This window comes from Protomyctophum parallelum (assembly GCF_964188405.1).
Source record: "Protomyctophum parallelum genome assembly, chromosome: 5".
Lineage (NCBI taxonomy): Eukaryota > Metazoa > Chordata > Actinopteri > Myctophiformes > Myctophidae > Protomyctophum > Protomyctophum parallelum.
In genome coordinates, this window is record NC_139702.1 from 6,971,249 (window position 1) to 7,103,748 (window position 132,500).

A 132,500-nucleotide genomic window follows, 5' to 3' on the forward strand; every position below is an offset into this window, starting at 1 on the left:
AGAGGACAAGAAGCGAAGACCGTACGGGCGACGCCATGTTGCTCACATGGTGCTCCATGGAAGGAAAGAAACATGCACAGTTGCAGACCAAGGAAGCTGAACGCGGAAGTGTTGACTGCATAAAGCCCATTGCGCATGTTTCTTTCCTTCCATGGAGCACCATGTGAGCAACATGGCGGCGCACTTACGGTCTTTGCTTCCCGTCCTCTTTATACAGTCCTTGGATAGCACTGATGAAGTGTCAGTCTTAGGACCGAAACGTTTGCTTTTTAATTGCACTTTGAGCACAGAGCACTTTATGAGCATGATCAAATAAAAAGGAAAAATGTTTCCCTAAGTTTTTACTTCATTTTGTTATACAGTGAGCGAGTCGTGTTCGGTCATGTTTTCCTCCATGTTTTTGAGACCACCGCTCACGAAGAAAGGCGCAACTTTTTTTCTCAGTGCTTCAGTTTGCCTGGCTCCACATTAGGCACAGCTGGGAGGGGGGGATGCCTGGTTTATGGCCGTCCGAGAACGGCAGCCATATCCTGGCTTCAGACACGTGGGCCTGCTGTCTCCTCAACGACCCCCCGCCAGACTGGAACTTCCATAAAGAACTTCAACTTTGATTCACAATCTCCTTGGCAGCAGTGAGAGTGAAAAGATCATTCATACCCGTGGAGATGCTCGTAAAAATGGGAAGGTTAGATGAAGGCCGTTTTAAAATAAAAATATATGGTTGTGGTTATGGTTAGTTACTATAGCACATCTGTAGTGGTTGGAAACTGGAGGCGGACTCCCTATTCTATTGAAATTCTTAGATCCTGTGTTTGGGTAGAAACATTACTGGTTGACAAGAGCAATTGGCTGAAGCTGAGTGTAATATCTCTCATGCCTATAAGAGCGCATTTGTTTTATCTTTCTGCCCCCCCCCCCTCTTGCGGGAGACCCAGATTTCAATCCTGTGTAGAACATAAATCCTATGTATTGAAGCTCAAGTCCATTTGGTTACTTTTAAAATGGCAAAATAAATTGACACGCACTGGGTACAAATGGACCTATGAACACATACTCAATCATGGGATTGTCTGAAGTCACATACTCATAGTTTAACACACGGTAGCACTAGGTGATCTTGTTTCATCCATTACGAAGGTGTGACATGGTATACCGGGGTCACAGAGAAACACAGAGGTCAAATGGAACCTCCTGACAGGACAGCTGCCTTCCAACTGTGCAACTTAAAGAGCATTCCAACAAATATGTCCTCAGCAGGAAGCACAACAATTACACTTTACAACTTTGGTGACTAAGTGGCCTCTAGAGGCCTCGGCTGGCACAGCACACCTGTTGCACACATGCATTTAGGGAGAAGCATTCAACAATCGCTTTGGAGCCATAACCACTTCAGGAGGTATCAAGTTCTGGCATAGTGACATAAAACACATAAATTGAAGCAACAATGCTCCCCATGCATAGTTCCTCAAGTAAAACAAGCAAAGCGTTCAAATGTAAACCGTGGATTCTTGAAGCCAAAGTTTTCGTGACATTTGTTATCTGGCCTATCGGGTTGTTCTGCGGTTGATGTTGAAGCGAACATGCCGACAAGGGGTAAGAAAAGCCCGCCAGTTACCTGGTGTCTGCTGACATTGAGTGTCAAACTGGGTGCTGAGAGCCGATGGGGCCAGGTGACTGTCTCCTCGGACAGCTTGCTTGGACCAGGGACAGAGCGACATCAGAGATCTCTCGATCCAACAGGCTTGTCATAGGAGCAGCCAGCGCGTGAGAGATGTCGACCGCACAGGCTGCAGGGTAAGTCTAAATTTACAACAGCTATATAGCTTACAGCATGGTAGCCATATGTTGTTGTTATGTTTCTTCTTCTTTTTTTCAAGTCCACAGCTGAGATACCCCCATCCACTGTTAATGTATTGTTAATTACATTGTAAGGAAACTAGACACAAAGAGCATGTTCCAATTACTTTCGCCGTCATTGGCAAAAGCCAGAGGCTGTGATTGGACTTGGGCATGTATGCAGACTCTTGCAGAGGAAGTGTCATAAGACTCACTGTCAGAGGTGAAATAATATGAGAGAGCGGAGCGGGACACGGGACGGGGAGGGGACACGGGACGGGTGGGGGACACGGGAGGGGAGGGGAGGGGACACGGGGCGGGTGGGGGACACGGGAGGGGAGGGGAGGGGACACGGGGCGGGTGGGGGACACGGGAGGGGGATTGTGTTGGCTTGGACAGCTGAGCCAGACCAGCCATTTCTTCCCTGCTGTCCTGTGGGAGATATTTATAGGCATTAGGCCCTGAGTGTATAGAATGCACACATTTCTCATTGGCTGCATGTCCTGCTGTCCTGCCCCGTTATGTTACTATCCGATAATATTGCATTCCACAACGCAAATCCAAATACATAAAACGGGAGCATTGTATCCGTCACAGATTAGTTGCTTCATACAGTGAAATATGAATAGCAGCAGTAAAGGCAGCAGGGAACCAGCTGGAGCGTGGAGTCTTCCTCAACCACGGACAGCAACATCAGAGCTATATTAGTGTACAAGATGACGTCGTGATGCTTCCCGCACCCTGCCTTCAGCCCATCTCTCCTTCCCTCCCTCTCTCTCTCTCTCTCTTACCTTCTACCCTCCACCGCCTCTACCCAAAGCAAGCATTGCATTTTACCATCTGTCAGCGCTGTCAGGCCTGTGAATACCAATCACACCCAGTCACACCCTACGGTCATAGGGCTCTCTGACCAATGGCAGCCCAGCTCCCTTTCATCTGCTCCTATCCCACCCACTTCACCCACGTCACTGTTGCATTGCCCTTTGAGCACCACTGACTGACTTCACTATAGGGACCAGTGTTCCTACGCCCACTTTCCACAAGGAGCACCAGAGAGTGAATGTATACACAAGTACGTTACACAAGTACGTTACACAAGTACGTTTCCTGACAATTCCATTCACTGTGTACTGCAGACAGCGAAGGCTTAAAGGTTTAACCATATGAACCCAAATGTCCCAATACTGGAAATGTCATAATACGGGGGGAAAAATATTGAAATTTGAGTGTCACAATGTGGGAGGGAAAGAAGGAGTGGTCAGAAGTACAGACCCCTGTCAATAGGTTTTAAGTGTATATCGCCTTTATCGAAAGCACTTTGATGTGCATTAAATTCACACACTGGCAGCCGAAGGCACCAAGTGCTCATTGATAGGAGTTAGGGGTTGAGTGTATTGCTCACTTTGACACTTAACACAGATGGATTCAGGGATTGAACCGGGATCCTTCTGATTCACTGACTGCAAAACTGTTGCATCAGAGACGTGTATGTGTTTGGGAACATGTTCGTCCCAAGATTGTAACAAACTTCAATGTCTTTACAGTAAGACTTTCAGTAGGATTAGAAGAATTGAGCAGGTGTCACTATCCTGTCAATCTTCATACTACAGTCTTAGTAAATTATGTTGTGTTGATGCTGTACTGTCATTACTTGGATAATAACATTTTAACCACGCATCTCTATTTTAAGGCATGTCAAAATATGGTAGCATTCTACAGAACATATATTGAAGTAGTAAAGCATAAACATTCACATTCACTCACACAGAAAGACGTGTCTGCAGGGACATGTGAGCTTTTGAGGTATGGCCTCTGGGGAGTTTAAGCAATCCTCTCATGCCCCACTCACTCACCACGCCTATGAGGCCAGCTCCTCTCTCTTTTCACCACTACTGAACTACTGAAGAAGTGCATGTGATTGAAAGTGATGCGTAACTACGACAAGGATGCATAGTATTCCCTATGGGACGCCCAGATCAGGTGAGAGACAGAGAGGGGGGGGAGAGAGAGAGGGGGGGGGGGAGGGGGGGATCTGAACTCTGGAGTGATTTGACATGCAATGATTCAGTTGACATTTCTTTCTAAAGCATATCAATTGATTGAGGAAATTCAGCATAGCGTCAGATATGTGTCTACTGTGCTTATTCCATTCTGACCTGAGATCAGATTCATACGAGGTTTCCACTGGACACACCATAGACTGTAAAAAATATGGACAAAGCGTTCGCCGGGTCTAACATGGACGTAAAATGAAGCCTGTTACTGCACTGTAAGTCGCCATCTTTCTAGATCCGTTTGGTACCAGCTGGCCATTGGCTGGCTCCGTTTTGGACCAGCTGGCCATTGGCTGCCCAGACAACGAGGCGGGACTTCCCCCCTTCTTCTCCGTTGGTTTTTATTTTGACTCGAGTGGGTGGGGACTCCCGATCATAGACTGTAACGGTAGCCACGCCCCTCAGAACATACGCGATGTTTTTTTTTCTTTATGGTCATTTCTTTAATTAATGGGACCATAATTTTCCAAAAAGAATATTATGACATTAGAAATGAGACTTTAAACTAGTGACTGGAAGAAGAAAGTATTCATGACCATGTTTATTAAGGTAATACAGTCTAGGTGAAGTTGGGCCAAAATACATGGGCCTCTATGGAGCTATGGGGCTTTTTGGGTCCAGTCCAGCGCCACAACAGGCCATTATTATGAACTACCGATTTCAAATGAGGCTTCACGAAATATCTGGCTGACTGCCCCCCTGGGACACACACTGGTCTGATTAACCCATTCTGACCTGAGATCAGATTCTAAAAATGTCAGTCGTTCTTCGATTTTTCAAAAATAGCAGACCTACAAGCTCGTAGCGCACCACTCGGTGGCGCGCTATGAGCTTGTAGATCTGCTATTTTCCAATAGCTAAAGCATAACATGATGCCAACACCAAAATGGGTACCCGTTCAGAATGGGTTAAGGTATGAAGATTGCAAGGCAGATAGATGTCCATGGAAAAAAAGCTTTAGCAAAAGGTACAAGACACGCAGATCCCAAAACTACTAGCCTGGGTGCTGGATCGAAAGGTTGTCATTTAAGCAAATAAAGAAGATGTCTTTTCTTTAATTTGTCTCGTTCCCTACCCGGAGTGCACAATCCATCAGTTTTCTGCTGAGAACATAAGGGCCTCAGATTTGGAGAAAGATGCTAATCCACACATCCCACGAGAGCCTTTTCAGGAATGCAGGGTATTTCCCTTTGAGTTTCATGTCAATCAACACAGTAGGCGTCCTAACCGACAGGGGGACCACAAATATTATCATATTTTACCATACAGAGTGGTCAAAATAAAACAGTATTCACTAGAAAGGTTATGGCCTATGAATAATAATCTGATTAATAAAATATTGATGGGTACGGGAGATAAACATAGAGGAATTCTGTGTCCGGTGATGAGATAAAGTAGACCTTTAACCCATTCTGACCGGGCACCCATTTTGGTGTCAGCATCATGTTATGCTTTAGCTATTGAAAAATAGCAGATCTACAAGCTCATACGAGCTTGTAGGTCTGCTATTTTTTGAAAAATCGAAGAACGACTGACATTTTTTAGAATCTGATCTCAGGTCAGAATGGGTTCATCAGACCAGTGTGTGTCCGGCGGAAACCTCGTATGAATCTGATCTCAGGTCAGAATGGGTTAAATGTACCATTACTTATAAGAGTGTGCACACTAGCTGTGCTTATCAAGGTTACAGAGAGAAAGAAAGATTTCTATATAGTGTCTGAAAAAGTAAAGACATGACAGAGCTCTCCAGGACAGATATGACAGCTTCAAGGGGCGCCCCGACCAACGGACTGATATATGGAATGAATCTCAGACTAGCGATATAACAGGTCGTATATCTGCTTTTCTCCATGTTCATTTGCTGTTCATATTCATACCACGTGGTCCCTTTCATTTCGGGATATGTATCCCTGTAATCATTTAAAAAAAACAGGTCCCATGAGTTTAAGTCTACAGCCTTTTTATTGGACTTTAGATCATTTGAACTTGAATAACAATGCATCACCGCCTACGTCTTGGTACAGTTTCACTTCCTGGGAAAGATGTTGGCCCGACCATTGTGTAAAAGATTGATTCAACCTTTAAAGTGTCACGCATGCATGTTACAGAATACTCTCACCACTGGAAGAGAAATTAAATGGTTATGTTATGCTGATTTAAAATTATGGTTTTATAATGCAAGGGCACTGGAGATGGTTGAAGACTGACACTGTGCAGATAGCAGATGGGCGGAACTAAATAGTTATAGGGAAAATTGCCAGTGATATGCCAGTGACGCACTCACACATGTGCATGCGCAGGGGCACACGAGTGGGCAAGAAGATGCGAGTCTGACAGTGATGTAAAGGGTGCCACGGCCATATGGCCCCACATGTCTCACCCGAGGAAGCCACTGGCATCACTGGCCGCTCAAAAAGCCATTAGTGCAAATTAGCCCACACAAAGGAGACAAGCTAACTCAGTGATTTCCCAACAGCTGCTCTGCCCAGAAAGGAGAAAAAGGGAAAGTGAGAAAAGCTAAGAACAAAGTGAGAAATCCTCTTCAAAGCCAGTGAACAGAATGGGTTATGCATAGCACAGCAGTTACGATCGCCAAGGGATATGGCTCTGCACAATCATATCCAAAGAACAATTTTTACAATTTAATTCAGGTATGTTTCTGATAATTTTTTGACTATATAAAATGTGCTTTCTAATAATCTGAGATGTATAATTTAAGTTTGGATTCATAGCAACATTAGGCATTCCTCAGCCCATTCTGAACGGGCACCCATTTTGGTGTTAGCATCATGTTATGCTTTAGCTATTGAAAAATAGCAGATCTACAAGCTCATAGCGCGCCACCGAGTGGCGCGCTACGAGGTTGTAGGTCTGCTATTTTTGAAAAATCGAAGAACGACTGACATTTTTAGAATCTGATCTCAGGTCAGAATGGGTTAATCAGACCAGTGTGTGTCCAGTGGAAACCTCGTATGAATCTGATCTCAGGTCAGAATGGGTTAGAGAAACTTGTAATGAGTTGGTGGGTAGTACGGACGAGTCTCTTACTCATAGATCCTCCTTGATGCTGTGATTACCAAGATGGGAACCTTGTTTTTTTTGGAAGTTGTCCAAAAATTTGGTTTGTTGCACAAAATAGTACGTACTTTAATCAACTTTCAACCTGGCCTCCCTTTTTTGGGCATTCTTAGAGAAACTTGTAATGCGTTGCTGCAGTAGGTACGGATCCATTGATGATAAAGTCAAAAATATAAAGTTCTTTCAAAAAGTTAAACATTATGCAAATAGCCAATTGACAAGCTCATTTGTTATATGAGAAGTATATAGAGAATAGCAGTGGCCGTGGTTTCTTTCCCATAGAGATTTACTAAAATAATTAGATCAATTATTTTAAGACTAGACTCAAGCCATCCAAGGTCCCTTGTGAATCATGAGTAGAAAACCTTTGATTATGTGAAGAAAGAAATTTTAAAACCGCTAAACAAAGAGTACTATTTAGTATATCATATAATTCATTATTCATACAAAAGTTATTCACAGAATCAAAGGTTTTATGGCCATGATTCACCAGGATCCTGGATGGCTTGATTCTATAGGCTTAAAATAATTGATCTAAATATTTTAGTAAATCTCTATGGGAAAGAAATGAATGGCCGATTTTTCAGTGGGTCCAGAAATCCACAGCCACTGCTATGCTCTAGTGTGTGTGCATGTGTGTGCACATGTGGGGGGTCTCAGATTCAGTAAGAAGGGTGGCTCCAAGGAAAACAGGTTGGGAACAACTGTTTTGTTGGAGGAACACATGGCTGTTGATGGACAGACACTGACTGTTTTGACTTGAGGATCTCTGAAATCTCACACCACCCTTGGATTTTCTTTTAAATATCTCACAATAACAAAATGAAAATGTATACGCCAATAAACCAAACATCTCAAATACTTTTCAAGGTAAACTGAGGAGACTTATACGTGCCAAGGAGACTTGTCACGTATAAATGAAATTGACACGGTAGGATCAAGGTTATTTGTCTTGTGAATCCCTGACTGGAGTACTGTAACTTCACAACTTCTGAGAAGTTGTTATGTTCTCTGTAAGATGACACATTTTCACATCAGAGCCACTGACAGCGTGTTATGCATTTTATCACAACTAAATGTCCACTAGGCTAGCATCACATTTAAAGTGATCGACTGTTGTCATCAACAAAGAGAACCATATACCCAACTAAAAGCGTCATGGTGAAGCATAACATTCAAGTTTTACACATGTTGGGAGAAGTTACATTGACATACAACATACATTCATTCCATATCCGCTTAACCTATAACTTAAGCATAACATTAACCCTAACAAGTATAGCCTAACCTTAACTCACTGCTAGGAGTGAATTTCCCTCCGGGAACGAGTAAAGGTTTGTCTTATCTATTCTTATCTTATACCCCAACATAATATTGTGAAATTGTAGTAAATTAAAATTGAGGACACATGTGTCCTCGATTAGACATGCTAGTCCCCATCAACTGGTTTGAGGTGCAAAAATGTGTCCTAGCCACAAGAATGCGCTCGCACGCACGCACGCACGCGCACACACACAGAAACACACTCATTAAACATACTGTATACTGTACATCAACACAAGCCAACCCACTCTCAGACACTATAGACAGTCACAGCTGTACACACTGCCTAAACAGTTGACTGTCCTCAGGAAACCACATGGCAGCAAGCCCATCTGATTCACATTGGATTTTCAATCAGCGGCCAGCCACTGTCTGCCCTCTGCCTCCCTTCTTCCCCTGTGGCCAATAATATGATGACCCAGACGGTTAATCATGATGAACCCGAGCAACATTCACAGACAACAGCAGATCTACAAACTCACAACATGTCACAACACTACGTATGTGTTGCGAGTCCAGAGCCCTGGGGGACTCAGGTCAACCAAGTACAGTTTAAGTGGTTAATGAACTGCGCAATGTGCGGCACAGTGGTGGCTTTGAACCCATGCTGACAGAGACAGAGTCAGAGGCTTAATTGTTGCTGACCATGAGCCCCACTGGGCCTTTTAGGTGGTCAATTAACATGCCTTATTGTAAACATCTTTCTCAAACTGTCAGGCAAGCACTCCTCTCTCTCCCCCCCCCCCCCCCCCCCTCTCTCTCTCTCTCTCTCTCTCTCTCCCCCTCCCCTGTTCTCATGTCCCAATCCCCCATCCCGATCCATCCATGGGCTGACAGTCAAGGCTATGGGAACAGAGTTCTCTCTCTGTGTGTGTGTGTGTGTGTGTGTGTGTGTGAATAGTCTAAGTATACGACACATACTCACCTAAGTAAGTAAGTATACACATTACACATGCATGACTGTGGAGAGGAGCAAGTACAGAACGATTTTCTTTCTTCACAGTGGTCTGTGTGTCGGAAGAAAAATGGGTTGATAATGTGACAGGCAATGCTGTCTCACCCCAGACCCACCACCTGCACAGCCTGGCATATGACTCATCACTCCAAACAAACCAAGCACAGCCAATAAGCTCACCAGCACAAGAAGAATGGGAGGCGTATCCGACCTCATGATGTATGTCAGACCCTAGTATCAGACTGGAGTCGGCATCACATTATCACAACTAGTTCAGTATCTCCTTTCCTTAAAGCAGAGGTCAAGGGATTCAAGGTCAAGGATTCAAGTTCCGGCGTGACGCCCTGCATCCGAAACGGTTGAGAAATGACAGAGTTACCGTACGGGGGTCCCTCTACTGTACTGTACTGTACTGTACTGGCACACCCGAATACCAAAAATACTGTAGCATTGTGGCATATTATTTTTGTCTTTCTGTGGGAATATATTGTTTCCTTGTGGCCATTTATTCATTTCCTATTTCGGTGTGCCTGCGGCCATCTTTCCATTAAGTCAATGAAATGCCACCCCATTGCGTTGCCCCCCTAATATTTTCAATGCAAAATGGCCGCCGTGTGTGAATATGGTCTAGTCACTGTGTTTGGCGAAGGGCCATGTTTTTTGGAAGAAGCTGATGGTGAAGAAGCAGAGTGGGCTTGATGACAGACTGATTGGTCCTCACTGAGAGTCAGGGGTTTGGGTTAGTAACTAACCCTTTGAAAAGAATCTGCAATGAAGGACTGGATGTAACAGAATTAGACATGCAACTAAGCGTTAGTTACACCTAATCCTATCCTTCATTGCAGATTCTTTCCAAAGTTGGATCTCACTGATGCAAAACATACTTTCAAAGCTGAGACGAGAAAGAGAAGATACCGTGGGATTAGTTGATGTGTTACTGTACACTGGCTTGCCCAGTTGATCTGACGCCTAACGCTGTTTATTACATTTATTAGTGAATACATTTTCCACATTGACTTCTAATGGGAAGATCAAAGACTCCCATTCAAGTCTTTTTTTTTTACGTGGAGACTGTAAGCGCAATATTTACAAAACTTGGAGAGGAGGTTCATAATTACAAAACATAATTGAAAAATAATTACATCATTCGGCCTCACTGTGGCACTATAACAGGCCACTTTAAATTTTTAATTTTCTTCTAAACACACTTTTAGCTCTTCCACCTACAGATTTCGTACAAATCTCACAAAAATGATCATGATCACATGGGTAACATGACATTGTAATTGGCTAGCAAAATCTGTGGGGGGGGGGGGGGGGGGGGGCCTATATTTCCGAAGGCGTCTGTGCGATCGAGGCAACCACACTTCCCCATAATGTCACCTGTACAGCTACTTGCCCGATGGGCAAGTGCCTCCAACACCAGACTGATTACACCTCAAAATACATACATCAATAATATGATATTTTAAATCGCATTACCCACACTGTACATCACTTGGTGTTCATATATTCAAACGGGTAAGGACTAGTGTGTTTAATTCAACAATAGTAAAGGGCCTAGGACCTATCCATGAGTCAGGCCGCCATGAGTCACGTTGAAGGTTTAAGACCACCACAAGCAGACACGATTGTCTGGCTGTCATTTTGGGCTTGACAGCCACCCACCATTGGCTACCTGGAAGTCAGCTTATGGTCATATTGCCCGAATAATAGTGGGCTAAGTGCAGAAGAATGTTTTATGCTGGTGAAGCTGGGTACTTGGCGAGAAAACATGTAAAGACAGTTTGAGAACCACTCCGACCATAGACTACAGAGCCTTTGTAGACCGTGCCCTTCGAATGGTGAATTGTGACACTGTTGTAGAGGACGGTTTGTTAATTACATACTAAGCCCAACAAGAGAGGAGGAGGTGTTGACATAATTTGTAAAACAGAAAATTACTTTTACTATTCCAAACGTTCTCATTTATCTAATGTGATATATTGTGGACATTGCTCACAATAACTCTTGGCACCGGACGAAAGGTGACCTGTTTTCAACTGTCAACAACTAAGCGAAATGTCACGCAGCCAGGTCCCGAATGCCCGCTCGGCAGCGTTGGCAGCGACCAGTCACATGATCGAGAGACACCAATCCCCCAAGGGAGCAGCAATGTGAATATCAGACATTGCGATCTATTAACATTGCCGTGGGTCGTATCTAAAATTACAATTGGTGAGTTGTAAAATCACATATTAACCTCTCCTCTAACCCATGCATCAACCCCAAACCAACCTGTTCGCAAATCTATGTGGGCAGGATATCTGGATTGATGGGGGTGTTGGCATGTTTGATAATTTATACACCACACACCTGGTGCCCGGTTGAATATGCCAAGTTGAGTTCAGACAAGGCCATGCATCACCACAACCAACAACCACCTATTTCTCCCATGGAGGTTAAAAAAAACGAATGCAAGAGTGTTATAACACGATGAGACAACCTTATAGCGTGTCATGCTGTATCTTAATACCCAACAAATCATTTTGCAGTTGGCAGGCTGTCACTCATTGCCAGTTAGGCCCTACAAATACGTGTTAGTGGGAACAGTAAAGGTATATCTATACAGAGGATATTTACATTTACAGAATCTCAAGAATCACATTACACCTGCATGGTGTCAATAGTCAATTTTGAGAATGTCATTATAGGTGAACATTTTATTTTTTACTTAGCCTATCAAACAAGCTCACTATGCGTTGCAATGCAAAGTGTGGTGAGCTTGTAGATCGGCTGTTTTCAAATGACCAAAATTGGCATGATGACAGTGGTAATGGACTTGCTGTCCTGGCACACAGCTGAAATCAATACAAGCTGATTTTAGAATGTACTGTACTGTACACATGCCTTTAGCGCAAACCCCCAGTGCAGAAAGGCTTGCCAGACGTAGTGGTGAAAGCTGGGACTGCAGGAGGGCCCCTGAATTTAGCACGAGGAAACCTTGTGCTGCTGGGGTTCAACATTGTGCTGCTGGGGTTCAACCTTGTGCTGCTGGGGTTCAACATTGTGCTGCTGGGGTTCAACATTGTGCTGCTGGGGTTCAACCTTGTGCTGCTGGGGTTCAACATTGTGCTGCTGGGGTTCAACCTTGTGCTGCTGGGGTTCAACATTGTGCTGCTGGGGTTCAACATTGTGCTGCTGGGGTTCAACCTTGTGCTGCTGGGGTTCAACCTTTTGCTGCTGGGGTTCAACATTGTGCTGCTGGGGTTCAACATTGTGCTGCTGGGGTTCAACATTGTGCTGCTGGGGTTCAACATTGTGCTGCTGGGGTTCAACATTGTGCTGCTGGGGTTCAACATTGTGCTGCTGGGGTTCAACATTGTGCTGCTAGGGTTCAACATTGTGCTGCTGGGGTTCAACATTGTGCTGCTGGGGTTCAACATTGTGCTGCTGGGGTTCAACATTGTGCTGCTGGGGTTCAACATTGTGCTGCTGGGGTTCAACATTGTGCTGCTGGGGTTCAACATTGTGCTGCTGGGGTTCAACCTTGTGCTGCTGGGGTTCAACATTGTGCTGCTGGGGTTCAACATTGTGCTGCTGGGGTTCAACATTGCGCGCGGAATGCGGAAGTAGAGCGTTCTTCCGTGTGCTTCAAAACGCCACTGAGCAACTTCCATTGAAATGAATAGCAGGGGGGCGGGGCTGTCGCTCGGTCCTCCCTCTATCCTTTATAACTCTATGCTTTAGTGTAGCAACTTTAATAGAATGAATGATGACATTTAATGAGATTGTGGGATCCACAATCTCATCCTGATATAGAATACAAATAGCTCAACCTCATTAATGTTTTAGTTTTGTTCCAGACAATGTGAAAATATGAAAATATTTCATCTTATTGGTACATTTGTCCGTTTTTGTTTTGTCATGAGAACTTTTAGCACCTCATATCCATATCCTAATTTATGCTAAGGCGGAAAAGTGTCATGTGACATATGCTCAACAACATATTTTCAACTGCAAAATGTAGGCTTAGGTTATTTTCGCCATTTTCTTTTTTTTACTTTACAAAATGTGGTAGGCCAGTTTACAGTGGGCTTAAATCATCCCACTGGACGTGTGCAGTCTTGACACTGTGTGCCTGGCAGGCCAAAAGGTTTGCTGACAGGGACATTCTCTACCAAGGATCTTTGGTTTCACCAGTTTTCAATGACCAGGCCTAAACCCTCTTCTGAAGCTATCCCTCCTCTCCATTCATCAGCATCCAGCATCATAAGTACGGTTCATGGAATTTACAATACTATTTTCAGAGCCGTCAATCAACCTTTTAGACATACTGTGGTGTAATTAGGACATGCAAAAGACCAGAAGGGCCACAACAACAGCACAGGAGGAGCAACCAAGAGGGATTCCATATTTATAGAGACACTACTGTTGCATGCTTCAGTGTCCGGACACAACGGACCATGTTCAGGTTGTCCTGGTAGTGCAGGGGAAAGGTTCCTGCACAACACGTGGAGAATGGGGATGAATTATTCCTCCATTGGGCCTCTGACATGGCCGGGCACTCCAACGAGCATGACAGGCCGTGTTTGCAGGTAGGACGCAGGGAGGGGAGGCCGTTTTCCGTCGATGCACTAGCCACTCCTACAGGACAGGTTTGTCAGGACACTTGGGGCACTATTTGTGTCAGAGCCATACGCCCATAACCCTTATCCCTAAACTTCTTTGCCTTTTTTACTATTTGGAAAAACATTTTTAAATTGTTCAACATTGACACATTGTGAGCTTGTAGATTGGCCCTTGTTCATTGGGAAGTGCAACTGGGAGGGATATCGCATATATTCCTCTGCACGTCGTGAATAGTGGCTGTGAAACTACTCATGCCACGACGTGAAAAGAAGCAGTTGGCGACTACATGTGTATAAAAGGAGACATGTTGTCATCTACACCCAGCCCACACCAAACATGACTAAATTGTAGCATAAATGGCCACAATCTGGTGGCATAAATGGCCACCATGTTATCATGGTCAATACCAAACACCAAGCAAACGCTGCACAGAAGAATGAATGAAATACTGTTCATCATGTCCCTAGTGGAGTGGTTGGTGGTTTGACTTCCATTTGTCGGCCTCAGTGAATGTCAGAAGTATGCAGACTCCCTGGGTCCTCTTTTTTTTAACGACTGTTCTTTACATTGCTGACATCTGTACACAGAACTCACACAGCAGGAGGGAGAAGTAATCAGATGTCTCCCGAAGGTAACAAGAAGACTCGCCCCGTTTCTGTTTTCCTCCCAGAATTTTCCCCAATGTGAGGGGTGGGAGAGGCTGGACAGCAGACGGCTGGACTTTGAATTTCTCTAACTATAAATGTTCATGACAGCAGACAGCCTAAGTACAAATATAATTTATGAAAAGCTACTACAGTGAAGTCTGTTCACAGAAGTTGTTGTAGGATATGTGGGGATTATCTGACGAGGTACCATTTGAGTGTGCAAAACCTTACATATACTAAATAATACTAAATTGTTTATAGGGTCAATATAAGTAAAATAATATAGCCTTTCCACAGGAGTATCTTTTTATATTTTTCCAAAAAGAATAGCATATTACAAAGTTATCCCCCTCACTGGTGACAATTCCGGGAGGAAAAACGGGCAAGCACCGGGTCGAGTCTTCCGGTATTCCTCCCGAAGGAGTGCACTGTAGTGAGAAGAGCAGACAAAGTGCTGCAGATAAAGTCATTAACCCTGCTGCGCTCTGGGAATACCGTTTCCTTCTTCTTTATGTTGGGTCAAATACCATGTGTTTTACAGGCTGCATATTTGCCTCAACATAACTGCCTGGCATATAGATGATTTACAATGTGTCACGTAAAGTGACAGAAATAACACAAGTGCCTCTGTGAAATACTACATGAATAACAACAGAACAAAGGGGACGAACTGAAAGAGGCTGTTTGAAAGGGATAGTTCACCAACTTCTTTGTCTATTGATTACCCACACCATGGAGACTGTTTTTGTCGCAATCCTAAGCTAAATAATTTGATGACGCAGTGTATCCGGTCATCAAATGATTGGTTTAGGTATTGGACAAAAACTAAAACATCTCCATGAATACAAGGCTTCATGGGGTGGGTAATTCATAGAACACATGTCCATGTGTTGGGGTGAACTATCCCTTTGATGCTCCCTGGAGCCCATGTGGCTACATCCTAAATAATATATTTAGGATGTTGAAACCACTGCTGTGCCTGTTTTGTTTTGAGAAATACGCATTGTGTTGAAAGTTCCTTCCTTACACTTGCAGAGCGTTTATTTTGTGCGATACATTTGCATTCATTTGAACTGCTCTTTGGTCATGAGTACAATACATTCCACACAGAACACCAATACGAATAAATAATTTGAATGCCACAATACCAAATTTGAATGCCACAATACTCAATTTGAATGCCACAATACAAAATTTGAATGCCACAATACTCAATTTGAATGCCACAATACTAAATTTGAATGCCACAATTGGGAGCAGGTGACCGAATCCACAGACTACTCAACTCAACTGAAATGGAAACATTATTTGAATATGCAATCAAGTATTGTTTCATTAACATTGTCAAATGGCTGGTAATTGTAAATTACAAATCCTAAATTCCTTTTGAGGAGTGTATGGACACAGATTATTTCTGCTAAAATGCTCACGTGGCCGTAATGTAGTGTATCTGTAATGTATTGCATGAGTAACACACTAAACTTTCGGGAACTTGTGGTACTGTTTTCCACCATTCGTATGTATGTTACTCAGCTAAAGATGGAGCCAGTTGTTAGCTTAATTGTGTCCAAAGACATTAGCACATCACACTATCTCTAAAAGGTATCTGCAGGATCTTAACACTTCAGACTGGTATGAGTGAGCTTGACATCAGCCATTTAATATAGCACAGCCTGCACAGCGTGACTTTCTCCTATTGTGGGATGAAATGAATAGCGCTCAGACAAACACATGAATGTCCTCCTTGTTACAAGACAACTAGCCGAATACTGAAAAGATTTTTAGATTACCCCACCACTGCCTACCTGACGTTGAACAACACCGGTGAGTCATGTTTCACATACATCTCATTTATGTCATTATCACCTCTCATCTTCAAGCCACCTCGATGGCTTTCTTGCCTCCATGGAATCCATGTCTCTCATAAGGAGAAGAAGTAATGGCTCCGGTCTCCCTGCCAGCGGGGTGCTATAGATAGATGGACGGCCATTCTAAAAGGATCCTCGCTCTGACCGCAATAGAATTCAATCCTTAATTCTACAATCATCTCAAGCCTTAGTCCATTGGTTCATATAACCCACTAACAATAAACGCTGTAGCTGTGGGAGTGTGTCAGCGATTCCATTACTAGAACAAATAGTACTGACTAGCAAAAGAATCCGACAAGGCCAGAAATGAAATTAGACAAGATTATCTCGAGATACTCGTCGTATAATGAGTTGTGCCTCACACATACAGTATTATTGTCTGACCATCCATATGATCCAACATCTGCTTCTCTTGACTTGTCAAAAATAGAGGAGGCTGCGTTAACAACAACATTAACACCCTGCAGAAACACACTGTACAATCATTCATTGTAAGTAATTGCTTGTGCTAAGTGACCAAAGGATATGTTTTAGATCCTGCCAGCTTTGAAAATTCATAAACAGACACACACTTACTCTCAAATAAATAAATAAATAACAAATTAGCTATCTCTTAAGTAAGCCTCTGATTGATATGATATGCAAATCAGGTAAAAGAAGAAATACGTTCAGGGCATGACTGTTATAATAGTAGGCTACATATCAGTGTTGGTTGGCACACTCCCAGTGTATACATATACAGTTTAGCCACCTTAATAGCCTACTTCCTCCAGTAAACTATAAAAGGATACTATACTATTTCCTCTAAGTGTTAATTTATGCTGTGTCACACCTATCACAAACAGTCATCAGCATAATGTCAGGAAGGAAAAAAGTAGGAGTAACCAGGTGCTCACAGGGGATAAAAAGATGCCACACTTACAAAACCTTACTTGTCACGTTGTTAGGCATCATATTGCGTTCAGACCTGAATATAAATATATATTCGCCTCGCTTCGTCCCGTTCGTACCGCGCCAGGTCGCACCGCTCCCGTTTGCGCTATTCTCGTCTTTGCATTGACTTTGTATGCAATCGCGACCGCTCTAACCATTCAAGTCTGAACGCACCTGTAAAGAGCTCATAGGAGGACACCACTATCAGGCTCCTCTACCTGTAAAGAGCTCATAGGACACCACTATCAGGCTCCTCTACCTGTAAAGAGCTCATAGGACACCACTATCAGGCTCCTCTACCTGTAAAGAGCTCATAGGACACCACTATCAGGCTCCTCCCTCAGCCTGAACGCACCTGTAAAGAGCTCATAGGAGGACACCACTATCAGGCTCATAGGACACCACTATCAGGCTCCTCTCCTGTAAAGAGCTCATAGGACACCACTATCAGGCTCCTCTCCTGTAAAGAGCTCATAGGACACCACTATCAGGCTCCTCTCCTGTAAAGAGCTCATAGGACACCACTATCAGGCTCCTCTCCTGTGGTACCTGTAAAGAGCTCATAGGACACCACTATCAGGCTCCTCTCCTGAAAGAGCTCATAGGAGGACACCACTATCAGGCTCCTCTACCTGTAAAGAGCTCATAGGACACCACTATCAGGCTCCTCTCCTGAAAGAGCTCATAGGAGGACACCACTATCAGGCTCCTCTCCTGTGGAATCTTGAATCTCCCAGTTTTGGTCGAGGATGCAGACATCCTCACTGTATGAAAACGTCTGCTCTCATCTCCTCTATATGTGTACATATTCATGTTCCATCGATGCATGTTACAAACTTGACTTTTTCCATGAATTGGGATTACAGAACCGCCGGCTGCGGGTTGAGGGTTTCTATGGATGGATTATGGGTTTATGGCTGCAGACAGTTATTCATTATTGTTTATGTCTCCCTCAGCCTGTCTCTTTCTCTCCTCCCCCCCACCCCCTCTCTCCCTCCCTCCCTCCCTCCCTCTCTCTCAACCCTCAATCGGTTGAGGCAGATTGCCCATCCAGAGCCAGGTTGTACACAACGTTTCATCCCAGGGGAGGATTCCCTTGTGACCGTCACCAAGAACTTGCTCTTGGTGGAATCATCGGGTCTCTGTTATTAAGAGTGTATGCCCTTGACCTGCTCTATATGTATAGCGTGATTAGCTCTAGGTCCGGATATGACATTGTTGCCACGTTGACAACCAAGGACACCAGTTGTCTATTACCCTTTACAAAATGCTAAGATGTATTTCATGTAATTTGTAGGGAAAAAGGAAATTTGTAGGATGTACTCCTACTGTATACTTTTATCTGGTCTCCCCAGACTAAAATGCTTTTAGCACAATAAAGTAACCCTTTCTTTGCCATTGCCATTGTCTCTCTTAACAACTTTGTTATTTAACTTTTATACTCTGTTGACTGGATTCCACCCAACAACACCCTCCCTTTTTTCCTACTCAATGGTAAAAGAAATCACACCCGATCAAACAAGATCAGCACTTGCATGGGTGACCCACCCAGGTAAGATTGGGGCAGGACATGAACGTTACAGAATGCATCTTGCGTGTATAGATGAAAGATGACCATATAGATGAAAGCGGGATGCCTTTGGGGTGAGCAAACGTGCTGCAAACTCCCTCAGCCTCAGCTGTCAGTGGACAGCCTAGCAGAGCAGACCATGGGCATGGCTGCATGCGTGCAGCACATGAAACGGAGAGCTTTATCTGCTACCAAGAAGCCGGTGCTCTCCTACTGTTAAAACCTGGGGGTCAACATGCATTCAGTACATTCTTTGCATTTGTGAATTTGAGCAGTGAATATGTATGTATGTACTGTAACAGTAAGCAAGCCTTCTGCTGACGACTGACTTGAATGTGACAGTTATCCTAAAGCTTATCTTTTATGTTATAGCCAATATAGCGTATGACTTTATCCCGAAGATGACTATACATTAGCAAGGGAAGTGAATACAGTCGACTGTATACAATTAGAATGTATGGAGGTATTCCTTTCGGAGAAAACTAAACTAAACAAAAAACACATATGATTATACTTCAAGACAAGGGGTATTTCACTTTAAAGGTTTTATGACATTCATTTTCATTTCTTTTTCTTTTTCTTTTTTCCTTTAGGTTTTATGACCTCAATTACACCCAAAAAACCTGAACTTTGAACATTCAGTGGATTTTCTGTGGTCTGAAGTTTTCTTTGGGGTTTTTTGGGCCTTTTGAGCTACAATGAAAACAGGCAACACAGTGAAACAGTGACATCTGCTGGCAAATCCCATTGACATATATGGGATTTGCAGTAAGTGATGTCACTTACTGCCGGCAAATCAGAGCACCTGTTTGAGCCAGAAAACCCCAGATCACAGAAAATCTACTGAATGTTAAAAGTTCATGTTTTTTGGGTGCAATTGAGATTAGAAAACCTAAAAAAACAAGAACAATTCCAAAACCTTTTTTTTAATGTCACAATCCCTTTAACACACTTAAATTTCACAACTACTCACACTTTTGTGTGCACCCCAGTTTGTAGAGTGCTTGATTCAATATTTAAATATTTCATAACGTAAATTAATAAAAAATGACTCAATTAAAAAAAATTGCATCACAATCTTTTCAAATACTACTTTTTAAAAAGAACAAGGATCAGTTTGAAAGGGAACGACTCATCGATAGACCCTAGATTGCTTTGTCTATAATAATAATATGATGCACGCTTACCAGGTTTCTTTTTTGGAAGTGTAAGCTCTGGTATAAAACCAGGGATTAATGCCTTGTCCACATAGAGAGTTGTGTGCATGGTGTGTTATTGAGATGAGAGGGCTGGTTGATTTAGAGGGTGTTAGAAATGTAGGGGGGGGAAGTATGTCAATGGGCCTTTTAGGAAACTTTAGGACAACTAAAGTCAAACGCATGTCAAAGCTTCAGGGCAATTTTCTATATCATGGCATTTATCGTCAATCGGTCAATTAGTAAATGATAGTAAATGAGTAATTGTCTCCACCAGGCCGAAGGCATGGGGAGAGAGTATGTTTTGCACTCCGTCCGTGTGTGCGTGTGTGTGTGTCCGTCCTTCCTTCAGTCGGTTTGTTACCAGCTAATCTCCGATCCATGCCAAACTTTGCACACACACTCCCTGGATGCCAACGACGAACCTCTGCTCCAAATATTCCTCAACGGCCTGTTATAGCGCCACCATGAGGCCGATATAGGCAAAACACATTTCTGTAGATTACTCGTACACATTTTATCCATACATCACACAATTCGCTATACACTATCTCCATAGTCATGTGATCAACACGGATCTGCATCATTTCCCATCTTCCATCCTGATTGGCTAAGATTGGCTTTCAAAGCTCACATGATTGGTCCGTTTCGAACAAAATGCCACAAATCACAAACACAGTGTGCAATTTCCATGAAATTATACACGCACATATCCACTAGGCCGAGGACGACCTGCCACTAATTCCTTTCCAAATCAGCCTCACGGTGGCGCTATAACAGGGCAATTCCTGTTTACCTTTACAGTACAGTACAGTACAGTACAGTACAGTACAGTACAGTACAGTACAGTACAGTACAGTACAGTACAGTACAGTACAGTACAGTACAGTACAACTCACTTCAGACGGGTCAGATTATTTATTTATTTACCTGGTGAAACATAATCTCCGGTCAGTCTCTGTGCTGTGTTGGGCTAATATACAGTATGCCCCAAGCCTCAGTTAGCGCGCTCTGACATACTGGGTTGGATTTTGAAGGTGTGTTTTACCATGTGGTAATACATAAATTGGCCTCGCTCTGCGCACAATCGTATTATGAAAGCCTTATCGTCCCGTGTTGAACGCACACAAATATGGCATACGACGTTCCTGAATATTTTAGCATTGTGGGAGTGTCCATATGTTAATTATTTTCGCTTTGCGCAATTTGCTATTAAGCCCCTTGACCTAAAAACACTCAGCGCATAACGATAAGATGTGGGTCTGACCACCTCTTAAATGCAAAAAGCACTGTTTGATTTGACACTTGAGCGGCTCTGGGAGGCTGATGGAGTGTTGCCATGACTGTTTATTATAAGCGGCTTCGTTTTCTGTAAAGTTGCTTGTAAATATTGGTAGTTGTACTAGTTGTGGTTGCTTTTCTTGTTTCTAAAGTGGTTATTTGGGCTTTTCTCCTAATGTTGTTTAAACCAGTGATCCTCACACAGCACATTCCCATGTCAAGGATCCCCAGATGAATGCATTTGCCCAACTAAGGACAGCTAATCCAAAAATTAAATTAAAATTTTCCAAGATTACTTTTGAAAATAGCAGATCTACCAGCTCACAATGCATCACATTCATTCATTAAAACTATGTACTCTGACTGCAGGCGGATATATAATGATCATTCTAACAATGTGCAAGAAAATATTTAAAAAGATGGAAGAACTTTATATTTGTGGACAATCAAAATATGTTTTTTATTTTAATGTGGTGTCATTAAAATTAATCTGGATATGGCAGACTCACTATCTAGAAAGTAAAAACATGGCACTTCATTTAAAATAGGTTACAGACCCCTGTTATATGCGCTTCTTTTGGGATTATTGTTATAGACCTATTTACTTGTTTCTATGAGACATGGCAACAGCGCTCTTTTGTGCGTTTTTAGTTGGTAAAATGTTGAGATTAGAAACGGCCATAATTCTTTCATTAAATAATCTTCAATAAAATGCTACGAGCGAAGACCATATACCATCGGGCCACAGGCACAGCATTACGCAGCCGCATTCAACTCATTCCTTCATCGTGACTTGAATGAAATAAAATATAATAAACGTTATTTTACTGGTGTTTTTCAATAGAAACAAATTATTTTGAGGCATAAAGGTGACAGCATGCAGTGCAATAGGAATAATTAACCCAAATGTGACAAAGTCATGTCATGTCTTCTATGGTGCCAGCCTGAAGAAAGTGCGCATTCCGTATGTGACATCAGCTGACTGGTAAAGAGAATAGTACGGACATGTTGATTGGGTACGTCTCAAACACTCCTTAAACACTCCCATGACTAATTCAAGGCCGTTTTGCACAATCCACGGGGTGTCGAAAGCGCTTCTTTTAACATGCCCAAAATTGCTATATGACATTCCACACGCCCACAGCTCTAAAAACTGTAATATTATATGTAATATTATTGGAACTGGATAATCGACCTGATTATCTCATGTATTACTGGATTTTAGATAATACAATTATCTAAAAACTATGTGTACCTGATGAATCTGAATCTCTGCTCAGTCTTTGTTGGGGTAAACATCACAGGCTCCAAGCAACATTAGCAAAAATAATTTGCTCTAGCTAACCATATTCAATGACAAAATAACTAATTGAAAACCTGTACAACCAATCACTAATTTATGAAGTTATATTTAGCATACCGACTAGTAATCATCACAGCATAGTACAGTACAGTTACAGTACAGTAATGATACAGACTATCATAGAACATGTCCCATGCTGTCTTACCTCTGGCATATATCATGCTAACTGGCACCCTTCTAACATGATGGATGGCAGTGGATACCCATGAGGTCATTCCAACTGCTAACCAATGAGAATTGCCCTTACTTGGGGAGAAAGTGGAACCCAATAAAACGCTGTACTTCCGCAAGCACACCACATTGCAAATTGTAAATATCTCTTCCAATAAATGTCCACATGAGGTTTGAAATGTTGCCCTTGAAAGCAATCTCTTGTTTTTACAATCAAATAAAGGCTAAATGTGTTTTAATATGAAGTTCACAGCCTATGTGTCCTAGATTTCCTCCGGGACAGTGCAATTCATTAGCGTGATGTGAACAGCTCTGTTAATTTTAGATTGTGTTTACACCAAGACCTTTATTCTCTGCCAGCTCATATATTTAAGCAATAAGGACATAGAGGTAGTGATGAAGAGTTGATCCTTAAAGATTCGAGTGATTGTGTGCTGAAGTTTGAGCTTAATGCTCCAAGGAGTTGAAGTTATAGAACGGACTCTTTTCTCCTAACGTTTTCAATTACACTTTATTATTTGTAAGTAAATGTATGGCTATTCTGGTAGTGGTCCAATAAAAAATGTGACACCCAATATATAGGTTAAATGACTGCAGGCGTGAAACTCTTACTACTTATCTAATGTTACTGCATTTAAAATTATCTTGAATCTAGTTGTCACTCGCGACATTTTATAGGCTGGGTTTCTCGAACGCATGTGGTATAAGACTTGCTCAGTTGCTCCTCTAGGCCGCACAGAAGCCTGTGAACATAGACATTTCGTACATAGATGTGCCACGCAATGGTAGGCCTGAGGCCTGGTATGGTAGGCCTCAGGTCTACCATTCTGAAATTGTATTTAATAATATTTGGACTGCTGGACAGCTGACAGTAGGCTGTACCAGGCTCTCTTTACTCTTAAATATATATACACATACAGGCCTGAGGCCTACATGGCACATCTATGCACGAAATGTCTATGTTCACAGGCTTCTGTGTGCGGCCTAGAGGAGCAACTGAGCATGAGCGGCACTACAAGTCTTACACCACATGCGTTCGAGAAACCCAGCCATAGACTGTAATTAGTTAATTTTCACATTCATTATTCTTTATAGAACCACTCTAATGACTACAATTTTGAAATGTAACTTTTTGGAGAAAAAAAGCACTTGAAATTGAACTTGAAATTGAGAGGGCTGATCAATATGTCAAAGATTTCGTTTTTTATAATAGTTATTGTGGCTACTCATCCCCGCTGGCGCCAAGGGAATTAGCCTGAAAGGATAGCACACTGATTTTGCTAGCTTTGCACACTTGGATATCTGTGCATACTTGGAAACTGCTAGGAAAGTTTAGGTGAACAGGCCATCACACTAATCCCGCTAATCCTTAGCACAGTCATACTATCCAGGAAGCTAGTGCAAGACATCATAAAATGGTTTCATTCATACAGTATATCGTTTCTACAGTGAATCCGAATTAGACACTTTATTGACCATGTGAAATATGAAACACTGTTGCAGGACTGCAGTTCCACGGTCAAATCCTCAGTGTTCATGTATCCATTTGTAACTCAGAGTGAACAAATGCAAGCAAATGGACCCCCATTTGTAAAAAATAAAATAGTTAAATGAACACTTATTTTATAGTTTACTGTCAGCTGGCTATGCTAAAAGTTTCATTTGAGAAGAAGTCTCCAGCCAGTTACTTTTGGTCATTAGAGTTTGGCGGTTTTGCATTACAGCAAGTGTAAAACTTTTATTGGATAAACGACTGCAATCTTGATATTGAGCGGGGAAGCTAACTAATCTGCCAATCAACAAGGTAGGTAATGTTTTATTTTTAAATGTAGCAAATCTTACTAAACCATTTTACGAAATTAACATTTAGTATTAGACAACCATTAAATAAGAATGTGTGATAACTGAACAAGGTTTGGCAATGCATTGACGAGATGGCCCATATTGACTCTATAATCTCATGCTGTGTATTATTAATGTCCCAGGCATGATCCCATAAACAACAATATCAAAGTATCATTGAGCAAGTTACTGAACCCCTCACTCCTCTGAATGAGTTAATTTGTTAAATGCCCATTATTTGAAAAGATAAAACAGCCCTATAGTATAGTCTAAACAATACATAGAACGATGATTTCAGCATTAACAAATGTATGCCTCTCAATAGTGCCTGCGTTCGTTGTGCATTGGTAAAAATACACAGCGGGAAATACTAAGTATAGCTCTTGTCTCATTGTTTGGAGTTAACTCTGATAGAGACTATAAGCCTGTTAAATTCTGTCCATTCCCAAAGTTCCAGATAGTTACCCCCACTAAGACTACAAACTCAACACGTATAAACCCCTCAGTGACGGTTCTTTATGCAGCCATGGAAAAACACCCTGCTTCACGTGAAAGGTTTCAAGCTTCCGACTAAAGAGATAAAAAGCAGTTGGCGTGTTCTTACAATGCAGACATGTTTGTATCAGGGCTCACAGTATCACAAGATACACAAGTTTTAAGATTATTTTTAATTGCCATGTCTTTATGTCTATATGAGAGTAAAGCGGTTGTTTTGATTCCTCACACATTTTGTGCAGCAATAATGAACAGTTACAAAGAAATACAGAGAAAGGAAGAAAGACATTTAGAGATCTGGGGCTCCATCTTGTGCCACCCTTATCCCTTATCTCTGAACTTATTTGCCATTTTTTACTATTTTGAAAATCATTTTAAAATAGTTCAACTAGCCAATCTACATCTACACGTTGTGAGCTTGTAGATCAGCTATTTGAACTATTTTAAAAGGTTTTTTTAAATAGTAAAAAAAATGGCAAATAAGTTTAGGGATAAGGGTTAAGCCTTAACCCTTATCCCTAAACTTATTTGCCATAACCGTTAAGGGGTGGCACCAGATATAGCCCATAATCTTTCTTATTAGAAGTTCAGTATGGCCATAATTCCTGAAAAATGCTTATGGATTGCTGTGCCGGTTAAAAGTTTTTGTTCCAGTCCAATCAAGCAGTTAGAAGCAGTTGGAAACAAGAATAAGCCCCAGTTGTCAACTTGTCACTGCGCTCATATCACACAGATGCAGGAGTTGGCTGTTATTTCCACCCACCAGGAGAAGGACTACACTGCATGCACAGCATCAGGTGCATTCGCCCAAATGACTTGTCACAAAAGCAGGTTCACTCTCACAACTCCAGTCGAGAGGCTTCAATTCTGAAAAAAGTTCTTCCACTGTTCAAATAGTGAAAGCATTTTGCTATGTCTGTATGTATACTGTGTATTGTATATTGTACTTTTTATTGTATACAATAGACAGTGATTGGAACCCGGCTATCCCGCAAAATAAATCACATGTCTACCCCCACTTGGTTGCCCTGTAAGCTTCAGGCAGTCCTACTTGTCAACTAGAAGGTGTCCTACCAGAAACCGGGATCTAAAGAATCCTCAGTGAAAAGGGTAGAGACCACCTCCAACCTGCAGATGTGCTAGTTATTGTCTTAATATACTCTATCATACAGATTAAGGTTAAAATAATGCGTTATTCATAGAAACTATAGAGTGGTGCCTGTTGGAGCCTCTGCAGCGGTGCCCGTTGTGCACTGGCCAAGTTGGAAATGCAATCCGACCGACTCCAGTCGACACCGGGCACTGCACTCCTTGTGGTGGGGTTGGAACATGTGTGTCAAATTTGAAGTCGGTGGGGCGAGCGGTTCTCGAGTTACGTGAATTACAACAGTACACACACACACACAGAGACTTGGTGCATTTATAATTAGATAAGTTCTCTGAATGGAGCTTTAATTTCAGTTTCTTTAGCGCGAGAATTTATCATCTCTGAGCTCATGCATGCAGAGCAGGGGGGCAGGGGTCAGGGGAGAGGAGATAAAATGCTGCATTGCCATTAAAGTGACCCTTACAGAGGTCTCTGGATGCCTGGTGGTGCCATAGAACTGTCAGCCATTTAACATCAAGATTAGGCCCAGTTGCTGCCTCGTGTCAACACGGCAATGAACACATGCACAGGCTCCAAAGCCACAGCGAGGGAGAGGTGGGGGGGGGGACACCTCAGGGAGGTGTCACAGTAAATGAATATAATTTATGTAAGTGAAGGGGTTATAAGAAATCATCTCTACCACAAACAGTCCTGCGTGTACTGTACTGTAAGGCAGCAGTAGTCTTACTGTAACAGTAAGACCACGGCTGCCTTACTGCTGTGCCACGGCATGCAAGCTGTCACCGAAGAGATAGATACCATCTAGCCCCGGGGGAAGTTAGCGCATTATGCTAATGTCACGAGAGCCCGTCTAATGGTATTTCCAAATACATTTCATAAGAGGCGACAGGCACGTTGAGCATTGTTTATTCATCACCCGCACCAGCACCCCCCCCCCCCCCCCCATCATACCACCGCCATGACTGCATGGCTAAACTTTTGGCCCTTCGTGTAGCGGTGGGATTACACACCACCTGTGCTCAATCTCCGAAATAACAACAAAAAAAGAATGTTGGGTAATATGTGTTTTCTTGGCCTAGTAACAGTTCAAGCAAACACTGTGCTTTTCAAACAGCCCCCCGCCTCCCTGTGCTGTCACAGAGCTCTTAAGTCGACTCGCTAAACAATCGTCAGTCGTCTATACTATTAGTATGTGAGGCATGGGCGTCGTACCAGCAAGAGAGGCTTCACACCTTCCATTTCATCAAGGAGAAATAATTGTGGCCATTTTAGAAGCACAAATTGCAAAGTAAGATACATTTACATTTTTTGATAGATGGCTACCTCCATGTTTCATCTTAATTACACCAAACCATTTGTTTGACTCAGGAAAATGTCAACTTTTATTAGGCAATTAAATATGAGCCTTTGCCAAAGTATTATAAATTCTTGTTTTTCTGAATTCCCATGTGAGATCATTACTCTCAAAAGTGGGATGTATTCTCTCAGCCACTGCCCTATAACCATGTAGTGTTGTTGTTAGTAGGAATAAACACAGACCTGAAGTGGACTGAGAATGGGGAGGAGCCAAACCGAGCTCTAGGATTTACACAACAAAGGAGGTGGTGGCCCAGGCCGTAGCGTAACGGTCTGGGCACCGGACTGGTAATCCAGTCGCAGTGTGCCGCGGGTTCGACTCCCGGACCCGACACGGCCTTTACTGCATGTCATCCCCCCATCTCTCTCCCGTTTCCTGTCAGCCTACTGTCTGTCCCTTCAAAAATCAATAAAAAAAGGCGTAAGCCGCAAAAAAAAAAAAATCTAAAAAAAACAAAAAAAAACAAACAAAGGAGGTGGTGCACCCAGAGGCAGAAACCGAAGGGTTTCCCAGATAGTTTAGGTTTAACACATTTCTATGACACTGAGTTGGCCTACCAACACTGTTACACTGTATGTAACCAGACAAGAGATAGACGGGATGGTGAAATCAAAATTCAATGAATGAATGAGCTAAAACTGAGTGGAAACAATTTCTTTTTTTAAATACATTAACAGCATCACAGAAGCAAAGGCGCTATTGGGCAGCCTGTTTGTTAGAACTGGATTTGTTCTGTGTTCATACACAGAATTTTGATTTCCCCAGAAGTATCTCTGATCATCTGGCTATGTGAGACTGACTACACTGTACTACACTGTACAGCAGGGGTGCCCAAAAGGTAATTATGATCTACCAGTGGATCACAAAGGCTGTGCAAGTAGACCACTTATTTTATTAAAATATTTCTAAAAAAGAAACAAAAATCACAAAACGCCTCTTTTTGGCATCTGTTGCTTGCATTAAGGTGACTTGATTGATTGGTAACAAGGCCTGTCAGCTCCATAAAGTACAGGCAACCCCCGGGACAGCATCACACTCCGTGCTCAGCCAATCAAATCATTTCCGTGGTACACAACACACACACAGGAAGCAGAGCTGGAGGTAGCGCGAGACTAAAATGTTGAGGTTCCCTCATGGGAGTAACAAGGATGCATAGGATCAGGAACGAGTACATCAGAGGGACAGCGCATGCCAGATGTTTTGGAGATAAAGCCAGAGAGGCCAGACTGAGATGGTTTGGACACGTACAGAGGAGGGATAGTGAGTATATCGGTAGAAGGATGTTGAGGTTGGAACTCAGAGGCAGGAGGCCTAGAGGAAGACCAAAGTGAAGAATTATGGATGTAGTGAAAGAGGACATGAAGTTAGTTGGTGTGAGAGAAGAGGAGGCAGAGGACAGGGTGAGATGGAGGCAGATGATTCGCTGTAGCGACCCCTGAAGGGAAAAGCAGGAAGGAAAAGAAGACACACAGACACACAAAGCTGGGACAAAAACTGTGGACACCTCTGCTGTACAGTGTTCGTTTTGTGTTGGGCCTGGCTGACAGCTGTGCTGTACGAATGTCAGTTGACTGTATATGCATAGAGTAAAAACCACCTGCTGTATTTCCACCATCATTGCCACCCTCATGCCCACCAAAGACAGAGGAACCCTGCTGGTTTAGGTGACACCATGGCCTTTCCTCCTCCACCTTAGTGGATATGAAATATGTGATATAAAATACATTCTGCCTGTCATTTTCAATTTTATCATGCATTTAAATGCATGATAAAATTCCTTCCACGTGCTACGTCCAACCAGGGAAACTCCTTCCTGTCAGGTGTAAAGGAGCAACTTGGACACTCAGGCATGAAGGAAGCATGAGTTCAAGTCCGTTGCTCTCCCCTTGTCCCCCATGTATGGGGACTAGGTTGGTGGAGGGTGTGTATAGAGCCCAGGATCACATTAGATGATTGACACAGGGGTGAAAAATGGGTTACAAAATCGTGGGATAAAAAATATATTAAAAACGCCCCACTAGTTGAGAGCATTGGGCTTTTTTCCCCCTTCAGTGTCCAATGTACTGTACCCATGTATGTAGCCGAAGCTCATTTCCAACAGCAGTCCCCTGATGGGCATCACAGATGAGTTCACGCAATCATTAGAATTGCAGCAGTGTCCGATGTGCTGTACACGTGTCTAATAGCCAAAGATAATTTCTAACACCAGTCGCTGATGGGAATCACAGATGAGTTCAAACAAATCAGTGCCGTTCCGTCAGCCTTTCTATGGCCTGGGGCAGCGCCTTCACGGTTTGATGTAGTAGGGTGGAGATATGTCCTCCTGTTGGGGTGACGAAACTAATGTGAAACAGAAATGTGTGGGGAATTCTGGAAAAAAGTGGAAATAAATAATTTCCTATTCTAAATGACAAATAAATAATGCATTATTATAGTTAGTAGTTATAGTTGTGTGTCATGATTAAATTATTAGATTTCTGACCACATTTTAACCACCTGTTGACTATTGTAGAAAACATTTCAATGTCTTGAATCTGCATTAAACTTGCAGGTATATGGTTGTTTCTTCTTGTCCTACTATAGAGGATATGCATTGCACATGCATAAAGTGAGTGTCAAATCGAGTGGCAAAGTGACTGGCAAAAGTGAGTTTAATGTTGTTTAATGCAATCAGATAGGACTTTTCTGTTTGGATGTATGGTAAGGCCACTCGTTTTTGGCCACTCAATAGGCGTTCTCGCATAACTTCCGGGTACCCTCTCACAGACCCTCTAATAAGCATTTCAAAGGAAGACAACAGGAAATGCTAAACTGATTGACTACAAATGACCATTTACCATCAGTGCTAGAAGAAAGAAACATTTGCCGTCTTCAAATTAGGTGTTCCAAATGTGACGTTTTTAGCACTACTATCCACATGACTATGACTTCCACATCCACATCCACACTAACCACACACCTTCCACAAAGCCAGTGAGAAAGAGAGGTGACTTGAATGTAAACACTCCTGTCAGACAGCAGACCAACAGGGTTTTAACTTTCCTGTGGCATTTTTCACAGATCGGTGCTATCAAAGGGCAAGGAGAGTTTAACAAGTTGTCTCGCCCCTGACATTGAAAAGATAGATAGATAGATAGATAGATAGATAGATAGATAGATAGATAGATAGATAGATAGATAGATAGATAGATAGATAGATAGATAGATAGATAGATAGATAGATAGATAGATAGATAGATAGATAGATAGATAGATAGATAGATAGATAGATAGATAGATTAGATATACACACTTAAAAACACTCCATTATTTGTGTATTTCCTATGTGCACTGGCCAGCACAGAGCCCTGCCAGAGGTCAGAGGCAACTTCCCCTCCAATGACAAGCTGCCAGAGTGATATAAAGGCAGCAGCTGGGATTTGATAAAGAGAACAAAATGGAGAATAAATAAATAAATAAAAACAGATGATGGCAAAGGTGAAAACCCTGCAGGTCCAAACATCTTAATAATGCTAATACTAATACTACTGTTACCCACAAACCTGTTGGCGTGAAATCCGTCACAGTCATCACAACCTAAAATACCATACTAATAGTAGGTTAGGTGGAAACACTGAGGCTAGAAGATTAGTCTTGCGTTAGTTGTGTTTTTAATCTGCATATATATTGCACAGAAGATAAAATGAGTATTGTCCACTTACTATTTTGAGCATGTTATAGGTGAAACCTTTTACAATTTTCCCTCAAAATGTATAAAATTATGATAATTAAACATTTTCATTTTTTAAATGTTAGAGTTAGTAAAAATAGAAGGTATATAGACTCACAACATTTTGTGATGAAAGATCTTCTATTTTTGCTTGACACCACATAAGACTAAAATAGTGAACTGAACTGAAGTCTTGTTTGGAGGGACACACTCTTGTACGTAGCCGTTTTAAATATTTGAAGTAAATGTGAAGAAGTAAAGAACCCGACCAGTTGAAAACCGTGACAGGTGCTGAGTCGCCAGGCAGGATTACACCAGACCTCTAAGTCAAAGAGAACACGGCGCCACCACACAGGATCAAATTGTACAAACAGTGATCGTTTCACCATAAATATTTGGGTTTACACTTTGAGGGAGGTTTCATGGGTATTAATTGCATGAAAAATTTTAGCTGTCTTAACCGTGCTAAAAATTAAGCTTTTAAGTTATACTCAAATAGCATAACATTAGCAATTATTCTAAATAAATTATAGAGGTAGTCAGATATACCCTATTGAATTGACATATTTCTTCTCTAACAATGGCAATATAGAAGTTTATCATTTTTTTGTCCAACAATTTGTTATGCCATGGTGCTGAAGGGGCCAGCATCTATAGATTGGGTTTGTCTGTATCTCTGTCCCCTCAAAAGTACACTAAATGTAGCTCAGCTGACGCTGGGCCAATTGCAGCTCAACTTACGTTGCTAATCAATGTTAGAACACAAAGCTCAGATTAGCACACCTTTGGAAATATGTAGATGCATTTCTCAGTAGTCATTATATTAAGAGACTGAATGTATTTCACAGTGATCATTACGTTAAGACTGAATGTATGTTATTCAACTCATATTTTACTGGAATACTTCACCCCAAAATGACCACCCCCTTATCTATAACTCACCCTGTGAAGCCTTGAATTTATGGAGATCTTTTACTCGTGTTGCATTCCTTCACTGTTTTAGAGGGTGTTCTGGTAGAGCGACTGGATACATGACAACGTGGACTATATTGTGATTGCTTAGCGAGTTGTTTTATTTAATTTTGATCAAGTATTTTATTTGTTTTAGGGTTCTTCATTCTCCATGGAATAATGCGACACAAACAAAGATGTAAGTTATTATTGGGACTAATCCAGTTAGCCAGATAACTGATCATTATTTCAGCTAGCTGTCTTAATTCTGAAAGCCTTTGTTGTTTTTGTTTGTTTGTTTCAAAAGAGGATAATTATGCATATAAAGATGTAAATTATCTAATGTAATAACACAAATCCAAATGCCTTTTGAATGCATATAGAAAATAATATTTCAAGCACTACTTTTAAATAGTCAATGTTAAGTGTTGTGACATGCTACAAGATCAACAAATCAACAAAAAGAGGAAATTGGAACAATTACAAGGTGATTTCAGTTCATTATGTGTGCCATCATATCTCACTCTCATCTAACAGCTATTAACTTTTCAGTCAAATTCTAATTTATTTTTCCAAATTTGGGGGTGTTATTTGCATAACTACATGTAATTGTTAAATATTTAGAATTTCATAATGTAAGTGGCATAACATGACTCAGTAATTATTACAGCTTACTTTTATAGAGGTATTTAAAATGATTTCAATCGGCAACTTGCACCATGCCGCCCACGAGTCAACTTTTTAAGATAAAGATCTTTACACACTTGACACGCCTGGTGTCAAACAGAGTGGCGCAGAGCTACAGTCATAAATCATGTAGACTTGATACTGAAAGACAGATACCAAAACATAATAAAAATGGCTGGACGCCGTGTGGGGACACATGTATGTACATAAATTGTTAATGTGTTAAAGTGTTAAAATAGAAACGTCAGACTGCAAGTGCGAAGCCATAAATGGGTCGCTCTAACCTTTCACTTTCTTAGCTCAGCAGGCTAACCCACATGGTGCCCACCAGCACCAGCAGTCTAACGCACATGGTGCCCACCTGCACCAGCACACAGCAGACTAACCCACATGGTGCCCACCACCACCAGCACACACTTGTTCACATGCAACCTCAAAATCATTTATTTTCCATAAATCCAGAGCAAACCTCTGACGAAAGAAAACGTGGATACTATTTTAAGGTAAGAATCCAGTAAAGGAAAAACCTCTGCCCAGGGGGCCTACAGATTACATGTCTAGTTAGCTTGTAATATGTTAAAAGAAATGAGTTGTGATAATAATAATATGACAAGTAGGCCTGTTAAAGAGCAGCATACAGCAGGGTGTTGCTGTGGTGCTTTTGACCTGACCTGAACGCATTGCTACTTAACATTTACAGCAGCTCAGCTCAATTATGGTAAAGCTGTGATATAATGATATTTTTCCTAGAAAGTAGAGTGATGTGAACAGAATAACCAACTCTAAATAAGAAACTAAATTTAGCATTATTTAATTATTGTTGTTGTAAGATACCTTACATGCCATTTCACCTACATTTCCATATTATGTAGTTGAGGTAAATTAATCACGACAAATACTTTATCTTTAGCCACGTAGACAGCATAAAGGTGTCAGTTCTAATAAATCACACATTTTTAACTGCCTCTTAAATATATTCCATTAACCCAATTTATTTTAAATATCCATCATCCTAATACAAAACATATATATATATATATATATATATATATATATATATATATATATATATATATATATATATATATATATATATATATATATATATATATATATATATATATCACCAAGATAGTACCACCCAGATTTACCTTCACTGGGAGAATAAAATGACAGTAACATGTTCGATCACATTCAATTTCACTATCTTACCTAGCTCTTTAAATTCACCCTACTGTTGACAGAACAAAAGATTATATGTTAAGCTAGTGCCATTTATTATTTTTACATGAATCTGTTCTTTTTAAAAGTAAGGAATTCATAACCCAACCAAAGGAAGATGTAAGACTAAAAAACAGTCACACACACACACACACACACACACAGTAATTAATTTGTAGCTTTCAACAACAAAGTATGTCATGAAAACAGATCTCAACAAAATAATTCTAACTGAATAATTAATGAATTTAATATTCCTCAATATATCCTCATAGGTATGCTTTGAATATGACCCGAGGCCCTTTGCTTCCTTCTCACTCTCCCAGCTTTTCTGTCTTTCACTGTCACTCACTGTCACTATCAAAATCTCAAGAAGAAAATGCTTTTCAATATATATATATATATTTCCTCAATACAAAAAAATTTGCTTGGCTAAAGGGGGAATTTGTTACACACATTTCATCAAATGAGACACTTTTAGTTACAGTGTGTCATATCTAGTCTTTAACAATTAAAAATAATGGCTTAGCTTACTAGAAATCTATTATGTCGTGATTGTCAGACAATGCCAGTCAGAACTACAGCAACATACAGACTAGTTTTATCAAATAAGTTAATTTTATATTAAAACTTTATACCTTCACCTATTTATTTTCTTACTTCAAATGCAAACAATTTTGTAATATCGTCTTAGCAAATGATTTAAAAATAAATGCTGGTAGTTTACTTTGATATAAAGACTTAGAGGACACATACTGTAGGCCTACAGCAGGGGAAGTGTAAAATTAACACTTCTCCAATTTAAGCTTGCATTTAACCTATGAAATTATTTATTCTGAAGTCTGCATTTTAAATGAGTCCTCACATTATTTAAAATAAATACATTCTAGCAAATTGTGAGGCAAACCCTTTGGTGAACGGTTGGTTTATATTTCACATGTCAGTGCCAGCCAGGCTTCATAGATTCTGTAGAATCTAACTGCCTCATGGGAAACACTATGAGGGCAAAATTCAATAAATTCCCTTTTTTGGGCAGAATCACAGTGGGTGATTCCATCTGGACCATCCATCATTTACAGCCAACAATGAAGCATTCCAAAGCGGAGGATATACTGACTTATAACTCATCTTCTGCAGTCACTTTCAGCTACTTATGGCAAGATATATACTCTACTACTGCCATCTCCCAAATCCTCCTTGAACAAATTCATTTTTCATGCAGCCACATTGCGGAATGGAGACTGTTCCAATATGCAGCAACCCTACTATATATACAGCATATTGGTAACACATTTGCCCTTACCTCTGCATAAGTTCATTGGATGCCTTCGGGTGGTATCCTTCATGTCCTTTCCCAAGCATTTTCCCTTGCCTGTTCTTGAGACTTTGGTAGAGTGCCTGGATATCGCTCTGGGCCCAGGCCTGTTGCATGACAAAAACAAACCTTCTAGCACCACCTGCAGCACGCTACTACTGGCTCACACTCACTCCCCTTGTCCCCAACCCCAACCCCCTACCCTCAAAAATAAACTATCACAAGTCCAAAGACAGCGAATCCTGATGAGGCAACTTTCTTTCCCAGCCCTCTCTCTCTTCTTCTCCTGTGATGACAGAGGTGACAGAGAGGCAGACAGACCAGACCAGCGTGGAGAAGCCGTGCCTGCGGACCACTGTGGCAGGGGCTCTGCGTTTCTACCACCCCCTGATCGACAGCAGCAATGGCAGTAAAGCCCCCCCCCCCTGTTTAGCCTCTTCTTTCCCACTCTCTTTCAATTTAACACGCGCTCCACGCCGCTTATCTTCTCCTAGCTGTCAAGCAGGAGGAAACACACAAACACACATACAAAACTAGTTCAGAACTCCTTTAAGCGGAAATGGCTAGGAGGTTGAGTGAAGATTTAGAGGAAATGACAGAAGAGTTAGACTTTGGGGAGGGGGGCAGGAGGGGTTGAGTTGAAAGGCACTGCTGGACCAATTGGGAGCCCCTGCTTAATGGAATAGTATCGCACAGCACAACAACAGGGACAAGAGAGTCCCCCAATTATCACCTCTACAGCACACACACACACACACACGCGCGCACACGTACACGCACACACACGCGCACACACACACACACACACACACACACACACACACACACACACACACACACACACACACACACACACACACACACACACACACAAAAGCTGGCTAGACATGGGAGCATGGTGGTGTCTGGTGTGCTAAGAATGCCATCAGTCACTCTACAGTAGGTGTCGGGATCAATTTAGCTGCTAGAGAAATGATGGGGCGTCTCCAGTCGCCTGGACACCGTGTGAAGATTATTCGCATATTGTGGTGGCCTTAACTGTCTGCAGTTTCACATCTGGGAGCCAAATCGTTACTTGGAACACCTCGCTCTCAGTAATAAATTACCACCAGGGGAAGAATAGCACTGAGCGAGAGAGAGTGCATTAGCATGTGTCCCGGTGAGAGCATGTTACCCAAAGGGGAGAGCTAAGCTCCTGCGGTGAGCCGGGTGATTGGTCGCTTTGTGTTTACGGAATCAGGGAATGGTTATTCGGGAGGATAATATTGTGGCTGGCAACGCAGGCTGTTTCCACAGGATTAGTATGAGGATTTAAGTCTGAGTTTCCTGTGCAGTTTGCCAAACGACACATTTCAATGTACAATGACTGCTTTCACGAGGAGTAACAATTATTTTTTCCCCCTTTCTTTACAAACTAGAAAATGCAAAATGGCAACACAGATGATGATGAATGATGATGATGATAATAATGCTGATGTGATGATGATTATGTTATACTTATACAATCTCCAGAAATGATCATTGTCACCAGTCCAGCACATATCACATATGATATGATATGAAAACTGACTTACAATTTGTCCTCAGTACTGTATTGAAATTTGGATGAAATCATCCAACAAAAAGGATATACCGGTATGAATGAAATATCAGGAAAGAGGATTTGAACATTAGAATAAAACATATAGCTGCAGATTAATGTATCAGACTCAATCACTCCTATTGACAAGGGACAATAGTGTTTTACTTTACTCACTGTCTTCTGGGGTAGAGTTCCATTCTGGCTCTACTGATATCTCAATCACTGATGACTCTTGACAAAGGCATATTGGCTTCCGTTCAGCAGCAGTGCCGTGGAACCTGGCTGTGACATACAGCCTCCTCGTCACTACTAGATAGACAGATAAAACAAGACGTGATAAGATAATTAATTCAGGTGTCATAGCACAGCAGAAGTGAGAATGAATAATGGTAGACCCACCAACTCTTGGTCAACATTCTCTCTATCTGCACATGATCCGTTGAAATGATGAATAGCAAGGTTCAAAACGTGTCAAAATCCTTGCTGACAAGTGTAAGAAAATCGCTCTGTCTTGTGTGTGCATGTGTGTGAGTGAGAGAGAGAGAGAAAGAGAGATAGACACACACACACACAGCATAACAATCCCCTCATTTATTTTTGGCCTTGTGAGAAAGTAGATACCACTGTAGTATGAAGTGGCTACGACTACAGAGTGTGGCTACATGGCTGTGAAACACATGGTCATCATAATCCACCTCTTTTACGCCTATACATATGTGTGTATTATGTTCGTATCTGAGTTATGTAAGGGCGTAAAATAGGTGGCTTATGAAGAAATTGGTTTTGTTCGAACAAATCCACAACAAAAACTAGATGTTTTATCACCATGCTTTGGATACGGACATACATTTCAAGGTCTTTTGCTGATCCAACAGTGACGTCTTCTTCTTTATTCTCTCCTAAAGAGGAAACGTGGCTGTTAGAAAGATAAAACACCAGCATTTCCGCCTAGTACGCAAATGTAAAAGTGTAATAATGTATTTGTTATGTATTCATTCAACAAGGGAAAATAAAGCTACATTCTTTATTGTGTTTATAGGAACAATGTGTCAGAGGTGTCTAGTTCTTGCATTTGTCAGTGGATGAAAACAGTAAAGAAATATTTCAGTGAAACACAGACAACCATAACATTCTGCTGGACTTTGGCATTTACTGAATACCAGGATAAGACTGTGTTAAGTGAAGAACAACTCCCTTTCCATGCGATCAGTTTTCCACAAACTGCTCTGGTGCAGCTGGGAATGTCATTCTGGAGGAGGGCATTCCCATGAACAGGGGGAATGTTTATTTTGCTGAGGATTTAAGCTGACATGTGTGAAGTCATTTAATGGGCTCAGTGTGATAATTAAAACTATTCTAATTTTCTACCTTTAGCCTCATTAGGTTAGGCCTTATTTGTGTTGCGAATTGAGCATGCTATGTGACCCTGTGAGACACAGACAGGACAAATACATGCATGAAGACATGTGGAGCGAGCACACACACGCACGCACGCACGCACAGGCACACACATACACACACACTCTGAAGGTCAGACGTGGTTATTATAACCATAGCAGAGAAAGGGCTATCAATTACAATGGGTCTCTGTTGTTGTGAACGCTGCCCCCCCCCACCCCACACACACACACACACACACACGCAGAAACATTTAACACCAAAGTATTTCTAATTGCCCCCCCCCCCCCCCCCCCCATTTCCCCTCGCTGTATAATGTATCTTTTCCCTTTTTTGCTTCCTATATGATGAATTCCTGTTCTGTTCTTTAGCTACATAGAAATGTCTATTTGTATGTCTCTAAATGTTTGTATGTCTCTAAATGTTTTGATGAATTGAACAATGTGGACCCTGTTGTAAACAAGTGTAATGCTTAATTGGGTCGTCCACTCACAGTTAACAGTCTTTGTATTGAGTTTGTGCTTAAAATGTAGGCTACTGTAAATTTCAAAATAACCGATCTACAAGCTCACAACACAATATTTTCACTATTATTGATATATTTTTGGAAATAAACATTTCAATACAGCAACACATTGATATTAAAATGAAAATGTTTTGTAAAAAAAAAAGAAAAAAAACATATATGCACTTTAATTCAAGTAGGCTACCTACACATTTGACAGAGCAACTTTCACCTGTAGTTATATTTGGAAAAGGAGTTCAGCTATCTATACTTTTCACTCAAGTGGGGATGAGTGGAGTACTTTGCCCATCACTGACAGTGAGGGTGAGGCACGGGTACACTTCTAGCCCTGGCCCCTGACTTGAGCTTTTGCCCAGACGTCAGCGTTTGGGCAGGGATTCAGAGAACGCATGACCTCGTAAAAACAACCTTTAAAAAGCCATGGGGCACCAATCACTGACAACAACGGACCGTAAATTCCATTGTTCACAAGGGCCGAGCAGTTGCATTTTTATATGTCGAACTAAAATTACACGGTGACACCTGAGTGACACTCACACAAGTTCACCACCGTGTCACGTGATGTCATTCCTGATTATGTTATGGGGTTTATGCAAGGACAACAGCAGCAGACTTTGAATAGCTGAGATGGGAATGGAGTTCATTAACACTAATAGAATTAAAAGGGACTTTTTATAGACGAGAGAGAGAGAGAGAGAGAGAGAGAGAGAGAGAGATACGCACACACCAGGTCCTGAGGTCCTGGTAAATGAGGTTAAGCGGTCAGTGGTCACACAATTACAGGAGTGCTTATAGTTGCTTAGAGACGAGAGCTTGTTAACAACACAGGGGGAACATTTTACTGACTTGAATGACACTGACTGAATAACAATTAAATCATGATACATGCGCAAGCAAGACTGTAATGTAAAGAGTAATGGATAATTAAAGACTTTGAGCAGCTATTCTACAACTAAAATTCCAATTTTGAACTTGAAAAAGAATGTATTGTTGTTACACATGAAACAGTCAATTTAACACTCACCTCATAGTTAACGCCAAACAGCTAGCTGAAGTTGTAAACAGAAGGAAGGAGCGTATATATATATTATGGTGCATTATGGGTAATTGACAATTGTGCTGACTGAGCATACATTTTTATACATGCATTTACAAACAAACTAAATATTTAAATCAGTGGACTAGCTCCATGCTCCTCTCCAAATGCACACACGTTTTGTATTTATTTATATATATAACAATTAAATTAATTCCAAGCATTTGGGGAAGCTTGAAACTGGAAACACTGACACCGTCTCACATCAACCTGTCAACTAGCCCCTCTCGGAACCCTCCATAAAGCTTTTCTGAAATTTGTTTTATGTAGGGTCCCTGCTCATAACTATATTTTCGTATGGGAATTCTGGAACGCGGACATAAATATTCTCTCTAAGATCGTATCTGCGGCGTTTGACGGCCTTTTTTAGTTTGAGTTATTCTGAATTCGTGAACTTTAAGTACCTATACATACCGCTGCGAATATCTCCTGTGGCGCGGAAGCCGTTAAGTATTTGTTTGACCAATTTGGTCGCTTTATTTCTTCTTGTTTGTTTACCGTTTATTGTACTGCCTCCCGGTGTGCGGTTGGCTTGTGCCGGCTACGTCCCTGCCTCTGATCTGCTCTGTCATAGCTATAGCGCCACTAGCTAGCCAGATAGGCGGTACAATGAGGTGTCAATAAACAAGGAAGGAAGAGAAGAATCAAAGCGACCAAATCGGTCAAACAAATCGGTCGCAAAGGTATGTATAGGTACTTATAAAGTTCACACATTCAGAAGCCCTCACACGAAAAAAAGTCGTCAAAGAGCGCAGACAGGCCGTAAACACGGTGTTTATGTTTTATTATGTCCGAGTACCAGGTGGCAGGATACTGCTGCAACAGGACCCCATGGTCTGTGTCGTCAAAAATGTCAGAAACTTCAGTACCATTGTATGATTGGGTTCTGCTTGGAGGGCTACCTGTCACCGTGCTAGGTTATACAATTAAATTACGGGCCAGGCTGGCGTTGACCCGTGGCTCCATGCGGTCTGAGCCACTTAGCCGGGCCTCCAGTGTGGGGCTCCATCAGCGGCTCAGCTGCAGCAGACCACAATCCAGATGGGGGTTAATGTCCGGTTGTCCGCCTGCCTGATATGAGAAGGGTCTGGATGCAGAGTAGACCACAAACACTGTTGGCCTGCCTGCCTGCCTGCCTGCCTGCCTGCCAGGCATAGAGTATTAAAGGCTGCCAGGCCGTCTGTAGTTCACCGGCTCATGGCAAATGATGGCACGATCCGGACATGGCAGTGAATTGGATGGAGCCCGCACACCATAGGTACTAGCAAGACGTTCTTTATTTAAATACTGACAACGTTTCGATCTGTTTGATCTTCATCAGGACATGGCACCATCAGTACGTGTTGCCATATTGTGTGTCAGAAATAAGCAGCTATGAAAACAAGCCCGAAAGAAGAGATCTTTTTTTAAAGGAAAATCTTGGAAAGAAGGGACAAATGCATAGGACAAATGTGGAATATCTTTTTTGAACATTTTTTGCAACACAAAATGGGAGGGAGGGGGGAGGGGGGGGGGGACCTTGGAGTCTGGACAAATATATGAATCTGGGCCTGGGGGTCCTTGACATGGAAATGGAAATGTTTGAGAATCACTGGCTGGTTTAAAGTTAACTACAGTTCAGAAAACAAGCCCCAAAAACCGCAACCGCAACTACGAATAGGCCTTGCTCTAGTCTGGAGCTAGAATAGGCCTAATTATTTTTTTCTTTTCTTTTTTTACAATAAACTTGACAGGGGGAAAAAAGGCCAAAGCCGCTTATAATAAATAGACATGGCAACACTGGGCACAAGCCAGATTCATACGTCGTCGCACGACGGTGTCGCGCAGCCGACCAAGCCCACAACGCGTTGCATCATGATCTATTTAAGGCCTATGGACCATAGTCCATAGAGTTACTCTAAGCTATGGACACAGTCATGCGACGGTTCATGCTGCCATCATGTAGGCCTCCCTGAGCATGTCTACAGGACACTGGCCCAGACTAGCCTTGGATCAAGACTATTGATTGATTGATTGATTGATTGATTGATTGATTGATTGATAATGTAACAGTTTGTGTAGAATGGGTTACGGGCACCGTTCAACGTTTAGTCTCGTGTAGCCAGGCAACTATTCATTCAACGGTCAATGTTCAATGTAGGCTATTTGATCAATATGCAAATGTTAAAATCGATAGCTACATCTATGATAGTCTTGATACAAGGCTATAGTCTGGTAAATCCATCTATCTCAACCACATCTTCCCCATGATATGAGAGAAAGGTTGTTTTTCTAATGAATGAATTGCAATTTACTTTATTCCCTTGGCTTTAATTGTAACCTATACCAAAAAAAATAAGTGACAGACGGGTAACTTTTGTACGTAGACAGACAGATGGACGGATAGTCCAATGTAGCCAAACACTGAGAGACAGTCGGGCGGACGGAGGGACCACCATGAAGTCCAAGGACAGAGGCAAGTCTGTGAGCAGAGCCAGAGTTCCCTCCTCCTCCTCTTCCACCACTGACAGTCAGACACCGTTAAATAAACACCTGTTGAACAACAAATTAACTTGTTGCCAGTAAAAGCTGGGACAGTTTTATGCCCCATGATTTTATGATAAGGACCTCGATTATGGTCAGCCGGTAGTATCTGTTCGTTAGGCGGTTTTCTGAGAGTCACAGAGTGGCAGGGGGGTGGACACCCTATGGACACATGGACAGATGTATGGCATTTATAGCCTGAGAAGTGAGCACAGAGAAGGATTTATTAGTGCCTTAAAACAGAGGAGAAGGGATTCAAGGAACGAGGCTTGGGAAGACTGCTTTGGTGAAAGTGTAAACTAATTGTGTGTGAGTGTGTGTGTGTGTGTGTGTGTGTGTGTGTGTGTGTGTGTGTGTGTGTGTGTGTGTGTGTGTGTGTGTGTGTGTGTGTGTGTGTGTGTGTGTGTGTGTGTGTGTGTGTGTGTGTGTGTGTACGTGCATACATAGTCCATCAATTCATTAATATTCATATAACAAAAACACCAAATAATTCTTGTCAAAGTAATCAACCAAAACATTTCCGCCTAAGCATAATAAAGCCTTAAAAGCATATATGGATGATGGAACAGAGAGTGAGAAGAGTTAACTGAGGAAAGGAATGCACCAGAGCAAGCACCTCAGTAAGAGATACAGTATGGAATGTGGGCAGATGGATATGATGGAGAGCAGGAAACGCAACAGGGGGTGTAGGAAAATATAGCTTAGCTAAATTAGGGGCTAGTGATAGGATAGGAAAACACTTTATTAAATTCAGGGTGTTACATTACAGCAGAAAAGAGTTACCATGATGCAAAAAAAAACGATTGGAACTTAAGGCCAGACAGGAAGCTATAGTAGCGGAGATGAGGCGGGGAATGCAGGGGAACAGATAGGGAAGGATTAGGTTATATCAAAAGTAGTAGGCCTTGCCCTGCTTCCAGGGCTTCTATCAGCTGACTTGGAGATACTAGATAGGTGGTGTCTGCAATGTGTGACAGGCAAAGTCATAGACATGAGATATGGCCTCTTTTAGTCAGGCCAGCGTACTGTCTGACATCAGTCATAGTTAAGCAAGGATACAAGGGGCGATGAGCTAGCTGTGCTCCTGTAATGATAAACTGGACTGGCCACACACCTCTGAGGATCTCTACAGGAAGGGACAGAGTAATCATGCTGTTCTTGTTGAGGAGGCTGATGAGGAACACTAGCTCTGTAGGAGTTAAACTGGACAGTCTATCTTTTGTGCAAACTCGGCTTGTTTTCAGGAAGGAAAAAATAAAAGGGGGGTGGGGGGGGGAGCAAGGAGAAAAAGAAATCAAACCATAAAGAGAAATATGTCAAGATAGGTACAAATCACGCACTTAACCCCTATAATAAATGTGCAGGTTAGTGCCTTTGCACGGTTTCCTCAACCATCAGTGTGTAAATGGGTGAGAATGAGAAATGCATAAAAATGCTTCTTTTATCAGTGATTGTCACTTCACATATACAGTATACCCACATTTGAAATCCCGCAGGTTCACATGGTTGTCTCAGCTTGGAATTGGGCTGCTTTAGAGAGAGAGAGTGTGTGTGTGTGTGTGTGTGTGTGTGTGTGTGTGTGCTTGTGCTTGTATTTCTATACTTGTGAGGGGCAAATGTACCAACAAGTATAGCAGAATTACATGTCCCTGTCCTAGAGTTATAGGCTTCAATTAGGAAAAGATTCAGTTTGGGCATTTAGAGGTATACGTTTTAGGGGTTAGGGTGTAAACAGCTGATCTACAGCTTATATTTTAAAGGTTATCATTAGGATGAATAATCAGTTGGATGAATATGATTTGAAGTGGAATGCGTACCTTTAGTCATATTGTGGGCCAGGTAATGCGCAATCTATTTTTTTTTCTAAATGAAGAAAACTACTACAACAAATAAGAAATTGGGGTAAAACATTTTGGGTAAATACACTGCACAGTATGATCCGAGTCATAAATATAGTGTATGTGTAGGCTACAATATGTTGGATATTTGTGATCTACAACGGTACTGTCCAGTGTGGGGGTCTACAGAGGTACTGTCCAGTGTGGGGGTCTACAGAGGTACTGTCCAGTGTGGGGGTCTACAGAGGTACTGTCCAGTGTGGGGGTCTACAGAGGTACTGTCCAGTGTGGGGGTCTACAGAGGTACTGTCCAGTGTGGGGGTCTACAGAGGTACTGTCCAGTGTGGGGGTCTACAGAGGTACTGTCCAGTGTGGGGGTCTACAGTGGTACTGTCCAGTGTGGGGGTCTACAGAGGTACTGTCCAGTGTGGGGGTCTACAGTGGTACTGTCCAGTGTGGGGGTCTACAGAGGTACTGTCCAGTGTGGGGGGTCTACAGTGGTACTGTCCAGTGTGGGGGGTCTACAGTGGTACTGTCCAGTGTGGGGGTCTACAGCGGTACTGTCCAGTGTGGGGGTCTACAACGGTACTGTCCAGTGTGGGGGTCTACAGTGGTACTGTCCAGTGTGGGGGTCTACAGAGGTACTGTCCAGTGTGGGGGTCTACAACGGTACTGTCCAGTGTGGGGGTCTACAGAGGTACTGTCCAGTGTGGGGGGTCTACAGTGGTACTGTCCAGTGTGGGGGTCTACAGAGGTACTGTCCAGTGTGGGGGTCTACAGAGGTACTGTCCAGTGTGGGGGTCTACAGAGGTACTGTCCAGTGTGGGGGTCTACAGAGGTACTGTCCAGTGTGGGGGGTCTACAGAGGTACTGTCCAGTGTGGGGGTCTACAGTGGTACTGTCCAGTGTGGGGGTCTACAGCGGTACTGTCCAGTGTGGGGGTCTACAGAGGTACTGTCCAGTGTGGGGGGTCTACAGTGGTACTGTCCAGTGTGGGGGTCTACAGTGGTACTGTCCAGTGTGGGGGTCTACAGTGGTACTGTCCAGTGTGGGGGTCTACAGTGGTACTGTCCAGTGTGGGGGTCTACAGTGGTACTGTCCAGTGTGGTGGTCTATAGTGGTACTGTCCAGTGTGGGGGTCTACAGCGGTACTGTCCAGTGTGGGGGTCTACAGCGGTACTGTCCAGTGTGGGGGTCTATAGTGGTACTGTCCAGTGTGGGGGTCCACAGCGGTACTGTCCAGTGTGGGGGTCTACAGCGGTACTGTCCAGTGTGGGGGTCTACAGCGGTACTGTCCAGTGTGGGGGTCTATAGTGGTACTGTCCAGTGTGGGGGTCTACAGTGGTACTGTCCAGTGTGGGGGTCTACAGTGGTACTGTCCAGTGTGGGGGTCTACAGTGGTACTGTCCAGTGTGGGGGTCTACAGAGGTACTGTCCAGTGTGGGGGGTCTACAGTGGTACTGTCCAGTGTGGGGTCTACAGAGGTACTGTCCAGTGTGGGGGTCTACAGTGGTATACTGTCCAGTGTGGGGGTCTACAGTGGTACTGTCCAGTGTGGGGGTCTACAGAGGTACTGTCCAGTGTGGGGGTCTACAGAGGTACTGTCCAGTGTGGGGGTCCACAGTGGTACTGTCCAGTGTGGGGGTCTACAGTGGTACTGTCCAGTGTGGGGGTCTACAGAGGTACTGTCCAGTGTGGGGGTCCACAGTGGTACTGTCCAGTGTGGGGGTCCACAGTGGTACTGTCCAGTGTGGGGGTCCACAGTGGTACTGTCCAGTGTGGGGGTCTACAGAGGTACTGTCCAGTGTGGGGGTCTACAGTGGTACTGTCCAGTGTGGTGGTCTATAGTGGTACTGTCCAGTGTGGGGGTCTACAGAGGTACTGTCCAGTGTGGGGGGTCTACAGAGGTACTGTCCAGTGTGGGGGGTCTACAGTGGTACTGTCCAGTGTGGGGGTCTACAGCGGTACTGTCCAGTGTGGGGGTCTACAGCGGTACTGTCCAGTGTGGGGGTCTATAGTGGTACTGTCCAGTGTGGGGGTCTACAGCGGTACTGTCCAGTGTGGGGGTCTACAGCGGTACTGTCCAGTGTGGGGGTCTATAGTGGTACTGTCCAGTGTGGGGGTCTACAGCGGTACTGTCCAGTGTGGGGGTCTACAGAGGTACTGTCCAGTGTGGGGGTCTACAGTGGTACTGTCCAGTGTGGGGGTCTACAGTGGTACTGTCCAGTGTGGGGGTCTATAGTGGTACTGTCCAGTGTGGGGGTCTACAGAGGTACTGTCCAGTGTGGGGGTCTACAGTGGTACTGTCCAGTGTGGGGGGTCTACAGAGGTACTGTCCAGTGTGGGGGTCCACAGTGGTACTGTCCAGTGTGGGGGTCCACAGTGGTACTGTCCAGTGTGGGGGTCCACAGTGGTACTGTCCAGTGTGGGGGTCTACAGAGGTACTGTCCAGTGTGGGGGTCTACAGAGGTACTGTCCAGTGTGGGGGTCTATAGTGGTACTGTCCAGTGTGGGGGTCTACAGAGGTACTGTCCAGTGTGGGGGTCTACAGTGGTACTGTCCAGTGTGGTGGTCTACAGCGGTACTGTCCAGTGTGGGGGTCTACAGTGGTACTGTCCAGTGTGGGGGTCTACAGAGGTACTGTCCAGTGTGGGGGTCTACAGCGGTACTGTCCAGTGTGGGGGTCTACAGAGGTACTGTCCAGTGTGGGGGTCTACAGTGGTACTGTCCAGTGTGGGGTCTACAGTGGTACTGTCCAGTGTGGGGGTCTACAGTGGTACTGTCCAGTGTGGGGGTCTACAGTGGTACTGTCCAGTGTGGGGGGTCTACAGAGGTACTGTCCAGTGTGGGGGTCTACAGAGGTACTGTCCAGTGTGGGGGGTCTACAGCGGTACTGTCCAGTGTGGGGGTCTACAGTGGTACTGTCCAGTGTGGGGGTCTACAGTGGTACTGTCCAGTGTGGGGGGTCTACAGAGGTACTGTCCAGTGTGGGGGGTCTACAGAGGTACTGTCCAGTGTGGGGGTCTACAGAGGTACTGTCCAGTGTGGGGGTCTACAGTGGTACTGTCCAGTGTGGGGGGTCTACAGAGGTACTGTCCAGTGTGGGGGTCCAGTGGTACTGTCCAGTGTGGGGGTCCAGTGGTACTGTCCAGTGTGGGGGTCTACAGTGGTACTGTCCAGTGTGGGGGTCCAGTGGTACTGTCCAGTGTGGGGGTCTACAGTGGTACTGTCCAGTGTGGGGGTCCAGTGGTACTGTCCAGTGTGGGGGTCTACAGTGGTACTGTCCAGTGTGGGGGTCCAGTGGTACTGTCCAGTGTGGGGGTCCAGTGGTACTGTCCAGTGTGGGGGTCTACAGTGGTACTGTCCAGTGTGGGGGTCCAGTGGTACTGTCCAGTGTGGGGGTCCAGTGGTACTGTCCAGTGTGGGGGTCTACAGTGGTACTGTCCAGTGTGGGGGTCTACAGTGGTACTGTCCAGTGTGGGGGTCTACAGTGGTACTGTCCAGTGTGGGGGTCCAGTGGTACTGTCCAGTGTGGGGGTCTACAGAGGTACTGTCCAGTGTGGGGGTCTACAGAGGTACTGTCCAGTGGGGGGGTCTGCAGTGGTACTGTCCAGTGTGGGGGTCTACAGTGGTACTGTCCAGTGTGGGGGTCCAGTGGTACTGTCCAGTGTGGGGGTCTACAGAGGTACTGTCCAGTGTGGGGGTCCAGTGGTACTGTCCAGTGTGGGGGTCTACAGTGGTACTGTCCAGTGTGGGGGGTCTACAGAGGTACTGTCCAGTGTGGGGGGTCTACAGAGGTACTGTCCCAGTGTGGGGGTCTACAGAGGTACTGTCCAGTGTGGGGGTCTATAGTGGTACTGTCCCAGTGTGGGGGTTCTACAGTGGTACTGTCCAGTGTGGGGGTTCTACAGTGGTACTGTCCAGTGTGGGGGTCCAGTGGTACTGTCCAGTGTGGGGGTCTATAGTGGTACTGTCCAGTGTGGGGGTCTACAGAGGTACTGTCCAGTGTGGGGGTCTACAGAGGTACTGTCCAGTGTGGGGGTCCAGTGGTACTGTCCAGTGTGGGGGTCCACAGTGGTAGTGTCCAGTGTGGGGGTCTACAGAGGTACTGTCCAGTGTGGGGGTCTACAGTGGTACTGTCCAGTGTGGGGGTCTACAGAGGTACTGTCCAGTGTGGGGGTCTACAGAGGTACTGTCCAGTGTGGGGGTCCAGTGGTACTGTCCAGTGTGGGGGTCCACAGTGGTACTGTCCAGTGTGGGGGTCTACAGTGGTACTGTCCAGTGTGGGGGTCTACAGTGGTACTGTCCAGTGTGGGGGTCTACAGAGGTACTGTCCAGTGTGGGGGGTCTACAGAGGTACTGTCCAGTGTGGGGGTCTACAGTGGTACTGTCCAGTGTGGGGGTCTACAGTGGTACTGTCCAGTGTGGGGGTCTACAGTGGTACTGTCCAGTGTGGGGGTCTACAGAGGTACTGTCCAGTGTGGGGGTCTACAGAGGTACTGTCCAGTGTGGGGGTCTACAGAGGTACTGTCCAGTGTGGGGGTCTACAGTGGTACTGTCCAGTGTGGGGGTCTACAGAGGTACTGTCCAGTGTGGGGGTCTACAGAGGTACTGTCCAGTGTGGGGGGTCTACAACGGTACTGTCCAGTGTGGGGGGTCTACAACGGTACTGTCCAGTGTGGGGGGTCTACAACGGTACTGTCCAGTGTGGGGGGTCTACAACGGTACTGTCCAGTGTGGGGGTCTACAGAGGTACTGTCCAGTGTGGGGGTCTACAGTGGTACTGTCCAGTGTGGGGGTCTACAGTGGTACTGTCCAGTGTGGGGGTCTACAGTGGTACTGTCCAGTGTGGGGGGTCTACAGAGGTACTGTCCAGTGTGGGGGTCTACAGTGGTACTGTCCAGTGTGGGGGTCTACAGTGGTACTGTCCAGTGTGGGGGTCCAGTGGTACTGTCCAGTGTGGGGGTCTACAGAGGTACTGTCCAGTGTGGGGGTCTACAGTGGTACTGTCCAGTGTGGGGGTCTACAGTGGTACTGTCCAGTGTGGGGGTCTACAGTGGTACTGTCCAGTGTGGGGGTCTACAGAGGTACTGTCCCAGTGTGGGGGTCTACAGAGGTACTGTCCAGTGTGGGGGTCTATAGTGGTACTGTCCCAGTGTGGGGGTTCTACAGTGGTACTGTCCAGTGTGGGGGTTCTACAGTGGTACTGTCCAGTGTGGGGGTCCAGTGGTACTGTCCAGTGTGGGGGTCTACAGAGGTACTGTCCAGTGTGGGGGTCTACAGTGGTACTGTCCAGTGTGGGGGTCTACAGAGGTACTGTCCAGTGTGGGGGTCTACAGAGGTACTGTCCAGTGTGGGGGTCCAGTGGTACTGTCCAGTGTGGGGGTCCACAGTGGTACTGTCCAGTGTGGGGGTCTACAGTGGTACTGTCCAGTGTGGGGGTCTAGAGTGGTACTGTCCAGTGTGGGGGTCTACAGAGGTACTGTCCAGTGTGGGGGGTCTACAGTGGTACTGTCCAGTGTGGGGGTCTACAGTGGTACTGTCCAGTGTGGGGGGTCTACAGAGGTACTGTCCAGTGTGGGGGTCTACAGTGGTACTGTCCAGTGTGGGGGTCTACAGAGGTACTGTCCAGTGTGGGGGTCTACAGAGGTACTGTCCAGTGTGGGGGTCTACAGAGGTACTGTCCAGTGTGGGGGTCTACAGTGGTACTGTCCAGTGTGGGGGTCTACAGAGGTACTGTCCAGTGTGGGGGTCTACAGAGGTACTGTCCAGTGTGGGGGGTCTACAACGGTACTGTCCAGTGTGGGGGGTCTACAACGGTACTGTCCAGTGTGGGGGGTCTACAACGGTACTGTCCAGTGTGGGGGGTCTACAACGGTACTGTCCAGTGTGGGGGTCTACAGAGGTACTGTCCAGTGTGGGGGTCTACAGTGGTACTGTCCAGTGTGGGGGTCTACAGTGGTACTGTCCAGTGTGGGGGTCTACAGTGGTACTGTCCAGTGTGGGGGTCCAGTGGTACTGTCCAGTGTGGGGGTCTACAGTGGTACTGTCCAGTGTGGGGGTCTACAGTGGTACTGTCCAGTGTGGGGGTCTACAGTGGTACTGTCCAGTGTGGGGGTCCAGTGGTACTGTCCAGTGTGGGGGTCTACAGTGGTACTGTCCAGTGTGGGGGTCTACAGTGGTACTGTCCAGTGTGGGGGTCTACAGTGGTACTGTCCAGTGTGGGGGTCTACAGAGGTACTGTCCAGTGTGGGGGTCTACAGTGGTACTGTCCAGTGTGGGGGTCTACAGAGGTACTGTCCAGTGTGGGGGTCTACAGAGGTACTGTCCAGTGTGGGGGTCTACAGAGGTACTGTCCAGTGTGGGGGGTCTACAGTGGTACTGTCCAGTGTGGGGGTCTACAGTGGTACTGTCCAGTGTGGGGGTCTACAGTGGTACTGTCCAGTGTGGGGGTCTACAGTGGTACTGTCCAGTGTGGGGGTCTACAGTGGTACTGTCCAGTGTGGGGGTCCAGTGGTACTGTCCAGTGTGGGGGTCTACAGAGGTACTGTCCAGTGTGGGGGTCTACAGTGGTACTGTCCAGTGTGGGGGTCTACAGAGGTACTGTCCAGTGTGGGGGTCTACAGAGGTACTGTCCAGTGTGGGGGTCTACAGAGGTACTGTCCAGTGTGGGGGGTCTACAGTGGTACTGTCCAGTGTGGGGGTCTACAGAGGTACTGTCCAGTGTGGGGGTCTACAGTGGTACTGTCCAGTGTGGGGGTCTACAGAGGTACTGTCCAGTGTGGGGGTCTACAGAGGTACTGTCCAGTGTGGGGGTCTACAGAGGTACTGTCCAGTGTGGGGGGTCTACAGTGGTACTGTCCAGTGTGGGGGTCTATAGTGGTACTGTCCAGTGTGGGGGTCTACAGAGGTACTGTCCAGTGTGGGGGTCTATAGTGGTACTGTCCAGTGTGGGGGTCTACAGTGGTACTGTCCAGTGTGGGGGTCTACAGTGGTACTGTCCAGTGTGGGGGTCTACAGAGGTACTGTCCAGTGTGGGGGTCTACAGTGGTCCTGTCCAGTGTGGGGGTCTACAGTGGTACTGTCCAGTGTGGGGGTCTACAGTGGTACTGTCCAGTGTGGGGGTCTACAGAGGTACTGTCCAGTCTGGGGGTCTACAGAGGTACTGTCCAGTGTGGGGGGTCTACAGTGGTACTGTCCAGTGTGGGGGTCTACAGAGGTACTGTCCAGTGTGGGGGTCTACAGTGGTACTGTCCAGTGTGGGGGTCTACAGTGGTACTGTCCAGTCCAGGTGACTCACTGTCTCAGGTGTCTGACAGTGGGGTCACGACCTTTCAGCTCCACTGCCAGTGCAAGGTGATGTCATACAAAGTATGACACCCACGTTGAGAGGGAGCACAATATCTGGGCACTTTACGGCAGACTGAACTTCAATAAGAGCAGTGATATAGAAACAGAATTTAATACATGCTTAACGGCTGTGTAATGGTAATGCATGGAGACTTCCATTACCCTTCCATCAATCTGGGAAACCATCTGCAAAACAAAACAAAGGGAAAACATCGCCTGTCAAGAGACTATACCCTTCCACGGGCCCTTCCCCATCTGTCTGTCACAGTGAACGAAAAATGCTAAAAAGCTTCTGTAAAGGTAAGGAAACAGATGAGGAACTTCAGATATTTAGATACTGGCCCATATCAAGAGAACAAGATCAGCTGCCATTTAAAAGCATATAGTGATATGGAAATCAATTTAAATGAGTAACATAACTACTGAAAAAGTAGCTGCCTGTGCTGGGTATGAAGAATCATGACGTCACGACTAGTGGAGGAAGTTGTAAATGTCTTGCATCCAAAACCATCTGCAATTTAATAAAAGCCTGTTAACTGTGAATTATTAAATGCATATTGATAAAAGTATTGTATTTGTTTATATGAAGCTTGGGTGAGTTTAGGGATAGAGAATCACACATCACAAAATGTTATTTACTGGGTGTCTGAATGTTGAGGCGGGGCATATTTAGCCATTCAAACACTGATTTCCAAAATGTGCATATATTGTTTATGAGAATGCCAATTATAATATATTCTATTATGTACATTAACAAAATAGGACGCTATTTGGTGGAATCATCATTTATTTTAAACTGACACCAAGCCTTTGAGGAATTGGTGTATTGATGATATGGCACCCCCTACTGGTCTAACAAAGTAGGACTCAATTACACCGCCTTACAAACAATTACACATTGTTATGTTTATTGTTTTCTATTTGCATAACAAGCAAAAAAAGAACATACAAAAAGCATCACGAAACTAAAACTCAACTGACCTAAAACAGTAAAGAGCAGTCACAGGGAATTAGAAGGGATAAAAATGATTTCAACCATGTGTACGTTCGGATATAGACACACTGAGCGCACTGACAATACAAATTACAAATTAACCCATTCTGACCAGGCACCCATTTTGGTGTCAGCATCATGTTATGCTTTAGCTATTGAAAAATAGCAGATCTACAAGCTCATATCGCGCCACCGAGTGGCGCGATACGAGCTTGTAGGTCTGCTATTTTTGAAAAATCGAAGAGCGACTGACATTTTTAGAATCTGATCTCAGGTCAGAGTGGGTTCATCAGACCAGTGTGTGTCCGGCGGAAACCTCGTATGAATCTGATCTCAGGTCAGAATGGGTTAATAGGAGAGTGCGCTCCCGGTGCGCATTTGCGAACGCACCCCATATGGTCAGTCATATCAGACATACAGTAAGTTCTAAGTGGATTAATCACTGCCAGCACCAAGTGAGCAACAATGACTCGAGTGGCAAAAAATGACATCCCCACTCCTGATTATAAATATAAACCCTCCCCCCCAGCGTTATTTTTGTGTCTTTGAGTCATCATTATATTAGCAATTTATATCCCTATAATGGGATGTATCGGACAGCACCATTACAGCACATTTCAACTGGAAAAAACAAAACAAAAAACAAGACCACATTAAAAAGCCTAAAACTCTTTACATTACAGATTTAAGTGCTTCTCCGGAACCTTTCGTGCCAAACGAGAGCTTATAAAAAGCTCAGCTTTTTTGCAATTTACCGTTAGAAAATCCAAGTGTATAAAACATAACAGATTTTGATATCCCTCAACAGGACCTCTGCAGATGAGGGAATGGTTTCAGTGTATGAACATTTAACATCAGTTCTAGAAGTTTTCAATTCTATATAGAACGACAGAGGGGGTAGGAACACAACACTACACGCCTTCTTTTAGATTCTGTTTTTACATTTCTGTCTCAATGATGAATGATTTAAGCCAAATTCCAATACCCAGAATCTCGGCTACTCGCTCACTCTCACTCAGTCACTCCAGCAAGGTGGTGTTATGGTGGAATTGGTGACCTGCTGAAATATGTGACAACCGTGTAGACAATCACATAATGTAAATGTGTCCTAATGTCAATTGTTGCAGTTTGTTCATTAGCAGAGTTCAACCTAACTGTATTTAGGGCCATGTATTTAAAGACTTCCATGTAATAGTTGTGTGAACAAGATGGTCACATATTTGGCAGGTCACCAATTTCACCGTCATTTGCCATGCTGGAGTGAGCGAGTGTGAGTGAGCGAGTGGCCGAGATATTGGGTATTGGAATTTGGCTTTAGCGTCTTTGTGGTGAGGATGGAAAAGGTCAGAGGTAGACAATAAACCTTCCTCTTAACCATGGGTGGTGTCGTCCTCCACGAAATCTTTGGCCTGCTCAGCTGAGATCACATCGATATGACTCACCTGAAAACAAAAACGCATGCCATTAACTACTTAAACCCTATATACAGGGTTCCTACACATTTTCCATTTTAAAATTCCAGAAAGAAATGTCCAGAATTCTTTGTATATTTGTCACTTCATATTTGACATCAGAGTACAAATAGGAAATTGCTATATTTTTATATTAATAAATGTTACTAAATGCTTTTAAAATGTTAAATTTATCTTCCATTCTGTTTAATATAGGTTTAAATAAAAGGTCAAAATAATTTCCAAAATAGCCAATCTTACAACGATGTCACAATGCAACACATTGTGACATTGTAGATCGGCTATTAAACCTATATACACACACCGGTATATTATTTTTCCTCTTGCCAAAATAGGGACGGCATGTTGAAATGAGTTAAAGGGATATTTCACTTTCAAAAAAGCTTTTGGTCAATTTAGTGTCTACTAAGGCTTATTGTGAACACCCCAGACAGTTGTTTAAGTTGCTCAATTAAGTGGCTAGATATTTATTTTAGCTGCCGCGCCCCCTTCATATACAAACCCATTGAAACTTCGAACTCCATTTTAACCATGATAGATTCATCGAAAACACCCGTCTTTTTTTCTGGTGAATGATACTGCCCTACTAATTCGCGACGGCCGTGTTTTTTCAATTACTCTCTTCATTTATTTGTAATAATTGTTTTGGAAAAGAATAAGGGAGGGGAAGAAGGCTGGGGGAGACTAAAGAATCAAACCAAATTATTGTTATTGATTCTTATTTCATAAGAATCAATTATTTATATAAGAACCGGAAATTAGTCAATACAAAATAATTGAATGTTCGCACCATCTGTGAAGCCTCATCTGTTCAGTGTTCATGGACATGACGATAAATGCAGGCATACAATTATGGTTTCCTCGTGAAGAAGACATTTTCTAATAACCACACAACTAATAAATGTTCAGACAAGCATTTGTAGGTATTGGATGAAGCCCGCACACCACAGGTATAAGAAAGACGTTCTTTATTGAAATACTGGCAGTATTTCAATAAAGAACGTCTTTCTTATACCTGTGGTGTCCAATACCTACTGAAGTTTATTTAGTCCAGCACCCAGCCTGTCGATGTGCGTATTCTACGTCTGCTCCAGACAAGCATTTGTCACATTATTATTTGTGATGCTATATACAGTATGCACTTCAACGCTTATTGCCACATTTTCTTTAACCCATTCTGACCTGAGATCAGATTCATACGAGGTTTCCGCCGGACACACACTGGTCTGATGAACCCATTCTGACCTGAGATCAGATTCTAAAAATGTCAGTCGCTCTTCGATTTTTCAAAAAATAGCAGACCTACAAGCTCGTATCGCGCCACTCGGTGGCGCGATATGAGCTTGTAGATCTGCTATTTTTCAATAGCTAAAGCATAACATGATGCCAACACCAAAATGGGTGCCCGTTTAGAATGGGTTAAACTACTTTGGTGGGGGATGTGTGTTATAGTTAATTAATAGTCTGGAAACAATTATTTTTTCTATACTTTTTTCTATATAAATCTAATTCCATACTTATGTAGGAAGAACCCTGTATATACTTCAATAACCATTGTTCCAGGCAGGGGACTGTATTTTGGTCCCCTCCTTTTTCCTCTACACCAGGGGTGGGCAATTACTTTTCCCAAGGGGCCGCATTAGAAACAGAAAATATTTTGGAGGGCCGGGCCAAAAGGCTGAACTTAATTATGCATAATATCAATTTTATTTCCATATAAAAAGCAGTAAATGGCCATTTATGATGATGTACAATAAGAGCGCCCCTCATTTCACATTTCTTTTACTTGCATGCTTGAGACATTTCCTTTCCCAGTTGAAAACTATGTTTTTGTTTAAGTTACAAGTCATGTAAATACTAGCATTTTATTGTAACAATGAGAACATTAGAGGTAGCTCTTTTAACCCATTCTGAACGGGCACCCATTTTGGTGTTGGCATCATGTTATGCTTTAGCTATTTAAAAATAGCAGATCTACAAGCTCATATCGCGCCACCGAGTGGCGCGATATGAGCTTGTAGGTCTGCTATTTTTTGAAAAATCGAAGAACGACTGACATTTTTTAGAATCTGATCTCAGGTCAGAATGGGTTAATCAGACCAGTGTGTGTCCAGTGGAAACCTCGTATGAATCTGATCTCAGGTCAGAATGTGTTAATAGTTGTTCTTCCATACGGAGGACCCTGGTGGTGCCACTTTCACCCCCCACATGGCGCGCTGCTTAGCCTACGATCAGCGTGAGATGAGCACTGTTGAGTCACTCACAACCATTAAACAACAACGTTCTGAAAACACAATAACAAGCCAACCAGTGTTGATATTGTTGAGACTTGGCACCCTGGCAGTCATTGATGTGATGTGTGCACGTTCTGCCAGATTTACTTTGTGGTACAACGGTGTCGACTCGCGTGCCGAAAACAGACGATCCACAAGCTCACGGCTCACGGCCTTACGATGCAGCAACACATACTTTAAGTTAACTTTATTGGCGAGGCGGGTTAGAGCGGGTAAAATAAAGCAATAAAGCATGATGGGATTTAACCCATTCTGACCGGGCACCCATTTTGGTGTTGGCATCATGTTATGCTTTAGCTATTGAAAAATAGCAGATCTGCAAGCTCATAGCGCGCCACCGAGTGGCGCGATACGAGCTTGTAGGTCTGCTATTTTTGAAAAATCGAAGAGCGACTGACATTTTTAGAATCTGATCTCAGGTCAGAATGGGTTCATCGGACCAGTGTGTGTCCGGCGGAAACCTCGTATGAATCTGATCTCAGGTCAGAATGGGTTAACTTGTCCTCCTGCAGTTTGTTAATCATGCGCCTGCCATACCGTGTTGTGGAGCTGCATGCTTATCTGGGCTTCATGGCTATTTGCATTCACCGACGCTGTTGTCACCAATAAATCCAAAAAGCCGACATTTTCGCATATGAGGGGGGTGAAGGAAGGAAGACAGGTTCTCAATAAAATCACACGCAATTCATGTGCACAGTTGACGTGCAGATTGCGTGCAGTGTGTGAATACATGGGCTTCAAAATAAAAGCAATGCGGTTTTAGTCCACCCATATGGTAATGAAAGTATGTTTTATTTTCTAATTATCAAGTAATCTTTGGCCCAGGTCTGCTCTACACCAAATCTGTTAAAAAAGAGACAAGCTGCTATTATGACATAACCAGAATAGTGGGTAATCCATGTGTTTAAAACCCTACCAAAGCCTGTCCCATAACTCATTTACGCGAGATGGCGCTCTTCGTTAGCCTTTGAGTCACCATTTGCCTCTCAGGTCCTCACTAATAATCATGATAAAATGTTTTTTTTCCCCTACTCAGTCTGTGTCTCATAGGAGGGCTGTGGGCATTTCAGAAACCCATCCACCAGTGACATCATCGTTAGACAGATTTTTTTTTAATCGTGATGGCTTCCATTTTCACATTGCAACAATTCAGGACTAGAAAGCCAGCCGTTTCTATTAGCTTGGATTCCTCCTCGGTTTCTGAACTGCCCACAGCCCTCCTATGAGACACAGACTGAGTGGAAAAAAAAACGGTGCCATTTCATCATGATTATTAGTGAGGACCTATTATATGAAGATAGGTTGAAAAGTGGTGAAGTGGTCCTTTAAAGGAAATCACGCAATCGCAAAAAAAAACAGCCACCGCTCACTCCCATGTTACTGCATTTTTACAAATGGTATGAACATTTCCCCCTGACTGTAAGGTAGGTAGGTTACGGCTCACCTTGTTTCTGAACTTGACTCCATAGAACTTATCGGCTGATTCCAACAGCTCAGGCCTAAAGGTGGTGGTGATAAACTGGGCGTGGCCTGCCATTTCCACAATCATATCTAAAATAAACAGAAAGCTGAAAGATCAATTTCTCCTTTCCAGGACAGGATGGGAGACAGAAAATCGGGTCCATTTAATAAAATAAAATAAATATTACATATTGATGCTGCTTAGATTTTAGTGGGTGCTTCTAAATGTATTATTGTGCTCCTTAATATGTAAAAGGTTTGAGGAGCACCCATGGTACCAAGTAAAAAGGTACATTTCGAGCCCTAACGGTTCTGTTCAGAATTTGTAGTCGCAGATCTTTCCACAAAATAATAATAGAAAAAGCTCAATAGTGGGCTCGTTAAAAGCCAGGATCAATAAGCAGGCTCGATAAGGTTCTCATTATCTTTTTTTATAATATTTGTTTCATTTGGAAAGAGCAGTACATTACAGATAATATTTTCACATATGACACACGAGCAATTCCCAAGATTTTCTTCCCTCCCTCATCCCCCCCCCCCTCCATGTGGCTCCAACTCCAATGTCTCTGTATAGTCCTTTTTCATATGACATCAAGTCCACACTTTTCCAATTCCATGCTAGAATGCTTTCTTATCTTTCCTACCTTTCTTTGTAGTTGTTACGTCCCCATCAAAGAGGTCCAGGTGTTTTTTTTTGCAAAAACTCCTTATTGGCTATTTTCCCTACCATAAGCCCTCAATGAATTGCATTGTATGGGGCTATGGGGTGTTATGCTAGTTCGCTTATTTCCATCGAAAGAAGTAGTAAAGTGTGCCGCTTGGGATATTATTTACATTATGAAGAGAGGATATATACAAAGAAATTATAATTTTGAGCGATGGAAATAAGCAAATTAGCACAACACCCCATAGCACCATTCAATTCCCATTCAATTCAATGCAATTCATTTAGGGCTTATGGTAGGGGAAATAGCCAATAAGGAGCTTTTGCACAAAATAACACCTGGACCTCTTTGGTGGGGACGTAACAACTACAAAGAAAGGTAAGAAAGCCTTTTAGTATGGAATTCTCCTTTAAACAGGGACAAACAGGGCAATATCACTTTGGGTTGAAACATTTCAGGAGGACAAAAAGAAAAGAGTGGGCAGAAAAAGACAGACAGAAAAACAACTGGGTTCTCATTATCAATAAGAATTACTCAACATCCCTACTCAACAGCCCAATAAATGACCAGTCACCATGATGAAATGTCTGTTTGGTTCTTTACCTGAGACAGCCTTCCTGTGCTGGGCGTCGAGGGCCTGGTCGATCTCATCAAACAGGTAGAAGGGGGCAGGGTCACACTTCTGAATGGCAAAAATGAGAGCCAAGGCCACCAAAGATTTCTGGCCACCAGACAGCTGCTGCATCTCCCTCATCTCACCCTGCTTCCCTGTGAACGACACCTGAACACCACACAGAAGAACAGGGTAGATGTGAGTCAGTAACAGATGAATATTAGCAGTCAAGAAAACCTGTCCGTTTCATAAATCTATATGATTGAATTTATGCTCATTAAAAGATAGCGTCACGAGGGGTTGAAAGTCAACATCGGTTGACTTAGCCACTATTTTAGACATCGGTCTCAGCCCAGAGAATTGCCCACTTGGTGCATCCCTATAGAAAGTGTTGTGCAATGTGTCGCTTGACAAAATGAATGCATTTTCAACTGAAAAAAGGGTCGCCACATCACAGACAATTTTCGTCCAGTCGAAAGCATGTTCTTTTGTGTCTGTACAACACTTGATTTGTCACGGAAACATAAAGCATCAGGCTTTGATCTCTCCTTTGGAAAGATAATGAAACCCTAACATTTCTGTAAGGTTATGCAACAGGCTGAAATGATGGAGGGGTATTACTTTGTGGTTATAAATAATAAACAATATGCCAAATATAGCTCTACAGGCTGTCTATATATGTAACTTTCAATATGAATTGGAAGTATAAGATTTCTGTAAGGTTATGCAAAAGGCTGAAATGATGGAGGGGTATTACTTTGTGGTTATAAATAATAAACAATATGCCAAATATAGCTCTACAGGCTGTCTATATATGTAACTTTCAATATGAATTGGAAGTATAAGATGCTAAATGTTTGTTCAAAATGTTTGTACAAGGTGCAGCTTTGTATGTACTGTAGGCAAATCTTTCAACACTACAGAGATTTTTCTTAAACACATTTTCGATTGATTCAAATAAAACAAACAACAATAAAAGCAATAGCCATTACTGCAATTGTAAGTCTTTTGACTAGTTACACAGTGCAGAAGCACACACACACACACACACACACACACTGTATGGGCACAGTCTTACCCTGATGCCGACTCCAGTGAACTGGTCCACAGAGTGAACGCTGCTCTGGGAGCCTGAGCCCTTCTCGCCATCAACACCACTTTCACTCTCATCCTGGGACTGGCTTCCCTCCGCGTCCCCCTTCTTCATGACTAATGTAGCTTTGCCCCCAGGAACCAGCTTCTGGAATACCTCGCTGAAGTTCTTAGACACCTGGGAGAAGGAAATAAATCTGTGATAAAGAACAACCTTAGAATATAATTACCAAGAGAGAGAAAATCATCCGACACGTATCATGAGTAGCTTGCATAGATTCCATGAGGACAGTTTAGACGGGATTGTCGGGAGACAAGAAACTTGAGGGCAGAAGTGAGGAAGGATATGTTATATGATAGTGAGAATCAAAGAGGGGGATGTTGTTGAGATTATACGTGGCACTCCCCCCCCCGCGTACCTGTTTGAATGTGAGCTGGATGGCCTCGTACTTGCGCAGCTCCAGGACGTTCATCAGCTCCATGATGGACTTGTGGCCGCGCTCCAGCTCATCCTGGCGCTTGATGAGTTTCTCCTTCTGCTCAGAGAAGTTGACAAACTGGTCCAGGGCCTTCTTGTTCACATGGCTGTACTTCTTCAGCTCCGTATTACACTGCTCCAACTTACGGAACAGCTGGATGGCAAAACACAAAAGTAATCATGAATTAGTCAAATTGATGAATTTGAAAGATAATGGCACAATCCTGAGTGCTGGTTGGATATTTAATGCCTTAATGAGATTGAATGCCTCTTAATAGATTCCCATCTGTCACAATTTAGTTTAGACCTTCTTTTTTTTGTCAGGTGGCTGTGATCTTTTCATTATTTGCCTGCCCCTGAGATTTGTCATTGAAATATTTTCAATAAAAAGATTGAAAATATTCAGACGCAAAAGTCATCCTTTAAAGTCAATCTAGCATTTCAGTCAAATAATTATAATATCTCCAAAGGACATGAACGTAGCCGAACAAGAATTAATTTGGATCGAAACAGTTGACGTCAACAGCGACTCCTGACTCAAGCTCTAATGACAGAAAGAAACGTGAACAAGTGTCAGCAATATTTTGGCCTCTCATCCACTTTGTGCAATCAGTGGCACTGGTCTGGTACCCTAAGAAGCAGTGTCCTGTGGAGAAAGATTAACTATGTGGAGTGTTTATGAGACTATTTTCAGCCTCGTCAAGGAGGGCAGGAGGCACACGCACACAGTTACTCCACTCAACACACAGCCAGTCAGAGGCTCCCAGAGGAGGCAGCTGGATGAGAGATCAGAGATAGAGCTCTAAGTAATGACTGAGTCACTGCTGAGTGGGTGGGAGGGATGTGACCGCCCGCTTTATAGGGGAGTTATTGTGTGTGCACGACTGCGCGTAGTGAATAATACATGTGTGGAGGTGGAGATGAGACATGTCTATGGCATGAAGATAGGATACATAGAATTAGGGACCTTCATTGACCATATTATTCATAAGTCGGCGGTTAACGGAGAACTCCAAAATAGTGCTTTTCTTACCGTAATCTAATGTTATTATATCCAAGAACCAGCTGAATATTTAAAAAATGCACTGAGGTGACAAGGCATTGATTAGGCTAATAAAAACAAGAACCTGTATTGATGAATCATCGCTACCTGTTTAAGTGTCAGGGTCTGGTACTTTTAAAATAAGAACCTGTATTGATGAATCATTGCTACCTGTTTAAGGGTCAGGGTCTGGTACTTTTAAAATAAGAACCTGTATTGATGAGTCATCGCTACCCGTTTAAGGGTCAGGGTCTGGTACTTTTAAAATAAGAACCTGTATTGATGAATCATTGCTACCTGTTTAAGGGTCAGGGTCTGGTACTTTTAAAATAAGAACCTGTATTGATGAATCATTGCTACCTGTTTAAGGGTCAGGGTCTGGTACTTTTAAAATAAGAACCTGTATTGATGAATCATCGCTACCCGTTTAAGGGTCAGGGTCTGGTACTTTTAAAATAAGAACCTGTATTGATGAATCATTGCTACCTGTTTAAGGGTCAGGGTCTGGTACTTTTAAAATAAGAACCTGTATTGATGAGTCATCGCTACCCGTTTAAGGGTCAGGGTCTGGTACTTTTAAAATAAGAACCTGTATTGATGAGTCATCGCTACCCGTTTAAGGGTCAGGGTCTGGTACTTTTAAAATAAGAACCTGTATTGATGAATCATCGCTACCTGTTTAAGGGTCAGGGTCTGGTACTTTTAAAATAAGAACCTGTATTGATGAGTCATCGCTACCTGTTTAAGGGTCAGGGTCTGGTACTTTTCAAAGTATTGATGAATCATTGCTACCTGTTTAAGGGTCAGGGTCTGGTACTTTTCAAAGTATTGATGAATCATTGCTACCTGTTTAAGGGTCAGGGTCTGGTACTTTTCAAAGTATTGATGAATCATTGCTACCTGTTTAAGGGTCAGGGTCTGGTACTTTTCAAAGTATTGATGAATCATTGCTACCTGTTTAAGGGTCAGGGTCTGGTACTTTTCAAAGTATTGATGAATCATTGCTACCTGTTTAAGGGTCAGGGTCTGGTACTTTTCAAAGTATTGATGAAATATTGCTACCTGTTTAAGGGTCAGGGTCTGGTACTTTTCAAAAGCTTCCTGTGGCAGCGAGCCCAGCTCTCGGATCTTCTTCATGCACTCCTCCTTCTTCTTGAGCAGCATGCCCTGTCGGTTGGTCATCTTCTCCAGCTCCTTGGTGTCGTGGTTGATGATGTCATTCTGTTCCTTCTCAACGTTCTTCCAGCGATCCATGCTCTTCAGGAGGTCCTTGATCTCAATTTCCGCTTTGTCGACCAGAACATCCAGTTCTGGAGGAGGATTTGGAAAACTAAATAATCTCTGATTTAAAAAACCTTTACAACAATTTGACCGCATCTGCCAGGGATTTTCTACATTGTCAATTCCTTTTTTTCCCTCTACACCAAATCTTTTAGCTGAAAATCAAATTTCGACAAGCTCAGCAACGCGTCGCATTTTGAGCTTGTAGATTTGCTGTTGTAACTGAATATTTATCTATTTTTGCTGAATGTTTGCCTATTGTGACATGGCAAATAAATAAAATAATCATTGTTGCTTCTGAATAAGATCATCTCCTTTTATGAGTCTACTTTTCTACTTTCACAGGGAGAATGTCAAATCAAAGAGTAATATCCTACAAAGAAATAATTTGTGTGCTGCTTTGCGACAAAAGCAATGGAATTTAAAAGTGCTACTTGTGGAGTTATGAATAGATCTGGAACAAGTCAAGAGTGAGAATAAATAACCACAAAAAAGGTTTCTATTTTAAAACGGAATGGTAATTTCTGAAAACTGCATTGTGCTCGAGTCAAACCTCCAGTTTGATATGCATTTGCGTTTGAATCCCCAACTCAAATCGGGGAGAAAAAAAATCAAACTCAGCATTACTCACGCCTAATGTCGTTACATAGTTACCATAGCAAACAATGCAGACAGGTCAACGATGTCTGAATACACAAATACGATTTGATCATATTTGCAAATAACGACTGAGGGACAGTCAGTCCTAACCCATTCTGACCGGGCACCCATTTTGGTGTCAGCATCATGTTATGCTTTAGCTATTGAAAAATAGCAGATCTACAAGCTCATATCGCGCCACCGAGTGGCGCGATACGAGCTTGTAGGTCTGCTATTTTTGAAAAATCGAAGAGCGACTGACATTTTTAGAATCTGATCTCAGGTCAGAATGGGTTCATCAGACCAGTGTGTGTCCAGTGGAAACCTCGTATGAATCTGATCTCAGGTCAGAATGGGTTAAGATCAGATTTTGAGAAACAAATTGGAAGTGGGTACGCCTACCTTCAGAGCGCGCCAACGTGTCCTTGACCCGTTTGTTGATGCCGTCCAGCTCAGAGGTGGTGGCTGTGAGCACCGTGCCTCCCTCTGTCTCTCGCAGCTCATTTAACTCCTGCACAGAGGAAACATCTAAATCTAAACAACTAAATCTTTAGCATTATAGTTGTGACACCATTTCAAACCAATTGTATGTAGACAAGAATAGTTTTTAAAACATAAAAAAAATGACTGAAATGACACTCAGTAAGTGAACAATGTCACGTTGATATATACGAGTCATTGCGTACCGCTTCAACTTGGTCAAGGCGTTTCCGTAGGTTCTCATTGAGGTACGTTTCCACCCTGGTCATGATGCCTTCCATCTTAATCCTCTCATTTAAAAGCTGCCTGTTGTCCTGTGGAAACACACACACACACACACACAATACAGTTGAGAGTAAATAAAATGCAGTACGGTTCTATTAACTTGCACTAACCAAGTTATTATCTTACCACTGACCTGGTCAATGCAGATTAAAGACATAGCAAGACCAAGTCCTTTTGACCCATGTCTGGCAAACCCATTCTCTCTATTACCATAACAAACCAGATACACAGCTTACACTCACACTGCTGACACAACCTTTTACTGTACGCTGTGGGCTCTTGCAGCCAAGCAGGTGTCAGAACGAATGAATATCATTAAATCCAAAACAAGAAACTCATAAAAGCACAGAGATGGAGTAGGCACCGTTTATTGAAACGTTTATTTGGAACGAACACCACACACACAATGCCGTGCATAACTGCATATAATATACATAAATATACATCGGATTTAGTAAGAATGCGAATTTCCATCAAAGAGCACATAAACATTACTAACCCATTCTGACCGGGCACCCATTTTGGTGTCGGCATCATGTTATGCTTTAGCTATTGAAAAATAGCAGATCTACAAGCTCATATCGCGCCACCGAGTGGCGCGCTACGAGCTTGTAGGTCTGCTATTTTTGAAAAAAACCGAAGAGCGACTGACATTTTTAGAATCTGATCTCAGGTCAGAATGGGTTCGTCAGACCAGCGTGTGTCCGGCGGAAACCTCGTATGAATCTGATCTCAGGTCAGAATGGGCTAAAAGGGTACAAACTGAAAAAACATGACAACTGCAATTGTGCATGCCAGCCCTGCTGAGCAACGGCCACTTAACCCAACGCAGACGAGGACTTCACTCCAACAACATCAGCAAGAGTCCACAAGCTGCTCAGGGCCCCGGGGTGCGATTCCAACCTATCCATCAACTTCACTACGCAAGAAATTGATCTGGCCATAAAATACTTTAAGTCTTAAGACTGGTAGACGACATCCACCCGGAGTACATGAAACACCAAGGCAGGAAGGCAACTAACTGGCTCCGTTCCTTCCTCTCTGCATGCCTCCGATGCTTAAAGCTGCCGAAGATCTGGTGCCGTGCCAAGGTGATCGCCCTGCCGAAGCCAAACAAGCCGAGTGATGACCCTCCTGTGCGTACCCTTCAAGCTGCTGGAACGCCTCATCCTGGCACGCCTCACCCCAGTGATCGACCCCCAGCTCCCCAAAGAACAAGCTAGCTTCCGAAGTGGTATGTCGACAACAGACCAGGTGACCCTTCTGTGTCACGACATAGAAGACAGCTTCCAGGCTGGAGAGAAGGCTGGTGCCGTCTTCTTGGACCTCACAGCGGCCTACGACACTGTCTGGCTGCGTGGGCTACACAGGAAGCTTCTGGAGACCATCCCAGACAAGCACATGGTGAGCTTCATCATGGAGATGCTGAGCAACCGCAGCTTTCGGCTCCACACCAGCAACGGCCAAAATAGTAGGGCGAGAAGGCTCAGGAACAGCGTCCCGCAGGGCTCAGTGCTGGCACCGATGTTATTTAACCCATTCTGAACGGGCACCCATTTTGGTGTTGGCATCATGTTATGCTTTAGCTATTGAAAAATAGCAGATCTACAAGCTCATATCGCGCCACCGAGTGGCGTGATACGAGCTTGTAGGTCTGCTATTTTTTGAAAAATCGAAGAACGACTGACATTTTTAGAATCTGATCTCAGGTCAGAATGGGTTATTCAGACCAGTGTGTGCCCAGTGGAAACCTCGTATGAATCTGATCTCAGGTCAGAATGGGTTAACATCTACATCCACGACCTACCCCCAACAACATCAAGGAAGTGCGGCTACGCAGACGACCTGGCGGTCCTGCTCAGCAAACCATCCTGGGAAGCAGTAGAAGGCGCCTCAAGCTCAGCGTCGAGAAGACTGTAGCAACAACGTTCCACCTCTACAACAGGGAAGCAACCCGTGAAATTAACATCATGGTTGACGATGCCCGGCTACAGTCACAGTCCTCCCAGACATACCTTGGAGTGAAGCTCGACAGAACACTGTCCTTTAAACAACACCTGGACGGTGTTAATATATCCAGCCTGTGACATTTGCATTAGTTCCCTCCAGGCCCCTGCAATCCTTTCTTTCCACGTTTTTTATTATTATTTATTTTAACCCATTCTGACCTGAGATCAGATTCATACGAGGTTTCCGCTGGACAAACACTGGGTCTGATGAACCCATTCTGACCTGAGATCAGATTCTAAAAATGTCAGTCGCTCTTCGATTTTTCAAAAATAGCAGACCTACAAGCTCGTATCGCGCCACTCGGTGGCGCGATATGAGCTTGTAGATCTGCTATTTTTCAATAGCTAAAGCATAACATGATGCCGACACCAAAATGGGTGCCCGGTCAGAATGCGTTAATCCTGCTACTGCACATACCCAATAATAATAGCACGGTTTGACAGCATGAGAAAACAAATATTCTCAACCTTACATGTCCCATTTTACACTGAACTTTTCACAATGAGTGCAGGACAGCTGCCCTCCCTGGTCATACCTGCTGGAGCTGACGAATCTCATCATTGAGGTCATCAACGCGCCTCTGGTCCTCCAGGCTGAGCTGGGACAGCAGGTCTGTCCCCAGCTCAGCCTTCAGTGACTCCCGGGTGGACTCCATAGCATGCAGGCTGGCCTCTAGGCTCTGAAGACTACGTTGCTAGGAGGACAGAGACATCAGGTAAGACATTATTAAAAACTTGTGAACCCTAGTGCCCCTATTCTGGGTGCGAACATTCGGCGAAAAGTTGTTGTGAACTTATATACTTACAATATCAGCTATTTTCTCTAAGTATAAAGGGTGATAATTTGTTGGCCATTCTTCAAAATGTTTCTCTATAATCACACACAGAATTAAACAAAAACAGCTGTTCCACTTCAGTATAACAAGCATATGTCTGGTTAAGAGTAACCATTTCGCTGCTACTTCTGTCGATGTTATGTTTTCATTGTTTAAAGGTATATTCAGTGATTTCACTTAATTCAAATATCACTTATTTTTTTGTTTTGTTGTGATAATCCTCCCTACTATAGAGTGTGCTGGCCATATAAGGAGTTCCTCCCTGTCCCCAGTTAACCCCTGGGGGTCAAAAAACCTTAGGTTTCGTTTTTGACTCTCTATCCTGATTGGACGAAAGGCTGGGTCCCACAGCCAAAAACGAAACCTAAGGTTTTTTGAGTGAAATCACTGAATATACCTTTAATTCTCTGTTTTTGATCACTTTTAAGAGTTTCCCTCGGACACGGTAGGATGAGTCACACATTTGGATCATGTGACCGGAAAATAATCAGTGACACTGGCTTCTGCAATGCAAAGTCCTAATGCGTCACTCTGTCCAAGTATAAATAAAGTTATTTACATGAGTGATGATGGTCGACTCATCAGGCTAATCTTTTTTTTATATCATCCTCTCCTTGTTGATATATTATGCCAATATGCCATTTAGGTCGAAATCATGATGTAACTTTATGTTGTGATAATAATAAGCAGCAGTAGCCTCAGTCAACTACATGTCCTTCCGTTCCGTGTGCAACACTCTGCCGCCGCCCACCACCACCACCACCACCGTTTGGTAGCTTGTGCTCAGAGAGGGTTAACCCGTCTGATTGATTGGCACCAGAAAAGACGTGTCTGTGTCAGCCAGCAGTTACCTTTAATAATAATAATAATAATAAGCAGTTACCTTTGGCATGTATGTCTGTATGTATGTATGTCAGTTACCTTTGGCATGTATGTCTGTATGTATGTCTGTCTGTCTGTCAGTTACCTTTGGCATGTATGTATGTATGTATGTCTGTCTGTCTGTCTGTCTGTCTGTCTGTCTGTCTGTCTGTCTGTATGTATGTCAGTTACCTTTGGCATGTATGTCTGTATGTCTGTCTGTCTGTCTGTCTGTCTGTCTGTCTGTCTGTATGTCAGTTACCTTTGGCATGTATGTATGTCTGTCTGTCTGTCTGTCTGTCTGTATGTATGTATGTATGTATGTCAGTTACCTTTGGCATGTACGTCTTCTCAGACTGCTGCCTCTTCTCTTTCAGCATCTTCATCTCTGACAGGATGCTGTCTCTGGAAGCTTTGAACTTCCTCTGCTGCGTCTCAATCTGCTGCATCTGGTTCATCAGCTGGTCGATCTCATTGTTGATGCGTGCAGCCGCATGTTAAGGAAGCACAATAGGGCAAGGTGTGTGTGTGTGTGTGTGTGTGTGGTAGAGCACAAGATTATGATTATGACATTTTAGCTGCTGATTAATTGAACATTGTAGATATTATTTTAGAAAATGTAATGCATGAAGAAAAAAAATATGGTTTGCCCTAAATGCACAAAATATGTGCTCCAGGTTCAAAGTGTTTAAGAGTGTGGACAATGTGGAAATAATGATTTCATCAGGTTGTTGTTTTTTTAATATACAGATGATGGAAACGATTAGTGAAAAAACACAAATAATTGCGATCAGGCGATTATCTAATAATTGTGACAGGCCTACTGTATGTGGGGGCATAAATATTTGTAACATCTCAATTCCACTCCTTTACAAAGACACAATGAGTCTGATTGGATTTTTCCTATGGGGTGCGGCCACCAAAAGGCATCAGTAATGTGATTGTGGATCCCAGGGCAGCCTCTCTCCTCATGATTGACTTCAGAACAGAGGATTACAGTGAGATGCACACACACACTGCATTAGGCTAATCTAACAGACAGGTTTATTGATCCTCGGAAATCTTACAAGATCATGATGCGTCATGATTCAACACGTGAGCTACTTTTGCTTGACACTGTCACATGACTAAGTATAAAAACACCACATAAGATTAAATATGGAGATACAAAGTTACAGTTACAATATGATTTTCTTAAAGGGAGATTGTAGCCTTTGGTTAAATAGCCCCCTTCAAGTCCCTGGGCATGATAGTATACAGCTACCTGGTCATCATATACTGCAAGTTCAAAACTGAAATTGAAAATAAAAGGCCAAAGGGAAATATAACAAAAAACTTGACACACACGGAAAGGCCCTTGTGGAACCTGAGACCACCATCACCTCACTCAGACAGACAGCTCAGGGCTGAGGAAAAGAACAAGGACATCCTGAAATCCTTTGTTGCTACTACACAGAGCATTCCGACGGGGATAATATCGCCGTCTGGTATGAGCTCCTCTCTCCGGACCAGAGAGCACCGTCTGTAGTGTGTGGTGCGGTCAGCCGAGCGCAAACACGGGCACTTCACTCCCTGCAGGACCCAAGGTGCTCCAGCCAGGAGCTAGGATTATGAAGGACCCCCACAAACACCTACGGCTACGCTGCCACAAAGGAATACTTTGGAAAAGGAATGTTTGTATTCTTTTTGGAAAAATATAAAAAGATACTCCTGTGGAAAGGCTATATTATTTGACTTATATTGAACCTATAAACAATTTAGTATTATTTAGTATTATGTAAGGTTTTGCCCCCTCAAATGGTACCTTGTCAGATAATCCCCACATATCCTACAACAACTTCTGTGAACAGACTTCACTGTAGTAGCTTTTCATAAATTATATTTGTACTTAGGCTGTTCTGCTGTCATGAAAGTTTATAGTTAGAGAAACTCAAAATCCAGCCGTCTGCTGTCCAGCCTCTCCCACCCCTCACTGGGGAAGATTCTGGGAGGAAAACAGAAACGGGGCGAGTAGTCTTGTTACCCCACAAAGCCACCACAGAGACTCCCTCAGGCCATCAGAGCTCTGAACAAGGACCACACTAACCCCAAATTAGCGGATCACAACCGGTATTTCTTTTGACAATCTTTGCACAAACTGGCTTTTTGGATATCTAGCTAAAGTTCACCACACAAAGTGTAGCGTAAATATACTGCCATTAGTATATACTTTGGTCATTTGCATAAAGTATGTTGATTGTGTATCTTCAGTTGCTAATTTATGAATCCATTTATATTCTGCAATTCCTATATTCTGTATTTTTTTTTACATTTTGTTTTTATGGCATAATAGATTCCTATCCTGCCTCAGTAACCCAGGGAAATTGTGAAATTATGTAGGTATATGCATGTATCATATCAATGTCAGTGAATTTCTTTTGCACTTAGTAATTTACTTGTTACTTACTATTATTTTCAGTACCATGTATTTTTGGAAAATTGTTGCCATAGTCTGGCAAAGTCTGCCACACTTGCAGTTGCATAAATCAGCTTTAAGATGGCAGCTGGGAATAGCAGGGATTGGTGTACGAGGTACACCACTGTAATCCTGTGCTTATCTAAAGGGCAGCGGTGGATCATGGACAGCAGCGTGCTTTTAAATAATTGATCTGTGCTCTGCCTCACCTCTGCAGAAGTTAAGGGCTGTCATCATGTCATGCACTGAGTAAGCTGTCCCCCACCCACGCACGCACGCACACACACACACACACACACACACACACACACACACACACTACAGCCAGGCATGACGTACCTGCTGACCAAACACACAAAAGGTTATTTGTGCGTAAGCTGCTACATATAAACAGGTGCACAGCAGCACAAACATGCTGATAAGCAGACCAGTACGGAAGTGAACTGCATGCATGCAAATCCCCTCTGATCCCTCTGTCTCTCCAACTCTAACATAAGTGAGTCACGACTCTGGCCTTTGCAACCCAACATTCTAATCATCCTTGGCCTGAAAAGACCCACTCCACGTCCTCAGCCCATGTTTTGCCCCGCGGCGGTTGAGGTAGCTACATAACCTGAACGGATTAAAATCCTTAATCCACCACATGAACAAAAGCCAGACTGCCTGTGTCAGTCACCACAGTGTAATATAGGCCAGGCAACACTGTTTTTAAGCCCTCTGAAACAATCATGTAATACACAGAATATAAATATACACTGCAGTATTGCATATACAGGAGGAGTGGATTGTGAAATTAAAATGGGTGTGCACTAGTGCTATGGATTTTTCTTCAGCTCTTAAAAAAGGCATATGAGATTAAGAACATACCATACCAATATGTTTGTTAAATGTCACAATGTCACTGTATCCATATACAACTCGTTCAATCTCCTACTTTACACATGAAAGTCACATCACTAAGCAGATTGATATTATTCCCTTTCTTTGGTGCCGTTAGGTAACAGGTATTCAACTGACATTTGCATCCGACTCCCGATACCTTAAATGTGACGTCAATCATAATGTGACGTCAAACAAAGGTGGAAGATGGTGGTCAGAATCAGATAGCAATTTAGTGAAGCTTTTGAGAGCGCCGCATGACGCATTTAGTAGAAAACAACTGTGCCTAAACGCCCAGCGCCAGAGAATGAGTAATGCCTGGCACTGTGTTGAAAACCGCTTCAGACTTCACTAAAGAAGAGGCGTTTAAAGACAACAACTAATCATTGAGCTTGTAGATTTGTCTTGTTTTTGCCGAATTGTGGCCACAGAAAAGGGACGGTAGATTTCCTGTGCTTAATGTTATACCTGGAGTTAGTTCAGCTGTGGTTGTACAAAGCATTGTGGGATCAAAACGGAGTATTTGACACTACGGTCCTCAAAGTGTATGACATAATATAGTGTCTATATCTGACATGCAAAGCAGCTCATGCTGAAAGCTGTACTGTAAACGGTCAATCTAATGTAATCGTGCCAACCTGGGGAGAGCAATGGACTGACCTCATGCTTCCTTGTATACATGAGAAAAGACGCTTCTTTTCACCTAACAGGGGGGAGTTTGCCCGGTTGGACGTATCGCGTGGAAGGAACACGTTATTTCAACCAGTTCCTTTCACCTCCATCAGGCAGTATAGAGACCAGGATTACTGCATGTATTTTGAGAGCGTACCATAAGGCGTACCATAAGGCATAAGGGGACACGGGGAGAACATGCAAATAGCACTGATGACGTGGAGGAGAGAGCACGCCCCCAGCGCCCCCACGGCTGGCAAACGTTACATGAGCATCAAGAGCAGCACCTCCAGACTCTTGAACAGTTTCTACTTGTCAACAATTCAGACGACTGCTGAACAAGAACTAGGTCTGGTGACACTGCACAGACTGAACTGAATTGGTCTCCTTTTAGTAGAGACTACTTTATATATACACGTAGTAGGCTACATCACTATTATTTATTTTTATATGCATACTGTACATATTGTAACATGTAGATCAGTCATGTATGTACCGGTACTATGCACTTAGTTTTTCTTTGGTGAAAATCTAATTCTATGGTGAGCCTGCACAAACAAGAATTTCACCCATGTTACTTGTAATGTGATGTGATTCTGTCCCCAGCGGATACGAACCCAGGACCTTCTAGCTGTGAGGCGACAGCGCTACCAACTGTGCCACCGTGCCCCCCCCCCCCCCCCCCCTGCTACCTACTTTCTTACCTACCATACAGGATTTCACAAGAAATTCCTGCAAGCGAAATATTAAACCACAAGTAAACCCTGTGTAGCTCAGTATGCGTCACTTACAAGGTAATGTATTCAGTTAAATACATGCACGTGGGTGGCAAATGTTTATGGCTGGCGCTCTGACGGCGCTAATCACACAAATAAAGGATATGTTCTATGTTTCTGCGCAGGTTCTCGTTCAGCTTGGCCTCCAGCTCGCCCAGCTCCTCCTCGGCCTTCCTCATGTCCTTCTGGAGCTCCAGGCGAGACTTCCTGGTGTCGTAGTAGCCTCCTGTCAGAGCTCCGCGGTGGCTCACCTGGTCACCTGCATGGGGGATCATGGGGCCAAACAGTTTTCTGAAAATGTTCAAAATATTAATTCAAAAACTACAAAATGTTATGTTGCTAATATAGTGTACAATACATAGCAACAAGAACCCCAAAAGGGGTTCGCGTCCTGAAGGGGTAAAACACCAAAAGGGGTTTCCGTCTTGAATGGGTTTCGCTAGAATAGATCATCCGAAATGTCACGGGTTCACACATATTTTTAACAATTAATTTTCAAAACTTTTCCAAAGTATTTCACCCCATTTCCAGGGCTATAGCAATGATATGGTGCAATAATGTGGGCTCTCACACCAGTGTGCCATCAATGCACCAAGACAGACTCCAGCAAAGCTGTCACGTGACAAAAAGAACTACAAGCCAATAATGTATTGTTAGCTTGTACATCGATTATTTTTGTCACGCAACGTCCTGTGGCCACACTCACACAGCATTTGTTGCATATTTGACGTACATCAGACTGTACTGTATAATGCATACTGTAAGAACTCTGTCCCTCAATGCATGGTCCTGTGTCAGCCCTGGTCTTGTGTGATTATGTATAGCATTTTTGCTAAATCCAGTGTATTTACATTGCATTGCATTTATGTAATGTCCATTAATTAAAGGTATATTCAGTGATTTCACTTAATTCAAATATCACTTATTTTTTTGTTTTGTTGTGATAGTCCTCCCTACTATAGAGTGTGCTGGCCATATAAGGAGTTCCTCCCTGTCCCCAGTTAACCCCTGGGGGTCAAAAAACCTTAGGTTTCGTTTTTGACTCTCTATCCTGATTGGACGAAAGGCTGGGTCCCACAGCCAAAAACAAAACCTAAGGTTTTTTGAGTGAAATCACTGAATATACCTTTAATATGCATTGTCCCGTCTAAATGAACAAATAAAGTATGTCCATATTTGTCTGTTGTGTTTCTATCTGGTATATTATTTGGTTTTATGACCAATGAGGTTATATCTTCCCTTCTTCTTCTGGAATCCTGCCTTAACCCTCTAAGACCCAGCGTTGCTTTTTAGCAACACTTTTATTTTAATTAAAAAAAGAATTTCTGTTCTTTTTTCACCTAAACGTCATCAGTGATGTTCATTGCAATGCCATTTCAATGCCATTGGTCATGATATTTGCATATAAATACCCCCCACAGAGGCTGAAATTCACACAAATTAAAAATGTCTGGACCTTTACCCTAATAAAAGTAGGTACAATAATTGTAATATATGTTTTTTTGTGATCATTAGAATGTCTAGAACATGTTTTATTCATTATTGTGAAAGATATCCCCCAAATGTAAATTATTACCGGTAATTTATTATATTATTATATAATTATTATATAATTATTATAATTTTTTCATCAAACTTTATTTTTTTAACATATTTTTTAGTCTTAGTCCTAGTAGTACAAAGTAGTAGTGAGGTTGAAATCTATTTTTTTAAAGTAGAAATTAATGCGGGTCTTAGAGGGTTAAAGCAGAACAAAAGGTAGAAAACTGTCGTTCCCTGATGTCATCGCTAAGGGACACATGATGTCATCGCTATAGGGACACAGGCATCAGTAAGCAGGAACTGGGGATGGCAAAAGGACCGTAAAGTCTGGCGTGGCATTGTGAAATGTTTTTTATCACATTATGCTGCTGTAACGCCTCAATTTCCCTTCGGGGATAACAAAGTCTATCTAATCTCATCTAAGGACCAACATACCCTCTAGAGTGATACAGTCCATAGCGAAGGCTCTGGCTAGCTGCGTGGAAACCTCCATGCTGCGGCAGATCAGGGTCTTCCCGAACACATGCTTGAAGGCCTTGTCAAACTGTACACTGTAGCGCAGCTTGCTGATCATGGGAATGGCATCCTAAAAGGACAAAGGGAGGTTTGTATGTGCATGAGGCACCAGGCTAGCAAGACCATCAGCATCTCTTATTAACCACATGAAACTTAGTAACCCTTATTCTGTACGTAATACGTCATAATAGGACAAACATTTGGCGAAAATAAGTGTACATTTGCAGCAAATAGCTTTGCATAGATTTGTTAATAACAGAAAAAACTAGAAAAAGTGCCCTTCTGGGCACAGGTCTCCACCAGGATAGGAATGTAGGACATTGCAGCTTGCCTTCATCTGGTGGTTGGATAAAAGGGCAACAAAAGTAAATTAGAGGTAAAAACACTTTTCGGCCAGTTATAGCGCCACCTTGAGGCTGAGTTGAAATTGTTCATGTGGCATTTCTTCCTCGGCCTAGTGGGAATGTGCGTGCACAATTTCACGGAAATCACGCGATGTGTTCATGATTTGCAGCATTTTGTTTGAAACTGAGCACTCCTGTGAACTTTGGAAGCCAATCTTAACCAATCAGGATGGAGTCTGAGAAATCTGAAAGACCCGTTTCGTTGAATGGCTCTAGAGAGACTGTGTACCAATTTGCGTGATGTTTGGACAAAATCTGTAGGTGTACTGTGCAAAAACTTGTTTTGCACAAAGCGGCCTCCTGGTGGCTCTATAACAGGCCGTTCTGGAAATTTTGGGGCAGAGGTTCATCGTTGGCATCCAGGGTGTGTGTGTGCAAAATTTGGCATGCAAAAACTTGTTTTGCACAAAGCGGCCTCCTGGTGGCGCTATAACAGACGGTTCTGGAAATTTTGGGGCAGAGGTTCATCGTTGGCATCCAGGGAGTGTGTGTGCAAAATTTGACATCGACCGGGTTAACGGTGCCGGAGATTAGCTGCTCACGGACACACGGAATTCGGCCTGGTGGAGACAATAACTTGATTCTCGATTGAATAGGGAAAGTAATCCATAGAATAATTGCTAAACAGCCCTCCATTTCCCGCTCATGGCTTTGTAAAAGAGAAGCAATGGCCCCATACATACGTTGGTCTCTGGGTAGGCCGTGCCCCTGACGTCCAGCTTGCTGAGGGGCAGGAAGGTGACCTCTCCAGGCAGGTTCATCTTGTTAAACTCCATGAGGATCTTGGTGCTCACCTCGTCCGTCTCTACGATATGGTAGAACAGCCTGGGAGGAGGATGGAGGAGAGAGAAGAGGGCACACCAAAGAAGGGAAAGACCAGAAGGACATGAATGGAAAAGTCAGCCACATTCTCAGTAGAGACTAAGGCTGCATTTAAACATGTAAACTAAGACGGTGCCGAATACACATCTAGTGCTGTAGCATTCAGTATTTTTCTTAGTAGCCACTACAGAATAGTGGCAGAATAGAAAATCTGTTTTGTGCAGTAGAGCAGGCGTTCCCAACCCATTACCACGGACCGGCTGACCGTTCAGAAAGCTTTCGTGGACCGGCATGGTTTTGGGTGGGGGTGGGGGGGTGGTGGGGTTGTGTTGCGGTCACGCATCATCAAACCACAACACGAAAGACAGTTGACTGGCCTCAAGTAGCCTACACGCTGCTATTAATACACATGTTATACAAGTAAGACGCGCAAACGCGGGAAGCGAACGCAGCTCGTGTGTGTGTGGTTGTGTGTGTGTGTGTGTGTGCTACAGCTGCGCCCTGTGTGTGTGTGTGTGTGCTACAGCTGCGCCCTCTGGTGGTGGGCGGGTGGTGTAACAGCGGGACACACAGACATTCAGCCCTTGCTGTCATAGTAAGTGGCTCACTGCATTCGCAATCATTGACTAAATGGCCAATGTTATATCAACAAGGATAGTATGATTAAAAAAAGGTTAGGCCTATGTCTTTTTCAGAAATGACTTTGGACATGTGCAAGACTTTACTTAAAGACCTGGTGCAATGGCTATTTCGGTCATTTTATTTTGAAGTTTGAGCCTGAAACTGAAGGCTGTACGTTTCTGAACCAATCAGAGCCCTTCAGGCGATGGGACGGTAGCTCTGCTACACACGTGACGCATGAAGTTTGTTTATTTACAAGTCAGACAGTCGGCCAGCTGACTAGTTTGCTGCTATGTGGCTTATTTCTAAGCTATAATGTTTTCAGATACATACTATAGCATGCCGATTCATTTTTAATACACTGTCTGGATGTCATCTTGAATGAGATTAAAAAGCTATGGGAATCAAACAGGTTAATGAAATCAAGCTTCATTTATATGCATGTGACACTCGACACGACACGCTAGCTATTTAAGCAGCTATTTATAGCAGCTATTTATAGCAGATCTACAAGCTCATATCGCGCCACCGAGTGGCGCGATACGAGCTTGTAGGTCTGCTATTTTTGAAAAATCAAAGAACGACTGACATTTTTTTAATCTGATCTCAGGTCAGAATGGGTTAAGCTATGCAACACGGAAGTAACACAGATGTTGTACACACAGCTGTTTATAAACCACAGTCAGTCACGCCGCGCCGCTGATAAATCCTTGGCATCTTCATTCGACTGAGACAACTTTTCAACCGCTGTTTGGAAAATCCTGGTGACGCATGGTCGGGAAAACTTGGGGATTCCCTTCTTGCGTACCAGTGGGGACACAGTGGCGTACCTTCACCGGTCCGCGTACCAGTGGTTTGGGAACCTCTGCAGTAGAGCATTGATCTTTTTAAAGACCTTACCTAGTACCAGCAGTCACCTCCACGCAGGTGTAAAAAGCAGGCTCACACTCAAAGTTGTTCATGACAATGCCGTTGTATCCATTTATGACATGCTGGTTGATGCCCTTCCGGCGGAAGTGCTCCAGAACCTTGCTGATGCTGTCAATACCGTTCAGAATAGCCTGAAGAGATAATGAAGATAATAAACAATGTTCCACTTCCTTTATGTCCTTTGATGTTTTTTAAATCCCTCAATATAATTTCAAAGGTTAGAATTAAAAGAAAAAACCTCTCTGACTGCAGTTATGTAGAATGTAAGAATTTCTATTAACACCTAGAAGAACGCCCAGAGGTATTTGTAACCATTAAATCAGGACGCCCAGCGATTTGTTTCTTCAGGGCCCCATTTCAAGGTGCACAAGGCGCCATCTTGGAGCTGAAGTAGCTAGATGTAGCTAGATGTAGCCAAAGCACCCCCCGAGGCCATGGACAACAACGGGAAGTATGATTACTTCTAACACGACAAGCAACGGGACCGCGATGGGTCGTCAAAAACATCATCTTTGGTTAGAATTGGACGGATTGATTTAAATCAAGAGTTATTCAACTTTGACGATTTTTCCTCTCGTGCACTAAAATGGAGGGGGACCACGAGCAGTGCGCTCGGTAATGATATCATTAATTTTCCGTCCTGTGATTAATCTCTGTCCTGAACACTGAGCGTAACTATTTGATATGACGGAGACCACCATTTATGCCACTCAGGGCGTTAAGTTAATGGAGTAGAGAAAGGAACTGGAGAGAATATGAGTCATGATGTAAGTCCAATAGAGTGGAAAAAGACATCAATGCCCAGAGTACTTTGAACAGAATCCTTTCATCTGACAGACTGCAGACTGACATACTCACCAAGCCATTGGCTTCTGTCGTCTTATGTGACAAAGATAATGTCTACGTGTGTGCATGATAATTTCTTGGATTATTTACCCGGTAAGTGACGTCTTATGTGACTGGAGTTTGTGTACTGTGAACGCATTGTGGGACTGTGGGACTCCTGTGGTTACGTTATGCCATCGTGCACCAAGACACAGACCTTGCCAGTGGCAGCTCTGAGGAGCTGCTGCTTCTTCTCCAGGTCCTCCCGTTTGGCCGCCAGGGCCTGCTGCTCTGCGTTCTCCTCACGCCACAGGTAGCTGGGCGGACAGACAGAGCCAATCACACACGGTTTATATCACACCAAGCTCCGACACACACACACACACACACACACACACACACACACAAGTTGACACAACCATGTCCACATGAACAGGAATTAGGAATTCTGAGGTGATCTGAAAGGAATAGAACAAAACCCACCATTCTTTACTTTATTAGAAATTGACTGGAGTAGCGTTATAGGATGCATTATAAATTTACAATATTCATAGAAAACGTATATAGTGCTTTTCAAGAATAAATGCAAGTGCTCCAAAATAGGGAACATTTTCTCGGAAACATTTTGAGAAGTACTTATGGTGTTCTAAAGACCTGCAGCCTGCAGGTCATCTTTATTTATGAGCTGGGTCTTTAGAAAAGCCTAAATGACATTCCCGGAGGATATCAGGCTGCACTCAGACATGTAACTAAGTACCGGAGCCCACTAAGCCTCAACGTTTCACCAGCACAATATTAAAACTGACGGAAAAGAGCAGCTGAAATGAGGGCTTTAACATTTTATCTACTTAAATTGGTAGTGCGTAGGAGTAGGAGTATTTCTGCACTTTTCAGTAGCCTGGTATAAGGAAATAAAAGAACAGAAATAACTTCCATCGTTATGTATTTGGGATACTGAAGCGCTACCAAATCACACACCCCTCAAATAACCGTTTATGTAACGGAGATATCCTTCTATGGTGATATAAATAAAGTGCACTGTTAACTTTAAAGGGATCGAAAAGGCAAGATGACATTCAAGAGACTGCTCTAATATGGGAAACAAGGTTGGCACGCAGAAACAGCATTTAGGTCTAAGGGGGTGTTCAATTTAACCTTCCAGCTTAATGCCAAGTGCAGGGTTGACTGATCTGAACTGAGTGACGCTACAGTGAGTGGTGACTTGTGTTAATCAAAGGGAAGTGTGTAAGTCATGAGATTAGGAGGAAGATGTAGTTTCAAAGAGATGGGGGAGAGAAGTATCTCTTACTTTCTTTCACTTTGCAACTCGTCTTTTTTGTTCTTCACTTCATAGTATTTCTTGTCGAGCTCCTCAACGCGAGTCTTGACTTCGTTGAGATCTTGATCGAGTTTCTACAGAAGCAAAGCATTGGCAGGCAAATCCAAGTCAGGCTTTGATCTTACATCTTTAACACTATATGCTTTACAATAGAGCACCGAATTCTGATGTCAAAATCGGTAGAGGGCGCAAATTGTAATTTTTTTATTATACATTATATTATATTATTTTTGGACCACAATGCTTATATGAAACGATGTTAAGATGACCTCATGTTATTCTCAATAGAGAAATGACTTCCGTGAACCAGGCAGAACCAGGGGATGAGCAAGTGATCGTTAGCATAACTGTATACATTTATGCTTCTCACTCTCAAGGCTGCAACTGTTCAAGTGTACACACTATCTATCTATAAGTGCCCGGTGTCGAGTCGGTCGGAACCACGGTTGTCCAGAACCGCCACAAAAGGCCTCTGCCCGGGATCTGGACAGGGCCCCTGCCCAGGCTCCATATATGGAGCTGGCCTGACACCACAACATCCATATACAGTATCTATAAGTGCCCGGTGTCGAGTCGGTCGGAAATCACGGTTGTCCAAAACCGCCACAAAAGGCCTCTGCCCGGGATCTGGACAGGGCCCCTGCCCAGGCTCCATATATGGAGCTGGCCTGACACCACAACATCCATATACAGTAACAGTATATATATATAGGAATAAAGGCACTCAGAGAGAAAGATAGAGAAGTCTCCATATATGGGCATAAAAGGGACACAAACAGATGGGTGACACGGGTATTGCAAAGCCGGGTGGGGCATGGATCTCCAACTTCCATCGTTACCGACTCAGTGGTCTACAGCCGGGCACCGGTCTAGTAAATGTAACAGCCGGGCACCGGTCTAGTAAATGTAACAGCCGGGCACCGGTCTAGTAAATGTAACAGCCGGGCACCGGTCTAGTAATTGTAAAAGGTACACAAGTAGATACTGATGTTCGCCATGGAAATGTTATACTTATTTTTTTATTACTACGGTACTATCATTATTAGCATTAACACATACATTGTACTGCTCCACATTCTTCTCCTTGTTGGTCTCAGTGTCTTCTAGATCTTTGTGGATGGCAGCGATCTGTCTCTTCTTGTCATTGATGGCCTGGTCCAGGGATTTCAGCTCCTTCTTGATCCACTTGTCTCTCTCCTCCTTGGAGGTGAACTGGCTGCCTCGACCCTGTTTGGCATACAGATCTGTTCTCTCCTGCGTGGCCTGGGCCAGTCTGGTGTGGATGCAGGGAAAAGGCTTTGTCAAATAAACACCACAGGTTATTTATTATTATTATCATCATGGGTTTATCACATTTTAACCCTGACAGTCAGTAGTTGTTTTAGGAACTACGATTAAGGATGCAGGATGAATGTTCCTGGCTGGTACCAGGAAAACGGAGTTGAAGTTCAAATCAAATGACTGGAGACCAACTTAGTGACCACAGAACCTGCTAGGTCTGAGCAATGTTTATTAACCCATTCTGACCTGAGATCAGATTCATACGAGGTTTCCACTGGGACACACACTGGTCTGATTAACCCATTCTGACCTGAGATCAGATTCTAAAAAATGTCAGTCGTTCTTCGATCTTTCAAAAATAGCAGACCTACAAGCTCGTATCGCGCCACTCGGTGGCGCGATATGAGCTTGTAGATCTGCTATTTTTCAATAGCTAAAGCACGACATGATGCTGACACCAAAATGGGTGCCCGGTCAGAATGGGATAAACACCACAGGTTATTATTATTATTACCATCATGGGTTTATCACATTTTAACCCTGACAGTCAGTAGTTGTTTTAGGAACTACGATTAAGGATGCAGAATGAATGTTTCTGGCTGGTACCAGGAAAACGGAGTTGAAGTTCAAAATCAAATGACTCGAGACCAACTTAGTGACCACAGAACCTGCTCGGTCTGAGCAATGTTTATTAACAACCATTTGTACCACTTCATTGAACAAACTCATGCTTGTCCACCTCCTGATCTTTCCCTTAACAATGTTGAACCTGGCGTCCATAATTTGGCCATGCCATTATAGGTGTAAATTATCAACAGAAATGTATAAAATAGCAGATCTACAACTTGTGGATTGGTTATTTCCACTAGTGGTTAATATATGAACTCAGTGACTCATTTAGTTTCCGTTTGCCACTGGGTAAAAACAGCTGTGAGTGAGTCATCCCTACCTAGCAATGCCACGCTCTTCTTTCTCCTTCACCATGTTGAACTTGGGTTCCGTCTCCTGAAGCTCCTTCTGCTTCTCCTCAATTTTCTCCAGGAGTTTCAAACGCTCCTTCAACAGGCGTTTCTGGAAGGAGAAGTAAAAAGGATGGACAGGTTATGGAGAGAAAGTCAGTGAATGAGTCTTGCAGCAAGCAAACTGGATGACTGACACTGCGAGTAGCAAAAAGTCTGTGTTAATATATTGTTCAATAAGTATTGTGCCCATCTGATACATTTCTATAAAGATTATATTTATTACGTTTACGATTGTTTCTTTTTTAACTCTAGCTGCCTCAGTCCTTTGGGACAATCCCTGTCTGTTACCAGGGAGTTCACATCTCATTTTCTGCTCATTTTGACATAAGCTCTTCAACTGCAGTAATTGTACGAGCAGGTTATGCTGCGCATGAAGTAAAGAGCAGCAGCCATGCCTTCTACGACTCCTGACGTTTTTGTCCTACAAGAAGGGTTTGGTGTAAACAAGTGATCTGGTGATACTGTACATAATGTCTTTCTCCTGGACAGAATCCCGAAACAATGCAGTGTTTATCAGAGACTGAAATAAAGACTGAATTGAATGCATAATATACAGCACAAGATCAGAATGATCTTTAGACCATCGATTTCAGATATGCACGTGTGTGTAATGCCCTGAGATGAGTCCATCATATCAGATGGAAACCAGCAGCATTAAGGGCTAATAATGACACTGTGGTGCCTCCCTTCCTCACTGTGTTGAGGAAACCTAGCCAACATTAGACAGCCTTGGCCAGGTGGGCCTAATCCAAGCAACCTAGCAGCCTGCCTGTGTGTCATGCTGCCTTCCTGGGACCCATGAGTTCACACATGGGCTGGGCCAACTAGGCATAATGTACCATTAGCTACTTCACTGTAGCCTCTCTCTCTCACACGTGACACAGCCATACGGCCGGTGGCCCGTGCCAGCTCTGTACCTTTGAACTCATGCCCAGACAAACATATATAAAGGAGATGGCTAGCAAGAATCTGTGTAATTTCATGTTCTTTTATTATACAGCACTACTGCGTTTTTGGTTTGATGATCCAAATTAATCATAACAAACGATTAAATAATAGGACTGACTGACCATTTGCTGAAGGGGGAAATTATATGATGTTTTTCCAATTTCAAATGTTCTCTCAAAGTGGAATTATTATACTGTTATACTACTTTCTCTCTGTAACACAATGACAGTGGAGTGAAAATGCAGAAGGTGTAGAGTAGACAGAGGAAAGCAAACAAGAAGAGGATGGTGAAGAAGAAGAGCAAAAACGTTATGAAGGTGAAGAACAAACAAGAGGATGTAAAGAGAAATCAGAGAAGAACAAGTACATATTTTAAAGCAATAGAAGAAAACAAGGTTTCTACACAGGGTAGCAAAAAGGAGGCCAGATTCAGCATTATAGCCAGATAGCTTAATATACAACTCTGATGACACAATGCAATTTAACCCATTCTGACCGGGCACCCATTTTGGTGTCAGCATCATGTTATGCTTTAGCTATTTAAAAATAGCAGATCTACAAGCTCATATCGCGCCACCGAGTGGCGCGATACGAGCTTGTAGGTCTGCTATTTTTGAAAAATCGAAGAACGACTGACATTTTTAGAATCTGATCTTAGGTCAGAATGGGTTAATCAGACCAGTGTGTGTCCAGTGGAGAACTCGTATGAATCTGATCTCAGGTCAGATTGGGTTAAACAACTCTGATGACACACTACAATTTAAACAAATGACACCGGAGAAGTAAGAAATAGACAGCTCTACATATAGCGTAGAATCCGTAGATGTATGAGGGAAGTGTAGCAGGGCAGAGATGGAGACTGTAGTGTACGGTACTGTTTGTGCGGCGTCATCTGTGCCGAGTGACGCAGACGGGAGGCTTCCGTACCCTCTGTTCACTGTTGCCTGCCAGCTCGTCCTGCAGGTCCTTGGCCTTCAGCTCCAGCTTGGTCCGCTGTTTGATCTGCTCCTGGCGCTCCGCCCCGAGTTGTTCCCTCTCCTCCCTCATGGCCGAGATCTTAGATTTCATCTCTCGCACGACGTGCTCAGTCTCCTGCAAATCGATCGGGGGATAGGCCTAAGACCATAGCTATGCTGAAGCAGGGATGAGGTAAGCATTAGTCTAATTACAACAAGGGTCCAAATGACAATATAGCCCATAGTACTCTGGAGCAGGGGTTGGGTTCTCAATGTTTTTTGGCTGGGGGACCCCCAGAAATTCTTTGGCCATGTCGCGCGACACCTCGCTCCGCCCCCCCCCCTCCTCAAACCCAATACAAACTGACTGCAAAAATAACCTTAAGTAATAGAGAAAATATATCATATATGAATACTGAAACCAGATATAATCATTAAGGAAAGTTTATGCATGCACTGTGTGTACTATGTAAACTCTACATTTTCCATTTTCTAGCCATTCAGTTGCAGAAAATAATAATTTGGCCCCCCAAATTAATCCCCCCCGAGTGGTCGCGACCCACAGTGGAGAACCCCTGCTCTGGAGGACGACACAGGCTATCAAATCACACCATCATGTAGGGTGCAACATTATACATACAACTTTACCAGACATACTTTTTCGAGAATTGTGGCATGTTACGATTTTCTCAGTGCTTATATCTCTTTTAAGACAACTTATTCCTTTTCTCATTGAACTCAATACCAGGACAGCTGTCCCCCCCCCAAAATCAATATTTACATCCAATCCCATCCATATTTTCTTATATTTTGGCAGGATTACATCTGAGTTAATAAGTTAACGGTTGCTTTGATGATTTGTCATAACACATTTCTGGCCCAAAGCCCCCTTTCCAGCCCCCATGTGGTGTCAAAAGGTTTGAACATCCTGGATCATAGTTCATTGACTCTCTTACCTCAACTTTGTCCCTGGCATCCTGCTGAGCGTCACGCTGCTGTCTGGATTTGTCTCCACAGGTCTCTCTCTTTGAAGACAACTGAAAAACAACAGAAATTAAAAGCACTGCAGTCTTACGGTCATCATACTGTGTGTCATTTTTAGTAGACTTCTTTCATGCGGCTCCACTGTCTTCACAGTTTGTCTATATGGAAGTACCGCTCAAAAAGCAAAGCTGTAGAGTCATAGCGCCCGAGGATATTTTGAATGCAAAAACAAATCTCAATGAATTAACATGGTTGGCACCATTAATTTCACAATTTACAGAAGCAGATTATCAAATGTGTGAACAGCCAGTTCATTAGCGACATTTCCTAAATCTGGTTTTAACTCCCCCAGATCATGGAAAGGCTCTTTGCACGTCATTACCTCGTCCAGTTTGGCACGGGTCTCGTTCAGCTCCTGGTTGTAGATGGTGTACTCCAGCGCCCTCCTCATCTTGTCCCACTTCTGGTACTGAGCCAGCTCCTCCTTCTCGTCCTGCAGGGTGTGCAGACGCTCCTCGATGTACTTGAGCAGCTCGTTGATCTTCTCTCGTTTACCCTCTGGGACAGGACACATTGTTTTGTTTTAATTAGTATGCTGTCCTCTAAATAGTTGGCATGATTAACCCATTAAGACTGCAGCTTGAGGCTGATTCTACTAATTCCTTCTAAATCTAGTTCTTAAATTATTTTGTGCCAAGCACGCTCAAAATGATATGTATTTGGCCATCTGAAAATGTTTTGTGCCAGGGACTCGTGTTAGAGATGCTTGTTAAATTCAAGCACTTTCAAGATTTTTTTTGAAATAGCAGCTCTAGCACGGCAAGAAGTGACGTGCTGTGAGCTTGTACGTCTGCTATTTTTTGAGAATCACTGTTCTAGATTTTTTCAGAGTTTTCTGAAAAAATAATGTTGCTATAGCTAAAATCTAAAACAGCACAGAAGCTTTCCCGGTTTTAATGGGTTTAAATAGACGTACTGATGTTGGTAACAAGTTAATGTACTTTTACCACATGTACCTTTAGTTCTGGGCTGGGCATGGCATAATACGCAAACATTCAGGATAGCAGATCTACAAGCTCACGGAACGACACTTTGTTGACTTTGTATATTGGTTATTTTCAGCAAAGAGATATGGTGCAGAGGGGAAGAAATTAGGGTACCAAGTGTGTACATACCACGGTAAGCAAGATGTGAATTCAAAACAAATCAACCGAATTCATTATGTCTAAGCTGGTCAAATATGCTGTTTAAAAGATGTCTGTTACCCGTCTCCTTCATGAGGGAAATGCTTTCCTCTTTGCGTTCGTCGTACACCCTGGTCCCTGCCACTTCTCTCAACAGTTTCAGACGCTGAGAATCAGGAGCTGTTGCCATTTGGTTGATCTGCAACAAAACAAGAGATCAAAATCCATGCTGATGAGTATCTGTATGGATGCTCCATGTCACTTGATCCCTACTTCCCTAGCATGCCTATCTACAAGTTCACAACACACCGCGTTTCAAGCTTGTAAATCAAATATTTTTTGGGTTATTTTATGCATTTATTGATAGGTAGACACTAGACAGTAGTGTGACAGGAAATGGGGAGAGAGATGGGGGGTGACACACAGAAAAGGTCGTCGGGATCGGGACTCGAACCCGCGACTCGCTGTCAGGCTCGATGCCCGGACCGCTAGGCCACTAGGCCATTTGCACACAATGACACAAAGGTTGCCATAAAGTCAGACAACACACACACACAATGTAAATCAAATAAGGATTACAACATCACCCAATATATTGTGACAATGCACACCACACTAAAATAAAACTGTTATTATGTTCAGTTTATATAAACTTTATTAAACGGACTAGAGGGAATTATTTAATGTCATGAGTAATACAACAGTAAAAAGGCACACACACACTCACCTTTCCCTGTTTAACGATGTAGTACGGGTTACTGCGAGAGAAGCCTGCACTTTCCAACAGATTCATGACATCGTTCTTACTGTTACGAAAGAAAAGCAGATAAAACCACAGATGTAAACAAACATGCATTCACAACATTGATGGTTTTCCTGCAATGGCAGATGGGCTGACAGCAGTACTTACGTCACCATCTTTTTGTCTAAGAAATACTGGTCCTTCTTGGCCCCAATTACACGGCGGAGGGACACCTCCTCTTTGTCGATCTGAGGGGAGGCATTTACCACGCGTCAACGGGAAACACAGAGCTGGATGGTGATTATGGTTACATCATTGTGACAGAAAAGACTGCTTTCACCTGGATTGTGTAACTACCATGCTACTGTACTGTACGTTCAGTCATAGTGAAGAGTGCATGTAATCTGACTGCAATTACTGGTTAGAACAAGCTTTTGTGATCTAAGCACGTAGTACAACCGCCATACAGTACGTCCCAGATTACTGTCGGTGCTAACACAAAAAAAAGAGCTTCCATAAGTCTGAAAGAAATATAAAAAATGGTTGCCATGGGAATGACAAATGCAACAATAGAATAGGAAAGTATAAAGTATTAGTCAGATCGATACAAATAATATCATCAGCTGTCGAATGGGCAGACACTAATTTTCATTTTCCACAGTGCAAGAGTAGGATAAGTACATAAAATTATTCCATCCATGAGGAGTAACTGTTGCACAAGAAATGCATCACTTTCCTATTCTCTTATTTTCAAAATCAGTGGTGTACATATTTTAGAAACTAAACTCTTTCTACATTAGAATAATAAACAGTGCTGGGAATGGCCTAAATTTACTGGGGGAACGTTTTACTGAAAACTGGGTATCCATTGAAAGCCAATATTATGTCAGTGTATCTCATATATGCATTTAACACATGGGGGCTTTAAATTATTTAATCCAACGTTCCCCCCTGCTTAATACGCTAAACCCGCTATTTGTTTTATTCGCCGTTTTCTTAATAATTAAAAAGAAAGAGCGGCTTTGTCGCGGACCTGGTGACGAGGCCGTCATGCTATGATGACGAAACCGGAAATCAAGCCATGCTCTGGGCTGCTAGGGCTTCTGGGAAAATGAGCTCAATGCAAGTGAACGAGGGGTTTGTTTGGACTATGTTTTTCTCTTCAACAACAAACCATCTGACTAATTTCCACCGGATTTTCGTGGATCAAAGCTGCAAATACTTCGGCATATGCTCCAAAGCTAATAAGACAATCTAGGCAGCGTAGAATATTGGATTAAATAGCGGGGAACACGGGTTACGCAGTAGAACTGTTAACAGTACTGCTGTTGGATTTATCAGCACTGCTGCTGAATTGTTATGTACACACCAGGGGGGCAGTCAGACAGATATTTTGTGAAGCCACTAAGGAAATCGTAGCTCATATAATGGCCTGTTGTGGCGCTGTCATTGGACCCAGAAAAACCCATAGCCCCATAGAAGTCCATGAATTTGGGCCCAACTTCACCTAGACTGTATTACCTTAATAAACATGGTCATGAATACTTTCTGCTTCCAGTCACTAGTTTAAAGTCTCATTTCTAATGTCATAATATTCTTTTTGGAAAATTATGGTCCCATTAATTAAAAAAATGACCATAAAGTCGCGTATGTTCTGAGGGGCGTGGCTACCGTTACAGTCTATGATCGGGAGTCCCCTCCCACTCGAGTCAAAATAAAAACCAACGGAGAAGAAGGGGGGAAGTCCCGCCTCGTTGTCTGGGCCAGCCAATGGCCAGCTGGGCCAAAACGGAGCCAGCCAATGGCCAGCTGGGCCAAAACGGATCTAGAAAGATGGCGACTTACAGTGCAGGAATAACAGGCTTCATTTTACGTCCATGTTAGACCCGGGGAACGCTTTGTCCATATTTTTTACAGTCTATGGTACACACACACACACAGGGGCGCTGGAAGGTATTTATACCAGGGGGAGCTGAAGGGTGGGAGGGAAAATTTTCGGGTCTTATTCGGGTATAATTGGCCTAATAATGACTTATTTAGGACCTAGTTAACCGAGTTAATCATAATAACAGTATGTGACTCTTATTGTGTTGTTGTTTGGATTAGATTTCTTTAAACCTGGTGCAGGTGAAAGTAAAACTACAATAGGTTTTTGCTGTCTCGTCATGTTGTGTCTATCTGTCAACTCACTCGCTGTGCATTCTGCATTCAGCACGCTCTGATAGACATGTCAAAAGATTCTCCTCTCCACCAGCAGGGGGTGCTGGAGCACCCTCCGCACCCCCCTTCCAGCGCTGATGCACACACACACACACACACACACACACACTAAGGTCTCAATTGCACCTGCCCATCGGGCAAGTACAGGTCATGTTCTACTTGCCCAAAGGTCATGCCCACCGCAAAGTAAATTGTCCATGATTATAAAATGATAGGTAAAATTTGAAAATGTTTCTTTTAGTAAGCTACCAACATCGTACTTTATCCCATTCTGAGCATTAAAAACACTAATGACCGGGCGAGCGTGCACAGAGGATTGGGATGTAAGCTGTTTCTACCATGGGACTCTGGGAGTCCTATGGGGTCCAGCCGTAGAAGCGAAAATAAGGTAAAAATAATATTTTTAAAGCTGGATTAATGCCCTTTACTCAAATCTCGTGTTTGACTAAAATTGCAATAATAGCTTTTCTCGAGAATATCTTGAGAATGGCATGGATGCAAAAAATGCAAGATGCACATACCGGTATGAGTAAATAAACAATATTATGAGACGTCAGAAGATTTAAGTAGATAGAAATGAAATGAAAAGATCTTACCGGCAGCCTGTTGTCAGAATTGTCAAATATAATCTCCACAAAAGCCGAAATGACACGAGGCCCAGTTCCCTCCTAGAAAACAAACAAAATATGTTTTATTTATCATTTTATTAATCATTTATCAATGCACAAGACACAGCATAATCATATTGGTCAACCATCTAAAACAATTCTGTGGGAGTTTGACATTTGTCTATAGAGAACCGAAGTCTGACGTCACTTTCAGTAGAGGGCGCCAGTCCCCAGGTTCATGTATTTTTTTAGTTGCATTGAAATCCCCATTGAGGCGATTTTAGATCGCCTCATATAACAACTGTGTTTGAAAAATAAACATGTCACCCCGGCCGCTTCACTCATATGGATATGAAGAATCAACTGACTGAGAGAAAACGCTAATGTTACTGCTGCTGAATTAGTTACATTTTCGCTAGAAGCAGACTGTATCATATATGAGTGACTGACTGTTGCAAACGACACAGAGACACCTCCCTATCAATAACGCAGAGACAGCTTGTTTATACTAACACTTATAGTAGACGATATTAAGATCACCCCATGTTATTCTCCATAGAGAAATTACTTCCGCGAACCAGGGGAATCGTCGGGATGAGCGAGTTACGTCAGGACTTCGGTGCTCTATTGTGGGTTTCCCAAACTGTGCTGAGTGCACCCCTTGTGGTGTGCGAGCACACTCTATGGGGTGCGTGACATGAAAAGGGTAATTATTTATTGGGTCTTATTTAGGGATGCACCGAATATTCCCAAAGTTATTGACATTATATTGCCTTTTGTTAGGCTACCGGTAGCCTGACCTAAGCAGAGACATTTCTGGCCTAGATGGGAGGGTCGCGCCTCAGAAAAGCGCGCACCCTGATTGGATCTCATCGATCTGTCCGTCACCCCCGGCCCCTCCTCTCCCCCCTAGTGCAGCGCTACGTCACATCATTTAGAGCGACGCCCACCCGGAAGGGTTGACTCCCACTTTTAGACTGGTTCAGCCCACGGCTTTTTCCAGGCTTTCATCTTTCGCGCAGACGAAATGAAAGCCTGGGTATCGAGGCTAGGCTACCGGTATATATTTGTTATTTATTGAATTAATATCTTTATTTTGCAATAATTCAACTGCATGGCATCATGCTAGTGTGTGTGTGTGTGTGTGTGGGGGGGGGGGGGGGGGGTGCACAGCCAAAACAGTTTGGGAACTGCTGGCTATACTTACATGGAGCAAGGCCAGCCGCTGCTCAGGACGAAGGTGGCTGAACTCATCGCTGAGCACAAACTGAATGGCTAAAGAGAAGAAAAAGAACGAACCAGGGGTCAGGTAAATCAATAAAACTGTTCAAATAAAACAAAAATAATGCACATCATCTCTGTCTCTCCATCTTTGGTGCTGAGCCAAAACGCAGCATCATGAAAAACCAAGGTGGCTCACATCTCACTTTAAAATGCTTCAATATTCACATTGCAGTCTTTGTCAAGTTAGTAATTTTAAATCATGTTGTGAGCCACCTTGTTTTTCAATCAATAAAACTACTAGTACCTACCGTAGAAAAAGTTACTTTTTCCTGACCCATTTCGTCCAACTGTAATCGACAGGAAAAGCAAACAAAAAACACTATTACACACACAAAACAATACAACAGAAGGCTTAGGGCCGATTCATACTCCTATTTTAGAGCCGAATAAAAGTCGGTTCGGCGCTACTAGAGCCTACAATTTGACGTCATTTGAGGTTCGGGGGGGCGGGTACCGTCATAAAGTCGGCTCTTCGGTGCTACTGAAAATTTCTGACGAGCCGAAATCATTTCGGCACTACAGCGCCGAAACAGCGGTAAAATAGGAGTATGAATCGGCCCTTAGATGATACTTGCTGTTTAAACATACCACTGCTTTGTTTTTCTTTTACACTTGGGATTCTGCACAGAAGACTACTTTTTGCTCATTATTATGCACAGTGAAGGCAATTTTGTGTCACTCACCAATGACATTATGCTTTGGACTAAACGGGTCTACAACAGTTTGGTCCCTGTAACTTCGGAACCCCTGGATGATGACCTGCAGAATAAACAAAACACTGATTTAGCAGCAGCACACACACCCAAAGTAATTCAGTCCTACACTGGGGTCATTCCTATGTTCCCAATCCATAATGCTAGATTATGGTTTTCCTGGTATCCTATAGTTTCAAATACACAGATAATTATTTTTTATAGCATATTGTTTAGACCACTATTTGATGAGATTTAGCCTCAGATCCAAAACGAACGAATATTTTGTTATCGTTGGATACGATTTTGTCGACAATTCCGTGCTGTACTGGTGTGGTACCAATAGGAGAGTTAACAGGCAAACGATCAAAATAACAATTCTACTGCATTCTCAAATTGTGTAGGTTTCTAAATAATCTTGGTAAATTAAATGCAGATGTTTAACAATAATTGAACTCTCGAGAGGGTAAAATGAAAACAACTGACCCCGTAAGTTTCCATTTGGTTTCATTTTGCGCTCTCAAGAGTTAAAGATCTATAAGGTCCATTTGGTTACCAACTCTCCATCATTTAACTGGGGAACACCTGAAACCTCCTCAAGGACCACTGGTTTGAGGGTGAGCAAGCTGTTTGTGTATCCGTTTGTATCTGTGTACTGTATGTTAATGTTTTGTGTATTTGTGTACAGTATGCTTTTTTGTAATTTCTTTGTTTATGGGTCCCTCTTGAAAATGAGATGCTGCATCTCAAGGGGCTGTCCCTTCAATAAAAATCTGAAATCTGGTTTAGAGACTGATGCTATATGTTCCTGGTTTACCTTGCTTGTTGTAAGTAGCTCAGGATAGATACGACCGGCGTCTGCTAAATGTTCTTAGCCACTTTCGGGGACGTTATTTACAGGAATACAAGAAGACTCACCCCGTTTCTGTTTTCCTCCCAGAAGTTTCAGCAGTGAGGGGTGGGAGAGGCTGGACAGCAGACGGCTGGATTTTGAATTTCTCTAACTATAAACTTTCATGACTGCAGACAGCCTAAGTACAAATATAATTCATGAAAAGCTACTACAGTGAAGTCTGTTCACAGAAGTTGTTGTAGGATATGTGGGGATTATCTGACAAGGTACCATTTGAGGGGGCAAAACCTTACATAATACTAAATAATACTAAATTGTTTATAGGGTCAATATAAGTAAAATAATATAGCCTTTCCACAGGAGTATCTTTTTATATTTTTCCAAAAAGAATACAAACAGCCAATAGCATATTACAAAGTTATCCCCCTCACTGGGGAAAATTCCGGGAGGAAAAACGGGCACGCACCGGGGCGAGTCTTCTTGTTACCATTTACAGTACCTTTTTTGTACTTGGGAATACCTCCTTCCCTAAATACAAAACAGGTAAATACAGTCACGAAAGGGGCTATAAGTGACTAATCGTTTGTCTTTCTTACGTGCCTGGTGTACATTGAGAAGTGAGGACACAACCATTTTATTATTATGACATAACTATTTTATTACCCAGAGGCACGTCTCTACATACACTAACTACTACACCATTAGCCCCAGTATGTTCCCTCAGCACTACGCTCATTCTGTAGTAGGGAGAGGGCACATATGGGGCTACTACACCATTAAACAAATGATGTTCAGACAGACACCATTGCACTAAACTTATTGCACTTATTACACTATTACACTTGTTACACTCTGTCTCTTATTGCACTATTACACTGTTATAGGTTATTGAATGAGTACAGCTGCTGTGTAGACTAGCAAATTGAACAATGTGGACCCTGTTGTAAACAAGTGTAATGCTTAATTGGGTCGTCCACTCACAGTTAACAGTCTTTGTATTGAGTTTGTGCTTAAAATGTACTGTAAATTCTACAAACTGTTAATAAATATTTCAATCAATCAATCAAAAACCAACCAACTTGGTTGGTTTGCTAGCTAGCAAGTTAATGCATACCACAGTCTACACACACCCGGACAAGCATGCACGAATACTGAAATTATTTATCTACCTACCGTAGTTTCCGTTTGTTGATTATAATAACAAACAAACACTAAAACAACAAGTGGAGGAGTTGGCCTCTTAGCTTAGCCGAATAGCTCTTTCATGGACCAGACCATTGGATAAAGGAAAGGGGCGTAGTATTAAAGTCAACATTAGCAATGCAACTGCAACGTTACGTTATGAGTTTCTAACGGGCTAAAATGTTACTATACAAGTTATATGCAACACAGATGTTTACATAATAATGCCGACTAAATATAATTCCATTCCAGTAAATATCCTGGTGTCCAAAATGAGACGAAATAATAATCAGAAACATACACAGAAACTGTTAGTTTACCTGTTTGATGTACATTTTTTTTGGGGGGGGGGACTTTCCTTATACCGATTTGGAGATAAACTCCCCCCTTCTCTCGGTTGGAGAAGATGGGAATTTAATTGTCCAGAATAACGGGTTGTTTTATTACAAAATGTTGAATTGCTCGCACAAAACAGAGCAACAACATGGAAAATGGCGTCGGGGGCGGGGGGCGGGGTGGATGGATTATACCATTCGGTTAACAACAGGGGTTTCAATCTTATGACAATATGGAATTATGACACGTATTGATACATAAACGTGGATTTTAAAACAAAAATGTTGTTTTATATACATATAATGGTCTTATTAAACGACGCCCAAATTCAGTACGTTACTGTATTGTACATTAAGACTCGTTTTAAATCATTAACACAACCCGTGTTTTTAAATTGGTGTGGTCTGGGTGAAAACGTTGAGCGCCAAACTGGACAGGGGGAAAAAATCACAAAAAGTACTAGTACTGCATGAAACAGCCACCAGACACTGAGAGCCATACATTCCCATAATAGTACTATTATGAAATATAATAAATAATTTGGACGCAGAGTTGCTATTCGCTTCCCATGAAGATTCCAGATCTGTTGTTGGTTTAAATCAGCATAACTATAGCAACATAGTGGATCTTCTATGTCACTGTAGGTGTCGCTGTTGCCTCTTTTAGACGGCAACAGTCTGATTTACCGGTAGGCTAAAGTCTAAACGCATTTTAATAACACAAACAAATCCAGGGGACTTGTTTTCATTGTGATCCTGTGGTTCAATTCATCAACATAGCATAAAATTAGGGATGTCCGATATTTGCATTAAAAAAATGTAATATCGGACAAAATCGTTATGACGGTTTTAATTCTCCTGAATTAATGATAATGTTTATTTTTATTTGGAAAACCTTACATTTGATGAATGCATCCGGCAGGGCATCACAATAAAATTAGGCATAATGTGTTAATTCCACGACTGCATATCGGTATCGGTTGATATTGGTATCGGAAATTAGGAGTTGGATACTATCGGGATATCGGATATTAAAATCAGACCCTACCTCTCACCCAGGAGTCAGCCCAGCGATCCTTATCTATTCAGTCATATGAAACTTGACTAATGTAACTTGCTTTATATTTCTGCACTGGCAGCATGTGAACTTAATCCCCTCCAAATGATGCAGTAGGATGCTCATTGCTCACCCATTGCTCACCCCAAGAGAAAAGGCATAGCCTATACTAGTACTCAGTATTCAGAATCTACAGTTTTAAAAGTTTTATTTCTTTTCTTTTCTTGATCTTTGCAGGAGCAAGTCACTATATATCGCTACTAATATCACTTATTTGACAGGTCCAATTACCTTTTCTTTACTTAACTCTTTACTTAACTGGCAAAGAAATAGAAGATGAAAACAAGTTAATGATTGAGGTGGAAACATTTATTGACATCCACATTTATTAAAAAAAAAGAAAAGAAATAAAACATCAGACAGACAATAATTATAAAATAAATTAGACTCAAATGCCTGACTGGCTTTGTGAATAGGCAAGAAAATCACAATATCAATCTAAGGCATTTATATTGCAGTTTAATCACTCTGCTGTGTGGTTTTATCACTGCAATGCAGTACATAAGCCAACAGCACCAATGGCTGAGATCGACTGTCCCATTTTATTAAATATGGTCATGATGACCTTTCTCAGTCTCTGTTACATATATCTTTTCTTTGACCACCAGGCAAACAAAGAGTATTGTAATCTTTTTCTTCTTCTTTTCTTCTTCAAGTAAGTCTACAATCAGTCACAGTTCTCTTAAGGCAGTGCACTTATTATTGGGCTCAATTCGAAATGATGGTGGGCTGGAGATTGCAAGGGCAGAGGGTCCAGGAAAGAGTTCGGGAAGGTAAACACGGACGGCTCAAAGTTCTTGGTGTTGAAAGTGGCCGTGAAGTCATTGGCGAAAAAGGAGGCCGCCTCTGGGGCACAGGGTGTAGCGGGTTCTGGGGTAGAGGGGTGGGTCGGGGCAGAGGAGAGGATCTCAGACTCAAACTGCAACAGCTGACCCATGAAGCTGAAATTAGGCGAGATGAGTACGCGACGTTTTTTGATAATGTCAAAAGCCTCTTCCAGTTGCATCCTCTGGGTCCTCATGATGTAGGCCAGACAGATGGTGGGTGACCGGGAGATTCCTGCCTCACAATGGACCAGGACCTTGCCACCAGATTGCTTCACGGCATCTGAAAGGGCAAAGAGAAGAGAATAGAATATTGTTAATGAATTGCCCCACAATATCGTTAAATTACACTTGACAGGTAAATATGAGATATATAATTCACAGCATTTATAATAGTGTTCTGCTTTGGCAGGGAAGAATGACAAAATGCACGATCAACTCTAGCCTCAAAGATAAGCTATTTAAACGTGATACTTTGAAAATCGAGTTACAGGTTGTCAAAAGGATGAGAAAATATAATGGAGACTGAGTACCGGTATTAAAGCTGTGACTGACAGTAAAGATGAAAAACCCAATTTTCGTAGCGCCTCTAATCACCCGCTCTTCATCAGGCCCACGCACACTGCCTTCAAGGGCTATGCCACTCATCTCTCTCCTGTCATACTGCACACACACACACACACACACACACACACACACACACACACACACACGCACACACACACGCACACACACACACACACACACACACACACACACGCACACGCACACGCACACGCACACGCACACACACACACACACACGCACTGGTGCAGCTATAATGTCTAGGTTTGTTGGTCCGTGCAGACTTTATATACACTGACAAACACACACTGACAGTTATACGGTTTACGAGGACACACACACATCATGTATACAAGCATAAATTTGTCGCACAGCCCTGGGGTTTATGTGAGTCACAGAGAACTGCTGTACACGAGACAATGTCTCTCCCACATGCCTGTGGGGGTGCTGCCTTGACACTGCCGCAGCGAGGTCACTGTAGCACAAATGTGATGTGTGCACTCATTTAGAGATGTAGCACTCCTACACTCTGTCTAAGTGTTCTAATGCCTACACATAAATCTGGCCCCTGACATCTCTGTATTAGCTCAGTTGTTTACTGTCGGGTACCAGTAGTGCCTTTAATTCCATAAGCTACCGCGCACCCCTACAGATGTCACGATGCATCTGCGGCTGCCTTCCTGACCCTCCCCCCCCCCTCTCTGTACCCTGTAGAAACTCAGCTCACTGACAAATTCAAGGATTTTCACCTCTCAAAGGCACAGTGGTTGCTCTCAATGTATAGTTCTGTCTCGCTATTTCACTCACACGCGCACACGCACACGCACACACACACACACACACACACAGCAGGATGCCACAGCAAGCGCCTGTCCAGCTGGCCCTGAGAGTCACAGCAAACTGTGAAAGTACAGTGCTAAAATTCACAGCTCAGTCCCTCTGAAAAACGACATGAAAGAATCATGAATATTACATCTGGAGTGTAGGAGGAGAGTTATGCTGTACGTAGGGGAGACATAAGGAGAGTAGAGGCTGTGGGTGTCTTAATGACCATCCTTAGATGATGCACCATTGCACCCTCATTCCATTTGTATCCTAACACACCTCAGCTGCTGTTTTTCAAGAAGCACATCAATATTTTCATGTGACGATAGGTTGACTTTCTTGGATTCTATGTATGGTGGATTTCTAATCACTTGGCAAAGTTAATAGCATTTAGAAGCCTTGTCTGCACTCGGCATGAAAGCTAAAGCTTTCAAGCAATTTGTTGCCTTACATAATCCTCTGTCTCACAAATATGCCTTAAATGTAGGCTGGTCCCCCAAACAAAGCACAGCAGCAACAATAGCAGCCACCCATTACAGGTCAGTCAAGGCCCCCCGTGGGTGTACTTTGTACTCTGCTATGCCTGGCTAAAAATAGCCACGAGCACTGTGTACATCTTTGTTGGCACTATCCAACCTCTCTCTAGTTCCCTCTCGTTCCTCTGTAACACATACTTCACCCACATCTCACAAGGCCATCTACGAATGGCACCTGCAACCATTTTCTTCGCGGTGTCAGTCAGCCTCCAACTGTGTGTGTGTGTGTGTGTGTGTGTGTGAGGGTGTGTGTGTGTGAGGGTGTGTGTGTGTGTGTGTGTGTGTTTATATGCGTCAGTTTGTCCAACCTCCTCCTCCACCCAGTCATTACTAACAGACAGCTCACCAACTTGTCACACTTAATGGCCACACCCGGAAGAGTAAGCGAGCGAGATTAGGCCTCGGAGGCGATGACAACATGGGAGCGTCTTTTTTTAACTTAAAGAGGAAGGGGGAGGGGGTGGCGTGAGGGGAAGAGCAAAGCTTCCCTGAATGAAAGCAGACTGCTCGATTTCTTGGGAGTGATTGGAGGCAGTCAATAGACTGATTATAGTGACAGCTCAGAGTGCTCTCTCTGTTTCAAAATAGACGCAGCTATCTATGATTATCTCTCGCTCTCTCTATCCCTATCTGACAGCTTTTCTGTGTATTTTACCCCAGGTAATTCAAGGAAAGAGTGCTTCTCTATGGAGGATTTGTTTATTTTCACAGCAAGAGAGGATGAACTACAGACATTTGATCTGGAAAATTATGTATACTCGCTTACAACATGAAACCTCTTATTTATGGTGTGTTAAAAACAGACCCTATAATGAATGTAAATTAAATCAACCCTCAATGCTGTTGATTTAAATAACAATGAATGATTTCCCCAGCACAGTCGGTGCCAAGAAAACAAACAAACAGTTGCCAAATCAATGTGTATTCCGCTTTAAACTCACCAATGAATTCTATGGCCTCCTGGAAATGGGAGCTGATGTCGGCGGTGTGGTTATCCTCCACAGGGATCCACTTGTAGCTGTAGTGGCCCTTGGTGGGCTGCAGGTCCCTGCGTGAAACGTTGAGCAAGGCCGTGATGTGAAGGTCGCTGAGATAGTCCTGTCTGGAGGCGTGGTAGGCACTACCGAGGTAGAGGAAAGGCAGGATCTCCACAGGCGTACCCTGAGAGAGGAAGACATATAAGAAATATCATTCACTATACCCATATTTCAATTCAATGGAAGTTTATTGGCATGAGAAAAAAAAAAACGTTTACATTGCCAAAGCAAGTGTCACAATATAACAAAAACTGTTGAAAATGGTACAGCATTTTGTAAACAGAGCTATATGTCATATTGTGTCGTTATATATACATGTTATACAGGGTATAAGGCTTTTTTTGAAATAAATAGGAGCAATATTTTTGCAGTCACTTTGGGACAAATAGCAGGATTTATTTTCAAGACTATTGGTTGGTATTCCAGTGGCTATATAGCCTTCTTTAGTCGCAACAGTTCACAAATCTTGCTGCTGTGTTTGCATATTGTTGTATTTCTCATATACACACTGCTAACAATTATGGGATATCTGATACAGTAACATAAGATACTGAACCTCGTGTCGCATTGTATCTAACATTATAATATAATAATCTTGTGCCTCTGGCCATCCTATACCATCCAAATAAGCCACAGACACAGGGTGTACATCATGTGCACTGACTGGAGACAAGAGCACTCTATAGATGCATGTATCTCAAGATATGGATTTGTCCATAAATAAACAATTTGCGCAGAATAACTCATGATATGTCAGGCTATACACAACAGCTCTTTGTGATACGAATGAGCCACATGCTTTTCATTTGCGCTGTGGCAGAGACGCAGGAAAGGTCACAGATGAAAGAGTGTGGTGTGGTTCTCTCACAGGCCATCTGATGTCAGATATCTGATAACTTTAGACTTTAGAGTGCAGGCCACTCCGTTTTGAAGCAAAGTATCTTAAATTGTGGTGCCAGGTGAGCCGTGAAGGTCAGAGGATATCATGTGTTTTGAGAAAATGTCCTGATGATTAATAGAACAGTGTATTTTAGTATATTTAAATTCTTAGTGGGTTATTAATAAGAAATAAGATTTTGTAATACATAATAGATGTTTTGATCAAACTGGTGCTGTGAGAAAGTGGGAAGTGCTGCCTGTCTGTCTCTGCGTGTCGTGTCGCATGATGGGTGTTTCCGTTTCCATACCTGATCATAATCTGGTTTGCGGTGAGAAAGCTTGTCATAGTGGATGTTGACTCTTTTCTCGGTTTCAGTGCAGTTCTGGTCGAGGGTGGTTTTCACCTCAGTGCAAAGTTCAGGATATTGAGAGTGGAAGTTCTCATATCCCCCTGCAGAGAAAAGGTCGAAAACATGATTAAAATACGACACTTTAAATAAGTAAGACGGCGAACTCTAAACTCGTAAACAGACACCAGATACCATGTCATGTGAATGTGTTTATGAAACACACTGAACACGGACCGTTACTTGTGTGGGATTATAGACTTTATAACCTGATTATAAACGCGTAATTAATCACTGGTGCCCACAACGGAGGCACCGGTAATCCATTTAGGCCAATATCCTGAGGACGTCGCGGTTCCGTACAGAAGGAAGTGAGTGCATTTTGAGTTGACACAGACACAGAGCTTGTGGTGGATTAAATACAGGATAAATAAATTAAATGTATCGGTATCGAAAACAGTGTTAAAGGCCTAGTGGAACGCGGTTTGTTTATTCACCCAAGCTCCTTGCGCACTGAGTCATCCACTCCGTTGACGCACGCAGTACATTTATCTCTCGAAGAACAGAGAGAAAAATGCAGGATATTGCTCATGGTTTCATGCATGGTTGATATAACCCAACACAACCAATGCTGAAGGAGAGTGGAGTATATTATATATAGCCTACCTTCTAAAACCCAAAAACTAGAATTTAATGTTTAAAAATTAAGGTGCTGACGAAACGAGTTGATTAGATAACCATGTAGGTCAGAAGAGATTTGATATTTAGGATGACTTTTTAGTTTTTACAAGCCAACATTATACATTTAATTGCTTCACATTATGAGGTAGTCGTGTATTAGTCCATATTTGGTAATTTGCGTGGTTTGTGCACTGTGGCACCGAAATAAACTGTCAGAGTCAGAGAGTAATCATTGAAATAAACACCAGGAACAGCTAATTAGTAGCCCAAAATATATCAATAGTTTGATATAATTTATTAAGGATCTCATCTCACCTTTCAGGAAACAGATGCTGGCCCCACTGGCTAGATGCGAGAGTGTATTTATTACTATTTGTGCTATACTGTCCTTTTTCAGTTTTTGTAAGTGAGGTGTTCCATCATCCAGAGCAATGACAGCCGATATCCTCCCCTCCCGAAGCCGAAACTGGTCGTTCTCATCTGGGATGATAAATTGAAGAGGCACCAGTCCTCCTCTGGACCTCCGGACCACAACCGAGTTCAAGTTGACATTGACAGAACCAGTGATATTAGAGTTCGTGAACGAAAAATAAGGTCGGCAATCCACAATTAGACAGCTCCCAGACTCCTTCCGTATGATTTTCTTGAGACGTCGGCAGTCTATGCTTGAGACTTTCATTTTGACTCTTGGAGTTTGTTGTATTGTATATTGGCTAAAAAGAATGACTTTAAATCCCGAAGCAGAGACAGCGCCCGGTCTGTGTCTGTGCCTTCATTTCCTCCAAGGGGATTCCGCCAGATCGGTTTTATGTGAATGGAACCTCCGGTGAGTGACGTCACGAACCATATATGGACATAGGGCAAGGCACGATCACAGTAGAGGCCTGCCCACACTGTTGACTGCAGCGCGACTCCGCCCCCCTACATTTTCTATGCTTGAATCAATCAGACGAGAGACGACTCATCCTATTGCGTGTCGATTTCATGTTGTTTGTGTTCACAGCCAATTAGAGGAAACCAAATAATCCGGCTTTTCTGAGGAAGATTACCTATACAAAATTATCATTCAATAGGCATGTTATTCTTTTGTTTGTTTTGTGTTGCGCAACCATGCAAACTCGTCCTCAATGGCAGCCAAGAACCAATCGATTATTTATTTAGAAAAACAAAACAAGGCGAGCAGCTGCTGCTGAGGTATAGCATAGCTTACATATTACACTCATTCTTCACAGGCCTGCTCTAGATCTGCTGCAATAATCTTCTCAATGGACTAAAAAGGCTTAGACGTCACATTGCATGCACTCACATGACAGGCAATCAATTAACCCTTGACACATGGCTCAATAATAGGCTACACCTCTGAGTCTGTGAGTATTAGGTGTTGGTGCTGCTGCTGTGCGCGTGTGTGTGCGTTGTGTTTACATACAGCATGTCTGTTTACCTACAGGCTATGTTTTTGCACTTGTGCCTATAGATATCTGATTTGTCCTCGCATGCACCAACTTTACAAGATGTGTGTTGTATTTAATTCTGCAGGCATGTACGTACTGTGGACGTGTGGGAGAGACTTAAAAAAGTGAGGGGAGAATAATTATGTGACAGATGCACGACGACACAAACAACAGACGGCTCCAGTCAGTGACAGACGGACGGACAGACGAAACAATGGAATGCCCTCTGGTCATTGACTGTCCAATTCAGCATTGGGCTGAGGCAGAAAGCCCCGGGGACCGGGACCCTGCAATGTGGCACTATCTATGCCTATAGCCGGGCATTCCATCCTTTAACCAATTCTGACCTGAGATCAGATTCATACGAGGTTTCCACTGGACACACATTGGTCTGATTGACCCATTCTGACCTGAGATCAGATTCTAAAAATGTCAGTCGTTCTTCGATTTAAAAAAAAATAGCAGACCTACAAGCTCGTATCGCGCCACTCGGTGGCGCGATATGAGCTTGTAGATCTGCTATTTTTAAATAGCTAAAGCATAACATGATGCCGACACCAAAATGGGTGCCCGTTCAGAATGGGTTAAGCCTGGCAGCATGGCAACCCCACACCTGCAAATTGATTACTTAAACCACTACACTTTTCACAGTCAGTTTGCACTCTTCGGGCACAGGCAGACAGACGGAGGCAGACAGACAGATACAGAGATCTCCATATACAACAGGTTCCCAAGTTGCATCGTTCTCAAGTAGGCCGGACATGGCCGACGGGCACGTATACAGGTCTATAGTTGGTAAAATGCAGGAGGCTGGACGGATTGAGAAATGGAAGGTTGATGGAGTGGATAGATTGATGAATGGATGGATGATTGCATTATGTAGCCTACACAGCAGCACAGCGTGCTGCGGTGCCATATGGGCCAGTCTAATCTGGGATGATGGCGTCACAGCTGATGAGCAGGGAGAGTGGGGAGACCCCCACTCCCTGGATGCCAACAACAAACCCCTGCCCAACATTTTCCAGAACGGCCTCTTATAACTGCACCGATCTGCATTGATTGTGTGCATTATGCACACTCCCTATACCGTTAAGGAAAAACCTTTGACCTGCATTTTTCACATTTGCCTTTTATAGAGCCACCAGGACGTCGACTTTTGTAAAACACATTTTCTGATATTACTCCTCCAGATTCTGTCCAAAAATCGCGCAAATCGTTGCACAGTATCTCTATACTGATGTGCTCAAGTCGGATCTGTCAGATATTTCATATTACATCCTAATTGGCTAACATTTGCTTCCAAAGTTTGCAGGAATGGCCTGTTTTGAACAAAAATCATGAACGCAGCGTGCAATTGACGTGAAATGTTTCACACACTTTCCTACTATAGGCTGAGGAATAAATCCCACCCTTTTCACATTGGTTATAACTTATAGCGCCACCAATAGGTCGATTTCTTTCAAAATACATTTTTGGAACAAAATGTCTCATCATCCGATTGCCATCAAAGGCGTATTAGAAATTTACAATTTAGGCATTTAGCAGACGCTCTTAATCCAGAGCGACTTACATTTAAGCAAGAACAAAAGCATGGGAATACATCACATAAAAGCATTTATCATGAAACATGCGTAAGCTAAGAAAGTAACAGTGGAATATCTATATAATGAAACTATACATACACTATACATATAAACTATATGATATATGATATATGATACTATATAGAAATGGCAGCCTTTTCACATTGGCCTATTATTGGCCTGGCCTGGTGGAAACCTGTGCCCCGAGGGGCACTTTGTCTAGTTTGGTAGTGTGTCTGTCAGCCCTACTAAACAATTAGTCGCAGACAGACAGTGATACATTAGGCCAGTAATCAATTGGCTTTGATCCTGTACTTCCCACCACCACACCCGTTCTCTTAGCCTATGCAGTGTTAACCAGTTACAGTAAGCCCTCTCACCCACACTGGCTCCCCCCCCCCCTCCCCTCCTCCTCCCCCCGACCCTAACTAGCTGCTGTCTGACCTCACCTCCTCTATCAACATACCCCCTCCCTCATGGAACCATGGCCTCAGGTGTCCTCTCCACCCATGCAGAACGGAGCCTTCAGTGTGGCAGACTGGCACTGGCAGCCCCCATGCTCTGGAACTCTCTCCTGACAGAGATTATTCACCTTGCCCAAGTTGCCCCAACTCTGAGGTCTGCACACATTTAAAGGTATATTCAGTGATTTCACTTAATTCAAATATCACTTATTTTTTTGTTTTGTTGTGATAATCCTCTCTACTATAGAGTGTGCTGACCATATAAGGAGTTCCTCCCTGTCCCCAGTTAACCCCTGGGGGTCAATAAACCTTAGGTTTAGTTTTTGGCTCTCTATCCTGATTGGATGAAAGGCTTAGGTCCCAGACAAAAATGAAACCTAAGGTTTTTTGAGTGAAATCACTGAATATACCTTTAAATCAGCTCTGAAAAAGCACCGCCAAGGCTTTTGGCTGCTAGTATTGTTTTTGTCTACTTGTCTGTTTCCTCTGTCTCGGTGTAACGTGTACTTGCATCACCTCTTGAAAGGCACTATATAGCAGATCTACAACCTCACAGCTTGTAGAATCTGTAGATTCACAATGTTGGATTTTTATTTGGTCATTTACTACCACCGTTTCCTTTTGTCTCCTTTATGCTATATGTTGATGTACAGATGTATTGAATGAATAGGCCTACATGGGACCACAATGGAAGCAAGTCCCCAGGACCTTTTTGTGTTATCCTTTTATCCTTAATGCTTTACTGTACCACATGCTCAAGGTTCAAGGCTGTACTTTATTGTTACAGCTTGTGTACATGCAGGTAGAGGTAAAACTTATTTTTGTTTTGGCTTCCTTACAGACACTGCAGCAGCATAGATAGCATAACATTCAAAACAACAAAACCACAGCAAACAAGAATAAAGGGTGCAAGAAAGAGCAATCAAAGTGTAACAATAATAGTAACATATGTACATGGGCATGTTTTCCCTGTAGTAGCAAAGTTAGGTAAACCTTTTGTGAACAGCTTCACAGCAGGTTATGTTCCATATACAAGGTGCAATTGAGGCTATGTTCCTATCTATCTATCTATCTATCTATCTATCTATCTATCTATCTATCTATCTATCTATCTATCTATCGGCTATTTATTTATTGAACATTTGTTATTGGAGCAGTGATATTATACCGCTCTAACCATGCAAAAGTCTGAACCTTAGCCTGTTTATTCACATAACCACACTATTTTGGACATTTCAAATGTCATTCAATTTCTGGCCCTTCCCATTCCTGCCTTTATGTCTTGGCTCCATACATACTGTATGTCTCTTATAGGATTTCCTTGGCGTCTTCATGGCGTGGCAGTGTATAGTTAATACGTTTAGGAAGCTGTCAGGCAAGCTTTAAGCTCGTTACAATCCCCCCTCCTTCCTACTGACTCCTCTGGTCAGAGATAGAGTCCTATTGTGATGACCATAAATTAGTATTACAGCACAGATACATATAGCGTTAGCGATATTATGGACTTGTATGTTGCCACATTGGGGTCAGTGTAAGGGGTCGAGTTTTATATTTTGTGTCCTCACAGTGAGAAACTGATGCACTGTATGTTCAGGGAAATCATGTATAACTACATTATCAAGTTCAAGTTCTTTATTAATGTCCCCGGAGGCGGAGGGCAATTGGATTTGCAGCAGTTTAGAGGTTTGTAACATAAGGACAGTACAGAACAGACATGCGACAACACAACATAGCATGAGCACATCTGTGCAATTGATAAAAAGGATAAGAAAAAAAAGTAGCCAACCAAGTACAGAACAAAGTGAGGCATCATACCATCATAAAGTGCCAAGAGCCAAGTGATAAGTGCTAAATATCATCTTCATCATCGTCATCATCATCATCATCATCATCAGTTTTTTTACCTTCTTCCGGCAGCATTGACTGCTCGGATCGAGGCAGGGACAAAGGAGTATTTGTACCTGTGTTTTGTGGTCATAGGGACACACAAGCGAAGGCCAGGGTAAACCCACGTTTAACTGATTTTACCCACATCTTAAAACCACTTTCAACCTTTTGTCCATATATATATATATATAATATATATATAACACTGATTAATATAGCAAAAATAGGCAAACTAGTTGCCTAGTTTCGCTATATTAATCAGTGTAACAAACTGTACCCACAGTGATCACTAAGTGGTGTTTATAGCATACCTGTCCAGACTGTCCAGGAACCCTCAGGGTGGGGTTCAAATTGGACCCATAACGTTCTGTAACGTTATGGGGGTCCTTCTGAAATGAAAAGGTTTGATTGAGAACCACTTGCATTATGACATTTCTCCTGGCAAGCGCTTTCACAAGGTGTTATCGTGCTCTGCTCAGGTCAATGCATCTTTGTGTTTACAGTAGACAATAATTGTTGGCTAGACTGCGTTGGGTTGGTACAGAATGTGAGCGCATCAAGTGACTTCCTGTCCAGAAAGGCCCTATTTCCATTGGATTTATAAAAATAACCTAAACACAATGGGCCGCACTCGCCAGAACGCATCACCCGGCCATACAGGTGTTTCCTGTTGGCTGACAGAGCCACCAGATTCTTGTGACACGAGTCACACGACACCGTTTCCCAAAAATTACTGCATTACTAATCTTTCACCTGACATGACGACTGACGATACCAGGTTGGAATTGGTTTCAGTTACTGAAAATGCATCCTGAGTGGTCAATTATCACTATTTGATTACAGGTTATCACTGGTTACTATACTGTAGCTAGCATTTAACCCCACTCTATAACACCACATATCTATTTTCTTTTTCACGCATGCATGCATGCATGCATGCTCGCACGCACGCACGCGCGCATGGGTTGATTCCAAACCACTGCTCTCCCCTTTGTCATAACACTTTCAGGCACTTAAGCAATAGACCCACAGAGACAGAGATAGTGAGACAGATGGAGAGATGGTAAAGAATAAATAAAGTTATACAAAGATCTCTTCTACTGTGCTGCTAATCATTGTACAAAAGAAGATCTAGGATGAAATCTATATGGAGTTCAAATATGTCGCCAAATGTAGCTTCCTGTGTATATTCCAGGAGATTAACTTGCAGTGGGCAACAGACTGTGAAATACACAGATTACATTTCCTGGCAGACACGTCACCTCCTTCTTCAGAACAGAAACAGAAAATTGCCATTTTAGTTCCTTGTTTCATATCTGCTGTGCTTACTCATCATGGATACCAAACAGAAGGCTGTTATTCGGTGTCATAATCATTCACACATCCATTTCCTTTCCCTACCAGAGGGGAAAATAGCTCCTTGAATATGAGATTATTCAAGAGGTTTTATTTGTCATTCACTCATCCAATATGGGTAGTGAAATGAGTGTGGCATAGCCTGGCTTTGGCCAGACTGATAACGTGGATTCACTCACGCTTGGCTATGTGTCTGGCGAAAGCCATGCTAGTCCTAGGTGTGACATGCTCCGTAGACTGTGCTAACAGTATATAATATTAAACAAACAAGCCAAAATAGCAGGTTAAGAACAAGTAAACAACAGGTAGGATAATGGACTACCAAAAAGCTTTTGACACCATACCCCACTGACCCCAGGGGAAATGCATACATGCAACATTCTCCAGGCATATGGTTTTCCTGAGTAAGTTGGTGCAGATGATAGCAGACTCGAGTCAATGTTCAACTTCTGACCCATGATGGTGTGACTAAACTTTAGTCACACCATCATGGGTCACTAAAGAGTCTGTGATACCCTGGACATCCTTCCTGTTTTTAATTGTGGTAATGGACCATGCCCGGCAGCCTCGGAGATTCAGTAGCGATACAATGGATTCCACGTTGGTCCTGAGGAAGACTCAGCAAGTACATCCCATCACGATTACCGACCTCGACTCTGCAGATGACATTGCCCCTAGTCTCAGACACAGCAGAGCAATGAAGGGAACTACTACTACTGGCAGTAGAAATGGAGCGCAGGAGGAAGAACCGCCTCAAGCACTGTAAGGGCATTTAACACAGAGGACAAAACCATTGCTATTGCCAGGACTGAGCTGGCAGTAGCAATGGTTTTAGCAATGGTTTAGTCAAGGACTTCAAATATCTCAGTGCCTGGACTTCCTCGACGGAACAGGATCTGAAAGTCCAGAGGGCACTTTCCGGGAATGCCTTGTAGCCTATACATATTAAGAGCATTAAGTGATTCATTCATAATGTAATTGTAAATGCAATTTCCTAAGTTTGGGACCCGCCGGGAACACACCAAATTTCAGTTTTGGGTCTCAAGCTAGTTTGGGAACCCCTGGTTATGATTGAAACCTTATTCAGCTGTGTGCTCTTTTGTGAGCAGGGTTATTTACAGGTTAAGAAATGTACAGAATATGAAGAAAATAAATGCAACCGGAATATAGTAGGATATACAGCATGCATAAAGTATACGTAGGCTGTACTGTATGAGGAACAGTTTTTCCACTTCATGCTGCAAGCTCTGCTTCTCTGTCTGGCTGGAGTTTTATCTCAATTATGTCAGGCAAATATATACACTCTATGTCACTGTACTCAGTACAGTGTACTGTCTATATATCTTAATTTCCACTGAGTAAAGTGGGTCACAGAGAAGTATGAGGAAGGAGAATGAAGGACTGAACCACTGGAGGGAGACGGGATTTATACTGCAGTCTTACTTCAAGGAGGCAAATATAAATGTAAAGTCTGCAATCTGGAACTTAATGAATATTTTATTTGAACCAAACTTATATGCTAATAAAATATAAATAGCACATCTGCAGCTGTTGGAAATGGTTATTGAGAAATGTACACCCTGGTGTCGGATAGGCCACCTACTATATTGCCTGATGCTCAAAAAACCCAATATATCCCCTAACCAAGCGAGGAATCCCTCTTTGGGAGATCTGGGTTCGAAACTCGAGTAGTGCAGTTGCAATCTCTCTCTCTCTCTCTCTCTCTCTCTCTTCATCGGAACAGGACATACAGCTTTACACTCTTACCAGTGACTCATCTGTCAGATCATCAATTCCAAGAATAATCAATTTCCAACACATACCGTATGCTGTGTTTGCATGTGTACATCAGGCATGAGGAAACAGAGGTTTGCAATTTACAAAAATGAAAATAGGATAGTAATTAAATCAGAACAGGACCTGGCTGTTGTAGAGAAGCCCTTCTAGTTCCATCTGTTGACCCATAATATGCATGCTTGAATTCATGAAATAGATGGCTGCGTGAAAAGGGAAAAGCAGAAAAGATATTTGATAAAAGATAACAATATTTGCCCCTGTGAACTGTGATGCTGAGATCAGATTTCAATACAGTGTAGAGTCTAGACCAGGGGTGGGCAACTTTGACGATGGCGAGGGCCAATATATGTCCACACTTACTCCAGAGGGCCACGGTGCATATTACTGTCATAGCAAAAATAGCCGATCTACAAGCTCTAGAGAGTCTAGACCATAACAATAGTGGGTATTGAGGTTCATATTGTCGTATTAATTTGTACGGCCTTGTAACTTTAGGGTGAAAATCCACTGAGGATATATAAGAACATACTGCAAAACAACCTTATACTGGGCATTTCCTGACCACTTGCAAGTGAGCCTTTGTTGCTCAAGGAAGTACATTCTCTAGCAAGCTCAAAAAACATTCCTTCACACAATTGGATATTTGTGCTGGTGTGATATGCGTGTTTCATATGTGAAAGTGTGTACAATTAATAGCATGGGCTCTGTTCCATAACACAAACATTTAGAAATGTTCCCTGAGACACTTTTTTTTAATCATTTTTCAGTTTTTTCATCAACAGCAAATGTGGTTACAGCTTTACAGTACTATGGATTTACTAGAGATTCCCTTAAAATACATTGTACATAATGAATGCATCAAAATCACAATCATAATCACACATGTCATCATAATCACAATAAATACTCAATCCCTGAGTTCAAAAGAAAGTATAACTGATTTTTTACAATGGGCATTTGATTTGAATATCTTCTTATTATTTTCGGTGAGCATGATTCAATGAATGTTATTCATTGCCAAAACCAACATTACAGTTGATTTTCAATTTGTTTCAGTGTGCTCAGAGATAAGAATATATATATAGAACATAAATGACGCTTCATACTTAAAGACATACTAAGTAAACAATCAGCACTCAAGTGTTTCTTTCTCTGAACGATTCCACTTGAGAGCGCGGCCGGTCAACAGGTCTCTCCGTGTTTGTTATTCAGGAAGTTGAATTTACCCACACTCGGCACTTCCTTGTAACACCAGCCGCTATATGATGTAAAAACAATAGAGGCGGTCTGTGGGCATGGTCCAGGGTGGAAACAAACAAGCACATGTGACCTTCAACAGACACCACCAAGTCAGAATTCCCCCGAACAGAACAGCAGATGCATCCAGATAAAGGATTTCATTTAGCACGTCCGGAACTACAGACTCTTGTTCTCTTGCCCTCTTTCACTCTCCCCATTTCATCCCATGGGGTCCAGCTGGGATGCTATCTGCCCCGCCCCTGTGTTCACCTGTGTGGGAGGAAGAAAGCCTAATCCACTCAGCTGGAATTAAACTCTACACAGCAGTGCACCGCTCCTCTCTAATCACACGCATGCATGCACGCACGCACGCACGCACGCACGCACGCACGCACACAAAGCCCCTCCCAATAGATGACAACAAGATGGAGGGATGAAAGGATGATGTAAAGGGGAGCAGGGATTAGTCCTACATTATGTAATACTTTGCTGTACAATGAAATAGCGGAAAGGGCTAAACTGCAAAGATTTTCAAACTTTGTCAAAAGGTTTCATAAAGTGGGTAAATACAATATAATGCTGCTGTCCAGCTTCTGTGTGTCCGTGCATTGGATTTACTGGTGCATGTGTTCAGAACAAGTACAATACTTTGCATAGTTGCAATAGCTACGAAAGACACCAAACTAAAAGTAATCATAGTCCGTTATGTTGATAATGAGGCAGGTCATTACATGTACATCATCTTTCCAAATGAATGCACAGTACAATGCAGATGATTATCATTATTGGTGGGCGAACAAGGAACACGTAATGTGATTATCAATGTGGAATGCACAGACCACACACACACACACACACACACACACACACACACACACACACACACACACAGGTCACATCCTTAGTGATTCACATAAACAATGGTTGTGGGTGTCTTTACGGGGGTTTTACAGATCTATTCAATGATGCAGGTGGTTGTGGGTTTGGTGAGCAGGCAGACAGTCCGGCCAGCCAGCCGAGAGAGAGACAGACAGACAGACAGACAGACAGACAGACAGACAGACAGACAGACAGACAGACAGACAGACAGACAGACAGACAGACAGACAGACAGTCTAGGGCTGCAAGCAACTATCGATTATATTCCTAGAAGTTATTCTATCGATTATGTTTTCTATTAATCAAATAATCAAGAAGCAGATTTGTTTGGGTTCATGTCAATAAATGGATTAACCGTCTCAGCCCTATTTTATACTTCTTAAGACAATGGGTGTCGTGCAGAAATAGTAAAACTAGCTGAACTACAAGCTCACGTGCCACAATGCGGCGTAGCTTCTAGACCTGCTATTTAACCTGCAATTTTCACTCGATTATCAATCATGTTTCATAGTCGAAAACCAATTCACCCCCAAACAGAGCCTGCTGATTTTTGGACACGTCCGTTCTACAGTATGCCATCCTATAATAACCATCTCTCCTTGGCACTGAAGCGGGGGCTGCGGCTGGTGAGTCGTGACTCATACTTTTGCACACTCCATCTTTTACTTCCACCGATCCCAGAGGGAGGGAAGGGGGCCTTTGCGGGATGGGTGGGGTGACTGATTCGCTTTCCGTTTCCCCTATATTGAGTAGACTACCCCGAACCAACTATCCCCAATTGACGAGGAGGAAGAAGTGTGTGCAGTCTGTGCACGCACGCACGCATGTGGGCATTCATGTGCACGCTGAATGAAAAGAAGCTTGAGGCATCCATCTCCTCCTACCACCAAACCCCCATTCTCCCTCTCCCTTCTCCCCCATCATGGATGGAGGTAAATGTTATCTTGGCTAACCCACTGCCTTGATTATCAGCTGTCTTTTGAAGGGCTGGTAGGGTGGGGGTGAGTGGGGGGGTCAACCGTATTCAACTGTCGATGTCGGTCGATGTCAATCAATGCCGATGTCGATCGACTTCGACATCGATTTTGTTTTTCTCCAGGAAATTAAGGAAAAAAAAAACATCCAGCTCAAGTGGAGGTAGGAGGTTTTTGTCGAAGCGCTTTTTAATACTTTTCAAATTCTGAGAAATGGAGTTAGGTTGTTTCTTCCGGACAGCAACGTTATGATCCTAGATGACTATTTCTATGTAATTGATGTATTTACCATGTGTTGTTCTTGCTTACGGAAAATTGCTCTGGATTAAGAGCGTCTGCTAATTGTTAAATTGTAACAAGCCTTGACGTATGTAATTTGAAATGATCAATATTGAAGGGAAGGATTGAGTCACACAGGATGGGTAGACTGTCTGTGTTATCATGGAAATAAAAATACTGACCTTAGTTTTTCCACTTTAATCACAGACCTGATTCAGCCTCAACACAGACAAAAAGCAACTACAGTAGGTGCCAACACTGTCTGGAGCCTATAGCGCAATGAAACACCTGAGGGGGAGTTTACCTTGAGAGGGGGATTGTTCCCTCTCTATCTCCCTTACATCATAGTTCATCAGTCAAGTATGAAAAAGTAAACATTTTAAAGTATATTTTCTTCTTAATATCAAAGCTGTATTAAAATTAATTTCCCATTATGTCTTTATAAAGACTTTACAGACATATACCATTTGATCTGAACCGACCGACTTCCCACTCGACAGATGTCCTCCGTGATACACAACATGCCGAGTTTCAATCTGTCAGATGCTTCACCAGAGATTCTGTGAATTTATTCTATTTTCGGTGAAGAGGTTTGTTGTGCAAAAGAAGAAAAAGAAAAAAGGAGAGTACAAGTATAGACCCCTAGCTGCAGGACCCCGCAGTCAAAGAAGTATAGTGTATTCAGGAGGGAGCGAGACAGAAATGGGAACAAAGAAATGCAAGCCTTTCTTTCGATCCACATTTTTATGACAGCCCGTTGAGATGGAATGACTCACCCGAAAAGTACATTTAACTCCCTGGTCGCTGAGAGAGATACCATGCACACCAGCAGCCCATCAGAGTGTGTCGGTGGTCGGGGCGGAAGTGAGTGCATAATGGGATTTTGATGTATACATGCACTCCCACACCGCCACAGGGCTGGGAGGGAATACCCTGACTTAATCGGTTACCCTTTTTCTCGTAAGGTAACGATGCTTTCCTCGAGTCCCTTGATGATGATGATGTCAGTGTCACACTGTAGTGAATCTTCTGGCAGGGGGGGGGGGGGGGGGAGGGGAATGCCCTTGTCTTCTTCCGAGTCACATATTCTGGACACCAATATCCGGACGCAGAGATTACTGTGATAATTCATAACCATCCGTCACGCCGCATGCTGAGTGACCAACTGTGTCTGTTGTTTGTTTACGCTACTTGTTTGCTCTACGGGGGGCCCCCAAAATGCAATCATTCCAGTTTCTTTCAACTTGTATTTTTATTGAATTTTTTAGAGCAGCTAGACTTTGGTATTGGCAACCGTGGGCAGCAAATAAAGAGTAATGTCCTGGTGATGGATGAGGTCATTGGATTGCACTCATACACCCTAGTAGTCTATCATGGTTGTTCACTCTAGCCTCGTGAAAAAAATACTAATTTCAAGCACATTTATAATTATCTAGTTTTCTTTAGTCGTCTTTGTTAACTCCACACACAGTATTTAGGAAACGATCGATGGTTTGGAAATGAGTGCCTCTGACTGAATTTAATTGGTTTTTTAGAGTTTAAAGCCTGTTATCATGAAACACCTCTGGCACTGTTGAGAGGAGAGGAGGCAGGGAGAGGCGTCTGGCGTCTGCCCGCTGTGACGACTTGGTCTAGTCGGGGTCCTATAATGCATGTTTCCCAAACAGTGGGTCGGGACCTATTTGTGGGTCGCGGAAACATGTTTTCCGGGTCCCTTTATTTTTTTTCCTACATTTTGTTGTTAATTATTATCATTTCAAAATATATATATAAAAAAAATAATCATGAAATTCAATGATTTCTTTCCAAGTAATTTTATAAAGAAAGAAAGAAAAATCTAAGAAATTCCAGAAATGAGAAAACTAATGTTTAAGAAGTAGTGAAAATAGCTGATTTACAAGCTCACAACACGGCGTAAAAGCGACGCGTTGTGAGCTTGTAGAGCTGCTAATTTCACTAGATTGGGTCCCAAACATCTACCGTAATCTGTCTTTTGGGTCATGGGCTAAAAGGTCTGGGAACCAATGGCATAATATAATGCATGCTTCCCAAACAATGTTTGGGTCGCGGTCCACTGGACCAACCTGTATGCGGGTCGCCAGTAAACATCCCCTTTTTTCCATTTATTATATTTAAAAAAATCACACCTGTGTGAAGTGATGGGCGCTAATATATTAAAGTCTAACTCATTTTGATTAGGTGATGTAATGGTGATATAAAACAAACGGTGCAAACACAAACATTAAACGCCATTAACAATAAAGAGACAGTATGACGTAATGAGGCACATTATTTCCCTTCATTGTCAATGGCGTTTACAAAACAAACATTGAACTAAAGACAAACATTAAACCTGTGTATAGGAGGTTAGCGCCCCTCAAAAATAATATATATTATGATTATCATCTCAAAAGTAAAAAAAATAAAAAATAAATCACAACCTTTCGTCAATATTTTCACTAGTTTGAGTCCCGGGCAAACGTCACATTTTATTTTGGGCCTTGAGCTAAAAAGTTTGTGAACCACTGCTACACACAGTGAACACTTCCCCTCCAGAGAGGAAGTGCCTGTAACCAAAGAGAAGTCACTGGTTCCTATGTAAAAAATATGTGGACCCACACTTCCACTTTTAGTTGCATGCACTATTGGCAAATTACAGAACCACCATTTCATTATTCTGAATTTCAGAATAGCCTCATTTTTATTGGCATGAATATTAGAGACAAATTAAAGAAGACAGTTAAATGAGTTTTAAATGAGTTCTAGTAATCTCTTGGAGAGCTGGAACTCATTTAAGCCCTTTTTTTCTACTTCGTCGTAGGATGGTGTCGAACAGACTATAGTAGTCTCTTGAGATGTTTTGTCAGGTGAAACCTGACCTATGTCTTACTCAAATTTAAAGACGACTTTGGCTCCTAGTCGGGACCTACTGTAGTCCTGATTGGTTGCCCCGTCTCTAAGCAACGGCATGCCTCTCAAGGCTCTCATCATTTTGACATTTGTCAAAAGTATTGGAAAATAAGAGATATACAAGCTCACTGCAGCACATTGTGACTAGATTAAGTATAAAATAGGGATTAATTGGTGTGTTTTGAAATAATAATCTAAATCCACAATGTAAACTGTGCACTGTGGAAATAATTGTAGTGGAGAAAGAACAACAATTAGTTGTACTGAAAAGAGTATAGAAAAAAAGGACATACTCAAATAAAGTACCTCAATCCTCAACATTTGTATGTGGACACATGCAGTAGGCCAGCGGTTCCCAACTTTTTCATCTCAAGGACCCCCAAATTGACACTAATTATCCCAGGGACCCTCCATAAGAGAAGATTTTTACGGCTCTAGCAGAGATCCTCAACCCGTTTAATTTCAAGGACCTCCAGTTTGACATGAATTAGTCTACAGACCCCCATTCAGTGGCATTTCTATCTCTGGACCCCCAATTTATATTGTAAAATCAATGTTAATTTAGTTACAGACCCATAAGGGTCCATTTGGTTCCAAACTATCATTTAGCTGGGGACCCCCTGGAACTCCCTCAAGGACCCCTGGGGGTCCCCGGACCACTGCAGTAGGCTACATGAGCGAATGTACTAAATGTCCACTTTCCGCCACTGCTCCCCGTGTGTGCGTAGACCTGGTCTGCGTATGCAGAACCGCGTTAGCCCCGGCGGGCTTTCATTAGGATGGCGACGGCTTCGGCTAGCTGGGGGGTAGAGCATCATCACCGCCATGAGTCACCGTTATGCCGCAGCTGGCCTATGCAATTCACACTCTTATTAACAGCTGCCATCGTCAGCACTGGGAGAGAAAAACGCTGCTGACCTCAATGGTCATGATAGGTCACATTATGTCACATTTCACCATAACTGTGGCCGAGAGGAAACGGTGATGAGTGATGACGTAATCGAAGCGTATTGAATAATTGACGTTGTTTCGTCTTGATTTCTTATTTTATTTTGTTACAGTCCAGTATATTATTATTAGTACAATTCAGCAGGCGATCCCAACCTTTTCTGGTTCAGGGTCCACTTGAAAAGCCCACCCATCTGACCACTTAACACCGTGCTACAGAATGTCTGCCGCTTTAAAGTTCCTATTCATCTGTCATCACAATGAAAACACATTTTTCAAGGTTTCAAAGACATGCGTTATTACGTTCTGGCAATAATTTGGGGGCCCATGCACTTGCAATATCCTCACGGCCCACCAGTGGGCCCCAGCCCAGGGTTGAGAACACACAAGCTGCCTTTTGCACACAGCAAATACAACCTTTTTGGTGTCTCTGTGGATGCTAAGCACCTGTTTCACAACATACAGACAATACAGACAATACAATGTGTTTCCAAACGCAATTTTCCCTCGAAAAGTTCATCATCACATTGAAATCTGTCACATTCTGTCTCTCCCTCAGTCTGTGACTCCACACTGGCCACTCCCATATCCCATTCCAGCACACCCAGTTCACCCAGTTCCATTTACACACCTGTCTTCAACTACCTCATCAGCCCAGCAGTGAACATTTCCCCAATCAACCCACCTCCTATAAGACTGGACTCATCTGCTCTGTAGATTAGCATGTTTGGACTACTGTTCTCCTGCCTGGTTGTTACTGTAAGATTTGCCTATTTTCAGTTATTAAATTCTTAAATCTACTCTGTCTACTGTGGCTTTGCATCTTGGGTTCAATCTAAACCTCACTCCTGACATAAATCTTTAATGTAATCCGCAATTAAGGCATAAAACAAGCAGCAACCAGAACATGGCTCTCACTACAAGTTCAACCAGATGGACGAGTTAGTAATTTTAATGCTTGCGATAGCATATCATGTTTTGCGAGATTCTGTGGATTCAGCACTAGTTTGCACTGATAACACTGTCCAAACAGCTCAGACATTCCTTTCCCCCGAACACTGCGGGACAATGTTTGGCATGCCAGGAGGCACAGCTTCCTGTTCGGCTCAGGGCACATTTCCTGCCTCGGCCCTACTGAGTGACACAGAACTGGCCATGCTCAGGCCGCTTCCTGTTGTACAGGAAATGGAGGAAATGAGGGCTTTTGTCGGGAGCTCTATGGCGGCGCGGTACACAACAACACTACACTTTCCAGCAGCAACAATGTCAAAATGTATTTCCACTGCAGGCCACATAGACTTTTCAGACAGTAAATATGGGCCTTTAAACCCTTATTTACCCTGGTTATTGCTGAGCATGCAATGCCTCTTCACAAAGCTCTACACAGACCTTCCATTGTTGGCCAGTGAGTATGTGAAATGCTTCATTTAGAGTTCATCGTATGATGGTGCCAAAAATAGCAGATCTGCTAAGTATAAATCAGGCTTGAAGGTGCAAAGAGCAGATTTTTCCAGGCAGTGCAGGGATTTGAACTGATGACATTCCAATTAATAGACCTTTATTTCTAACCTTTAACTTCCTATTGACAGATAGTTCAACTTCCCATTTCGAGGCACTGTTAGGCAGATAATTAAACATGACGATAATTCGTCACACGTTGTGTGGGCCTTTTGTGTCGCACAAAAGGAAAGGCCCTGAAGATAACAAAGAGATAAATGCGCAGTTTGAGGCAGTCGAATCGTGTCACTACAGTCATCGTGAGTCATCGTCATCGTGTCATGATCACAGCCTGTCAGCTTGAATGATGGTGTGAATACAGCCCAAAACTCTGCGTGCGCAGCCACACGTATGTGTGTGTGTGTGTGTGTCTGTCTGTCTGTCTGTCTGTCTGTGTGTGTGTGTGTGTGTGTGTGTGTGTGTGTGTGTGTGTGTGTGTGTCTGTCTGTGTGTGTGTGTGTGTGTGTGTGTGTGTGTGTGTGTGTCTGTGTGTGTGTGTGTGTGTGTGTGTGTGTGTGTGTGTGTGTGTGTGTGTCTGTGTGTGTGTGTGTGTGTGTGTGTGTGTGTGTGTGTCCATAAACTTGTGCTCAGGGGTCTGCAATTGGGTGTATTGTTAAAAACAAATGCAAAAAAGCTGGCTAAATACTGTTCTGTCTCAGCTACTATGGGCAGTCTGTCTGTCTGGAGAAGGCGTTGTTTCATTTATCCCTAGGTGGCTTAAAAACAAACAAAAAAAACAACCTGTCTAGTAGTGTCAAGTAATAGTATGTAAACAATGTGCTATATATATTTTTTTTCTTCCTTCTTTTCCCTCTGTGTGTTAAGCATGTGTAGCAGCTATATCTGGTTGGACCATATAATGTATAACCTAATTCTGATCAGTGTTTGGGTCTATTGTATTACGCCTCTTGTGCAGATCCAAATAAAAGAATTCAAATGTGTGTGTGTGTGTGTGTGAGTGTGCGCGTGTGCGTGTGCGTGTGCGTGTATGTGTGCACCGTCGTGTCTGAGGCATGCGCCACTGTGTTAACTATGTATTATGAAATGCTCCCACATTTACTAAGACACGAGTCAATACATGTTGATCCATAACAGGGCAGATGACAGTTGCTACATTTCATATCCGGTTTCATTAGATGACAGCTTGTCAACTTTGTACACTTTACTTATTCAAGATCATCGCATTGCAGGTTTTTTTTTTGTATGTACAGCACATTGTAATGGCATGGAGGTGAAGGTCAAGAGGACCTTATTCATTGAGTTAGACTGACGCTCTACCGTTCTGATTCAAAAGATTCAACCCATTCTGAACGAACGGGCACCCATTTTGGTGTCAGCATCATGTTATGCTTTAGCTATTTAAAAATAGCAGATCTACAAGCTCATATCGCGCCACCGAGTGGCGCGATACGAGCTTGTAGGTCTGCTATTTTTGAAAAAAATCGAAGAACGACTGACATTTTTAGAATCTGATCTCAGGTCAGAATGGGTTCATCAGACCAGTGTGTGTCCGGCGGAAACCTCGTATGAATCTGATCTCAGGTCAGAATGGGTTAAGAGGTTGTATTTGTCACTCACTCATACGAGTATGTGAAGTAAGTGTAATGGGTGGTCTGAGAATAAATCTGACACATCAAACTTGACAAAGTCTGATGTGTCATGTCCTGTCCTGTGGGGGTGGAGGGGGAGGGGGAGGGGGGGGGGGTGTTCAAGGCTGGCTTTGCCTTGTTTACCCTAACAACATCCTGCATTATGGGACATAGCACTGGCCTCGGAGCCAGAAAACATTGAGTAATCTCACCCAATCTGTTCCCCGTGCACTCCTCTGGCATCTGCTCCCTCCCCAACAGTCAGTCCCCTGCCTGGCTGGAGCCAGGAGATGAACTCACACAGACTCCAGGCCGGGGCGATGATGCCCCACGGGGGAACACTTCGTAGGTAGGAGGCTCGCCGTTGGCCAGTGGCCTGGCTGTCTCTGACTGCATGGGTGCCATCCATAAAATGGCAGACAAGCACTAGGGTGTTCATGTTCGGTATACAGCAGATGAGCTGTGTGGTGATTAGAGACATTCTTACTGGCTGCATGGCAACGGGGAATAGGCTTATATATCATAATTAATATTTTTATTTTATTTTTTTAGTTCACGATTGTGTGTGGAATATGAACGTATAGTATAGTGTATTGCTTGTTGCAAAGTTTCTTAGTGTGAGACTCTGGTTGCACATTTCAAATAGCTACCAACAGCACTTTAACAGGGAATTATTTAGTTTTTTTTACCTGGGCACATTATCAGTGCATTTATAAAGCCCATGTTATTATAGTCTATGTGGACAGTGACACCAGCTGAACGATGACATGTGTCAGCACATGCCATCATTGATCATATTTGGCAGCGGACTAGAGACAATAATCTCGTCCGACATTGTTATTGCATACCGTATGTACGCACAGAGACTCAACACTAATGTTAGTGACCTCCGATTTTCGCAAATGGGAGTCACAACCACCAACATCCCTACATAGTGTGCTCAAAACTGTGCATGCACGTGCAGCCGTGCGCGCACACACACACACACACACACACACACACACACACACACACACACACACACACACACACGCACGAGCAAGTCGTTTAAATAATTACCCGTGTCTGTGGCACACGTCCCAGAAAGTGAGAGTGTGCTGAAGGCATACTTATGTTATGCCTGGCTTATTCAACAACAGAGTGTTTGAAAGTGATGTCCAAAAACTCCATTGTTTGTAGAAGAGAGTGCTTCTGCGTCAGTGAGTCATACGCACACGCGTGCCGCCGGGCCGTGCAGGGGTGCAGTGAGTGTGTCTCAGAAAGCGACACAAAGACACGTTAGGAGGCAATTGTACTACTGGTTGGTTGCCCGTGGGAACGCAAACTGTCAAACACATGAGATCAGGATTTCACTGTGTGGCATCGCTGACGAACATTTTAAACAAAGGTAAGACGCATAATGGACAAAAACAATAACAGTTTTTCTTATGGCATTGACCTCCATACCCAATGAACATACCATGACTAATGAACATACCATGAACTAGAAAAAGTGCCCTTCTGGGCACAGGTCTCCACCAGGTTATCCACAGATCCGTGCAGTTAGAGGTAAAAACACTTTTCGGCCAGTTATAGCGCCACCTTGAGGCTGAGTTGAAATTGTTCATGTGGCATTTGTCCTGGGCCTAGTGGGAATGTGGGTGCACAATTTGACGGAAATCACGCGATGTGTTCATGATTTGCAGCATTTTGTTTGAAACTGAGCACTCCTGTGAACTTTGGAAGCCAATCTTAACCAATCAGGATGGAGTCTGAGAAATTTGAAAGACTAGTTTGGTTGAATGGCTCTAGAGAGACTGTGTACCAATTTGCGTGATGTTTGGACAAAATCTGTAGGTGTACTGTGCAAAAACTTGTTTTGCACAAAGCGGCCTCCTGGTGGCGCTATAACAGGCCGTTCTGGAAAGTTTGGGGCAGAGGTTCATCGTTGGCATCCAGGGAGTGTGTGTACCAATTTGCGTGATGTTTGGACAAAATCTGTAGGTGTACTGTGCAAAAACTTGTTTTGCACAAAGCGGCCTCCTGGTGGCGCTATAACAGGCCGTTCTGGAAAGTTTGGGGCAGAGGTTCAACGTTGGCATCCAGGGAGTGTGTGTGCAAAATATGAAATGGACCGGGTTAACGGTGGCCGAGATTAGCTGTTCACGGACACACACACGGACGGACACACAAACGGACACACAAACGGACGGACGGAGTGCAAAACATACTCTCCCCACATGCCTTCGGCCTGGTGGAGACAATAACAGAACCTGTTCTTTTTGGGTGTGGCTAGTATCTAGGACACGTGTATGCTCTTTTCCCTCTGACAAATCACGCAAACCAACGCTTCCAATCTCTGTGATTCTTACATCACTTGTCAACAAGTAGTTACTGCCTTGGCTTGCATGCATGTCTTGTCTGGAAGCAGTAACCACACATGAACAACTTTCAACCTATTTTTGGGCCTGTCATTATACAGGATTTTCAATTTCTTTCAAAAGATGTTATGTTTCTGATCTCTCAGCTATTTTCGCTACTTTTTCCACACACACACACACACACACACACACACACACACACACACACACACACACACACACACACACACACACACACACACACACACACACACACACACACACACACACACACACACACACACACACACACACACACACACACACACACACACACACACACACACACACACACACACTCAAGTTCTCCAGCTTGTGATGCTGTATTTGCTAACACTGACCGAACACCTGCTCTGACACCTAGGACAGCATCTCCCCCATGCAGGCCATTATATGATTCAGTCTACCTGCTCTGTCACCTATAGCATCTCCCCAAGGCCCATAGGATGAGTCAGTCTATCTGCTTTGACACCTTGGGCACAATGGGCAGCATCTCCCCCAGGCCCATAGGATGAGTCAGTCCCCCCCCCGACCAGCAGCTTCTTCCTTGGCATAAGGAGCAACCATAATCCTTTAGGCAAAGGCTTTACATGGAGGTAGAAGAACCCACTGAGGGAGACCGGAGTGGTTATTTTGAGCTTTCTCAACTCGTGTATAGTTAGTTATAGTTGTTAGTGTGACTGAATACGTTACACCAGAGATATTGAGTGAGACAGAGAGAGAGGGAGAGAGGGAGAGTGAGAGAGAGAGAGAGCGAAAGAGAGAGAGAGAGAAAAAATGAGCATCTGGTTGTCTGTTTGCGCAAGGTATAAAAAAATGTAAGAAATGTGGGTGAGAACAATATGTAAGTGGGGCTGAGACAGAGGGAGTTTGTGTGTCATCCTCAGCTCTGTCAATACATGAACAGCATGACTGTTCAAAAGCCTCGTGATTGGATGACGCACGTCACAATCGCCCGCTGCCCAATTAAGCTTCAGAATTTGTCTTGTGTCCTCGAGTCCCAAACCTCCACTAAAGATTTGGGTATTTTTGGTATTTCTGCGGTCAACAAGATCAAGGTTGTTGGCACTCTGTCTTGGTTTTTAAGTGGTGAATTCCAGGAGAACTTCGAGGATAAGGAATAGTACAAAATATCTAATAGTAACTGGATAATACATCACGGTTATATGCCTCCTCCACACCAGATGACTTTGAGACGACACCGCTAACCTAAGCTCTAGTTGTTTTGCTTTTCATTCTGTCGGTTTAACTTTGCTTATACTTTTGTTTTATGTTAGTTGCCCTCGGGAAGGAACGTCAGGTTAAGTTGTAGTTATTCCCCTATTTGCCAGTTACAATTTACAATTTACAATTTAGGCATTTAGCAGACGCTCTTAATCCAGAGCGACTTACAATAATCAGGAACAAAAGCATGGGAATACATCACAAAAGCATTTATCATAAAACATGCGTAAGCTAAGAAAGTAACAGTGGAATATCTATATTATGAGACTATAAGCTATATATATACTACTATGCTATACAGTACATATGTACTATGGCGTGCTATGACTATATACAATGCAATTATAGTGCCGTCTACATAACATGCTATAAGTCTGTATCAGATGCTATCTAAGTCTACAGAAATGCTATCTAAGGGGGTAGGGTAAGTGCTATGGGCCATGATGGAGTCTGAAAAGGTGGGTTTTCAGACTACGGCGGAAGATTGGGAGTGATGCTGCAGTTCTGACTGCAATGGGAAGTGCATTCCACAGTTTTGGAGCCAGAAGGGAGAAGAGTTTGGGACGTGTGGAGCGTTGTCCCGGCGTTTTAAGTTACATTTCAGTTAGGTGAGTTTATTGTTTTGTCTCTCCATTTTGTTTTCGGGGGCGGGGGGCGGGGGGGGGGGGGGGGGGGACCATACCATACCATTGTACATTGCACTGTTCCACTCAAATATTTATCCTATTTATAATATCGTCTACTATTGATCCTCTATTTATAAATGATTGCTTATATGCTTGAAAGTCGATTAACTTCCATCAATGTAATTGAGCCATTTGTATTTATGAAACAAACCTTTGTAACTCTGTGTAGACTTTTTGACTGAGAAGTACAAGTAAAGTCTTTTTGAACTTTAACCCATTCTGACCGGGCACCCATTTTGTTGTCAGCATCATGTTATGCTTTAGCTATTGAAAAATAGCAGATCTACAAGCTCATATCGCGCCACCGAGTGGCGCGATACGAGCTTGTAGGTCTGCTATTTTTGAAAAATCGAAGAGCGACTGACATTTTTAGAATCTGATCTCAGGTCAGAATGGGTTCATCAGACCAGTGTGTGTCCGGCGGAAACCTCGTATGAATCTGATCTCAGGTCAGAATGGGTTGAGTGAGGTTTCCTGTCCCGTTTATGTGTCATGTTTACCCATTTACTCCTAGACATTTTGGGTCGTAACATATAGTTCAAACTAATGTAATGTAGTAGTGATTGACTTTTAAAGGGATTTAATGAACACATTTGGTGAGGTCACAGTGACCTTGACCTTTGACCCCCTACTAATCAGTTCATCCGGGTCCATGTGGATGTTTTTGCCAGTTAAATGTCGTGACATTTTCACAAGGTGTTCCCGGGATATTATGGAAGGTAGTGCTCCTTGGTAACTTAGAATTATCTTCTGCTATATAACCTTTAATATTAATAAATGCAAAACATAATCCCCCAGGAAATGTTATGGTTCACATGCGGTAAGTAATTGACTAAATCTAGAAATGTAATAATTGTTATGGTCGCAGCACAATTTGCGGTACGCCAAATTAGACCTAATAAGGTGTGTTTGTATTTAGAAACAATGTTTTTTATTAGACAGAAACAAACGCGATTATATATATATATATATTATATATATATATGAGTGTCAGTGAGTGTAACATGATGTTACTACATGATACACTGTTAGGCTTCATTAGAAATAATGTGTTCTTTATTAAATGTTATTTCTACTTACTTGAGGGGACATTTATCTTATACAATGGATCTGTATACTGCCCAGGTCCACAGCAGTTCACAACAGTCTAAAATAAATGACAAAGGCTAATGCATTCTTTCCATTCTGACATCAGAGTACTGTTGTAATTCATCAAGAGACGTACATACCTTTTGTCCATTTTAAGATCAACAAATGCTTTGCTTTGTAAACCACTGTCTCAGTGTTTAGGCAACTATAGAGGGTAGGCGTGTGACATCATCAGTTATGCAGCGTTCCCTCGCATAACTTTGCCTACTGAGTGGTAAAAAACTACTTTCTGGCCTTGACAGATCTAGGCCATACTGTACATATCCAAACAGAAAAGTCCTATCTGATTGCATGATTAAACAACGTTAAACGCTGTTAAACTCACATTGACACTCACTTTATGTATGCGCATGCCCTCTGTAAGTACCAATACTGGACTGTAGGTCTCTTGGGCCAAGAGTACTTCTTATTAGCGAGAAACTACAGAGTATAGTTCCCTGAATAAGGGTCTAACCACAGGCCTCTGTATGTCACTGTGACATTAGCATGCTCTGCCAATGACAGTAGAATTTAACCACGCGGGGGCCTCTGTATGTCACTGTGACAGTAGCATGTTCTGTACCCTCTATAAGTACCCTCTTTAAGTACCATGGTCTAACCACGGCCTCTGTATGTTACTGTGACATTAGCATGTTCTGCCTGACAGTAGGACTTCCTGTCATCCTGTGGTGACAATGATTGCAGTAGGATATCCTTCCCCTTGTAAATAATGATAAACAGTCATAACTCAGTACACACACACAGCCCCGGTCCAGGCCCCACACACACACGCACACACACGCACACGCACACGCACACGCACACGTGCACGCGCACACACACACACACACACACACACACACACACACACACACACACACACACACACACACACACACACACACACACACACACACACACACACACACACACACACACACACACGCCCCCTTTCATTTCTCATTCATTTTTCCATAGACGTTTCAGAAAGTATTAATTTAAAGACCTTTAAGTCTCGGACAAAGCCAACTTGGCTCCTGACAAATCATGACAATAAACAAAACAAATTGGGCCGAACAAATAATTAGAAATAAGAAAAAATAGGGCAGGGTACAACACTGTGTACACTATATTTTTCTTGCGTGAAGCTATGTGCACTAGATCTGCTATTTTCACTATAGTTTGGGTCCCGGACAAACATCTAATCTGCTCTTAAGTATTTAAGTTTCATTTTATAATTATGGAAGTCAGTTGCTTACTGTGATGGTGCTGAAACCTTCCCCAGTCGTACATCACAGATAAGGTCATAGTCTGACTCACGTCATAGACCGTCCACATGGCGCCCGAGATCCACTCGGGCGCCGTTCCGCTATTAGACGCCGTCCTGTTTTAACAGCAGGTCACGTGACGTTGAGGCACACCTTCATGCACATGCATAGGTTGCATGATGATGATAAAAGGCCGACAGTACCTTTGTGTCATCAAACAGAATTGCTCTCTTGTTTCTGAGATGAACTACTCAGATTTAACTCTTGACACACAATGCAGCCTCACAGACGCCAACACAAATACAAAGAGACAGAGAGACAGAGAGAGAGAGAGAGAGAGAGAGAGAGAGAGAGAGAGAGAGAGAGAGAGAGAGAGAGAGAGACAGAGAGAGATAGAATCCATGCTGCATGCGGTAGCACTCATATGTAATCAAGTGGTGAGTCATGCGCTTCTATCAGAAGACACAAACACAGACACGCGCGCACACACACACACACGGACACGCACACAGGCCCTGGTGGTGGTCACTCTCTCTCTGCTCCTTTCAGATGGCAGATAAAAGAGGCAGGCCACTGGGGACGGAGATGACAGAGGGACTCTGCTGCTCCACAACCAAACCGGCTGGATGTCACACCGGATGTAGCCTCGATACCCAGGCTTTCATTTCGTCTGCGCGAAAGATGAAAGCCTGGAAAAAGCCGTGGGCTGAACCAGTCTAAAAGTGGGAGTCAACCCTTCCGCGTAGGCGTCGCTCTAAATGATGTGACGTAGCGCTGCACTAGGGGGGAGAGGAGGGGCCGGGGGTGACGGACAGATCGATGAGATCCAATCAGGGTGCGCGCATTTCTGAGGCGCGACCCGCCCCTCTAGACCAGAAATGTCTCTGCTTAGGTCAGGCTACACCGGATGTGACCCACTCAGATGACTGCTGAGGACGAGTCTCTCTTCTACAAGCATCGCTCATATTATTTGTCCGTGAGCCAGGACCCCAAATTTGGAGTCATCGTCGGCACCAATGAGGGGGAATAATTCCCATAGTGATTTTTTGGGAAGGTACGGTATACATCCATAATAGTGCTAGGAAATATGTGATAGCATTGCAGTGGTGGTAGCTTTCTGTGTGTTATCACTCCATTTATAAACACATGCAAAAACACAATTTTCAAAATCTGAATGAAGCATTCTATGTCACGGTCAAACTGATGGTTCTCTCTTATTATTGTTCTTTGAAAATTGGTTGGGATACAGCTCAGACTATATATTTATAAATTGGTTGGGATACAGCTCAGACTATATATTTATAAATTGGTTGGGATACAGCTCAGACTATATATTTATAAATTGGTTGGGATACAGCTCAGACTATATATTTATAAATTGGTTGGGATACAGCTCAGACTATATATTTATAAATTGGTTGGGATACAGCTCAGACTATATATTTCTCAGAAAGGTTGTTCAAATTAGCATATCTAGAAATGTTATCTATTACGGGCAGTGACAACATAGTGACTATGAGACGTACTTCTAACGTAGACGGCTGCTGCATGCTTGAGACGCTTGGCCACTCACTCACTGACAGTTTGTGTTAGCATGAAAAGGTTCTTCTTCTTTGATCTACTGGCCGCTCTTTTGTCAAATTATATTTTAAACAATTGACTGCAAATACATGCACTTTAAACTTATTCATTTTGAAATTGTTCATGTTCAGACAAACATTCACATGGTCAGGCACACATAGGAGCCAAACATAGTGCATGCCCTGACTGAGCACCGGTCTGATTGCCTTCATAGCAAGTCTATTTCATAAATATGCTCATTGAGCCTATCTCTCTCTTGCCGAACCAGTACTCCAGTACACCAGTACAGTTGCTCTCTGCGTTGCTCTCATTCAATACCAAGGCATTTTGTTTTCTCTTCTTCCGGATAAGTCTGGATGAAAGCTAAAACAATTAACTGACCATGGCGAGCTCAACTCAGGATTGTGGGGTAAGTTCCTGCGACATACCAGCGTCATGTCCACGGGGTGTACTAACACTTTGAACGCACACCGGCAGAAGGAACCAGCAGTAGAGCCTCCTGTTCCTGTTCTTAGGAAAGCTGCCCTCCCCCAGAAGCCTGTGCACTGACTGTATACCTCATGTTGATGTTGTATAGTCACTATAGTGTAAAACATACACAGGCTTTGTGAGAGAAAAATCCACATTTGTTACTACAACGCACACCCCCCACCACACACACCAACCACCCACCCTCCCATCAGGCAGCTGAGATATGAAACCACAGGTGTCACGGAACCGAGGTTTCTTTAGCGCTGTGGTGGTGTCTCATGCGACTCACCACCATTTCTCATTTCCTGTTGGCCACGAGATTCCAGAGGGACCAAAAACAACGCCTTATGAATCAAGGGACAGAGAACAGACCACAGCATATAGAATCAAAGCCAGATATGGATGGAGCAGAAACTTGACACGTTCCTGTCGTCGACATCATCGCCCGTTGCGCTGTCATTAGCGGATGCGCGCGTTTCCGGTACGGTGTGAGTGACAACAGGTGTCTGACGTCTACTGGTTCTCACACTGTAGTGATCTCACGTCTAATTAGACCGCGGGGGAGGGGTTCGCTCTGGGGGGTGGGGTGTTGTTTGGCGTCTGTGAGTTCGGCGTGGCTTGTTGGAAGATGAGTTAAGAATGACAAGGTGTGAAATCGCTTTTTTTTATAGGGTGTGAAATAGCTAAAGGAATCTCGCTCACACATACATAGTACACACAGGTGCATGCAGTCGAGCTTTCGAGAGCGCGCGCGCACACACACACACACACACACACACACACACACACACACACACACACACCATTTCATCATGAGCATTAGTGAGGAGAGGACCAATTATATGAAGATGGGTGAAGTCGCCTACTATTTTATACTTGTCGCAATTATTTCCTTTTTTTACACAGAAAAAAGACGATCTACATTAAGATAGATCACAACTTCCCACAATGCATTGCGTGAAATGTTTGAATTTTTAAAACAGTCCTGCGACTCCTGCCCATAGATTTTTAACAGATCATTTGATCATATATTTATATAGGTTTTTATAATCGATTAAATCAATTAGTTTGATTAGCTTTGTATAATGTTTTCTCTGGCCTTAACCTGTTCTGAACGGGAACCCATTTTGGTGTCAGCATCATGTTATGCTTTAGCTATTGAAAAATAGCAGATCTACAAGCTCATATCGCGCCACAGAGTGGCGAGGAAAAACGGAGAACGACTGACATTTTTAGAATCTGATCTCAGGTCAGTATGGGTTCATCAGACCAGTGTGTGTCCGGCGGAAACCTCGTATGAATCTGATCTCAGGTCAGAATGGGTTAACAAACGTCCATATCTAATCATGTACAGTATATCTGCTGCTATGCTCACGCACCTGTATGTCTGTACTGTGCCGAATAGATACGGTACTCCCATTTCATTGATCTCTCTCTCCCTCTTCTTCTCCGTGAGCCCCTCTTCTTCTTCGCCTTCTCTAACCCATTCTGACCTGAGATCAGATTCATACGAGGTTCCACTGGACACACGCTGGTCTGACGAACCCATTCTGACCTGAGATCAGATTCTAAAAATGTCAGTCGTTCTTTTTTTTTCTTTCAAAATAGCAGATCTACAAGCTCATATCGCGCCACTCGGTGGCGCGCTATGAGCTTGTAGATCTGCTATTTTAAATAACTAAAGCATAACATGATGCCAACACCAAAATGGAGTGCCCGGTCAGAATGGACTAATGGAATTAACCAAAACAATGGAGCTTGGCACAAAATAACTAATTTCACCCAATGTTTTACACCTGTAGTGTGAACCTATAATATATGTGACAATAACGTTGATTCTGATTCTATCATTTTGATTCAAACAGTTGCACGCAGCCTTACTTTGAGGCCTGGGTTGGTGGTGGACTGACTGGTGTGGTACAGGGTGGAGGAGGATGGAGGGCCCTCCTGCAGTCAGGACAGGACAGGGAGACATATTGCCTCCTATGCCCGGGGCTCAGGACAGGACAGGGAGACATATTGCCTCCTATGCCCGGGGCTCAGGACAGGACAGGGGACACATATTGCCTCCTATGCCGGGGCTCAGGACAGACAGGGACACATATTGCCTCCTATGCCCGGGGCTCAGGACAGGACAGGGACACATATTGCCTCCTATGCCCGGGGCTCAGGACAGGACAGGGACACATATTGCCTCCTATGCCCGGGGCTCAGGACAGGACAGGGACACATATTGCCTCCTATGCCCGGGGCTCAGGACAGGACAGGGACACATATTGCCTCCTATGCCCGGGGCTCAGGACAGGACAGGGACACATATTGCCTCCTATGCCGGGCTCAGGACAGGACAGGGACACATATTGCCTCCTATGCCCGGGCTCAGGACAGGACAGGGACACATATTGCCTCCTATGCCCGGGGCTCAGGACAGGACAGGGACACATATTGCCTCCTATGCCCGGGGCTCAGGACAGGACAGGGACACATATTGCCTCCTATGCCCGGGGCTCAGGACAGGACAGGGACACATATTGCCTCCTATGCCCGGGGCTCAGGACAGGACAGGGACACATATTGCCTCCTATGCCGGGGCTCAGGACAGGACAGGGACACATATTGCCTCCTATGCCCGGGGCTCAGGACAGGACAGGGACACATATTGCCTCCTATGCCCGGGGCTCAGGACAGGACAGGGACACATATTGCCTCCTATGCCCGGGGCTCAGGACAGGACAGGGACACATATTGCCTCCTATGCCCGGGGCTCAGGACAGGACAGGGACACATATTGCCTCTATGCCCGGGGCTCAGGACAGGACAGGGACACATATTGCCTCCTATGCCCGGGGCTCAGGACAGGACAGGGACACATATTGCCTCCTATGCCCGGGGCTCAGGACAGGACAGGGACACATATTGCCTCCTATGCCGGGGCTCAGGACAGGACAGGGACACATATTGCCTCCTATGCCCGGGGCTCAGGACAGGACAGGGACACATATTGCCTCCTATGCCCGGGGCTCAGGACAGGACAGGGACACATATTGCCTCCTATGCCCGGGGCTCAGGACAGGACAGGGACACATATTGCCTCCTATGCCCGGGGCTCAGGACAGGACAGGGACACATATTGCCTCCTATGCCCGGGGCTCAGGACAGGACAGGGACACATATTGCCTCCTATGCCCGGGGCTCAGGACAGGACAGGGACACATATTGCCTCCTATGCCCGGGGCTCAGGACAGGACAGGGACACATATTGCCTCCTATGCCCGGGGCTCAGGACAGGACAGGGACACATATTGCCTCCTATGCCCGGGGCTCAGGACAGGACAGGGACACATATTGCCTCCTATGCCCGGGGCTCCGTGCCAGTGGCTCTGCCTCGTCTTGTTATGCAGGCCAGGCAGGGTTCCTGGGAAGGCGTGACGATGGCCTGACCTGTTTGGGTGAGACAGAGAGGAGAGGCAGATGGAGAAAGGGATTGGTTGGGTTTTATAGAGACGGACGGGTGCAGCCTGGCCGACAGGGTAAAGGATGACTTGGTGGAAAAGAGGGATGGGCCCCTAAAAGGGGGATAGGTTAGCGCCGTGCCATATGAGTAACAACCACTCACTTTTAT

The 132,500-nt window shown here is 43.3% G+C and overlaps 3 protein-coding genes across 4 annotated transcripts in view; all 3 read right to left on the minus strand.

The window, feature by feature from the left end:
• The window catches only part of rbm20 (RNA binding motif protein 20), a 78,879-nt gene extending 40,854 nt beyond the window's left edge, over positions 1-38,025 (minus strand). Inside the window, exons 1-3 of the mRNA XM_083765911.1 lie at positions 37,979-38,025; positions 37,328-37,462; positions 35,560-35,678 (exon numbers count right to left, since the gene is read on the minus strand). Of these exons, the coding sequence (XP_083622037.1) occupies positions 35,560-35,618 (59 nt within the window). The 5' untranslated portion in view covers positions 35,619-35,678; positions 37,328-37,462; positions 37,979-38,025. The remainder of the gene's footprint in view (positions 1-35,559; positions 35,679-37,327; positions 37,463-37,978) is intronic.
• A 16,172-nt stretch (positions 38,026-54,197) lies between these two features.
• smc3 (structural maintenance of chromosomes 3) lies at positions 54,198-94,582 on the minus strand. 2 transcript variants are annotated; one of them, XM_083765019.1, is made up of 29 exons: positions 94,444-94,582; positions 92,080-92,155; positions 91,645-91,683; positions 91,320-91,387; positions 90,101-90,172; positions 87,453-87,532; positions 87,270-87,348; positions 86,624-86,741; positions 85,741-85,916; positions 85,331-85,411; positions 84,346-84,510; positions 82,398-82,519; positions 81,227-81,440; positions 80,138-80,241; positions 79,046-79,145; positions 77,974-78,134; positions 76,314-76,455; positions 75,146-75,296; positions 73,275-73,427; positions 68,719-68,870; positions 67,226-67,384; positions 64,602-64,709; positions 64,318-64,426; positions 63,058-63,305; positions 60,895-61,107; positions 60,462-60,653; positions 59,374-59,551; positions 58,089-58,195; positions 54,198-54,320 (listed from the first exon to the last, which is right to left on the minus strand). In XM_083765019.1, exons 1-29 carry the CDS (start codon positions 94,456-94,458, stop codon positions 54,249-54,251), a joined length of 3,654 nt encoding a protein of 1,217 aa, XP_083621145.1. In that variant the 5' UTR covers positions 94,459-94,582; the 3' UTR covers positions 54,198-54,248. The 2 variants fall into 2 exon arrangements, with proteins under 2 accessions (XP_083621145.1, XP_083621146.1); XM_083765020.1 differs by lacking the exons at positions 54,198-54,320; positions 58,089-58,195; positions 59,374-59,551 and having other exon boundaries at positions 60,539-60,672.
• Positions 94,583-95,868: 1,286 nt separating this feature from the next.
• Positions 95,869-102,039, minus strand: dusp5 (dual specificity phosphatase 5). The gene is made up of 4 exons (XM_083764972.1): positions 101,584-102,039; positions 100,549-100,691; positions 99,266-99,485; positions 95,869-96,682 (listed from the first exon to the last, which is right to left on the minus strand). Exons 1-4 carry the CDS (start codon positions 101,945-101,947, stop codon positions 96,258-96,260), a joined length of 1,152 nt encoding a protein of 383 aa, XP_083621098.1. The 5' UTR covers positions 101,948-102,039; the 3' UTR covers positions 95,869-96,257.
• Between the last annotated feature and the right edge of the window lie 30,461 nt (positions 102,040-132,500).

Excerpts from the sequence above, each read along its gene's own strand:
- smc3 (XM_083765019.1), bottom strand. Across the intron at positions 87,349-87,452 it reads TTAGACAAAAAGATGGTGAC|TAAGAACGATGTCATGAATC; the intron begins GTAAGTACTGCT and ends CTTTCGTAACAG. Across the intron at positions 85,917-86,623 it reads TTCCCTCATGAAGGAGACGG|AGGGTAAACGAGAGAAGATC; the intron begins GTAACAGACATC and ends GTCCTGTCCCAG.
- dusp5 (XM_083764972.1), bottom strand. The coding sequence starts at position 101,947 with ATGAAAGTCTCAAGCATAGACTGCCGACGTCTCAAGAAAATCATACGG. Across the intron at positions 100,692-101,583 it reads CAGCATCTGTTTCCTGAAAG|GGGGATATGAGAACTTCCAC; the intron begins GTGAGATGAGAT and ends TTTTCTCTGCAG. Across the intron at positions 99,486-100,548 it reads GCAAACCAGATTATGATCAG|GGTACGCCTGTGGAGATCCT; the intron begins GTATGGAAACGG and ends TTCCTCTCTCAG.